This window comes from Dasypus novemcinctus, chromosome X, assembly GCF_030445035.2.
Source record: "Dasypus novemcinctus isolate mDasNov1 chromosome X, mDasNov1.1.hap2, whole genome shotgun sequence".
NCBI classification, from domain to species: Eukaryota; Metazoa; Chordata; class Mammalia; order Cingulata; family Dasypodidae; genus Dasypus; species Dasypus novemcinctus.
In genome coordinates this window covers 65,017,588-65,161,766 of record NC_080704.1, presented here as the reverse complement: position 1 = coordinate 65,161,766, position 144,179 = coordinate 65,017,588, and the positions used below count along the sequence as shown (strand labels likewise).

Genomic DNA, 144,179 nt, shown 5'->3' with positions numbered 1-144,179 from the left:
AATTGTAAGTCTTAATTAACAAAATTAACTGTACGTCTTCATAAAAAGTTGTTCTTGCCTAGATTAAAATGAATAACTTATTTTTCTTCACAGGATAATATAAAGAATGTAAAACTTATATGAATATTAAAAAGGTTAAAAGTTTGTAAAAATGCTAACGGAAATGTAATAAGTTTTGCAAAAAGACGTATTTTGTCCTAAAGTAGGATGGCTAATTTTTCATAAACTCTTGAAACTTAATTTGCATGCGGCAAGTGTAAAAGGTATTGTGATAACTTTACGTAAGGGAATGTGTTCTGTAAAGATAAAATTTATCTTCAATAGATTACATTAAGGTATTAAATGGCTAATTCCAAAAGGTCATTCTTAAATATATATATATAAAACTGAATTGATGATAATAATAATAAAAGGTAATTTTATAACAGGAAAGATTAACAGCAACCAAGCTCCCCTGCCAACTTGCTTTTAGGAAACGGTTTCTAATATTGCATGCTACTAAGTATTTAAAGAAAAGTTATTCTTAAGGAAACAGAAGATGATTTTGTCTTTGCAGCCATTGTCTATTTAGCAACACCCCTCGCTATCGGCCTAGCCACTGTTGCGCCGGACGATTGGAACCTTAAACAAAGACTCCTCCTCACTGTCATCTTCCTATCTATCGTTACTATATTTACTGCCCTCATTCTCCTTCATTTATAAAGCAGTCTCCTACAAACCACAAAGCTTCTGTCTTAAACATACCATTCTCAACCCTATCCTCTAAATGATCTTCTCACTTCCCCCACAGCCTTTAATACTTTATTTCTTCCTCATAACCTTTGCTTTCTTGATAATATTTTCCGCCATCTGTCTAGCCGCTACCGCCCCAGAAGATTGGAACCTCGGCCAACAAATTCTACTCTCCATCACCTTTCTGTTTATTATCCTCTTTTATGCTTTACTCCTTATCTTCCTCCCATAATGACTTCACCAAGCCTCCTCTTGTCCAAAACCATCACCCTTCTTTTCCTCACACTCCCCATTGCACTCACCAACCCCAGCCATCAGCCTTTTAATTGGACAGTAAGCCTCTGGCAGGAAAAAGTAATCCTCTCCTACAATGTCTTCGCTGCCAAGGAGAGATCAACTACCTGCAACGCACTGTCATCCTGGACTTTTAACAACAGATGGATCTTATAGCCACCGAGATCAACAAGAATTGGACATTGGCCACCCTTGCTTGCAACGGCAAGATACTACCCCCTAAATTGTACATTTATATCCCCGTCATACTCACCTCCCTCTTCAGCCCCGCTTCCATCATTGTTTACTGCCTCTTGGGCCTTGGCTACTTGTTGCTGCTGCCATCCTGGCCCTTATTTCAAAAGAAGGAGGAAATGCGGTCACCCCTCGGGCTGAAGTGTGGTTTGCTGGCCTGGCGGGGCAGCGGCCGCGGCAGGCCAAGCCACTGCCCCCATAATAGGGTGGCTGTTCGGACTCACCGCCACCCCTGAAGGGAGCTCGGCATGGGCGCAGAGTGCCCTCGGGTCTCCCCTTCTCGGCCGCCATGCTTCCGCAACCGCCCCTCCTCCCGGATGGCGCCACAGGATGCCTGTGGGGCGGCACCCTTCTTCTTCTTTCTCCCTGCGCAGGCGCAGGGCGGAAAATTCCAGTCTGCCCTTTTCCCCTCCTCTGACAGCAGCAACAGCCAGGCGTGGGCGGAAAAATCCAGTCTGCCCTTTTCCCTCCCCCCGACAGCAGCAACAGCCAGGCGTGGGCGGGAAACTCAAGTCTGCCCTTCACCCCAGCAACAGCAGCCACCAATCCCTAAATCCTGTCCCTTCCCCCAGCAACAGTGACAGCCAATCCTTAACCACCACCCCTCCCCCATCCAGTACCGCCCACTGACCTTTCGCCAGCAACTAATCAGAACAGGGCGTGGCTTCGACCAATCAGCCTTCCCCAGCCCCTATAAAACTGTTGCCTCTCCCTCAATAAAGTTGGACTTGCGTGTTTACCTTGTCTCCGTGGTAGTTCTTCTGCCATGCGCACTCCAGTCCTGAGAGCCCCCGACAAGGGCCTGGCCTCCCTTGTCCCCAGTTCATCGCCTGCTTCTCTGGGCGACCCCTTCGTCGCCTGCTTCTCCGGGCGACCCCTTCGTCGCTGGCTTCGCCGGGCGACCCCGTCAGCCGAACCGCGCAACCCCTTGTGAGACCGATCCCTCGTCTGCTGCCGGACCGACCCCTCGTCCCAAGTGGGACCGACCCCTCGTCCCAAGCTGGACCGACCCCTCATCTGCAGCCAGACCCCACCTCTACCGACCGAGCAAGCCGCCGCATTAGAGTTTATGTTTGATATGTTTTCTCATTTTCATCTGTCTCAAGGTATTTGCTGAATTCACTTGCAATTTCTTCTTTGACCCACAAATTATTTAAGAACATATTGATTATTCTCCATATAATTATGATTGTTCCCTTTTCTTTCCACTATTGTTGTCCAACTTCATTCTCTTATGATCAGAGAAAGTGTTTTGTATAGTTTCAACCTTTTAAAATTTATTGAGATTTCACTTGTGACCCAACATTTTTCCTATTTTGGATAAGAATCCTTGATCACTTGAAAACAATGCATATCCTGCTGTTTTTGTGTTGAAATGGTCTGTAGATGTCTGTTAGGCTTTGTTCATTTATCATATTATTCATGCTGCTTATTTATCCTATGTCCAGGTGTCCTATCCAATACCGAGAGTCGTGTACTGAAATCTTCAACTGCTATTGCCCTACTCAATGGGAGAAAATACTTGGTAATAAACTGTCTGGTGGTGGCTTCATATCCAGCACATATAAAGAAACCCAACATCTGAAAAATTAAAAGACAAACAATCCATTTTAAAAATGGGTAAGAGATTTGAATAGACAGTTCCCCAAAAAAGAAATAGAAATGGCTGAAAAGCATAGGAAAAGATGTTAAACATCATTAGATATTATGGAAATGCAAACCAAAACTACAACTAGATATCATCTTACATGGTGGCTATTAAAAAACAGAGGTCTACAAGTGTTGGAGAGGATGTGGAGGAAACAGAAAATTTATCCACTGCTGGTAGGAATGTAGAATGGTGTAGCCATTGTGGAGGACAGTTTGGCAGTTCCTCAGGAAGCTAACTATAGAAATGCCATATGGTAAAGTAATTCCACTACTGGGTATATATGCAGAAGAATTGGAAGCATGGACATGAACAGATAAATGCACACCAATGTTCATAGTGGTATTATTCACTATTGCCAAAAGTTGGAAACAACCCAAACGTCCATCAACAGATTAATGGATAAACAAATTGTGGCACATAGATACAATGGAATATTACTCAGATGTAAGAAGGAATGCAGTATTAACACACAGGATAACATGGATGAATCCTAAAGACCTTATGTTGAGTGAAGTAAGCAAGGCACTAAAGGACAAATATTACATGACCTCATTGATATGAATTAAGCAAATTGAGCAGACTCAGAGACTAGAAGACAGGTTTATAGGAGCCAGAAAGGGAGTAGAGAGTGGTAAACTGAAGCATATAAGGGGCAAAGTCTATGATAAGGTGGGAGTGGTTGGACTGTGAGTGTGTGTGACAGTGTTGCAGTGACATTATTTTATTCGACGGTGCTGGTCTGTGGGGCAGTAGGGTTTGGGGATTGGGTTGCACTATCCATGGGATGTAGGGGAGGGTTGAGAAAGGAACAGATGAACTCTGGGGATTTTCAGGTCTGTGGTTAAACCTATAATGTTGGAAATGATTTCTTAGCAATCAGGCAGATGAGGCTTACTGGTGTAGAGTGTCAGGAGTGGCAGGTATAGAAGATAGGGTGCACCTGTGGCAGGATTTTATGGAATATCTAAGTGGTCATATTGTCATAGTGTGTTATACCAGTGGGTGGAAACACACACAAGAAACAGGAAAATTTAAACTCCTATCCTAGGGAATCTTGCTATGTTCTCAATTAGAGGGCCAAGAATTCCTTAAGATAATAGGCAGTGCCTAATGGCATTTTCAGGGGTTGGAATTGTCCTGGGTTGTGCTGAAGGGACAGTTACCAGACATTGTATGTCTTCCCATGGCCCACTGGGTGGACTATGGGAGAGTGTGGGCTATGGTGTGGACCATTGACCATGAGGTGCAGCGGTGCTCAGAGATGTATTCACCAAATGCAATGAATGTCTCATGATAATGGAGGAGGTTGTTGTTATGGAGGGAGGAGTAGGGTGAGGTGGGTGTGGGGTATATAGGGACCTCATATTTTTTTAATGTAACATTGAAAAAAACAAATAAAGACAAAAAAAAACCCAAAACTGACCAATATGTCAAGCCCTCAATATTATTGCAAGTAACTATTAATCTTATTCTTCAAAAATTGTAACTTAGTGATTACCATAGGTTCCAAGGGGAGGTGAGGGGAAGAATAGAATAGATGGAATGTAGGGCGTTATTAGGACATTGGAATTGTTCAGCATGATCATGCAATAATGGATATTGTCCATTTCAAATTTTGTCAAAACATAAAAAATTACATGACCCAAAATGTAAACCATAAGGTAAACCATTGAACATGGTTAATGGCAGTGCTTCAATATTTGTACATCAATTGTAACAAAAGTACATTCCACATGTAAAATGTCATTCATGTGAGAGAGGAGAAAGGAAGGAGAGCTTTGGGTATATGGCAATCACCTGTATACTCAATGTGACTTTTCTGTATCCTAAAGCTCCTTTGAAATTAAAATGAAAATAATAAGACCTGGGGAATATATGGAAGAAAATGTCACTGTACATAAAAGACAACAGATCTTAAAGTGATGAAAGATACAATATCTACTTTTTTTTCAAATTGTTTTAATTTTTTGTATTTTATTCATTATTTTAAAAATTATTTCACTTTCTTATTAATTTTATTTGGTTATTTTAGTGACTTCATTTTTGGAGAGGATTGGGATCACAGAAGTGTCACAGCAGTGGCAGGGGAGGATTATTGGTGTGGGTTATCAATTATGTGGGGTACATGGGAATGGGTTCATCTGGGGCATGCCTCTAAGACATATGAATATGTTCAAGTGTTCATGGGACATTATCTCAGTGGGTGGATATCCACACAATAACTCAAATAATATTGAATTTCCATCCTGGGGAGTTCTGCTATATTCTTTAATAGGACATCAACAATCACCCGAGTGCAGGGGAAATGTCTAATGAAGGAAGACAGACTATTATGCCAGTCCCTTGACATTGATGATTGTAATAACAAACCTTTTCTTGTGAAATTGAAAATTAGCCTAGTATTAATACTGCCTAAGAGTTACTTCCTGATATTCTCCTTGTTGCTCAAATGTGGCTTCTTTCTAAGCTAAACTCAGCGTATAAACACAATACCTTCCCCCTGACATGGGACATGACTCCCAGGGATAAAACCCCTGGAACTGAGGGATTATTAGCAAGTACCAACTAGCAATGCATCTGGAAAAAGATCTTGACCAAATGGGGGAAATGGTAAATACAAATGAGCTTTTATGCCTAAGAGATTTCAGAGTGTTGGGACCTCATTCCAGAGGTTAAACTTATGCAAGTCTCAGCAGGAGCTCATTGGCTGCCACAGTAAACAGTGCCTCAAATAGTGGGGTTCTTCAGGGATCTGGAGATATGCAGAAACTATAAGCAGGGCCGACAGCTCAGGAATTTGGCACTCTCTCAGTGGGACTTACTTTGGGATTTATGCTTCCCAGTGTCACAGAGTTATACACATTTATAGGTTCTCTACATATGGCTCTTCTGTCCCTTTATTTGAACCCATAATTAGCACTATACTTGATGAATATATGTCCCAGATACTTAATCTTTGTTCTTTCCTTATACAAGTTGAGCCCTGGATTTCAGCAGAGTTGTCAAACCTACTCTGCAGGACACTGAACTCACTCATGACAACTAAAAAGGAGATGATGATGGACAATGCCCACCCCAAAGATCAGAGAGAGAGCCTGTAATGGCAAGTAAGATAGCTCCATCAATCTTCATGATGGAATCTAAGCTCCCTCTCAGTTAGAAGTAAAATGGGCATAAAAATCCCAAAATTCTTTTTTGCAAAATAAACAATAGCCTAATGTAGACTTATTATTATTCTACTCTAGGCTTATTATTCTAACAATGGAAGACCCCTTATCATTGTTGTAAAGGCACCAGAGGTCTGAGTGATGGGAGAGGGAAATAAGTGTAATAATGATGGATGTAGGATGACCAAATACCTGAACGTATTTTTTTCTCTCCCTATTGCTAGTATACAAAGGAATGAATTATATGTAAATTAGAAGGTAATGAAATGCAAAGCTTTCTTGGCAACAAATTTCACTTTTAGTGGTCAAGAAGATCCTGTTGAAGCAATAAAGTATAAAAACCATTTTCCTGACTCAAAGAGCTAGAGATTGGACGATAGGCTTAAATGAAATGGAGGGGAGAGGAAGGTTGTAAGCTGATGCCTACACAGGTGAAATCTATGATAAAGTGGAGGTAAGTAGTGCAGTGAAGGGATAACACGGGGCATAGGGATACTATTGGGTGGGGTTTTGCAGGCTTGAGTGGGTCTAGGGTTGGGAGGATAGGTCACATGATCGATGAAATTGGGGAGAAGGTTTGGGGGGAGCAGGTGAACATGAGAGATTGTCAAGTATGTGGTTGAAATAATGATGTTGAGAAAACACTTTAGAGAATATAATAAAGAAGGGTTACTTGTTTAAGGTGTTTTACAGAGGGCATTTGGCACAGGGTTCACCTGAGGCCAACTTCTAGGGAGTATGGGAGTGCTCATCTTTTCATAGTGTGTTATATTAGTGGGTGGAGACCCATGCAAAGAGCAGGAAGGTGTTGTACCCCCAACCTGGGAAGGCCTGATGTTCTCAATTTGAGGAGAGGGTGTCTCACAAAAGAATGGTTCGCTCCCAATGGGTGAGGACAGGCCTGTGTGTCAAGCCCTCAGCATTGTTGCAAGTATCTATGAATCTGGTCCGTCAAGCAGTGAAGCTTGGTTGTCACTGTGGGCCCTGAGGGGAGGGGGAGAGAGGAATAGAATAGATGGAAGAGGGGGTCACTGGAGGGCAATGGGAGTGTTCCATAAGATCATGCAATGAAGGATAGAGGCCATGTTAAATTTCATAAAATATTTCTAAAACTGTACAGTCTAAAATGTAAACCATAATGTAACCAAGAATTTAGAAAAATGAACAGTCTAAACTGTAAACCATAATGTAAAACATAATGGAACCATGGTTAGTAGCTATGTTTCTATATCTGTACATCATCTTTAGACATCCACATGTAAAAAACTCATTGTTGGGGAAGGGGAAAAGGGTTTGATGTTGAGTATATGGGAGTTCCCTTTATTGTATATGTAACTTCACTGTCATTTAAAATTTTTTTGAAGACTAAATTAAAAATTAATTTAAAAAAGATGTAGACACTGAGGAAGGATTGAAATAGATTGCCTTGTCACTACTTTTGGGAAGACAAAATTAAAAATTAGAAAAAAATGAAAGGATGTAGACACTGATGAAGAATTGAAAGAAATTGCTTTGCCACTGTACATACAAGGCAACACATATTGCCGTGAAGAAAGGTAAAATGACAAAAACAAAGCTTTATAATATATTTTATATTTTTTTATTTTTTTAATGTTATATTTAAAAAAATGAGGTTGCCATATAGCCCCCACCCCCCTCACTCCACTCCTCCCACATCAACAACCTCTTTCATCATCGTGGCACATTCATTGCATTTGGTGGATACATTTTGGAGCACTGCTGCACCACATGGATAGTGGTATACATTGTAGTTTACACTCTCCCCCAATCCATGCAGTGGGCCATGGCAGGACCTACAATGTCCAGCAACTGTTCCTGAAGTACCACTCAGGACAAATCCAAGTCCTGAAAAAGCCCCCACATCATATCTCTTCTTCCTTCTCCCTAGCTTCAGCAGCTACCATGGCCACTTCCTCCACATTAATACTACATTCTCCTCCATTACTAATCACAATAGTTCCAGAATAGAATATCAGTAAGTCCACTTTAACCCATATTCTATTCCTCCATCCTGTGGACCCTGGGATGGTTATGTCCACTCCACCTCTACATCGAGAGGGGTCTTAGATTCCACATGGATTATGGATGCTGTGGGCTTGCTATTTTGAGCTTGCTACTTTGAGTTAGCAACCCATGAGGACCGGGCGGGCTTCCACGGCTCGGCGGTGAGCCCCTAGGCCAGCGCGTAGGCCTAGGTTCTCCAGGTGTGGGGGACGCGCGGTAAAAACCACGGAGACAGCCTGTGAGAGTGAGCTAGTCCACTTTATTGCAGAAATACACTTGATTATATAAGGTTGGGTCAAGGGAGGGGTAGGAACGGGGGCGGATGAACTACGGGGCGGTAGTGGATAGGCGGAGCTGTGCAGGCAGCTATGAGGTAGGTGGTGAAGGATAGCAATGGCTGGAAAAGGGAGATAACAAAGGCTAGGAGGAGGGGTGAAGGGAGGCAGCAACAATTGCTCCTTTTGTTTTATAAAAAAAAAGGGGCGTGAGAGAGTAGGGGGATGGGCTGTGGAGGGTGAGAGAAAAAGGGGGTAGAATTGACTGGCGATGGGCAAATGACATATCATTTGGCCAGAATGTATGCATAGCCCTTAGGGTCGGTGCGTGCCGGTGCTAGACAAAATATCTAACATGATGTTGTGCACGCTTTTTTGGGGTGGATAGCGCTGTGGCTGGCTTAACCGTGAAGGACTCTCAGATGTATAGCAATAAAGGGGGGCGGAGGGTGCACCCAAGCCCTTTACGCCGAGGGAAACAAACCCGTGCCGGCGGCTAAGGTCAGGGAGTTTCACAGCAAGCAGCTTCACAGGCGGGAAGTACGGTGGGAAGGGGGGCAAGGACAAGGGCGAGATTGAGGAGCGAGATCAGAGGTAGCAAGACGGTGGTAATGGATTTGAACAAACGAGGAAAATACACTATCAGCGTGATCTTTGGCAAGGCGGATGATTCGTCGAATGGCCCAAAGACCAACGGTGAGACCTAGGATGATGAGCAGAACTGGGGTTATTAGCGGGAGGAGATAGGGGAGGAGAGGCTGCAGGAAGCCCCAGGAACCAGCAGTTTGGGCTCGTTCAAGTCGGCGTTGGTTGAGACCTTTTTCAAGTTCTTTTAAGCTGGAGTCTACTAAACCGGTATAGTTGGCATAGACACAGCATTCTTCTCCCAGAGCTGCACATAGGCCACCTTCTTTGAGGAGGAGGAGGTCAAGGCCTCGGCGGTTTTGCAGGACAACTTCTGAAAGGGAATTGAGGGAGTCTCTAAGATATTTGATTGCATCTCGGAGGTAGATGATATCAGAGTCTACTGCTTGTCTGAGGTTTTGGAGGGCGGAGGCTTGTGTGGCTAGGGCTGCAACACCAGTGGCAGCTCCAGCTGTAGCTAGGAGGGAAGTGACAGTGAGTACAGCAGTAATAGGTTCGCGTTTGTGGAGGTAAATAGCTTCTTGAGTGTGGTCAAAGGCTTCAAAGAAATGTAGAGGAGTGTGATAGATGACTCGAGGCGTGAGGAGGATGAGAACACACGTTTCTTTGGTCTTGTTAAGTGTGGCAACAGATAAGCATGGGGTAAGTCCGGTGGAAGAGCAGAGCCATTGGGTGGTGTTTAGGGGAACTAAGTATTTGGCAGAGATGTTTGGGGAGGTATAGTTGGTACAGGCAGTAAGGCTAGGAGTGTGGGAGGAACGGGGGTGAATGCATAAACCTTTGGAAGAGATGTGCGTAAAAGTGAGTGGGACATGAGTAGATTGATTCCAATTGCAGGAAGAGGGGGAATCGTCGGTGGAGGAAGTAAAGAGTGGTGAAGGGATAGCAAGTGGATCATAGAGGGGGAGGCTGGGGGAAAGACACAACCAGCAAGAGCGAGTGAGGTTGGGGTGGGAGGCGTTGAGAGAGGAATAGGAGGCGTTTAGGAGTTTGAAGTAGGGACTAGAGGGGATGAGAGGATGTGGTTGTATACCTGAAGCGGGGGGGGGGAGTGGGGCTTGTAGAAGGGACGACGGCGGCCGAGGTGGAAGAGATTTTGAGGGGGGTAGATGAGGATGGAAGAAGGTGAACAGTGGGTGAGGGAGGAGGGTTAAGGATGTGGTTGGGACCAATAGCAGAGGGTGGGGCAGAGACAACACGCTTTTGGATTTCAAACAAAGCGCCACGATCATAGTTGCTCATATACAACCGGAGTCCATAGGGGTGAGCGGCCAGCCATGTATCGTCGTTTGGGTTTTTTACTGTCAGCCAAATGAAGTCCCAACGGGAATTGTTGGCTACTTGGAGAGAGAGATACGGGTCTCTGTTGGGGGCGCCGGACCATCCATGGGCCATGGTCACACATCCCCAAGAGGGGCAGTAGAAGTGTGATAGGTCATGACAACCTCGAGCACTAGCAGGACAGATGTAAAAACCAGACACAGGGTTGAATTGAGGGCCAAGGAGACGGCTGTTTCGAGAAAGCAGGCATGCTGTATTCCCACTTCGACAGGATGAGGAGGAGTGGTGGCCTACTTTCGCTTTTCTGATGTTGCTTACTTGGCATTCGGGACAGAAGGAAATTCCAGCAAGAGGGCAGACGTGTGTGAGAAAGGAGGGAGCGACACTAGCAACATTATAAGCGAGAATGCGTTTTTCCGGGAATGTCTGCAAGGTCCAGTTGAATGGCTGATGGGATGAGGAGCTTTGGGCAGAGGAGGCTAGAGACAACATGAGAATGAGGAGATGGATGAGGTAGGGAAGGGTAGGGGAACAGGAGGCGGGGGTGTGAACAGAGCGGGCCTGTCGGAGGAGCTGGAGAACTTGGCGCTCGATGGGGTCATCATCTTCAAGGGAAAGACGGCTTAAGCGGCGGGCAAGGAAGCTTTGTCGACGTCGTTCGCGGCGAGAAGGAGCTGGTGTGGTTCTCACGGACGGTGGTGTTGGAGAGGTAGGCTCGAGTGAATTTACTTGGGGGCGCATGGTGGTCATGGGAGGAGGGCGACGAGGGAGTTGAAAACGCCAATTAGAAGTAGAAAGGCGACAGCAAGGAGAAAGCGTTGGCGGAGGTTCCAATCTGCTGGGGCTGTAGCCGCGAGACAGACAGCTGAAAAGATTGTTAAAAAAATGAAGACTATAAAAAAGAAGTATAAAAGTGGGTGAGGGTGCGAGGGGAGTGGGAAGAGCATCTGCACTGAGAGTTCTTCTCTGATAAGTTGTAAGGCACGTTTCGGTGGAGGTTAGGCACTTGTCAGCAGCAGGTTGTAGAGGCGGCAATAAGGCTCTTCTTGTAGACTGTGCAGAGGTGAGTCCTTTTGGGGAATCTGTAAAGACAAAGAAAGGAGAAGAGAGCCCTCATAGGGGAGGGACAATCAGCAGAAGGAAACTCGGAGAGAGCACTTATCTAATATAAACATTTCAGGGAGGGGCTGGTTGGTGCTGGATTTGAGCGAATGGGGCGATATCTGGGCCTCTGCAGTCAATGTTGTCTCTTACGGAGGGCATAGTGTGTTCATCATTCGGTGGAACTTTGGGGTCGGTGGCAGGCCGGATGTAGCGCCCAGGAACCCAGAGCGGTTGTGGCTCGGAGTCTGGGAAGACACAAGCAAAACCTCTCCCCTGTGCTAGCAAGGGAGCTGGATCTTGCCAAAGGTTTGTGGCGGGGTCTTTCCAATGAACAAGGGGAACTTGCGAAGGTTGCCACATGGGTCCCCAATGTTTATGGGTTGGGGAGAGTCCTTTGTCATCGAAGGTCAGGAGATTGTGATGGATAAGGCAGGCAGTAATGACGTCGGCAGGGGCCTTGTGGGGAGAGGAAGCTTTTTCCTTTTGAATGAGTAGCTTGAGCTGCTGGTGAGTACGCTCAATAATTCCTTGCCCTTGCGGGTTGTAGGGGATGCTGAAATGATGTGTGATGTGGTACATCTGCACAAAGCTGGCAAAGGTGGCACTGCGATAGGCTGGTCTATTGTCGGTTTTGAGATCCCAGGGAATTCCCATGAATAGAATGGCTTGCCGAAGCGCTTTGATGCAATGTTTGGCACTCTCTCCTGTGAGGGGCACGGCATAGCATAGGTGCGAGAAGGTATCAACTGCAACATGAAGATATTTAAGGCGCCCAAAAGCACTAACATGGGTGACGTCTAGCTGCCAGCGGGAGTTAGGCCGCAGGCCGCGGGGATTAGCTCCGTGGGGCTGCAAGGGTCCAAGGGGTAGCAGAGGTGCGCATGTTCGGCAGGAACGCACAAGATGTTTGCATGTTTCGATGGGGAGGTCTGGAAAGAGCCTCTGGATAGATCGCGCAGAGAAGTGGAATTGAGAGTGTAAAAGTTTGGCTTGGTTGACGAAGTCTCCTAGTCTTGTTTTGTCAATGGAATCTTCTCGAATGGCAGCTGGGTATACATGGCGGCCGGACGCTAAGGCGTCAGCAAGGGCATTTCCTTGAGTCAGTGGTCCTGGCAGGCCAGAGTGACTTCTGATATGAGCGATGAACCAGGGTTGTTGCCTTTCTTCAAGCAGTCGCTGTACAAAGGCGAGTGCTTGGTCTATAGATGAGTCGCTGGGTAGAAAGGTAGCAAGTGGGAGGCTGCGACATACCTGTAAGGTGTACAAGCTGTCTGTAAAGATGTTGAGAGGCTGGTCTGGGTAAAGATTGAGGACCGCAGCAACAGCTAAGAGTTCACCCACTTGAACAGAAAGGTGATTGGCAAACATCAACTGTCGTGGCTCAAGCTTTCCTGGCACATATATGACAGCAGCGAAGCCCTTTTTTGAGGCATCAGTGAAAGCAGTGATGGCAAAGGGGATTGGCTTTCTTGCGGGCAGCGGACGGAACAGGTTGAAAAATGCTAATTGAGATACACCTTGCAGCAGTGGATGATGAGGATAGTGGTTGTCGAAGGAGCCACGAAAGAACTCTATCAGGCTCTGCATTTGAGCATTATTCATGATAAGGGAAGTAACTTCTTTTGCATCAAAGGGCCAAACAATGGTGTGTGGCGGGACGCCGTACGTTTGTATGGAGAGAAGTACTAAGTCGGTGGCTAATGTGATCCAAGCCCTTGTAAATGGGCAGATTTTTGGGAGTTAACTTTTTGACGTGTGTAGAAAGAGAAGAGGACCATCTTGCTATAGGAGACCCGTTGGGGTGACTGGTGTTGGCAAAACTAAGGCAAGGATTGGGAGATCGGGAGAGAATCGCTCTAGGCGGCATTGCTGGAGTGCAGCATTTACTTGTTGGATGGCTTCTTTGGCAGCTGGGGTGATGGTGATGGGGCGAACGACTGCAGCGGATGGACTGCACTTAGTCTGCAGGAGCTCGAAAAGGGGTTGCATTTGCGCTGTTGTGATGGGGAGTGCTGATCGAAGCCAATTGATTTGTCCGCAAAGCCGTTGGAGCTCAGTCAGCGTCATGTGATCAGAAACATGGATTTGCGGGCTGGTGGGCCAAATATATTGATGAAAATGAAAGCCTAAGAACTGGAAAGGTGGCTGGGGGTTGACCTTGTCAGGTTGCACTATTAATCTAAGACTTGAGAGGTTCGTCATAACTGCAGAGAGTAAATCATTGAGAAGTGTGTTAGAACTTGCTGCTAAAAGAAGGTCATCCATATAGTGGATGATGTATGTGTGCTCTGGATGGAACTTAGAGCGTAGCAGCTCAATGGCATGATTGACATAGAGCTGACATATAGTTGGACTGTTCCGCATGCCTTGTGGTAGTACTCGCCATTGGAATCGGAGTGCTGCTCTTTGATTGTTGGTACGCGGGACTGTAAATGCAAACCGTGGACAGTCTCGCGGGTGAAGAGGAATGGAGAAAAAGCAATCTTTGATGTCAATAGTGGCTGCATAAAAATGCTGGGGGACTGCAGTGGGATGCGGCCAACCAGGCTGAGGTGACCCCATTGGCTTAATATGCTTGTTAATTTCTCGAAGGTCGTGGAGGAGGCGAAACTTACTTGTGTTCTTTTTGTTGATGACAAAAACTGGCGAGTTATAGGGACTGGTAGACGGCTCAATATGCCCTGCCTGTAGTTGCTCTTCAACGAGGGCAGAGAGAGCTTGTAGTTTGTGAGTTGGCAAGGGCCACTGCTTGACCCAGATGGGCTCTTCTGTGTCCCATTCCAGAGGGATAGGGTCAGGTTTTGAAACAGGAGCAGTGGCCCCTATAAGGGGGGGGGGGCGGCACAGCTAAGAAGGCTTCTGTGGTGATTCGAGCTTTTAGCTGGCTGAGTACATCTCTTCTCCACAGGATGGTTTGGACTGAAGAGAGGACGAGAGGACGAATTTGACCTTCGTTACCCTCTCGGTCGCTCTAATGCAGAGGCTGAGATGTTTTCCAAGAAGTAGCAGCTCTTGTGGCGCCGATGAATTGAGGGCCAGTTTCGAGGGGCCAGTGATTAAAAGCGGCGATTTCGAAGGGAATACAAGAGATTTCGGCACCCGAGTCTAAGAGTCCGTCAAGCCATTGTCCCTCTATTTTAAGTTCTAGTGAAGGTTTTTGGTGACGTTTGATAGGCATGGTCCACATTAGGGTTTTGGAGCTTTGTGGAGGGCCTCTTGGGGGAGGGGCTGAGGCCTGCCCCACTGGAAGTTTAAAGGCTGAGAAAAACGTTGTGCTGAGCGACAGTCGCGGGCCCAGTGATACCCTTTACCACAGCGCGGGCATGGCGTGGGGGGGCCTCTTGGTCTGTGCAGTGCTACGGCAGGGCGGGAAGCTGCCGGTTGAGGGCACTCGCGAACAAAATGACCGGGCTGACCGCATCGAAAGCAGGCAGAAGTGGAGGCAGATGAGACAGCCATGGCGGAAGCAAAGGCAGCAGTAAGTGCTTTAGTCTGTGGGTCAATGTCTCGACAAGCTAGGACCCATTCGTGCATCGGCTTGTCGCGGATAGGAAGGATGACAGCTCGGAAGGGTGCGAGGCACCTATCGAGAATGAGTTCTTTTGCTAACGCAAACTGAGCATCTTTGTTAGTAATTTTACGTTGGCATGCTTCGATAACGCGGGCGACAAATGCCGGAAAGGTTTCTTGCGAGTCTTGAAGCATTTGCACGAACTTGGTGGATTGTTTGGTGGAAATTAAAGAGAATGACCGCTGAACGAGAACTTTCACTCGGAGCCAAAACCCTGGGTCTATGTTCACATAGGAACGAGGGTCAGCATAGTTGTTAACCCCTGTGTAGGCATCAGCTGGATCTTGGACACCCGCTCGAACATTTTCCACTACTTGTTGATCAACAGCTACTTGATAGTGAGCGCGCCATTCAAGGAACTGGCCTGGCTGAAGGATGGAACGAGCTAGAGAAATCCAATCATAGGGAAGAACAAGCTGAACCCCCAACTCTTCTATTAGTTGTTGAACATATGGGCTATCAATGCCGTCTTCTTTAACGGCTTTACGAAAAGTTTTAACTTTTTCTGCTGTGAAGGGAAGCCAAGTTTGAGGGCGTTGCTGCGTGGGCAGCGGGTTGAGCGGGTATAGCTGGGGGGTGGGAGAATGTGCTTCGCTAGAAGCAGGTGGGGGGCTGCTGCCATACGGTGGTGGCGAGGGACGAACGGTAGCGGGAAACAGATGAGAGAATGATGGCTTAGCAGCGTCAAGGCGGCAACAAACTGGCGGCAGGATATTTTTGGGTGCTGGACAAGATGGCGGAGCGGCTACATCACTTCCGGGCGCCTGCCAAGATGGCGGTGTAGTTACGTCATTTCCGGGCGCTGGCCAAGATGGCGGCGAAGTCGCGTCATTTCCGGGCGCCGGCCAAGATGGCGGCGAAGTCGTGTCATTTCCGGACGCCTGCCAAGATGGCGGTGAAGTCGCGTCATTTCCGGGCGCCGGCCAAGATGGCGGCTGCATTATTTCCGGGGCAGGGCCGGAAGATGATGGGACAGGGAGGGGCGGGTAAAGGGGAGAGGAAGCGCCTTTGTTCCCGCCGGCGGGCTCGGATATAGGTGAAGAAGAAGCCGGAAGTGCGCCATTTTGGGCAGAGGTGGAAGAAGAGGGAGAAAGTCTGCTATTTTGAGGAGCTACTGAAGCGGCTTCTGTGGGTCGTGGGGAGCGCGGGCGGGGAGGTTCACGCTCGAGAGCGGCGGCGAGCTGGTCAGACAGAGAATTTGTGTCGCCAGGATCATCGGGCTCATAGTCATTGGGTTGCTTAACCGATTTGTCTCGGATGGCTTCTGACGGCGCACCAAGGAGACAGGCGCGTATGGCTACTAGAGCAGGCAGCAGGCCGGGCGGAAAAGACCACTTTTCATGCTCTATGGTGGAGGTGACTCGATCTATGAGTCGAGAGTATGTGTCTGGGCTCCAGAGCTGGCAGGTGGCGAGCCACGGATTAAAAGGGAGTAGCAGGTCCCAGTATTTTTGGAGCTGTTTCAGGGAAACGTGGACTCCATTGGTATCAAGAAGGGCGGCTAAAAGCTGAACCTGAGGGGTATGGTGTGAGGAGAGAGAGGCGCCCATAGTGGGAGAAGAAAAGACGGCGATGGGGTCCCTACCTGGAGAGCTGAAATGGTCGCCTGTAGACAGCAGCAGCAGCAGCAGAGAGGGGCCGGAGGGCGGTGGAAGGAAAGGATCCCGGGCGAGCCCCCAACTGTGGGCTTGCTATTTTGAGCTTGCTACTTTGAGTTAGCAACCCATGAGGACCGGGCGGGCTTCCACGGCTCGGCGGTGAGCCCCTAGGCCAGCGCGTAGGCCTAGGTTCTCCAGGTGTGGGGGACGCGCGGTAAAAACCACGGAGACAGCCTGTGAGAGTGAGCTAGTCCACTTTATTGCAGAAATACACTTGATTATATAAGGTCGGGTCAAGGGAGGGGTAGGAACAAGGGCGGATGAACTACGGGGCGGTAGTGGATAGGCGGAGCTGTGCAGGCAGCTATGAGGTAGGCGGTGAAGGATAGCAACGGCTGGAAAAGGGAGATAACAAAGGCTAGGAGGAGGGGTGAAGGGAGGCAGCAACAGATGCAATTCTCCTGCTCTCAGTTGTAGGCATTCTTGGTTCCCAGGTATAGTGGTTGACCTTCACCTCCCTGTTAGCTGGCTGGAGTAAGTTCATTAAACCAGAGGGTAGGAGTTGCTCATCTATTGAGGCTCAGGGCCTGGCTATCACATAGACAGATGAGAGATTCAGGTCCCCTGAGCAGACACCAAACCCCAGCGCCAACCAAAGGCCCAGTAAAAGTAACAGGAGAAGCTTGTGAAAAAAGATCACATCTGAGTTCAACTCCATCCCACTCAGGAACACAAACTCCAAAGTAGGGCCAACTGACATGGCACTGAACTCCATCTGCCATGAAAATAGAACCTGTGGGAATCTGTAGCCCTCAGAAGAATCAATACCTGGGCTTCTATCTACTTTGGCTGTCTCTGGGACCCTGCCAAGGTGTTCATAAGAGCAATTCCTCTGATGACGTCCTGACTCTTTTTTAGAGACTCATGGCCATATAAACTCATTTTCCTTTCCATTTCCCCCTTTTATTCAAGGTCAAAAACATTTTTGACACCTGATATTGCATGTAGGCTGAGATATTCTGCTGGTCTGAGTTGACCCTTTTATTCAAGGTCTTTTTCTGGTTACATCATCAGCTGGTACTTGGTAGTAATCCCTCGGCACCAGGGATGCTCATCCCTGGGAGTCCTGTCCCATGCTGGGGAAACATAATGAATGCTTTTACATGCTGAGTTTGACTTCAAGACTGGCCACTTTTGAGCAACATGGAGGCTCTCAGGAGGTAATTCTTAGGCATCCTGTAGCTCTAGGCCTAGTTCTTATTTCAGGTGCACAGACTCACAAGCATAGTCATTAGTATCAAGGGCTCATTGCTGTACCATCGTTCTTCATTGGTCTTAGCCATTGCACTTGGGGGATTGTTGCTGTTCCATTGGGGAATGTGATAGAACGCCTGCCCCTGTGGCTAGGAACTCAGCACTCACTCAGTTGTTGTTTTTAACTGTAACCACTATGAAAATATCCAAATATTTTTATGTACCCTGGATATATGCTCTGGAGAACTCCCTTCCAATCATATGCCCCCTATCAATAACACCCCACCCCAGTGTTCCTCCCCTGCCATAGTTGCACCTCTCTGTGATCCCAAACTTCTTTGAAAATGAAACCTAATATATTGCCAGGTTCCATTAATAGTAAAATGGAATATAGTGATGGGTTTAAAGGTTAGATATAGAACACATACTATTTTAGAAAAAATTAAAGTAAAAATAAATTGGGGTAGCAAAAAATTAAAAAAATGAAAACGGTTTGTTTTTGCTTGTTTTGCCTTTTATCACTGCTATGTTGACCTATATGTACTGTGGCAAGGCAATTTCTTCCATTTCTTCCTCAGTGTCTACATCCTTTCTCTTTTTTCCTTAATAATTAAGTTTGTCTTCACAAAAGTTTTATTTCACAGTAATTGATATATACAATATATGGTACTCCCACATATCCAGCATGGAACACTTTCTCCCTTCCCCAGCAAAGATCTTTTTACATGTTCATACTATATTTAATGCAACTGATGAACATATATTGAGACAATAGATTTCAAACAGGATAACACTTGGGTTTACATTGTGGTTTATATTTTAGACTATAAAATTTTCTAAATTTTTGGTTATCTTGCATTTTACATTATGATTTACATTTTGCCCTATAAGCCCCTATACATTTTTGGTGTAATTTAACATGTCCTATATCCATCCTTGCATAATCTTCTGGAACATTTTCATTACCCCACAGTTACATTGATTTCATCCATTCAATACTTCTTTCCCCCTCCCCTCAGGGCCCACAGTGACAATCAATATTCATTGTTTGAAGGGCCATCCATGTTCAGAGATACTTACAACAATGTAGAGGGCTTGAAATGCTCAACTGCCCTAACGCATTGGGAGTCACCATTTCTCTTGAGAGGTACAATTCCCTCTATTTAAGAACATCAGTCCTCCCCAGGATATGCGTATACCTCCACTTTCATTGTATGAGTCTCCATCCAATGATATAACCCACTACAACAAAATGAGCACTCACACACTCCCTAGAAGCCTGTCCTGTGTCAGATTCTCTCCTTTAAGCATCCTAAATAGGTAACCTTCCTTACTATATTTTTGAAAACGTTTTCTCAACATCATACTCTCAAACAAATACCTGACAGTCTCCTATGTTCATTTATTCCCCCACCCTCCTTTCAATTTCTTGGGCAATACTACCCATCCTCCCATCCCTAGCACCCCTCAAATGTGCAAAGTCCCATCCAAAGTTATCCCTATGCCCCAATTTTATCCCTTCATTGTACAAATACTTACCGCCAGCTTATCATAGATTTCACCTGCATAGATGCCAGCTCACAACCTTCCTCTACCCCCAAAATTCCTTTAAATCTATCATCCAGTCTCAACCTCTCTGAGGCAGCTTGGGTTACTTATTTCATATCATTGATCATGTAGTATTTCTCCTTCAATGCCTGAGTTGCTTCACTCAACATAAGGTTCTCAAGATCCATCCATGTTAACACATGTGTTTTTACTTTATTCGTTCTTAAAGCTGAGTAGTATTCCATTGTATACATATACCACATTTTATTTATCCATTTATCTGTTGATGGGCATTTGGGTTGATTCCAACTTTTGGTAATAGTGAACAATGCTGCTATGAACATTGGGGTGCATATATTGGTTTGTGTCCTTGTTTTCAGGTCTACTATGTATATCCCCAGTAGTGGAATTGCTTAGTCATATGACAAATCTATAGGTAGTTTTATGAGAAACCTCCAAACTGTCCTCCAGAATGGCTCTATCCTTCTTCATTCACACCAGCAGTGGATGAATATTCCCATTGCTTCACATCCTTTCCAGGATTTGTAGTCTTTTGTTTTTCTCATAGCTGCCAATCTTATGGAAGTAAGATGGTATCTCCTTGTAGTTTTGATTTGCATTTCCCTAAGAGCTAGAGATTTGGAGCATTTTTTCATGTGTTTTTAGCCATTTGTATTTCTTCTTTAGAGAAGTGTCTGTTCAAATCTTTTTCCCAATTTTTAAATGGGTTGTTTGTCTTTTTATTTTCAAGATTTAGGAGTTGTTTATATATGCAAGTTATAAGTCTCTTATTGGATATATGGTTGCCAAATATTTTCTCCCATTGTGTAGGCTCTCTTTTCACATTCTTGACAAACTCCTTTGAGGTGCATAAGACTTTAATTTTGAGGAAGTCCCACTTATCTATTTGTTCTTTTGCTGCTCGTGCTTTTTGTGTGAAGTTCATGAAGCCATTTCCTATTATAAGGTCCTATAGATGGTTCTCTACATTGCTTTCCAAAGTCTTTATGATCTTGGCTCTTATATTTAGGTCTTTGATCCATCTTGAGTTGATTTTTTGTATAAGGTGTGAGTTGGTAATCCTCTTTCATTCTTTTACATATGGATATCCAGTTCTCCAGGCACCATTTGTTGAAGAGGCCATTCTCTCCTATTTGAGAGGATTTGGTGGCTTTATCAAATATTATATGACTGTATATATGAGAATTTATATCAGAACTCTCATTTCGGTTCCTTGTTCTGTGTGTCTCTCCTTGCACCCATACCATGCTTTTTTCACTATTATGGCTTTGTAGTATATTTGCATGTCAGGTGGTGTGATTCCTCCAATTTCATTTTTCTTTTTCAGTATGTCTTTGGCTATTCAGGGCCTCTTTTCTTTCCAAATAAATTTCATAGCCAATTTTTCTAGTTTATTAAGGAACGTTGTATTGATTTTTATTGGGATTGCATTTAATGTGTAGATCAGTTTTGGTAGGATAGACATCTTAATAATATTTAGTCTTCCTATCCATGAACAGGGAACATTCTTTCATTTTATTTACGTCTTCTTTGATTTACTTGAGCAGTGTTTTGCAGGTCTCTGTGTATAAATTTTTATATCTTAGTTACATTTATTCCTAAGTATTTGATTTTTTTATTTACTATTGTAAATTGTATTTGTTTCTTGATTTTCTCCCCAGATTGCTCATTATTGGTGTACAGACATGCTACTGATTTTGTGCATTGATCTTATAACCTGTGACTTTACTGAACTCATTTATGAGTTCTAGAAGCTTTCCTGTAGACTTCTCAGAATTTTCTATTTATTGGAATATGTCATCTGTAAATAATGAAATTTTGACTTCTTCCTTTCCAAATTGAATGGATTTTATATCTGGTTCTTGTCTCAGTTCTCAAGCAAATACTTCTAAGACAATGTTAAATAGAAGAGGTAATATTGGGCATCCTTGTCTTGTTCCTGATCTTAGAGGGAAAGATTTTAGGATTTCACCATAATAAACAATGTTGGCTGTGGATTTTTCATATATACCCCTTATCATGTTCAGAAAATTTCCTTGTATTCTGATCTTTTCCAGATACGATCATGTGCTTTTTTTTTCCCCAATCTGTTTGTATGGTGTATTACATTGATTGCTTTTCTTATGTTGAACCATCTTTGCATATTCAGAATGGATCCTACTTCATCATGGTGCATAATTCTTTTAATGTGTTGTTGAATATGATTAGCAAGTATTTTGTGGGGGATTTTTGCATCTAGGTTCATTAGAGAAATTGTCCTGTTATTTTCCTTTTTTGAGGTGTCTTTGTTTGGCTTTGGTAGTAGCGTAATACTGACATCATAGAATGAGTTAGGCAATGCTCCTTCAATTTCGAATTTTTGAAAGAGTTTCAGCAAGATTGGCATTAGTTCTTTCTGGAATGTTTTGTAGAATTCATCTGCGATGCTGTCTGGCCCAGGGGTTGGGAGGTTTTTAATGACTGATTTTATCTCTTTATTTGTGATTGGTTTGTTGAGATCATCAATTTCTTCTTTCATCAATATAGGCTGTTTATGTGTTTCTAGGAATTTGTCCATTTCCTCTGAATTGTCATTTCTGTTGGAATATAGTTTTTCAAAGTATCCTCTTATGATAGTCTTTATTTCTGTGGGTTCAGTGGTGATACCTCCTTTCTCATTTTTATTTTGTGTATTTGCATCTTCTCTCTTTTTTTCTTTGTTAGTCTAGTTAAGGGTTTGTCAATTTTATTGATCTTCTCAAAGAACCAGCTCTTGGTTTTGTTTCTCTTTTCAAGTGCTTTCTTATTTTCTATTTCATTTAGTTCTGCTCTTATCTTTGTTATTTCTTTCTTTCTTCTTCCTGTGGTGTTACTTTATTGTTTTTTTACTAATGACTTCAAGTGTGCAGTGAGTTTTTCAATTTTGGTTCTATATTCATTTTATATGTATGAATTTATGGCTATAAATTTCCCTCTCAGAACTGCTTTTGCTGCATCCCATAATTTTTGGTATGTTGTGTTATCATTTGCATTAATTACAAGGTAGCTATTGATTTCTTTTGAGATTTCCTACTTGACCCACTGTTTTTCTAAGAGTGTGCTGTTTAATTTCCATATCTTGGTGTGAAATATGGGCCTCTAGCCCTTTCAGATGTCCATCTTCACTCCATTGTGGTCAGAGAAATTATTTAGTATGATTTCGATCTTTCTGAATTTATCGAAGCCCTCTTTCTGGCCTAGCGTATGATCTGTCTTTAAGAATGATCCATGTGCACTTGAGAAAAATATATATCCTGCTGTATTTGTGTGTAATGTTCTGTATATGTCTGTTAGGTCCAGCTCCTCTAATATACTGTTCAATGTTTTTTTTTCTTTATTGATTTTCTTTTGAGATGTTCTGTCCAAAGTTGATAGTGGTGTATTAAAGTCCTATAATTGAAGAGGAGTCTATACTTTCACTTAGTTTTTCCTATGTTTGCCTCACATATTTGGAGGCCCCCTTGTCAGAGGCATAAATATTTATGATTGTTCATTCTTCTGGAAAGATTATCCCTTTCACTAATATGTATTGTCATTTTTGTCTCTCACAATTGTTTTGCATTTAAAGTCTATTTTGTCTGATATTAATATAGCTGCTCCTGCCTTTTTTTGGATATTGTTTGTTTGTCAGATTATTTTCCAGCCATTCACTTTCAATCTTCTTGAATCCCTGGGTCTAAGATGTTTTTCTTTTAGGCAGCATATAGATGGGTCATATTTCTTTATCCAGTCTTCCCTTCTGAATCTTTTGACAGGTAAGTTTAATCCATTGATATTCAGTGTTATTACTTTCAATGAATTATTTTTGTTAGCTATATTTTCTTTGGGCTTGTATTTGTCATATATTGTTTGTTTTTTTCCCTTCTCTTTGTCTTTTTATTTGCTCTTACACTCTCCTCCAACTCTGCCTCTCCTTTTTTTTTCTTTCTTCCTGAAGAACTCTCTTTAGTATTTCTTGAAGGGCAGGATTCTTGTTGGCATACTCTCTTAGTTTCTGTTTATCTGTGAATATTTTGAACTCTATCATTTTTGAATGCTAGCTTAGCTGGATAGAGAATTCTTGGTTGGAATTTTTTTTCTATTAGTACCTTGACTATATCATACCACTGCCTTTTTGCCTCCATGGTTTCAGTTGAGAAATCAATACTTAATTTTATGGAGCCTCCTTTGTATGTGATCATTCTCTTTTCTCTTGCTGCTTTTAGAATTTTCTCTTTGTATTGAGCATTGCATAATTTGACAAGTATATGTCTTGGGGTAGGCCTGTTGGGATTTATGCTCTTTGGGGTGTGTTGTGCTTCTTGGATATGTACATCCATCTCCCTCAATAGATTTGTGAACTTTTCAGTCTTTATTACCTCTGAAACCCCTTCTGTCCCCTTTCCTTTCTCTTCTCCTTCTGGGATGCCTGTAATGCATATGTTTGTGCATTTTTGCATTGTCATTCAGGTCCTTAAGTCTCAGGGGGATTTTTTCTATCTTTTTATCAATCAGTTCTATTATCTGTTTTATTTTAGATGTAATGTCTTCCACATCACTAATTCTCACCTCTGCCTCTTCTAATCTTCTGTTATTTGCTGGTAGTGTATTTTTGATTTCTTGAGTTGTGCTGTTCCTCACCATTATCCATTATCTTTTTGTGTATGCCTGCTATTTCTTTTGTATTCTCTCCAAGTGTTTCTTCATATTCTTAATCTCCTCTTTTACTTCATTTAATTGGTTGCTAATATATGATTTGAGACCTTTAATTACTTGTCTGATGTTCTGTTTCTCTTTCTGGTTTTTAATTTTTTTTATTGAATTCAGTCATGCATTCCTGATTATTGGTTTGGTTTGTAGTTTTTTGTTGCTGTCTGGTCATTTTATCTTGATGCCTTTAGTCAGTTCCTTAGCTCCTTTGTCTAGTCTTGGGATTTAATTAGCTGTTGTTTTTCCATAATTGTTATGTCTTCTCTTTGTCACTTTGTTCTTCTTATTCTATTTTCTTGTTGCTGGCTAAGTTCACTTTGAAGGAAAATATTAGGCCAACAAAAGCAAAATGAGTAAGAAAAAAAATGTATAAAGTAGTACTGATAATAAATGTTAACAGAGCACCAATGTGAGATCTAGGAGAATGGATATTAGACTCATGTAAGTTGTGTAGAATTATAGCAGTAAGCAGAGTAAATATAATGAGACCATCCACTGAATATGGGGAAGAATATAGTATGAATTAAAAGTGCAGTGTTTTCATGATAGAGGGAAAGAGAAAAGAAAGACAATAATATAAATAGTGAATAAAAGACAGAAAACAGAACAAACATATTAGAAATAAAATATCAGACAATTTGGGGGCCAAAAATCAGAGGTGGATTGTAGAGATACAGTAGATGATGGAGGATAGAAAGATGTAGAGGAAAGGGGATAGTGTAGGTGGCCAAAATCAATACACACAGAAAAGAGGAATGAAGGCTAAGGAAACACAGCAAATGTGAAGCGCTCCCTGCAGCACCTATTATAAAAAAATAAAAAAATAAAAAAGAAGAGAAAGGAAGAAAAGGAGAAAAAAGAGAAAAAAGGGGGGACAAAAAAGGGGGAGAAGCAAACAAGAGAAAGAAAAAGAGAAAAAACTAAAGAAAGGAAAAGGGCCTTGGGTGATAAAACGGAAGAAAAAATCAAGAGAAAATGCAACAGTAGCAACCATGATATAAAAAAAAAAGAACCAAAGTTTCAAGCTAGGAACCCTCTTTGATGTTAAATAAAATGCTTAGGGTTCTGACATTCCCCCTTTCTCCCTTCCTCACTTCTCTCTCTCCCAGGGCAGCAGGAAAGTTGCATGAAGGGTCCAGTAAGAGATTCAAGTGGGTCCTTGGTGAACCAACTCAACACAGAAGACAATGACTCTTTATTTCCAGCATGAGAGCACCTACACCTTACCAGAAGCCCCAAATATGCTACTGGAAGCTTGGATAGCATGTTCTACAGTCCCTCCACCTTAGGTGTGCTAGGGGAATTCTAATTGATTTTCTGACTCCACCTTCTCCCAGACCAAGTTTCCTATCCCAGGACGTTTAGGTAAATTGGGCTTTCTTAGCAGATTTGCCTCTCCTTTCTTCCCAGACTCTCCCCAAGTCTGCAGGTAAGTTCCTCCAAGCGCAAAGAGAAAAAAAAAATGCGGAGGGCTAGGGTAATCACGGACCTCAGACAGACGTTAGGGCAAGCTGGATTTGGGAATCAGAAGTCAGGGATATTGCAGACTCAAGGTATGTGAGTCTGTGGTGAGTGGGCTACCCGGGTTTAGGGGATATGGACCTGGAAACCATGCATCCAGTAAACACAGGGTTTGGGAATGCCACAGCACAACAAAGTTTTTAGGGATTGCTGTAGCTGCCAGCCCTAGAGGGAATTTTCCTGGCCACAACTTCTGACCTCCGTGTCAGAAACCCAAATTTCTACCTCTTGCAAGAACCTATCTGTCACTGTCTCATGAAATTGATGTCCAGACACCTCCTGCCCTGCAATCCCCCCAAACAGCCCACTCCAGCAGGACTCTGACCCTACTCAGATGCTTCTTTGCAGGAGAGATTATGAGGTGTACTCACTCAGATGGGATCTTGCCTTGCCTCCTCTTGCCCCTTCTTTAAATGGGTTGTTTGTTTTTTTTAATTTTCGAGATACAGGATTTCTTTATATATGCTGCATATTAGGCTCCTTTCAGATATGTAGCTACGAAATAGTTTCTCCCATTGGTTAAGCTGTCTTTTTATTTCCTTGATAAACTCTTTTAATGTGCAAAAGCATTTAATTTTGAGGAAGTTCCATTTATCTATTTTTTCTTTTGTTACTCATGCTTTGGGTGTGGATTTCATGAAGACGTTTCCTATTACAGCGTCCTGTTTCTGCTTCCCTATCTTGTCTTCCAAGGTCTTTATGGTCTTGCCTCTTACATTTAGCTTTTTTTTTTGTCTTTATTTATTTTTTCAATATTATATTCAAAAAATATGAGGTCCCCATATAACCCCCACCCCCCTTACCCCACTCCTCCCCCCATAACAACAATCTCCTCCATCATCATGAGGCATTCATTGCATTTGGTGAATACATCTCTGAGCACCACTGCACCTCATGGTCAATGGTCCACATCATAGCCCACACTCTCCCACAGTCCACTCAGTGGGCCATGGGAGGATCTACAATGTCCAGTAATTGTCCCTGCAGCACCACCCAGGATGACTCCAACCCCCAAAAATGCCCCCACATCACATCTCTTCCTCCCACTCCCTACCCCCAGCAGCCACCATGGCCACTTTCCCAACACCAATGCCATATTTTCTTCGATTACTAATCACAATAGTTCATAAATAGATTAACAGTAAGTCCACTCTAATCCATACTCTATTCCTCCATCTTGTGGACTTTGGAATGTTTGTGCCCACTCCACATCTGTAATAAGAGGGGGCTTAGATTCCACATGGATACTGGATGCAATCCTCCTGCTTTCAGTTGTAGACACTCTTGGCTCCATGGTGTGGTGGTTGACCTTCTTCAACTCCATGTTAGCTGAGTGGGGTAAGTCCAATAAACCAGAGTGTAGGAGCTGAAGTCTGTTGAGGCTCAGGGCCTAGTTATCATATGATCAGTCCAGAGATTCAGGTCTCCTGGTTATACATTAAACCCCAGCACCAACTACAGTTCTGGTAAAAGTAACAGGAGAGGCTTGTGAACAAAGATCACATCTGAGTCCAGCTCCATCACACAGAAACACAACCTCCAAAGTAAGGCCAACTGACATGGCACTGAACTCCATCTGCCATGACCATAGAACCTGTGCATCTCTATAGCCCTCAGAAGAACCAATACCTGGGGTTGTATCTACCTTATCTGTCTCTGGGACTCTGTTGTGTTGTGCATAAGGGTAACCCCTCTGATAACCTCCCAGTTCTTTCTGGAGACTCATATATTTAGCTTTTTGATCCATCTTGAATTGATTTTTGTATAAGGTGTGAGATGGTATTCCTCTCTCATTCTCTTGCATATGGATATCCAGTTCTCCAAGCATCATGTGTTGAAGAGGCCATTGTCTCCCAGTTGAGTGGGCTTGGTGCCCTTGTCCAATATTATGTGACAGCATATATGAGGCTCTATATCAGAACTCTTGCTTTGGTTCCTTTGGTCCTAATGTCTATCCTTGTGCCAATACCATGCCATTTTAATCACTTTAGCCTTGTAGTATGTTTTAAAATCAGGTAGTGTGATTCCTCCAATTACATTTTTCTTTTTCACTGTTTCTTTGGCTATTGAGAGCCTCTTTTCCTTCCAAATGAATTTCATATTTAGATTTCCAGTTAATTAAGAATTGCTGTGTTGATTTTTAATGTGATTGCATTAAATCTGTAGGTCAGTTAGGGTAGGATAGACATCTTAATGACAATTAGTCTTCCTTTCCATGAATATAGACTATTATTCCATTTATTTAAGTCTTCTTTGATTTTCTTTAACAGTGTTGTGTAAGTATTTTATGTATGTCTTTTACATCTTTAAATTTATTCCTGTGTATTTGACACTTTTATTTACTATTTTAAATTCTTTTTTTTAAATTGGTTTCCTCTTCAGGTTGCTCGTTATTGGTGTTAAGAAATGCTACTTTTTTTGTGTGCATTGACCTTTTAACCTGTGACATTACTGAACTCATTTATAAGATCCAGAAGCTTTGTTCCAGATTTCTTAGGGCTTTCTATGTGTTGGATCATGTCATTTGCAAATAGTGAAATTTTGATTTCTTCCTTTCCAATTTGGGTGCCTTTTATATCTATTTCTTGCCCCAGTGCTTGAGCAAGTACATATAACACAATGTTAAATAGAAGGTATGATAGTGGGCATCCTTGTCTTGTTCCTGGTCTTAGATGGTAAGATTTTAGGATTTCACCAGTGTAAATATGGGTTTTTCATACATAGCCCTTTCCATGTTCAGAGAGTTTCCTTGTATTCCTATCATTTGCAGTGTTTTTTTTAATCAGAAAAGGGTGCTGTATTTTGTTGAATGCTTTTCCTGCTTCTATAGTTATGATCATGTGATTTTTTTCTTTCATTCTGTTTATCTGGTCATGGTGTAAAATTAGTTTGAATATGATTAGCAAGTATTTTGTTGAGAATTTTAATGCCTAGGTTCATTAGAGAGATTGCTCTTTAATTTTCCTTTCTTCTGGTGTCTTTTCTTGGCTTTGGTACTAGGGTAATGCTGGCATCATAGAAGGAGTTAGCAATGTTCCTTCTATATCGATTTTTTGGAAGAATTCAAGTATTATTTCTTTCTAGAATGCTTGATAGAATTCACCTGTGATACCATCTGGCCCAAGGCTCTTAATTTGGGAGATTTTTATTGACTGATTCTATCTCTTCACTTGTGATTGGCTTGTTGAGATCATTAATTTCTTCTTTCGTCAATGTAGGCTCCTTACATGTTTCTAGTAATTCATTCATTTCCCCTAAATTGTCCTGCTCATTGGCATATAGTTTTTGAAAGTATCCTCTTATGATAGTCTTTATTTCTGTGGGGTAACTGGTGATATCCCCTCTCTCATTTCTTATTTTGTGTACCTCCATCTTCTCTCTTTTTTTTCTTTGTTAGTCTAGCTAAGGGTTTGTAAATTTTATTGATCTTCTAGAAAGAACCATCACTGTGATTTTTTTTTGTAATTTTTTGAGAGCTTTCTTATATTCTATTTCATTTTATTTTGCTCTAATCTTTCTTTTTTCTTCTTTTGTTGTTAGTCTCCTGTTGTTTTACTAATTCCTCTAAAAACGCAGTTAGGTCCTCAATTTTAACCCTTTCTTCTTTTCTGATAGATGAATTTATGTCTGTGAATTTTCCTCTCAGTACAGCTTTTGCTGCATCCCATAAGTTTTGATATGTTTTGTTGTCATTGTCATTAGATTCAGGTAGTTACTGATTTCTTTCGTGATTTCTTCCTTGACCCACTGTTTGTCAAAGTTTGTTTTGCTTAACTTCCACGTCTTTGTGCCTAATCTCATTGTCTGGCTCTTGCAGATTCCCAGCTTCATTCCAACGTGATCAGATAAATTTTTCTGAATGAATTCCATCTTTCTGATTTCATTTAGTTTTTCTCTGTGGCACAGTATGCAGTCTATCTTGGAGAATGATCCATGTGCCCTTGAGAAAAATGTATATCCTGCAGTATTTGGGCGTATGTAGTGTTCTGTATACATCTATTAGGTCCATATCATCTAATATATTAATCAAAGTCTTTCTCTCTTTATTGATTCTCTTTTGAAATGTTCTGTCTAATGGTGATAATGGTGTATTTAAGTCCCCCACTATAATTGTAGAGGCATCTATTCCTCCACTTAGTTTTTCCAGTATATGCCTCACGTATTTTGAGGTGCCCTGGTAAGATGTATAGATGTTTATGATTGTTCTTTCTTTTTGCAAGATTATCCCTTTTACTAATACATAGTGTCTTTCTTTGTCTCTCACAAGAGTTTTGCATTTAAAGTCTATTTCTTGTAGACAGTATATAAATGCATCATATTTCCTTTCTGCCAGAGTGAGTCTCCTTACTGGTGAGTTTAATCCATTAACATTCAGTGTTATTACTCTCAAGGAATTACTTACATTACCCACATTTTCTTTGGATTTGTGCATGTCATATGTTGTTTTTATTTCTCTTTTGTCATGTTAGTTGTTCTTATACTCTCCTCCAACTCTGTCTCTCCTTTTTTTATTATTTCAAGCTGCAAAACTCCTTTTAGTATTTCCTGAAGGGCAGGTTTCTTATTGGCATACTCTCTTAGTTCCTGTTTATCTGTGAATATTCCCATTTTTTTGTGTGTGCCAGCTTTGCTGGATAGAGTATTCTTGGCTGCAATTTTTTTCTTTTAATACCTTGACTATGTCATACCCCTGCCTTCTTGCCACCATGGTTTCACATGAGAAATCAGCACTTAATTTTATTGAGCTTCCCTTGTATGTGATGGTTCTCTTTTCTCTTGCTGCCTTCAGTATTTTCTTTTTGTCTTGATCATTTGATAAACTGACAAGTTTATATCTTGGAGTAGGCCTGTTGGGATTTATATTGTTTGGGGTGTGTTTTGCTTCCTGGACATGTACATCCATCTCTCTTAATAGATTTAGGAAATTTTGAGCCTCCTTTTGACCTTTAAATGGCAGTAGTCCAACTTTAAACCTCCAGTCCAGTTTATGTGAACTGTGTTGCTGCAAGGGTTTGAGGAGAGCCCTCATATTTTGGGGAATGTCTAAGGTCAGAATATAGCTAATCTCCTTTGCCTCGGAGCCCATACCCACAATATGTGGATAATCTGTTGCTTTGCAGTCCAACAAAGGACATTTCCAATGCCAACACCATTTTAGTATGTATGAATGCCAGCTATTAGATGGCTTGAAATAACTCTTCAAGAGATAAAGCTAATTAGTATCTGTGTCAAAGTCAGCTGTTTCCTCTAACTCTTTCTTACATGCCTATTTCTAGGGGTAGGGCAATCCAGACACCCCTGAAGAAATCTTGTCTGTTTTTATTCCCTATATTTTTTCCTATGCAAAAGCTAAAAGGGCATTGCCTATGTTCATCCCCATCTTAGGTGTCTTAGATATAACCATCACCATAGAAAACTGGGATGGCAATTTATACTAAACCACACTGTCTACTACAATCTCTCCCTAGAGATAACTAACACCAGAAGAAACTTGCCATGCCTTAGAAGCCCTAAGGCGGCAAACAGACTTTCTTACCACTGTGGTGCTGCAAAATTGCAAGGCACTTAACGTGCTAACAGCAGCACAGGAAGGAACATGTCTATTCTTCAAAGAGAAATGCTGTCTCTATGTAAATCACTCTGAAATAGCCCTAAACAGCATTCAAAACCTGCAAGATGAAATCCACCAAATTTAGGAGGATGCAGTCTTTGGAGGCACCTGGCCTTTCCTATTCCTGCTGTCCAGTATCCTTTTAGTGGGAACATATATCTTCAAAATTCTAAATAAATTTATTTCTTCTAGAATCAAGGCCTTGTTAGCTCTATGGGGATTTTATTCAGCTCCACCCATGGTGCCAGACTTGTCTTTCCCATCTGCAATAGATTAGCAAGAGGGTTTTACACCTTGTCAGGTAGGGCCTACTGCCCCTAACAAGCAGGAAGTAATTACAGAAGAATGACCATTATCCTTCAGCGCCCCCATAAGAATAAGTGTATAGAATAGCTCTAGCTGCAGGGATAGAAACAGGCATCAAGACTGTCTCCCTTTCTTTCCTTCCTCTCCCTGCTGCACCTCTGAGCAGAAACCAAAAGAATCCCAGTGTCAATCTGGGGTCTCCTATTTCCCTCCTCTTCCCCAGCCTTTTTTTGTCCTAGGGATTGGTATAGTACCGACTAGGCCTCGGCTCCTCCTCTGCTGGGTTCAGGACTCTGTCCTGCACCCACCCTTTTGTCTTGCACCTCTTCCTCTCCCATTGGGTCTCTCCCTCTCTAGAGTCTGAGAAGTCAACTTGTAGTCACCCCTCTGCCATCCCTGTCACACTCGCTCCCACTTCAGACTGAAGCATGGCATAGCAACTTTTGGTGACTTTGCCACCCCACTCACCCAGATCACCACCGTTTTAAGGGACCTGGATTCAGGGGCCTGTGCGAGTGCTGATTTGCTTTGTTTTTGCAAGAGGCAACTGTGTCTGGCAGAACCGAACCAGTGTGAGACAAAGATAGAATCCTTCCTGCCATACTGAAAATCAAGAGTTTTGGCCTGACCTTTTAGTGCATGTTGCAGAGTCAGACAAAAGGCACATACTATGGCACCGAAAAGGATTAATAAGGAGCTTAGTGATTTGTCCCATAACCCCCAAGCACAATGTTCTGCATGTCCACCTGGGGATATGTTTCTTTGGCAAGCCTCAGTTCTGGGACCTAAAGATGGCCCACATCAAGGCAGTGTATTTTTTAGACAATTCATTTTCTTTCAGACTACCCCTTCAAACCACCTAAGGTTGCGTAATACAACAAGAATTTATCATCCAAGTATTAACAGTAATGGCAGCATTTGTCTCAATATTCTAATATCACAGTGGTCTCCTGCTTTAACTATTTCTAAAGTTCTTTCATCCATTTTTTCACTGCTATGTGATCTGAACCCAGGTGACCCCTTATTGCCAGTGATTGCACAGATTTATAAAGCAGACAGAGATAAGTGCAACAAAATATCTCGGGAATTGACTCAGAAGTATGTCACGTGATGCTACCTATAAGTCAGAATAGCCAGCATTATAGCTTAAATAAAATTACTGTTCCTTTTTTGACTTCTTATCTGGCTGTTCCCCTATCAGACCTCATATTTCTCAGTTTTATTTCTTTTGTTTACTTCCCTCCATTCATCCACATGATCATTTGAGAAGACTTAAATTCACCCAGGTTTGAACAATAACTGCTTTTAGAAACTGTAAAGTAGTTACAAGAGAACAGTTTCCCAGATTCAGAATTATTTTTAAAAATGGAGCATGTGCATTTTGTGGCCAATGTCCACTTTAATTTGGTAATAAGACTAAAACCATTCCTCCCTGCTTTAACATGCCGAAGAAGTCATCTGAGGCAGAGGGAGAGGAATGTCCAGTTGTCACATCAAAGGAAGCAACATTACTCTATAGCAGCATCCATTCTTTTATCCTTCCACTGTTAGAGATTTGAGGTTACATGATATACTTTATGCTCATAACTGATGTGGCTAGAGAATTGCTATTGAATTTACAGCAGCAACAGAAAAGAAAATGTGATGTATTTTACGCATTTCAGTAAAGGAATGGCCTGCTTTTGTTCTACAGAGAATGGAAATTGGCGTCAAACATCCTTTGTATTCCAAAATAGGGTCTCAAACATTTTGTAATTTTCATTTAAAGTGTTAGGAGGGTTGGAGCTATTAGTTACTCAATCTTCCAATACACTGCTTAATATAGCACTGAATAAATGAAGCAAGTTGTCAATGGATGACCGATCAACTAATAGCTCTGCTATAATTGATTCATTTTTGTTCAATAAAGTTGCATAAACCAGTCAGTTAGCTGCCTGGATTAACCAATATGGGAAACAATCTTTTGTAAATGCAAATCTGGTTTTTTTTTTTGTATATATTGTTGGGATTTGCTTCATTGTTTGACATCAAATGATGATATAAAGTTCAAAATGAATATTTTGCCATGTTCAGTTACAGTGCACAGTCTGTTACAGGATGATGCATTGATTGACCTGATTTACACAGAATTAATAAGCTAATCAGATGGTGTGGCTTTATTATGCTGCACATGATACTGCTAGCCCAAGATTTTGATGGACTTGGGATCCTGTAGTTTTGAAATATGTAAATGGAGTTTAAAATTTATTTTCCAGGTGCAACCCCCATTTAAATTTTTTCTCACCTTGTACACTTGACAGATGATACATCCATAACATGGGAGTGATAATGGGTCAAAATTTACAAAGTAAAGTACTGTTTTAGTGTGGGAGTTGTCATGAGGCTGTGTTGAAGTGATTTCCTACGTGGGATATTGAGTGTCCATTGAAATGGATTTGCTCATCCATCTACATTGAAGAGCATTTAAATGCACCAGATATCATTTCAGGTGACTTAACATAAATGAATAAAATTCAATACTATTGGATTTTGTGTGTGTGTGACAAGTGCTATCTGTGCCACTAATTTAACTTCTGTAGTAATAAGGGCATTATCATTCTTCCCCCTTTCTAATTCAGACCTTATAGTCTTATTTTTTTTTCTTATTTTGGTTTGTCCATTGCTTTATTTCTTACAGTCCTTATTCAATTTTCTAACATATTTATGACTTTTCTCCAGCTCCACATTTTTTGCACTGCTTATATTTATGTGCAATCTTATTCCTTGTCTACACACAGATATGGAAAACTAGATATAAAATAAATGTTAATTTTATAAACATGTTGATTTTTATAAACATTGTAGAAAAATAAGAATAAGGGTGTAAACCCTCTGAGGGGGGCGTTGAGGCAGGCTAGTTTAGGCAATGGGAAGACAAATCTCAAACCTGGCAGAAAAACATGGCCATGGAACCCTGTCTGGAAATCCTCTGAGGGAAAAACCCCATCAGAAAGCTGGTGGAGGAACCCTACAGAATCCCCCATTTGGAAAACGATTTCATCCAGGATAAAAGAAAAGCCCTAAATATTCTCAAGGGGCCTTATCATTGGGCCCTCGTGGGAATCGATGGGTGGGGTAATAAATCAAAACAGCAAACAGCTGAGACCCCTACTCTGAACATTAGAAAGGGGAGGAATAATGAATGGTTTGAAAAGTAATTGTGCGAGTTAAATCCTCTCTGTCTGCATGGACCAGTCGGTAAGTATACTTGGAGACCCGTAATCTGTTATTTTCTCCAATTTCTCTTCTCCTTTCGCATTTCCTTAATAAACTACTGGCCTAACTAAACTGGCATATTCTTAAACTCTTTTCTGTAACATAGCCAGCACCTAGAAAGATCTAGTTACACTATGATAGCCTGAACAGAAACAGAAGGAACAAAGGAAGGAGGAGTGCACAGGTTGTAGGAAATGGATATATCAGGACTTCATCTCACTGACCTGTTAGGGAGCACAATGAGTCAAAAGTGGCTTCCAGGTTTGGAACTCTAGGTCTTTCACCAGATAGGGAAAGAAAGAATGGGAGTTGGTTGGGGGAAGCTGGTGGGAACAGGGTAGGAGTTTAATGAGTGTTACAGCCATGGAGGCAGTGATCAGAGTAAAGTTTTTCTTGTCTCAGTTGTGGGGAGAAATGATTATATAGATGCACAAATCTGAGAGTAGACAGGCCCTGTTTCTGTCCACTTTTTCTCCCTTCCTTTCTTTTCTTTATAATCAAATTACTATATGCACATGGTTTAAAAATACATATAGTATAGAGGGCTAAAATGAAAAGCAACAGTCACCTGAACCCTCTCTTCCAATTCCCTGTCCCTCTCTCTAGAAAAAGTCCTTTGACCTCTTCAGATCATTTCTTCTGGTGGTCTCTATTTCTCACTACAGTATGCAAATACCTAACAATAGTCCTTTAGTCATCAATTCTAGATTTTATTGACTTTTTATTATGACTTTTAAGAATTTGTTTCCCTTACTCCATGTCCCCTCCTTCCAGTATCAGTCAATCACTGAGATCGATGTGTGTGCCAAAATCCCTGTGAATCCCTGGTCTTGGCAATAATGATACCTTTTATTGAGCGCTATGTGGAAGACACAGTTCCAATGGCTTTGGATGTATTAACACATTTAATTAAAATCTCGGTTACAGGGACTAAGGAAAAGGTAGATAGACAAAAACAGTGCTCGGCCTTCCCCACCCAAAACCATTAAGACTTAGTGGCGGTAAAAACGTAACCAACACACCATGGAGCCTAGAGTGTCTACAACTGAAAGCAGGAGGAGTGCATCCAGTATCCATGTGGAATCTAAGCCCCCACTTGACATAGATGTGCAATGGACACAACCAATCCAATGTCCACAGAGAAAATGTGGCATTGGTGTGGGAAGGGTGGCCATGGTGGCTGCTTGGTGCGGGGAATGGGAGGAAGAGATGAGATGGGGAGGCGTTTTCGGGACGTGGAGTTGTCCTGGGTGGTGCTTCACGGACAATTATGGGACATTGTGGATCCCCCCAGGGCCCACTGGATGGAGCGTGGGAGAGTGTGGGCTATGATGTGGACCGTTGACTATGGGGTGCAGTGATGCTCAGAGATGTGCTTGCCAGGTACAGTGGATGTGTCATGATGGTGGGAGAGAGTGTTGCTGTGGGGGGTGGGGGCGGTGGGGTTGAATGGGACCTCATATTTTTTTAATGTAATATTTAAAAAATAAAATAAAATAAAATAAAAAATATATATAGATAGTTAAAATTTCATTTTAAAAAAAACATGATGCCTTACCTTCAATGCCTGAAACATGATAAAACTTATAAATTTTATAACTAAAATTTGAATAAATGAAAATAGGGGAATGTGATATTATAAGATCTATATTCGAGTACAGGCCATGGAAGATGGAGATTGTTCTTTAGTTTGGAAGAACTACTTGAGAGACCCTCAGGAGCCTCCAATGGCCTCAAGCAAACTGAACCATGCTTTGTCTTGTTTTCTAATCTCCACGACATACTGGGCCTATAGTAGAATCAGGAGTCTGGACATCCTGGAATGTAACCTGTCACTCTAGATAGTCTCTTCCTCTCTAACATGGACGAGATGCTGAAGTGGTGAATTTAAAGCTCGGCCCTTCTATAAAATACCTTGATCAGTGCTCATCAAGATTGTCAAAGTCATGAAACAAGGAAAGACTGAGACATTGTCAGAGATCAGATGAGACTAAGAAGACATGATACCTAAATAAAATGTGGTATCCTGGATTGGGCCCTGGACTAGAAAAAAGACACCGGTGGGAAAACTGGTGAAATCTAAATAATGTCTGGATTTTAGTTAATAGTAATACATCAGTATTAATCTTAGTTTTGACAAAAGCATCATGGTTATGTAAGATGTTATGTTAGTTAAAAGCTATTCAGAAACTCTCTGTGCTATCTTTGAAGTATTTTTGTAAAAACCAAAATTATTCCAAATAAAAATATATCTGAAAAAAACCAAAAAAAACAAAACAAAAAAACGTCTAGCTTGGAGGCACTGAAATTGCAATCTTTTCCTTTAATTCTCAGCGATGGATGGGAGGGGCGTATCTGGCTCACTATTTAAGGGCCTTCCCGCTGGAGCCACCCAACCAGGCTAGCTACACTGGGTGGAAGCTGATGTCACGTGGTGGATGCAGGTGGCATTCTGGCTTTCCGGGAGCAGTCTCTCTGGTTTTCCTTCTAGCACACCCGCCCCTTGAGTAACGGTAGTCACGTGACAGACTTGAGGGTTTTTTTGTTTGTTTGTTTTTTGTTTTTTAAAGGCAGGTGCCTACGTGATCCTGTCCTGCAGTCCGTACCTGGGCTCCTGACTGTCTAGAGGTTAGGTTGTAACTGCGCCGCTAGCGGACCCTGACCGGCTGCCGGGTTCTGAAACAACGAGCCGCCGGAAACGCTTACTGTTCGAAGCCAACTGCACGGGTCTGCTTTTCCTGCCATCTCCGCTTTCTCCGTTCCCACCCCTTTGCGGGTGAAGTCACCATTGGGTTTCGAGACCTTGGGGCCTAAGGCCCAAACTCGGGCCGATTCCCTATTTTCTTCTTACCCTCATTTTCCTCTTACCCTCCATCTATCTTCCTTTGCACCACCGAACCGTTTAGCCTTAGAGTCGGCCAGCTCGGCGGTAGTTTGAAGCCAATTTCGGGCGGTAAAGGTAACCGTGGGAAAAGCGGCCCCCCAGTGGCCATAGGCGGAGGCAAGAATAGAGCCGCGGCTGATGGGAATAGGCGGCTGAGGAGTGAACAAGGAGGGGAAAAAAAAGTAAGGCGGATTTAGAAGGAACTGAAAAGGACTTGTACTACGGAAGAATTGTACTCTGAGAAAAAAATGGAGAAAGACAATCTTGAGCTGAGAATGGATCCTCCAATAGGGGAACCAGAGGGCTCTCCTGGGTGGGTGAAGGATATTATGTTGACTGCGGCGGGGGGGGGGGGGGGGGGGGGGGGGGCGGGGTATGTTCTAATTGAAGAGGGTGTTTTGAATTGGGGCCCAATGATAAATTACTTCTATTTACCAGTAAGGTTGATTTATATCATGATTTTGATGAATAAACTGGAAAGAGGACTGGTGCTAACTGGATAGTAACAACCCTTGGAAAGGTGTGATATGAATCCAAGTTGGGAAGTGTTCTAATTGAGGCCGCAGTTCTGAGTTTCTTTGAATTATTAAGAGATTTGACATAACTGTTTTGGGGATAGGAATACTAGGAAGAGGATTGGCGTTAACTGCGCAGTGACCAGTGGCTTGAGAGTGCTCGCTCTGCCAATTTGTACCTGAAATTGAGACTTGTATTTTATGTACTTTCTGTCTGTGATGAGTGAAATATGGCTTGGAAGGACAGCTGAAGGACTAAAGATATTGCCAGATTTTAAAAACAAGAGGCTGACTAAAATATAGGACATTCGAATATGAAAATATTTTTTGATTTTTAAAAAATCACTTGTATATGTTAATTTAATTGTTAAAGATGATGAAAAATTGAACTTTGAATTTTAATGGCTGATTTATATTCCTAAATAAACCTTCCTAGGCGATATCTCCTGAGCAAGTAATTAGATACTAGGAAGCATAAACCCAGTTTTATCATTTAGGAAAATGAAGGTCTCTGCTCAACTGAGGTCCCACAAACAGCTATACTCAGCTGTTGTCCTAAATATGCTTTTTTGCACTTCTGTATTTATTTGTATTTCTTTAATTCCAATTTCTAAGGCAATTGGATCATGGAAACTGTCTTTTGGTTTATATCTGCAGATGGGTGCTATCAAAATCAGCCATGAAGAAAAACGTAAGACTTGTGTTGGGTACATCAAAAACATGAAGGTAAGGGTAAGAAGTTGCTAGTCAGGAAATATGTTTGTGATGTATATAAACTGTGTCTTTCCTTGGCTGTTTGCAGGAAACTTCTTTGTGGTCTTCTTGACTCTTCTTCCATTCTTTGCTGCCAGATTTTTTTTCTAATACATAAATTTACCCAGGCCATTCATATATTTACGAACTTTTTTAACTTCCCCAAATTCCTTGGAATAAAATCCAGATGACTTTGTATGGCATAGGATGCCCTTTGAAAATATGTTCCTGACTAAACATCTACACACCTATATACCCTACTGCAGTCATATAGAATTTGCTTTTCCCCACATTTACAAATTAATTTGTACTTTTTTTTTTAAACAACAGGAATTTTTTTTTATTGACTTTGTAATAATATTACATTAAAAATATATATGTGAGGTCCCATTCAACCCCACCCCCCCACCCCCCCTCTCCCCCCCCCCAACAACATTCGTTCCCATCATCATGACACATCCATTGGATTTGGTAAGTACATCTTTGGGCACCTCTGCACCTCATAGACAATGGTCCACATCATGGCCCATACTAATTTGTACTTTGTGTAACACACATAGTCATGCACCGTACAGACCTCTGCCTGCACTTTATTTTGAACCCACCTCAAATGTTACCACTATTAGGCCTTATAGGAGTTCTATAGATAGAACACTCCTTCCTTTGTGCTTTTTTTTTGTTAATGAAAATAAGCTTTATTGCATCAAGTAATAAATACATACAAAGATGCAAACAGTTTCAGTCATTTTTTCCCAGACATTTTGATCAACTTACAGGAAACACAAAACTGAAATCTACACACAGTCTCAGTATTAAAATTTTCGGGGGTCCTTGTTCGGTATGATAGATTGCTCTTCTGCATTTATAACTTGTGCACTTTTTATTTGACTTCAAAGCACTAATAGTCATGCAAATGCTTAAGCAAAAAGTTATATTAAGCAGAATCTACACTGTATTGCCAAACTGGGACTGGCTACTAAGAAAACGTGCTGTCAGTATTTGCTAAAAACAGAATCCTTAGAGTTGTATTAACTTATGAAAAGAACAATTTAGGTAACATAAAATGTATTCAAGAGAAGATTAAAGTGAGATACTGGGATCTTGGAGGCAAACTATAGTTTGATGTAAGATAGGTAACTTTTCCATGTATTATTTTTTTAATCAATGCTTTAAAAAAAATACCCGGGTACTTCCTAACTATCTGAAACACAAATCCTAATAAACTGCAAAATCTTTTCTCAATCTTAGTCGGTAGGTTCAGAGCCTAATGAACCATGAAAACCAACTGTTAACGTTTGGAAAACAAAAGAGTTACATCTGAACAGGTAGAGGAACTGTAACTTCGCATCTTGTAAATAAAAGATGGAAAGTCTTCAAAGCTAACAAGGCGGCTAGGATCTGGCATTCCGTTCTGTTTCGGCCAAGCACTCCCGAACCAGTCCTCTAGTGTGAATGATGCCTCGTTTAAATCTCTAAATGGCGCTCTTGCTCCCTGCGTAGGTGGGTCTGATCTCTTTCCCCAGCTCTTCGATGGTGGCCAGCAGCTAAGCATATTTGCTTTGGGGTACCTGGCTGTTTCCAGTTCCCTGGGTGTAGCCAAGGGATGGCGGCCCGTAGTCACTCAGCAGCTGGTGGTACTGTGAGGATGTCGCCATGCTGGTAGAAGGAGAGTGGACACTTCCAGCTGCACTGAGGGAGGCGGCGGGCATGTGCCCATTCAAGTTCGGTTTGTAAGACATCCCCGCGGGTGGCGGGGCTCGGTGGCAGGGCTCCGGGCGCGCGCGGCCGGGCCCGCAGGGGCCGAAAGGGGGGGTGGGGCGGCGGCGGCGGCATCCGCGGCCCTGCGCCTGTTCGTGAGTCCGCTGGGCAATCCCCGCACTTTTTGTTGTTGGTGGCTCGGGCCGCGGCGGCAAATATGGCCGTCCCTCCAGCGGCGCCCACCGCAGTATATCACTCTTACATTGGGCGCTAGGGCGCAGGGGCGGCCACAAAGTTTGCGCGGAGCCGGCGGGGCCGGCCGGGCCGGGAGGGGGCCCTTTCTGCTTTTATGATACTATGTCCCAACTTGAGGTTTAGGTAAGAGTGAAGCTCTGGAACAAATTTCTTAACCTCTTGGGGTTTCATTTTCTTCGTTGTAAATGATGAGAATATTATCTATCTCATAGGGTTATTGTGAAGTTTAAATGAGTATATTTTTTTGCATGTAAAACACATAGATCAGTGCCTGACACAGTTAACCTTGGTAAGTCTTTCATAAAAAATTAAGGTAAGATTTTTAAAATTAAAAAATGCTCTGTATTTATCCTTAATTAATCTAGTAATTTAGTATATAACTCCATTTCAATAAAGAAATGTTCCTGACAAGGCTGTATAAAGTTACTGTCAACAGGGATATCTAAAAATACCAGAAATTTCTACAAGATTAAGTATAAAAGCAAAACTATTTTGTACCAACATTAGATCGTTTAGACCAACTCATCAGTAACATTTCCTTAGACATAAAGTTATATAGCTGAAGTACTCGGTTAAACTGCACCTGTATGCAGTAAATTTTCATTAATACTACCTATGTTGGTAATCAGAAATTTTTAAAAATCTTGGGATTGACAGTAGCACACACAGCCCCTTGATTTAAAAAGCGAGATAATTGGAGCTATATTTAATAAATTTTAAATTAGAAAGGACCATTAAAGTCACCCTATTCAATTCCCTCCTAGCACTAGAATCTATAGCGTTTTGACAAGTATTTTCTTTTTTTAAAAATTTTATTTATTTATTTATTTTTCCAAATTCTACTCAATTTATTCATTTTTTAAAAAGATATTACATTAAAAAATATGAGGTCCCCATTCGCCCCCACCGCCCCTACCCCACCACTCCCCCCCCCCCCCAACAACACTCACCCTCATCATCATGTCACATCCATTGCGTCTGGTGAGTACATCTCCGGGCATCGCTGCACCCCATTGACAAGTATTTTCTATCTCTGTTATATGACGGCAACTAAAGAAGGCTGTTTACCTTCATAAAGCCTCTTTTTTCCACTGGGCAGTTATTGTTAAAAACTTTCTTGTTTTATATCTTTGTTTTGACAGCTTGCTTATTCTTTTGATGAGCATATTTTGAGCATCTATTATATATTAGGCACTGGAGATACAAAGGGGACTCTCCCAGCCCTCCAGGAGCTCACAGTCTTGTTCTCGTGAGAAACAGACCCAGTAAAATGGGTAACTGCTGTCATTGCATTATAATCTTTGCAATGATACAAGTATGTACAGACTGCCATGGGAGGACAGAGGTGGAATTCTAAGACAGTCTCTAGGGCAGTGAGGCTGGAGAAGCTTCTTGAATCAGTGTTTACTGAACCAAATCTTGAAGGATGAGTAGTACTTAGTTGAAGGAAGAAGAGGGAATGGAAAATTATTGGCAGAATGTGCAGCATGAAACAGAGACATAGGGAAATGAAATGACTTGTGCCTAGGGAGCTGGGAGCATCAAAGGAACTACAAGACGTTCATTAGTTCAATGTCAGCTGGACTGTAAAAGTTTCAGACCAGGAGTCGTAGGAGACGAGAGCCGAGAAGTAGATATATTAGATCAAGAAGGGTCTTAAATGTAGTTTAAGGACTTGATCCTGTAGGCCATGGAGAACTTTTTAAAACAAAAGTAACAGAATAATTAATGGAAACAATAGTAAACAGAATAATAGATGGAGCAAGATCATACAGGTAAGTGGAACAGATGAGATCAGGGCAGAGGTGGAAAAGTTGACCTTGAGCAAGAATATCAACATTAAGTTATATTGAAATACCCTGCTAGGTATTTCAGCACATTGCGTTATGGAGGTTAGTGTTCAGAGTCCTCTTGAGCTGGTATTTCTCTAGCCTAGCTCTGAATATATAAATAACATAACAAATTCAGTGCAGTCCTAGCCCCAAGAGGATGTGTGACCCATAACAAGTAGCACACCGGGAATTCTAGGTATCTCTGCATTCACTGTTGGTTGAGGAACTGTTGGGTAGTGTAAGTATCTGCATCTGGTTGCCAGTACTGTCATTTCAATAAAAACTCAAATGCAGGAGAGAAATAAGTCCCTTTATACTTGATTTGCTCTGGGTTGCTAACTCTTTTCCTTTCTATTTTTCCACTTTGTCCTTAGGTGCTGTTGATGGGCAAAAGTGGGTCTGGTAAGACCAGCATGAGGTCTATTATCTTTGCAAATTATATTGCCAGAGACACACGTCCCTTGGTGCAAAAAGTAAGATGTTTTATCTTATTGTAAAATCAGGTGATCTTAACTATTAGTAATCTGCATAACACACTTGGTGGCAGTAGCTTGGGGATAATAGGGCCTGAGGGATTTGTTCTGGAGTATGTTTTCCCCCTTTTTTCCCTCCTTAGAGGGATGTGGATGTTCTGGTTACTCCTACCTGTTCTCTTGGGGAGGTTCTTTCTTTTACAGGCTGTTTATAAACTGGGATTCCATTTCTTGACTTCTTTATTATCCTGCTCTTTCTTAAACAAGCACAGGAATCCTTTTGTTTGTTGGGGGAGGAAGTATTGTTTTTATCTGTTATTATATAAAAGAAAATTGATAGGAATTAACAAGCATAACAGTAAAATCTCCTAAATCTTTTTTTAAAAAATCATGTAATTGTTCTTATGAACAATAGTTAGTCTTGTCCTAGTCTTCATTAAAAGGTAAACTGGGTGAAGAGGTTAACCTGCTTTGTAATCTGCTGTTTCTCTTATGGGATAAACATAGACATTCTCAATGGAGTTCCAGGTCTGTCTTGAAAAATATATTATTGCTCTTCAGGGTTTGAATGTTTAATCTGGCTTCTTAGCCTAGAGTAGCTGGGCTGCCATGGCTGCTGGAACTGTGGATCTATGTTCCTGGGAGACCCCTTCTGTCTGTGGGCCATAATGCCATTTCATTTTGCAGGATCCAAGCATTTCTGGATTCTGTCTTGGTCCCTGGCCTTTAAGTGAAGAAGGCATTGCCCTACCTGGCCTTCATATATTCCTGCCATGGGTTTCTAGCATCCTGAACACTTTTAGGGACTAGTCACCCACTACCTCATGAGGAATCACACTCTGGTTTCAAGAACAGCAAACATTTTAAAAATATATTATTTTTCAGATCCTAGGATACAAAAGAGAAATAAACCTCATCCCTGTTCTCAAAGCGCTCAGTGTCTAGTGTAGACTCATAATTGGGACAGCCTTAATGATTAGAATGTTGTTTCTTAGGTAGAGCTCCAAATCCATTTCCCTTTATTTCTGTCATCTGATTCTCTTTCTGTTCTCTTGAACCTCTATAAATATTTGAGGATGGTTAATGTCTCAAGCTATCTTAGCCATCCATTGCTTTGCAAATATTGTATGACTTAAGTTAAACATCCCTAGCCCCCTCCATTTATTCTTCATTTGACATGATTTTAAAGTGATTTTAAGGGCTTGCTTAAGCTATCTACATTAAAAAAAAACTATAATGCTGAGACATGAATGCCGATGTGGTCTGATTTGGGCAGAGGGGGACTGTTATATCTCTTGTTCTGGGCATAAAATTTCTGTTAGTGCAGTCTGGCCATCCCCTCTCCAATTTTTGGAATAACCTTCATTATACTAATTTGTACTAGAAAATCCCGTTTCTTTTCACATATATTGTTATTAAAATACATACTGTCCTTCTAGTTCTTGCACAGATAATATTTTAGACCTAAGAATATATACTTATCCCTGCTAAAACATTCATTTCGTTTGTTTTAGCCCATGATATGTTCCTATACCCTGTGTTTAACTGCAAAATCAAGGAAAAGTCACTTTATCTCTCTGAGCCTCAGTTTACTTGTCTGTAGAAAAGGGGTTGACTCTCTCTCAAGTGCTGATGTTTTATCATATTATGTTCATCTTAGCTGCTAATTCTCTCATCTGACATAATAGCTATATACTTTGTATATTTGATAAATATCTCAGCTAATTTTCAGCTAGGTCACTGATCAGAAATTTTTATCAGCACAAGATCATATGGCTCGTCATGCCTCTAGAGACTTCCTTTTATATTGACTCGTGTGACTCTGGCCTCTAGAAAGTATATCTGTCTAAATTTCACCCCCTCTTAATTCGTTAGATTTCAAATTTTTTTCTATTCTTTCAAGTTAAATATCTGGGCTTAGTAACCATATGGTGTCAGTAGATAGAGGAAGTTAATGTTTATTGAAAAATTGCTATTTCCTAGGCTTTTGTATGCTGTTTCATTTACTTTAGTCCTCATATTAACTTCATTTTAATAGATGAAGAAATTACGGCCTTGAAGTTAAGCTCACTCAACTAGTAAGTGGAAATCTACAATCATTCTCTATTCATTATGCCACAGCATATCTGCATTACCATATTTTAACAATTCCTGACAGACTTCTTTCTCTTTGTGTTTTAAATATTGCACATTTTGTTGAAGCACCTGCTTCTGGTCCAGTTTATATTTTCAGCTGATGAGAACAATTGATTTATTACTCTGAGTCCAGTGAATAGTCTTGCAACCAAAATTTCAGAACTATTAAATCTGCTTAAAATAGCTTTGAAATAATCTAGCAGTATCATTAAAGCAGGAACATAATGTTGCAAATTATATGAACCCTATACATTAAAGCAGGCCATTTATTCAACATGTTTCTTCTGCAGCTTTCTATGTGCCAGGCACTATGAATTGAACAGGGCTCCTGCCTTGGGGATATCTCAAGCAGGACCTTTATCAATAATACTTTGTTAACAATTCCTGTATCTCCTTAAAGATAGTAAAATATACTTAAAATATTATGTTGGCCTTAATGCTTTAGTGGATCATTATTTAATTTGTCATTACTGAAGAGAGGTTTGGGTTCAATTGTTAAACTTATAGACTAGATTTTTAATTGATATTCTTTTATATACAATTGCAAATTTTATTTAACACTAGTAAAATAGTATTTCTTTTAAAATATTATATTGACTTAAATGTGTTGGTGATTTTCTGATTTCCCATTGCTTAAAAATGTTTAGTTTTATTTTGTAAAACCTAAAGCCTACTGTGTTTTGAACTTTGAAATCAGGATACAGAATAATGATATTAATTTCTTAGGGCACTGTTAAAATGTATTTATTGGAATAGCAAAATTCATAAAAATATGGTTATGAACTATTTTAGTTTCAAACTCTGTCAATGGCTCCACAATTTTCTACTTTCTCAAAATTCTCTAATCCCTTGGCTTTATTACCCTGGATTACTTCCTTCATCTTTAATCATCTCTCCTCCTTTTTTCTCAAAAAAAAAACTTTACCAAAGTTTTTTCTTCTTTCTGCCTCATAACTGTATGTAATCCCCCAAAGTTCTGCTCTCTCCGTTGCTCTTGTAATAACAGGGCAGGAAGAGTAGGAGAGCCAGAGGGGCATATAGGAGACTGAGACCAAAGAAAGAAGCAGGAATTAGGGAGGAGATCATAAACTAACTTAAAAGCCAAGTCAAATAGTCTGAATTGAGGGTAGAGGAAGATCCTAGAGAGTTTTAAACAGAGGAACAACATGCTCAAATTTATATTTTATTATTTTTACTTTTCTAATTTTAATTATAAAAGTAATACTTGTGAAAAGTTCAAACATTACAGAAATGTAGAAAGTCCATTCCCACCTTCATTCTTAGGCCTACTACCTAGGGACAACCACCATTAGTAGTTTCAAGACTATCCTTCTGATCATTTTCTTCCTTGGGCATTTACAACTATACATATGCGTTCTTTCTCTTTTTAAGTGAGAATGGAATAAAAATCTTCATGTTCGAGAGCTCACCATATCTTTAATATGTAGAATAGTTTAGAGGGAGGCAAGGGTAGAAACAGTTTGACCAATTAGGAAATAATTTAAATAGATGACAGGGACTTAGCTTGGATTAGGTTGGCGGTAATGGTTATGGTGAGAAGTGAATGGATTTGGGGTATATTTTGGAAGTAGAGTCAACAGTACTTGCTGTAAGATTTGGGGGGAATGGTGAAGAAAAGAGTAGACTCAAGGATGAAGCAATTTTGGCTTAAGCAACTAGTTATATTCACTGAGATTGAAAAGATTGAAAGAGTAATAGGTCTTGTGTTAAGAATGGGAGATGATAAATTGTATTTGGATACATTGAGTTTTGATATAGCTGCAATTCATGCAAGTGGAGATGTCTGATATATGAGACAGAAGAGTAGGGAAAAATCTGTACTAGATAGATTTGTGAGTTATAGTATCCAAATGGTAAATACAGTAATATTACTAGGTTAGCTTGCCCAGGGGAAGAATACATAGAAGAGAAGGCTGCCAAGGATAGAATCTTAATTAACTATAATGTATAAGGGACAGAAAGAAGAATAGGAGCCTGTAAAGGAGTATCTGCCAGATAGGTCACAGGTATATCAGAGGCCAAGAGAAGAGAATTTTTTTGAGAAGAGAATAGTCAACAATGTCATGCTTCAGAAATTATAAGGACTAAAAAGTCTATTGGATTTGGTAATGGGGCCATTGTTCACTAGATGTGACAGTTCATATGATATGGGAGTAGAAACTAGATTTCTATCCCATGTGCCCCATATCTAAACATTCACTGAATCCTGTCACTTCTTTTGTTATTGTCTTTCACTTTCTAAGTAGCACTTCTTTCCTTTTTTTTAGTACTAGACTATTTATATAGTCTTCAAAGTAATAGCACTTTGAGCACCTACTCTCTCGTAGACTCTTTTGGAAATACAAAGACACGTAAGATATGATTCCTTTTCCAAGGAGGGGGAAAAATGGGGAGAAGGTTAGTAGTTTGAGCACCTACTATATGCCGGGCACTGTGTATGTGGTAACTCATTTAATTCTCATAGTAATCTTATGTGGTCAATAGTATGCCCCATCCCTTTTTTAATAGAAAAGGAAGCTAATACTCAGCGGTTAAGTGACTTGTCCAAGGTCACACAGAGGTAGAGCTGGGATTTGAATTAAGCTCTGTTTGGTTCCAAAGCCCATGCTTTTTTTTTTTTTAATTATTTATTTATTTTTTTTAATTACATTATGAAAAATATGAGGTCCCATTCAACCCCACCGCCCCCGCCCCCCACTCCCCCCACAGCAACACTCTCTCCGATCATCATGACACATCCATTGCACCTGGTAAGTTCATCTCTGAGCATCACTGCACCCCATAGTAAATGGTCCACATCATAGCCCAGACTCTCTCACGTTCCATCCAGTGGGCCCTGGGGGGATCTATAATGTCCCGTAATTGTCCGTGAAGCACTATCCAGGACAACTCCACGTCCCGAAAACGCCTCCACATCTCATCTCTTCCTCCCGTTCCCCATACCCAGCAGCCACCATGGCTACCATTCCCACACCCATTCCACATTTTCTGTGTGGACATTGGATTGGTTGTGTCCATTGCACATCTATGTCAAGTGAGGGCTTAGATTCCATATGGGTACTGGATGCACTCCTCCCGCTTCCAGTTGTAGACACTCTAGGCTCCATGTTGTGGTGGTTGACCTTCTTCAACTCCATGTTAGCTGAGTGGAGTAAGTCCAATAAATCAAAGTGTAGGAGCTGAAGTCTATTGAGGTTCTGGGCCTGGGTGTCATATTATCAGTCCAGAGATTCAAATCCCCTATATATATCTTAAACCCAGCACCGACTACAATTCCAATAAAGTAGCATGCAAGTCTTGTGAAAAGAGATCCCCTCTGAGTCCAATTCCATCACGCAGAAACACCAGCTCCAAAGAAGAAAGCCCGTGCTTTTAAAACTATGCTTTGTTGCTTATGATCTATTTGTAAGAAAGTTATATATATATATATAATTTTTATTTTTTGATAACAAAAGAAATGTGATTATTTTATTTTGTATTGTTTTTTTTTTAATTTTTTATTCATTTTTTAAAAATATTACATTCAAAAAATATGAGGTCCCATTCAACCCCACCGCCCCCACACCACCACTCCCCCCACAGCAACACTCTCTCCCATCATCATGACACATCCATTGCATTTGGTAAGTATATCTCTGGGCATCGCTGCACCTCATGGTCAATGGTCCACATTATAGCCCATACTCTCCCACGTTCCAACAAGTGGGCCCTGGGATGATCTACAATGTCCGGTAATTGTCCCTGAAGAACCACCCAGGACAACTCCAAGTCCCGAAAACGCCTCCGCATCTCATCTCTTTCTCCCATTTCCCACACCCAGCAGCCACCATGGCCACTTTTCCCACACCAATGCCACATTTTCTCTGTGGACCTTGGATTGGTTATATCCATTGCACATCTCTGTCAAGTGGGGGCTTAGATTCCACATGGATACTGGATGCAATCCTCCTGCTTTCAGTTGTAGGCACTCTAAGCTCCATAGTGTGGTGGTTGACCTTCTTCAACTCCATGTTAGCTGAGTGGGGTAAGTCCAATAAATCAGAGTGTAGGAGTTGAAGTCTGTTGAGGCTCAGGGCCTGGCTATCATATTGTCCGTCCAGAGATTCAGATCCCCTAGATATATCTTAAACCCCAGTACCAACTACAATTCTAGTAAAGTAGCATGAAAGTCTTCTGAAGAGGAATCCCATCTGTGTCCAGCTCCATCACACAGAAACACCACCTCCAAAGAAGGGCCAACTGACATGGCAGTGAACTCCATCTGCCATGACCATAGAACCTGGGGGCTCTTCAGCCCTCAAAAGAACCAATTCCTGGAGTTGTATGTACTTTATCTGTCTCTGAGACTCTGCTCAGGTGTACATAAGGGCAATCCTTCTGAAAAGCTCCAGACTCTTTTTTAGAGACTCATAGCCATATAAACTAATTTCTCCTTTCCATTTCCCCCTTACATTAGGTCAAACAGCATTTTAAACTCCTCTTATTATATGTAGACAGGGATAGTCTGCTGGTCCACGTTGAACCTTTAATTCAAGGTCATTTTCTAGTTGCATCATCAGCTGGTACTTGGTAGTCATCCCTCGGTGCCAGGGAGGCTCATCCCTGGGTGTCATGTCCCACACTAGGGGGAATGCATTGCATTTACATGCTGAGTTTGGCTTCGAGACTGGCCACATTTGAGTAACATGAAGGCTGTCAGGAGGAAACTCCTAGGCACAGTGCTGCTCTAGGTCTTGTTCTTATTTCAGGCGTATAGGGTCACAAGCATAGTCATTAGTATCATGCTCTCACTGTTGGACCCTCATTCCTTCCTGGTTCTTACCGTTGCACCTGGGGGACTGCCACTCCTCCCCTAGGGACCATGACAGAGCACTCCCGGCCAGGAACCCAGTACCCCCCCAGCTGTTGTTTTTAATTGTTGCCACTATGAGTATATCCAAACATTACCATGCACCCTGGACATATGCCCAGTATAACTCCCAGTCAACCATATATCACCTGTCAGTAACATCCTATACCAGTATTCCTCCACTGCCATTGTTGAACCACTCTGTGATCTAAAACTTCCTGAAAAGTGAAGCCCAATATAATGTCGGGATCCCTTACTAGTAAAATGGAATATAGCGATGGGTTTAAAGGTTAGATCTAGAATACGTATTGATTTGGAAAAATTCTACATCCTATCTTTTCTTTTCTTTTTTCCTAATTATTGAGCTTCTCTTCACAAGAGCCTTAGATCACAGTAATTCATATATACAATATACAGTACTCTCACATATCCTCCATAAATCCTTTTCCCTTCCACAGCAATATTCTTATAACTTATTCATATCATATTTACTGAAACTGATGTACAGACTCTGAGACAATAGCTTTCAAACAAGGTGACATCTGTGCTTACATTGTGGTCCATACTTTAAGATATACAGTTTTCTAAATTTTTAGTTATCCTATGTTTTACATTATGATTTACATTATTAGTCTGTCATCCCCTATATGTTTTTGGTGTAATATTACATGTTTTATATCCATCCTTGTGTACTCTCACGAAACTCCTCTCTTACCCCCACATTTACCTTGGTTCTATCCATTTAACACCCATTTTCCCCTCCCCTTGGGGCCCACAGTGACAGCCAATCTCCATTTCCTGAGGAGCCACGTGCAGAGATACTTGCAACAGTTTTCGGGGCCTGACTTGCTCAACTGCCCTAATGCCTTGGGAGCCATCCTTTCTCTCGAGAGATACAGCTCCCTCTTTATTGATGGCATTAGTCCTCCCCGGGATGTGGGTCCACCCCCAGTCTCACTACTTGGGTCTCTATCCAATGGTACAACCCACCCTGGCAAATTGAACATTCAGACATTCCCCAGGAGTCTGTCCCATGTCAGACCATCCCCTCTGAGCATCAGAAACAGGTAACCCTCTTAATTATATTTTGATACGATTTTCCAAACATTTTACTCTCAACCAACACCTGACACTCTCCTATGTTCTTATGTTGCCCCTCCCTCCCCCCAATTTTTTGGGCACTATTACCAATCTGCCCATCCCCAGGCCCCACAAACCCGCAAAGCCCCACCCAAAGGCAACCCCTTGCCCCCATTTTATCTCTTCTTTGTGCTCATACTTACTGACAGCCCATCATAGATTCCACGTCTGCAGACGTCGACTCACATCCTTCCTTCACCCCCCGATAACCTGTAAGCCTATCTTCAAGTCTCTAGCTCTCTGAGGAAGCTTGCTTATTTCATATCATTGAGGTCATGTAGTATAGTATTTGTCCTTCAATGCCTGGGTTGCTTCACTCAACATAAGGTTCTCAAGATTCATCCATGTTATCACGTGTGTTTGTAGTGTATTTGTTCTTAAAGCCGAGTAGTATTCCATTGTATGTATATACCACATTTTTTTGATCCACTCATCTGTTGATGGGCATTTGGGTTGATTCCAACTTTTGGTGATAGTGAACAATGCTGCTCTGAACATTGGTGTGCATATATCGGTTTGTGTCCTTGTTTTCAGTTCTGCTGGGTATATACCTAGCAGTGGTGTTGCTGGGTCATATGGCAAATCTATGGTTAGTTTTTTGAGAAACCGCCAAACTGTCCTCCAGAATGGTTGGATCCTTCTGCAGTCCCACCAGCAGTGGATGAGTGTTCCCATTTCTTCACATCCTCTCCAGCATTTGTATTCTTCTGTTTTTTTCATAGCTGCCAATCTTATAGGAGTAAGATGGTATCTCATTGTACTTTTGATTTGCTTTTCCCTGATAGGTAGAGATTTGGAGAATTTTTTCATGTGCTTTTTAGCCATTTATATTTCTTCTTTGGAGAAGTGTCTGTTTAAATCTTTTTCCCATTTTTTAAATGGGTTGCTTATCTTTTTATTTTCAAGATATAGGAGTTCTTTATATGTGCAAGTTATAAGTCTCTTATCAGTTATATGGTTGCCAAATACTTTCTTGCAATGTGTGGGTTCCCTTTTTACTTCCTTGACAAACTCCTTTGAGGTGCAGAAGACTTTAATTTTAGGGAAGTCCCATTTATCTATTATATAATCATATGATTTTTTTTCCTTCAGTCTGTTTATATGGTGTATTACATTGATTGATTTTCTTATGTTGAACCATCCTTGCATACCTGGAATGCGTCCCACTTGGTAGTGGTGTATAATTCGTTTAATGTGTTGTTGAATACGATTAGCAAGTATTTTGTTAAGTATTTTTGCATCTAGGTTCATTAGAGAAATTGGTCTGCAATTTCCTTTCTTGTGGTGTCTTTGTTTGGCTTTGGTACTAGGGTAATCTTGGCATCATAGGAGGAGTTAGGCAATGTTCCTTCTGTTTTGATTTTTTTGGAAGAGTTTCAGCAGGATTGGTGTTAGTTCTTTCCTGAACATTTTGTAGAATTCGCCTGTGAAGCTGTCTGGCCCTGGGCTCTTCTTAGTTGGGAAGTTTTTAATGATGGATTCTATCTCTTTAGTTGTGATTGGTTTGTTGAGACCATCAATTTCTTCTTTCATCAATATGGGTTGCTTATATGTTTCTAGGAATTTGTCCATTTCTTCTGAATTGTCCTTTTTGTTGGAATATAGTTTTTCAAAGTATCCTCTTATGATAGTCTTTATTTCTGTGGTGTCAGTGGTGATATCTCCTTTCTCATTTCTTATTTTGTGTATTTGCATCTTCTTTCTTTTTTTCTTTGTTAGTCTCGCTAAAGGATTGTCAATTTTGTTGATCTTCTCAAAAAACCAGCTCTTGGTCTTGTTTATGTTTTCAAGTACTTTCTTATTTTCTATTTCATTTAGTTCTGCTCTTATCTTTCTCATTTCCTTCCTTCTTCTTCCTGCTGGATTACTTTGTTGTTTTTTTTCTAATCCTCCGAATGTGCAGTTAGTTCTTCAATTTTTGCTCTTTCTTCTTTTTTGATATATGAATTTATGACTATAAATTTCCCTCTCAGTATTGCTTTTGCTGCATCCCATAAATTTTGGTATGTTGTGTTATCATTATCATTTGTTTCAAGGTAGTCATTGATTTCTTTTGAGATTTCCTCTTTGACCCACTGTTTTTCTAAGAGTGAGCTGTTTAATTTCCAAATCATGGTGTGAAATCTGGGCCTCTGGCCCTTGCCAATTTCCAGCTTCACCCCAGTGTGTTCAGACATATTTTTCTGTATGATTTTGATCTTTCTGAATTCAATAAGCCTTTCTTTGTGGCATAGCATATGGTCTATCTTGGAGAATGATCCAGGAATGCTTGAGAAAAAAGTATATCCTGCTGTTTTTGGGTGTAATGATCTATATATGTCTGTTAGATCCAGCTCCTCTAATATACTGTTCAAATGTTCTGTTTCTTTAGTGATTCTCTTTTGAGATGTTCTGTCCAGAGTTGATAGTGTTATATTAAAATCCCCCACTATAATTGTGGATTCATCTATTCTTTCACTTAGTTTTTCCAGCGTTTGCCTCACGTATTTAGAGGCGCCCTTGTTAGGAGCATAAATATTTATGATTTTTCGATCTTCTTGACAGATTGTCCCATTCACTAAAATGTAGTATCCTTCTTTGTCTCTCACAATTGTTTCGCATTTAAAATCTATTTTGTCTGATATTAATATAGCTACTCTTGCCTTTTTTTGGTTATTGTTTGCTTGTATGATTGTTTTTCCAACCATTCACTTTCAACCTCCTTGAGTCTCTGGGTTTAAGATGTGTCTCTTGTAGACAGCATATAGATGGGTCATATTTCCTTATCCGAGGTCCCAGTCTGAATCTTTTGATAGGTGAGTTTAATCTGTTGACATTCAGTGTTATTACTTTCAAGGAATTAGTTGTGTTAGCCATATTTTGATTGGACTTGTGTTTGTCATATTTTGGTTGCTTTTTTTTTCCCTTCTCTTTTTGTCTTTTTTTGTTGGTCTTACACTCTCCTCTATCTCTCCCTGTCCTCTTTTTTCTTTACTTCCTGCAGAACTCCCTTTAGAATTTCTTGAAGGGGAGGTTTCTTATTGGTGTACTCTTTCAGTTTCTGTTTATCTGTGAATATTTTGAACTCTCCATCATATTTGAATGCTAGTTTAGCTGGGCAGAGTATTCTTGGATGGAAATTTTTTTCTTTTAGTACCTTGACTATATCATACCATTATTTCCTTCTTGCCTCCACGGTTTCAGAGGAGAAATCAGCAATTAATCTTATGGAGCTTCCCTTGTATGTGATGGTTTTCTTTTCTCTTGCTGGTTTTAGAATTTTCTCTTTGTCTCGAGCGTTGGATAATTTGACCAGTATATGTCTTGGGGTGGGCCTGTAGGGGTTTATGATGATTGGGTTGTGCTGTGCTTCTTTGATATGTACTTCTGTCTCTTTCAGTAGATTTGGGAAGTTTTCAGCCATTATTTCCTGCAACACTCCTTCTGACCCCTTTCCCTTCTCTTCTCCTTCTGGAATGCCTGTAATATGTATGTTTGAGCGTTTTGCATTATCATTCAGGTCCCTAAATCCTAGCTGGGGTTTTTCTATCTTTTTATCGACCAATTCTACTATCTGTTTGATTTCCGATGTATTGTCTTCCACATCACTAATTCTCTGCTCTGCCTCTTCTAGTCTGCTGATATTTGCTGCAAGTGTATTTTTAATTTCTTGAACTGTGGTGTTCATTCCCATCATATCTGTTATCTCTTTGCACATGTCTGCAGTTTCCCCTCCAAGTGTTGTCTTCATATTGTTAGCCTCTTCCTTTACTTCATTAAATTTGTCAATGATAAATGTTCTGAGATCTTTCATTACTTGTGGGAAGTTCTGCTCCCCTTCCTGATTTTTAGTTTGTTCATTGGATTCAGCCATGTTTTCCTGATTACTGGTTTGGTTTGTAGATTTTTGTTGCTGTCTGGTCATCATTTTATCTTGACGGGTTTAATCATTTCCTTAGCTTCTTTGTCTAGTCTTGGGGATTAATTAACTGTTTTTTTTTTTGCATAAGTCTTGTATCTTCTCTTTGTCACTTTGTTCTTCTTATTCTGATTTCTTATTGCTGGTTGAGTTCACTTTAAAGGAAAGTATTAGGGCCAGGGAAAGGCAATTGTGTAAGCAAGGAAAAAGTGTAAAGTAGTATTGGTGGTAAATGTTAACAGAGCAACAGTATGAGATCTGGGAGGATGGATATTAGATTCATGTAGGTTGTGTAGAGTTATAGCAGTAGGTATAGTACCTATAATGAGGTAGTCGACTGAATATGGGAGGAATATGGCATGCATTAAAAAGCTAGTATTTTCTTGAGAGAGGGAAAGAGAAAAGAAAGGTAATAGTTTCAAGAGTGGATAACAGGTAGAAAACAAAACAAAGGTATTAGAAATTAAGAGTTAGATTCTTTGTGGATCAAAGAAAGGGAGGTGGAATATAGGAGAGACAGTAGATGATGGAGGATATTAAGATGTAGGGGAAAGGGGATAGTGTAGGTAGCCAAAATCAATTCACACAGAAATGAGTCAACGGAGGATGAGGAAACCCAGCAAATGTGAGGTGTTCCCTTTAGCACCTATTGTATAATTAAGATAAAATAAAATAAGAAGAAAATGAGGGACAAGAGAGTGAGAAAAAAACAAAACAAAAAAAACAAAAAAAGAGAAGAAAAGAAGAAAGAAAAAGGGGGTGGGTAAAGGGCGGGGAAATAGTAGGGAAAAGAAAAAAAAGATATACACCAACCACAGCAGCAACAACAACAACAACAAAAACCTAAATAACTGAAAAAAAAAGGAGTTTGGGGGATAATCTGGGAGAAAAGACTAGGGGATAATGCAATGTTAGCAATCAAGACATTAAAAATAAAAGAAAAATAAGATAAAATGATAATAAAAGCAAATCAAAACGAAACAAAAAAGAAAAAATGCAAACGTTGATGGCTAGGACATTCAGGGACCTCAGATGGATCTCAGGGTATGATGGATTCAGGGATGGAAAGTCTGAGATATTGAAAACTCAAGAGGTGTGAGTCTCTGGGGTGTGGGCCACCAGGGTTTAGGGGACTCAGACCTGGCAACCTCAAATCTGATCAACAGGGTGCCTGGGAACACTGCAGTGTAACACAGCCTTCAGGAATCCCCACAGCTGGGTGCCAGCCCTATGGGGGAAGTCAGATCTTCAAACTCTATCTTATTTGTCTGAACCCCGCAATTCACTCACTCACTGGGGTCTATTCTGTGGATGTATCATCAATTCGGCTTCAGGACCCCTCCCACCCTGTAAGCCCCCAGAACGGCCACCTGAGGGCACCTCTACACTGCAGCCAATTTAATGATCCAGATCAGAATCCAGGCCCCGGTTTGGGGCTCCAGCCGGAAATGCGGACAACAGAGTCCAAATCCGAAATTCCCAAGCTTCACAAAATATTCCCCCAATCGGCTTCCAGACCTGTCTTCCTCCCGCCCCACCCCCACCCCCCACCACCACTCCCTGTAACAGCCTCCCGGTTACGTCCCTTTATTGCCAGCAATCTAAGTCCACTGCAGATCGGCAGCCAGGCTTGGGTGGGCGGGGCTCCAGGCGGAAGCGCTATTACTTGTGTCCACAATCAAAAATCCCCCCCTTTGCAGCAAAACCCCCGTGTGTCTCCCCAAATCAGTCTGCAAAGGTGTCCCGTCCTGTCAACCCCCTAATAGCCCACCCAGGGCTCGCAAATTCCCCAGTACCGCAGAGCCTCCAAAAAGCATGGCCACAGCACTGGTTCCACGGCTCCACCCACCCCAGGAGGGAGCATCCCCAGCGCAGCTCTCACCTCTGTGTAATAGAGTTTCAATTATCAGAAAGTTACATATTTATAAAACAAGTTATATGGAAGTCATTTTAAGCAAGAGCTCCAAGATATTCATAGAAGAAATACTACTTTGTGATTGATTGAATATCACATAAATTGTATAGATGATAATTGCTGGACTTTGGAAAGTTTCCAAGATAAGAATTTTCATTATTCCTCTTTGTGATTTAGTGCCTGGCAGAGAGTAGAGGCTTAATAAATGTTTAAATGCATTTAGAGGGTGAGATCACAGTAACTAAGGGTGGCCAGGCAGCACTTTTAGAGAAAGTGGGATTTAAGCTGGGTGTGGGGAGTCGGGTATATGGGAACCTCATTTTTTAATGTAAAACATATTTAATCTAAAACATATTTAAAAAGAGAATAAAAAGTAAAAATTACTTTAAAAAATGAATATAACTTTGAAAGAAAGGTGGGGAGATGGGCAGAGTAGGCAAAGTATAACGGAGAAGGAAAAATAAGACAGAGGTTGCAAACAGGCAGTGCGCATGCTTAAGAGAAGACCTGTATATGTGTTTTGGTTGGCTCATGCAATGTTTTAGAAAAATTGAAATTGATCCTCAAGATGTAAAAGTTTCCAAAAACAGTCTGGATTTCCCACTACTTTTGAAAGTTTTAAAGATCTGGAAATTCTGAGCCCACATTCCTACATGGTAACTGAGCTAGAGTTAAGGACCTTCTACCCTCTCCACTGTTCCCATGGATGGTTGTTTACTCTCTGTACTTGCCCAGATTTGCTTATGTATGTTTACTGGCCTGGCCCCTAATAGCAAGTTTGCAACCCCTGATATAAGGTATATTGGGAATTGGGAAGGTAGTGCAGTTTGGGAGTACTGTGAATAAACCAAATTGGGCTGGAATGAAAAGCTTTATTTATGTGAATCATTGAAGAATATAAGAGTGGATTAGAAGTCAAATTATGAAGAACCCTGAATGACCCCTCTAGGCAAGAAGGAGCCATTAAAAGTTTTTTGAATGGGGAGTGACATGTTCAAAGTAGTGTTAAGAAGATGAACCTGACAGGGAGAGGCCTATAGGATGAAATAAAGTGGGTAAGGCTTTCTGGTGGGGAGGTTTGTTATGAAGCTATTGTAGTAGTATAGGCACGAGATAATAAGGACTTTAATGTTAGTGGTGAGTTGTAAAATAGGGGATGGAATTGAGGAAGATTACAAAGAAATAATCAGCTAGGTTTAGCAATGAAGTAAATGGGGACAGAGAAGTCTAAATGACCAAAGAAAGCAGGTGGAGGGGAATGGTAGGGGCATTAACTGAAATAAGAAAATCAATAGATGGAGCCAGTTTGGCTGTACTGTATGATTTTTGTGTGTGTTTTGTTTTGGTGTTTGATTTTTGTTCTTGTTGAAGGAGGTTGGTGGGGACAAGTAGGACAGGGATAATCTGTTAAATGTCTCTGTCTTACACATTGAAATTTTACCATTAGTATTATAATTGGATATTGTTCTTCCTCTAAGTACTAAACTACTAAAAAGTAAAATGACTTGCTTAAGAGCCAGTTCTGTAGCTCAGGGTAGGTTAGGTGTCCACCATACCACTAAACATACTACTAAGCTGAAATTCACCCCCTTGTACCTTTGTGTATTTCACTCCACTTTTATCCTTTTAAGTTCCATGGGTTGATGCTTTGTTTATTTTTAATTTTACCTTGCATATTACAATTACTAGATTTGTTGTATTTGTCTTCCAGTTGATGTAGAACATTCTCATGTTCGGTTTCTGGGAAACCTAGTATTGAACCTGTGGGACTGTGGTGGGTAAGTACTATCTGTTTACTTGTTTATGAAGCCAGTAGCATAAGCGTGACATCTACTATATTCCTCATGGAGAATGTATATTGAATAACTATGATCTACAGTGGGCAACACATTAGATACCAATTAGTTCAAATTTAGCACTGAATTAAATAAAGATCTCTGGCTTTTATGTAATTGTGAAAATGCCCTTTGTATGTGACATGTTTAAGTAGCACTAACATGAGCCCAATCTAGAACTTGTAGTATGAGACAGATTATCCCCTCCTTCACAGAGAATGAAATTAGCCCACTATCTCAGCCAGCCAGAGACCAATGCTGAGTTCTTAGCTAGCACGCCATATTGTCTCATTCTTAGTTATTTCAATAATTTATCTCCAGGTAACCTAAGCCCTGTATATTAGATCCTGAGCACATATTCTCCAGGTGAGTTACCCACTGTTGGGTATGTTTTCCATTCTTGACTAAGATACTTGCTTAATATCATATCACATTTGCTTATTTACTATGCCTTGTACCCAAATTTTGCTCTATATACTATGGCCATTTACATTTCTGTGCTGAGGCAGCAGTGTGTAGTGTACAGTGTTTAGGAGCCAAGGCTATAGCGTTAGACTTGGGTTTGCATCCCAGCTCTCTTATCTCTCTTATCTTTGGTATGTCCCTTAACTCTCTGAGCCACTGTTTCTTTGTCTGTACAATAACTATAATAATAGTACCAACTCATGTTGTTTTGATGATTTTAAGTAAGGTAATATATACAAAATTTCATAGTAAAGTGCCTTACAAAATAAATAATGATCTTCAGCTTTGTTTCCCAGCTCCTAGCATAGAGCCAGCCATTGAGTCTATGTTCAATGAATATTTGTTGAAAGAACAAATATAACCAAATATATATAACCAGGATAATCAAATATTCTATATGAAAATGACTCTATTACTGCCAGCAGATGGATCACTTTATAATCACCCTCTTTGCTCTCTCTCCATATAAACTCTTACTCATTATCACTGTTTCCAATTCTATGATCCATGTCAAGAGACCCTGTAGTCCCAGTCTCTTGCTTTTAGTCATTAAGATATTTATCTTCATTTTTACTGATAAGGCCAGCTAAGGTCCAGTGAGATTGTGACTCTCCCAAGGTCACACAGCTAATTGATAGTAAAGTGCAGGACTGGAACCTAGGTTCAAGATTTTTTCATTACAAAATGCTACTGTGTTCTGCTAGCCAGCTGGCAACTGATAACTTATTGGTAAACAGTATATACCTTAAGGAGCAAAGTATAACAATCTGCTAAAAAGTTATCATTGGAGTTATTTTCTTATAGTTTAGAGCATTTGACTATTTAGTTATTCATTCAACAAATATTCATTGAGCACCTACTCCATGACAGGCTCTCTGCTAGAAGCTGGGAAACAATTGGGACCAGTAATAGACAATTCTGCCCTCTTGGAACTTGCTGTCTAGGGAAGTGAATGCCTTTAATGAAAACTCAAAAATATATATTACTTGTGATAAAGTGTTAAAAAGAAGAGGAATATATTGTATATAAAGGCATATAGTGAGTGGACTGGATTAAGTCAGGAACATCAGGAATGGTTTCTGTGAGGAAATGTGAAATGACCTGAAATCTGAAAGAGTGCATAGGATTAAATTTGATGAAGATGTAGGATACTAGCATTTGAGACAGAGTAAATAGCATATGTAAAGGTCCCATGTTGTGCAGACCATGGGCCATTTGAGAAACTGATCAAAGGCCATTGTGTTTGGAACATAGGAGAGTAGAGAGTGGTGCAAGGTGCAGTTCAAGAGGTAAGAAGACCCAGACTTATATGCTATTATTTGCCCTTTAAATTGAAGCCATGAGATTATCTTCACATCAGTTAAGCCAACAAAAATAATAGCATAAATAGTAGTGACGGAGAAGTAGACTTGCTTACCATCCAGATTGTGTTTTCCAACCAGACAAGACACCTTCATGGAAAATTATTTCACTAACCAATGGGACAACATCTTTTGAAATGTGGAAATTCTGATTTATGTCTTTGATGTGGAGAGCTGTGAGCTGGAAAAGGACATGCATTATTACCAATCATGCCTGGAGGCCATTCTGCAGAATTCTCCACATGCCAAAATCTTTTGTTTGGTGCACAAAATGGATTTGGTACAGGAAGATCAACGGGACCTGGTAAGAAACAGAATGGGGGCTGAACCAAATGATTGACATGCTTTGCAAACCTCTTTTGTAAAAGTATAGGTAAATTTGTACCATTTTTTTTTTTATTCTTCCCCACCCTGAGATAGCTCCCTCATCTGTCTGCTCATCTTCCTTAGGAGGCACTGGGAACCAAACCCAGGACCTCCCATGTGGGAGGCAAATGCCCAACCACTTGAGCCACTTTGGCTTATTGCGGCTTGTTGTGGCTTGTTGCAGCTCACTGTGGCTTATTGCAGATCATCTTCTTTAGGAGGCACCAGAACTGAACCTGGAATCTCCTGTGTGGGAGGTGGAAGCCTAATTGCTTGAGCCACTTCTGCTCCTCCTGTACCATTATTTTTGAGGGAAAAAATTATCATAAGCTTTCAAAATAAAATTGTCATTTCTCTTTTTATTTTTTTAGAGAAATGGTCAGTTTTATTGAGGTATAATTTTTATGAAATAAAATTCACACTTTTAAATTTACAATTTTAAATTAGATAAATGCATATACAAATATAATCACTGCAATCAAGATTTAAAAATGCTTCATCAGCTCCAAATTTCCCTCTTGACGATTTGTGATTAATTTTTTAAATTAGAAAAGCTGTAGGTTTACACAAAAATCATGCAAATAATACACTGTCCCATATACCCTTCCATTGTTAACATTTTGAATTAGTGTGGTACCTTTGTTACCATTGATGGAATAATATTAAAATGTACAAAGTTTACATTAAGGTGTATTTTTCCCATAGACCACTCTATTATTAATGCTTTCCATTAGTGTGGTTCATTTGTTATAATTAATGAAAGAACATTTTTATAATTATACTATTAACTGCCGTTTACAAAGGGTTCACTGTTATACAGACCTGTTTCATATTTTAATTTTTATTCAAGTAACATATATGTGAACTAAAATTTCCACTTTAGTCATGTTTACATACAAAACTCATTGCAGTTAATTACACTCACAATATTTGGCTACCATACTACCATCCATTTCCAAAACTTTACAATAAATCTAAGCAGAAACTATGTGTAAATCAAGCATTAACTCCCCATTCCTTGCACCCCAGTCCAGCCCCTTTTAACCCATATTCTAGCTTCTAACTATGAGTTTGCTTATTCTAATTATTTCATAACAGCGAGATCAGACACTCTTTGTCATATTTTATCTGGCTTATTTCACTCAGCATATTGTCTTCAGGGTTCACGTTGTTGCACGTATCAGAACTCTATTTTTTTTAATTAGAGAAGTTGTGAGTTTACAGAGCAATCATGCATACCGTAAGAATTCCCCTACATTGCCACAACAATGCAATGTGTTGACCTTTCATTATTCTTTCCTCTTTTTTATTGTAAGCAATGAAGGCTATAAATTTCCTTCTCTGCTTTGCCTTTGTTGTATCCCATATGTTTTGATATGTTGTGTTCTCATTTTAATTCATCTGTGGTATTTGCTGATTTTTCTTGCAAATATCTTCTTAGACCCAGAGTGTGTTGTTTAATCTCCAATTATGTGTGAATTTTACCTTTTTCCATCTGTTATTGATTTTCACCTTAGTTTCATTCTCATCAAAGAAAGAGCTTTGCATAATTATAATCGTTTTAAATTTACTGAGACCTGTTTTTTGACTCAACATATGGTCTACCCTGGAGAAAGACAAATAAGTGCAAGAAAAGGATGTATATCTTGCTCTTTTGAAGGGTAATGGTCTAAATATGTCTGTTAGGTCTAGTCAATTACAGTATTGTTTAAGCTTTCTGTTTCTTTACGGATCCTCTGTCCAGATGTTCTATCCAATGATGAGTGAAGTGTATTGAAGACTCCAACTATTATTGTAGCGATAGCTACTTCTCCTTTCAGTTTTGCCATTGTTTAACTCATGTATTTTGGGGCATCCAGGATAGGTGCATAAATATTTATTATTTTTACTTCTTCTTGGAGACTTGCCCATTTATTAATATATAACAACTTCTTATTCTTATAAGAATTTTGCATTTAAAATCTATTATTTCACTTATATTAGTATTGCTAGATCCTTTTTGGTTACTATTTTCATGGAATATCTTTTTCCAGCAATATACTCTCAGCTTATTTGTGCCTTTGCATCTAATGTGAGTGTTTTTTAGACAGCATATAGATGGCTCATATTTTTTATCTATTCTTATAATCTATGTCTTTTGATTGGTGGGTTCAATCTGCTAACATTCAATAGTATTACAGTAAAGGCATTTCTCAGTTGAACCATTTAATCACTTGACTTTCTGTTGTCATATTACTATTGTCTTTTTACCCTTTTAGTTACACTTACTAATAATTTTCATTTTTATACTCCTCTCCAAACCCTTCTCTCCTGTCTTTTCCTTTCTGCCTTTAACACTCCTTTTAGTATCTCTTGTAAATCCAGTCTTGTGGTATCATAGTCAGAGATTTAGTTTATCTGTGAAGGCTTTAAACTCATCTTCACTTTTGAAGGACAGTTATGCCAGATAAAGAATTCTTTGCCAGCAGTTTTTCTTTTTGAGATCCTTAAATAATCATACCATTGCCTTCTTGCCTCTATGGTTTCTGATGAGAGAATAGCACTTAGTATTATTCAGCTTCCCTTGTATGTGATGCACTGCTGTTCTCTTGCTGCTTTCAGAATCCTCTCTTTTTTTATTTATTTTTATTTTATTTTATTTATTCATTTTTAAAAAATATTACATTAAAAAAATATGAGGTCCCCATTCACCCTCACTGCCCCCACCCCCCCACCCCCGCACAGTAACCGTCTCCCCCATCATCATGACACATCCATTGCATCTGGTGAGTACATCTCTGGGCATCGCAGAATCCTTTCTTTATCTCTGGCATTTGACATTCTGTATAGTAGGTGTAACAAAATAGGTCTATATGGATTTATTCCATTTGGGGTATGTTGCCTTCTTGGATAGTGATGTTAATGCTTTTCATAAGCTTTGGGAAATTTTCGGTCATTATTTCCTCACATATTCTTTCTACCCCTTTTCCTTTTGACCTCTCCTTCTGCAATACCTATAATGTATATGTTTGTGTGTTTCATCTTCCAGGAAGATGGCATTAGAGTAGGTCAGCAGGGTTCAACTGTCTTACAAAAACAATAGACAAAAGACAAAATTCTATATGAGGGGATTGCTTTGGGGATCTACAGACCAGGAGAGTGCTGTGCAACATCCAGGAAAGAGTGGTATAGAAAGACTAAGAAGCCAAAACCAAAACCATGACTTAATTCACCCTATGGCTGGGAATGGCACCTATCCCCACTGTCAAGGAGACAGGCCTTAGTAAAATCTGTGGCTAACTGCAGACAACTGAGAAGGGAATGGAGGTCTTCTTCCCTGGAAAGAGGGAGGTGCAACAGAGGGTGGAAAGTTATTTCTCTTCAGTGAGTTTGGCCAGCAAAGACATCCAAGGATCCTGAGACATGGAGTCTGTCATATCTCAGGTTACTTGGATCTGGTCTGCTCCCCATTAGTGGATTCTTGGCCCTGTTTTTTTATCTTAAGCTGGGAAATTTTAAAGATTTAGAATAAGTTGAACCAAAAATGAAAGATGAGCTGTGAAACAAAACCAGCAGGCAAGAGAGAGAAATTGACCATCAGAGTAAATTTACCAACATAATCAGATACCTATATGTCAGAAAAAAATCCCAGGGATGAGCTTCCCTGGCACCAAGGGATTATTACTAAGCACCAACTAGCAAAGCATCTGCAAAAAGACCTTGACCAAAAGGGGGAAATATTAAATACAAATGAGTTTTTACAACTAAGAGATTTCAATGTGAGTCAGGAGGTCTTTCCAGAGGTTACGCTTATGCATGTCTCAGCAGGATCTCACTGACTGCCACAGTAAACAGTGCCTCAAACAGTGGGGCTCCTGATGGCTCTAGAGATATCTAGACACTATAAGCAGGGCAGACAAGCTCAGGAATTTGGCACTCTGTCAGTGGGCCTTACTTTGGAATATGTACTCCCCAATATAACAGAGTTAGATTTATTTATAATTTTCCTACACATAGCTCTTCTGCCCCTTTTATTTGAACCAATAATTAGTACTATACTTATTAAATATGTGTCTCAGAAACTTAAATATCTGTCCGTTCATGTGCCTTTTGAACCCTGAATCTCAGTTGCAACACCTACTTTGCAGTTCATTGGACTTACCCAGGACAACTAACAAGGAGATGATGATGGACAAATGCCCATCCCAAGGAACAGAGAGTATCTGTATCTGCCAGCAAGATAGTTCCATCCATCTGCCCCATGAGACCTAAGCCCCCTCTCAATTAGAAACATAGTGGGCATCACGATCCCAAAATACTCAAGATTGGGGAATGAACAATGGACTAAAGTAAACTTATTATTATTATTATTCTATTATAGGCTTATTATACTCTGGCAATGGAAGAAATTTTATCATTGATATACAGGCAGTGGCCACCAGAGGTTCTGAAGGGAGGGAGAGGGAATGATAGGTGTGGTATGGGGGCATTTTTGGGAGATTTGGATTGTCCTGCATGACATTTCAGTGATAGATACAGGCCATTATACCTCTTGTCCTAACCTATAAACTTGTGTGGGGGAAAGTGTAAACTATAATGTAAGCTGTGTAGTCTATGGTTAGTAGCAATGCTTCAATATGTGTTCATTAATTTTAACAAATGTATCATGCTAATGAAAGATGTTGTTAATGTAGGAAAGTGTGTGGGGGAGAGGGAGTGGGGCATATGGGAATCAGCTATATTTTTAATGTAACAACTATATAATCTAAAGATTCTTTAAAAATAAAAAAGTTAATTAAAAAAAATTATAAGCCATGCAAAGAAACAGTAAGTTATGGCCCCACCAAAAAACAAATAAAAAATCATGATGAGATACATGATTCGACTACTAATCAATGATATTCACAAAAGTCTACTAAACCAATTCAAGGAGTTGAAGGAAAATATGGCTAAAGTAATAAAGGTTTTTAAAAAAGACACTGGATGAGCATAAATAACAATTTGAAAGCCTTCAAAGGAAAGTACTAGTGCTTATGGGAATAAAAGACACAATGGATGAAATTAAAAATACATTCGAGGGGAGCAGGTGTAGCTCAGTGGTTGAGCATCTGCTTCCCATGTACAAAGTCCTGGGTTCAATTTCTGGTACCTCTGAGGGAAAAATGTTAAAAAACTACATTTAGAGGCATATAACAACAGATTTGAATTAGCTGAGGACAGAATTAGTGAAATAAAAGACAGAGCATCTGAACTTTAAAAGACAGGAAAACAGGGAAAAAGAATGGAAAAAAATGAACTGGGTCTCAGGAAATTGAATGACAATGTGCAATGCACAAACATATGCATTATGGGTCTTTCTTTTTTTTGATGTTAGCATTTAGGTGTATAGATATCTCATTCAGCACTGCCTTTGTTGCATCCCATAAGTTTTAATATGCTGGTTTCTCATTTTCATTCATCTCAACATATTTACTGGTTTCCTGTGTAGTTTCCTTTGACCCACTAATTGTATAACTTCATATGTTTGTTTTTTCGTGTTCTCTGCCTGTTGATCACATATGGTCAGAGGTGTTCATAAAATTTCAATATTTTAAAATTTACTGAGACTTGTTTTATCACCCAGTGTGTGTCTATCCTAGAGAATGATCCATGTGCACTTGAGAAGAATGTAGAATGTATATCCTACTATTTGGGGATGCAGTGTTCTTTATATGTCTGTTACGTTAAGTTCATATTATATTATTATTCAACTTCTCTGTTTCCTTATTGATCTTCTTTCTAGATGTTCTGTCTATTGATGAGAGTAGTATATTGAAGTCTCCAACTCTAATTGTAGAGGTATCTATTTTCTTTTCACTTTTGCTAGTGTTTGCCTTATACATTTTGCGGCACCATGAAGCTGCATAAATATTTGTGATTGTTACTTCTTTTTGGTGGATTGACCCTTTTATTAATACATAGTGTCCTTTGTCTCTTGAATCAGTTTTTGACTTAAAGTCTCTTAGGCCAGGTATTAGTATAGGTACTCCAGCTTTTTTGTGGTATTTGCATGGAATATCCCATCCTGTAATTTCACTTTCAATCCATTTGTATCACTGGGTCTAAGATGAGTTTGTTGTAAACAAAATATAGTTGGATCAGCCTATTCTATAAAATCTCCCAGTCTGTGTCTATTAACATTCAGTGTTATTACAGTAAAGGAAATACTTCAGGCATTTTGTCCTTTGGTTTTTATGTATTGTATTTTTTTTGGTATTTCTTTTCTTTTATTGCAGCCTCCTTTTCTGTATAATCTTTTGTGATATATCTGATTGATACCTTTCTCGTTTCTGTTTCTGTATTTTTTTCCTTAAAAATTTAGACATTTTTATTTTAAAATTGATTTTCATCGGAGAATAATAGTAAGATATTGTACATATTTAAGTTCAGTCTACAAATTTCAAAGCCTTCAGATATCTGGTGGAATTCTGGGATTACAGTTTTTGCTCACAGGCTGTGGTTTGTTGAGTGCTGAGCTCTCTTTGCACAGTGTACACAGCCACATGCATTGTTTCTGTCACCACAATGTCCCTTTATTTTTAAAAGATACATAGATCACAAAAAAAGTTACATTAAAAAATATAAGAGGTTCCCATATACCCCCCTCCTACTCCTCCCACATCAACATCCTCTTTCATCATTGTGGAACATTCATTGCATTTGGTGAATACATTTTGCAGATCTCCTGTACTGCATGGATTATAGTTTACATTGTAGTTTACACTCTCCCCCAGTCCATTCAGGGGGTTATGGTAGTATATATAATGTCCAGCATCTGTCCTTGCAATATCATTTAGGACAATTCCAAGTCCCAAAGATGCCCCACATCACATCTCTTCTTCCCTCTCCCTGACCTCAGCAACTCTCATGGCCACTGTCTCCACATCAATGATACAATTTCTTCCATTCTATGGTCACAATAGTTCTATAGTAGAATACCAGTAAGTCCACTCTAACCTTATTTTATTCCTCCATTGTATGGACACTGGGATGGTGATGTCCACTCCACCTCTAAATTGAGAGGGGGCTTAGATCCCACATGGCTGAAGGATGCAATTCTCCTGCTTGCAGTTGTAGGCATATTCGGTTATCTGGAGTGGTGGTTTACCATCTTTACCTCCATGTTAGCTGACCTGGATAAGTCCAACGAACCAGCGAGTAGGTATTGCAACTCTGCTGAGGCTCAGGGTCTAGCTGGCCCATGGGAAGTCCAGAGATTCAAGTCTCCTGAGTATACACCAACCCCAGCACCAATCACAGGTTCAGTGAAAGTGACAGAAGAGGCATGTGCAGAAAGGTTATATCTGAGTTCAACCCCATCAAACTCAGTAGCACAAATTCCAAAATAGGGGCCACTGACAAGGTACTGAACTCCAGAGCCATCTTCCATGACTGTAGAAGCTGTGTGTCTCTGTAGCTCTCAGGAGCACCAGTACCTGGGGTTGTATCTATGTTGTCTGTCTCTGGGATCCAGCTGAGATGTGCATAAGTGCGACCTCTCTAATGACTTCCTGGCTCATTTTTAAGTCTCTTAGCCATATAAACTCATTTGTCTTTACCATTTCCCCTTTTATTCAAGATCTCTTTATAGTTCCATCAACAGCTGTTGATTGGTAGTAATCCCTTGGCGCCAGGGAGGCTCACCCCCGGGATGCATGTCCTACACTTGGGGGATGGTAATATATTTACAAGCTGAGTTTGTCTTAGAGAGTGGCCACATTTGAGCAACATGGAGGCTCTCAGGAGGTAACTCTTAGGCACCCTGCAGCTCTAGGTCTAGTTGAAATTTCAGGCACACAAGATCATAGTCATAGTCATCATTATCAAGGGCCCATCATTGGGCCATTCTTCTTCACTGGTCTTTGCCCTTGCATTTGGGGGATTGTTGCTGTTTCATTGGGGAATGTGATAGAGCTCTCCTGGCTAGGAACTCAGCACTCCCTCAGTTGTCATGTGTAACTACCTACTATGACAACACCCAAAGAATATCCAAACATTTTTATATACCCTATATACATGCTCTGGAGAACTCCCTCCCCACCATGTGTCCCCCATCAATGACACCCCACACCAGTGCTCCTCCCCTGCCATAGTTGAACCCCTCTGTGATCCAAAACTTCTTCAAAATAGAAGCCTAATAGATTGCCAAATCCTATTAGTAGGAAAATGAAATAGTAATGAAAGGATTAAAGATTAGAAATAGAATACATGCTAATTTAGAAAAGTTAAAATAAAAAAAAATAAATTGGGGTATTAGAAAATGAAAAATATCATAAAACTTTGTTTTTGACATGTTGCCTTTCATCAATGTAATAGGTGTTGTCCTGTATGCACAGTGGCAAGGCAATCTCTTTCATCCCTTCCTCAGTGTCTACATCCTTTTTTACATAATATTTAATTTTGTCCTCAATAAAGTGTTAGATCACGGTAAAGTCACTTATACAGTATAGGGGACTCCCATATATGCAACATCTAACTCTTTTCCCCCTTCCCCAGCAATGATCTTTTTACATGTTCATGTTATATTTACTACAGCCATTTCGTATCAGACAACTTACATTTCTAACCTACTAATTAGAAAAAATAACAACTTAGCTTCAAAGGCATATACGTTCTGTGCTCCCATGTCTCTCTATTTCCCCTCTTTGTTGTATTTTCCCTCAATTGCCTCTTTATATTTGATTGTTAATTATCAGTAAATATGCCTCTTCCTTGTTCAATTATATTCTGACTTCTTCGAGTTAAAGAATAGAGTAGTATATTGAGGATACATTACTATTGGGTTTTATATTTACCCTTTTAATTAATCTTAGTGTAGATTTTCATTTCTTCACACTACTCTAACACACTCTCTCCTGTCTTTTCCTTTAAACCTGCAGACCTCCTTTTTTTTTAATAATATATTGATTATTTTTTAAAAGATACTTTGATTACATGAATATTTCATAAAAAATGGGGGATTCCTATATACCCTGTTCCTTACCCCTTGCACATTTTCCCACATTAACAACAACCTTCATTAGTGTGGTACATTTGTTAGAATTGAAGAACATATTTTGGAGCATTGCCACTAAGCATGGATTGTAGTTTACATTGTAGTTTACAATCTCATGGGACAGAGATAGGATTATCTTGCTTGCAGTTGCAGACTCCTATAATTCATATGTTTGTGTATTTCCAAAGTAAAAGGCCCACTGTCAAGGTTCCTCACTCCTGTTGCCTGCCCTGACTATAGTGTGTGAGTGTCTCCAGAGCCCTCAGGATCCCTGCTATTTGAGGCAATATTTACTTTGGCAGTTCATGAGATCCTTTTGAGACGTGCATAAGCGTAACTTCTGGAATGACCTCCCGACTCAGATTGAAGTCTCTTAGCTATATAAATGCATTTGTCTTCAGACTTCCACCCTTTTAGTCAATGTCTTTTTCCAGTTGAATTGCTAGTTGGTGTTTGGTAGTAATCCCTCAGTGCCAGGGAGGCTCATTCCCAGGAGTCACATCCCACACTGGAGGAAGTTAATGCTTTAAAAATTTTTTTTTTAATTTTATTTTTTAAGATACTTTGATTATAGAAATGTCACATAAAAAATATAGGAGATTCCCATATGTTCCACTCCCCACACCTCTCACATTGAAAACATCCTTCATTAGTGAGGTGCATTCATTGCAATTGTTGAACACATTCTGGAGCATTGCCACTAAGCCTGGATTAAAGTTTACATTGTAATTTACACTCCCACACAATTCTGTAGTTTATGGCAAGATTTATAATGGCCTGTATCTGTCACTGCAATGTCATTCAGCACAATTCCCAAGTCCCCCCAATGCCCCTGTATTACACCTGTTTTTCCCTCTCCCTGCCCTTAAAACCTCCAGTGCCCCCTGCCTCCACATCAATGATGTAATTTCTTCCATTGCTAGAATCACAATAAGTCTACAGTAGAATACCAGTAAGTCTACTTTTGTCCATAGTTCCTTTCCCAAACCTGAGGATTCTGGGATAGTGATGTCCCCTCTACCTCTAATAGGGCCATTGGATGGGACTCTCTTGCTTGCAGTTGTAGATTCTCTTGGTTCCTTGGCTTGGTAGTTGTCCATCATCACCTCCAAGTTAGTTGTCCTGGGTGAAACCAGTGAACTGGAGAGTAGGTATGACAACTCCATTGAGATTCAGGGCCCAGCTGGCACATGGACAGCCCAAAGATTAAGTTTCTTGGATGTATACCTACCAATTCTAGTTGGTAGCCACAACTGAGTCTAGCTCTGTCACTCTGGGGTGCATATATTCCAAAGTAGGGTCCACTGGTAAGGCACCAAACTCCTGAGCTACTTGCCCTGACTGTAGTGTCTGGATGTCTCCATAGCTATTTGCTATTTGGGGCAGTATCTACTTCAGCAGCCAAAGAGATCCTGCTGAGACATGCATAAGAATAACCTCTGGAATGACCTCCAACTCACTCTGAGATCTCTTAGCAATATAATCTCATTGTCTTTACCTTTTCCCCCTTTTGGCCAAGATCTTTTTCCAGTTGCATTGCTAGTTGGTGCTTGGTAGTAATCCCTCGGTGCCAAGGAGACTTATCCCCAGAGTCATGTCCCACACTGGATGGAAGATAATGTATTTTTATGCTGAGTTCGACTTAGAGGCTACATGTGAGCAACAAGGAAGCTCCCAGGAGGCAACTATTAGGCACACTTTATTACTAGGCTAAGTTTCAATTTCAAGAGTCTATAGGCACAGTCACAAAATCAAGGGCCCATCAATGGACCATCTTCCTTCACTAGCCATTGCCCCTGTATTTGGGGGATTCTAACTGATCCATTAGAGAATGTGGCACAGCTTCCCAGGATGGGAATTTGATATTCCTTCAGTTATTGTGTGAATTTTATATGCTGAGTTTGGCTTAAACAGAGGCCACATTTGAACAAGTATGCTCTCAGGAGGAACTCTTAGGTACCCTATAGTTCAAGGCTCAGTTTCAATTTCAAATGTAAAAGTTCATAAGTACAGCCATCACCATCAAGGACCTGTCAATGGTTCATCCTCCTTCACTAGTCACTGCCAATTTACTCAGGAGGTTCTTGCTGTCCCCTTGGAGAATGTGGCAGAGCTCCCCAGGATAGGAATTCAATATTCTTTTGGTTATTGTGTGAATCTCCACCCACTGTGACAATGCCCTATGAATACCTGAACATATTCATATGCCCCATAGATACACCCCAGGTGAACCTCTTCTAAAGCATCCCCCATCTCTTGACACCCCACACCAGTTACCCTCCCCTGCCACAGTTGTAACCCCCTGTGAAACAAAAAATCTTTAAAATTGAAGTAAACAAAATAACTGAATGCAATTAGTAAGAAAATAAAATAATGATAGTTTAAAAAACAATGAATTAAATGCAAAAATTTTTTAAACATTTTAAATAAAAAATTAAATATATAAAATTTTTAAAAAATTGACATCTTTCATCACTGTAAGATCTGTTGTCTTGTATGTACATTGACATTTTTCTTCTGTTTATTCCCCCAGTGTCTTATTTTTCTTCATTTTGTCTTCAGAGAAGCTTTAGGTTACAGGTGAGTCATGTACAGAATATGTGATCCCCATACCCTACATCTTCCTGCTTTCCCCCTTTCCCCTATTAGTAACATTTTACATGTGATGGCACATTTGTTACAATTGATGTACAAATATTGAAACATTGCTACTAATCATGGTCAATGATTTACATTATGGTTTACATTTTGGTCCATACACTTTTATAAATTTTAATGAAATTTAACATGGTCTCTATCCATCACTGTAAGATCATGTAGAACATTTCCATCACTCCCGATATGCCCCATTTTCCTTCTATTCTATTCTTCCTCCCCCTCTCCTTGGGACCCATGGTAACCATGAGGATTAACTCCTTGAAGGACAAGGTTCATTTTACTTGCAACAACCTTGTAGGCTTGACATACTGGCCTATTCTCCCTTATTAGGCACTGCCTATGTTCTGAAGAGACTCCTGCCCCTCTGTTTGATATCATAGCATGACTCCCCAGGATGGGAGTCCCACAACTTCCTGGTCATTATGTGGATCTCCACCCACTGGTACAGCACACTATGACAAGATGAACACTACATATTCCCTAGAAGCCTGACCCTGGTTTGCCCTGCCCCACACGCCCCCCACATCCAACACCTTAAACTAGTAACCCTTCCTTGCCATATTTGCCAAAACAACATTCTTATCATTGTAGTTTCAGCCACATTTCACAAATACCCATAGATATACTTTTCCTTCTCCCAGCCCTCTCCCAGTTCCATGGACAATCCAATCCACTCTCCCTACCTTTCCACCCTCGCAGACTAGCACCCTCCAAATGAGTAGCTTTACTGCACCACTGTTATTCCCCTACACTACACAGCTACAGCCTTCAACCTTATCATAGATTTCATCCATATAGGCATTGGCCCACAACCTTCTCCCTTTTTATTTCCTATGAACCTATCTTCCAGACTCCAGCTCTGTGAGTCTACTTAATTTGCTCAAGTCATATCAGTGAGGTCATGTTATAGTTTTCCTTCAGTGCCTGACTTGCTTCACTCAATGTAAGGTCTTCAGGTTCTTCCATGTTACTTCATGTGTTAATACTGCATTCCTTCTTATAGCTGAGTAATATTCCATTTTATGTGTTTTCCATAATTTGTTTATCTATTCATATGTTCATGGATATTTGTGTTGGTTCCAACTTGACAATAGCAAATAATGCTGCTATGAACATTGGTGTGCATATATCTGTTTGTGTCCCTGCTTTCAATTCTTCTGGGTATATACTGAGGAATGGAACTGCCAGATAATATGGCAGTTCTATAGGACTAAGGAACAACCCACTGTCCTCTGCAATGGATACACTATTCTTCATTCCTACCAGCAGTGGATAAGGTTTCCCATTCCTCCCCATTCTCTCCTGACACTTGTAGTATTTTAATTTTTTAGTAGCATCCAGTCTAAAGGATATAAGATGATACCTCATTGTAGTTTTGATTTACATTTCCCTAATAGCTAGTGATGTTGAGCATCTTTTCCTATACTTTTTAGCCATTTGTATTTCTTCTTTGGAGAAGTATCTATTCAAATCTCTTGCTCATTTTTTAAATGGGTTGTTTAATGTCTTTTTATTTTTGAGGTGTAGAATTTCTTTATAAATGCTGGATATTAGGCCCCTGTCAGATATATGATTACCAAATATTTGCTCCCATTGAGTAGGCTGGCTTTTCACTTTCTTGACAAACCACTTTGAAGTGCAAATTTTTTAAATTTGAGGAGGTGCCATTTATTTTGTTGACTTTCATTGCTCGTGCTTTGCGTATAAAGTTCATGAAACCATTTCCTGATATAAGATCCTGTAGATGCTTCCCTACATTATCTTCCAAAATCTTTTTGGTCTTGGCTCTTATTTTTAGAGCTTTGATCCATATTGAGTTAATTTTTGTATAATGTCTCTCATTCTTTTGGTTATGGATATCCAGTTCTCCAAGCACCATTTTTTGAAGAGGTGATTTTCTTCCAGTTGAGTGGGCTTTGTTGCATTGTTGAATATCAGTTGACTGTATATGTGAGGATCTATATTAAAACTCTCAATTTGCTTCCATCAGTCAGTATATCTTTCCTTGTGCCAACAATGCAGTTTTGACCACTGTAGCTTTGTAGTATATTTTAAAGTCAGGTAGTGTCATTCCTCTGATTTCATTTTTCTTTTTCAATATGTCTTTGGCGATTTGGGGCCCCTTGCTCTTCCAAATAAATTTCATAGTTAGTTTTTCCAATTCAGTAAAATATGCTCTTGTAATTTTTATTGGGATTGTGTTAAATCTGTAAGTCAGTTTGGGTAGGATAGACATCTTGATGATATTTAGTCTTCCTATCCATAAACAGGGAATATTATTCTATTTATTTAGGTCTTCTTTTATTTCCTTTAACAGTGTTGTGTAGAATTCTATGTAAAATTGTTTACCTCTAGTTAAATTTATTCCTAGGTATTTGATTCTTTCAGTTGCTATTGTAAATATTTTTTCCCTTGATTTCTTCCTCAGTTTGCTCATTTTTAGTCTACAGAAATGCCACTCATTTTTGCACATTGATCTTATAACCTGTCACTTATCTGAATTCATTTATAAGCTCTAGAAGCTTTGTTGGAGATTTCTCATGTTATCTGCAAATAGTGAAGTTTTAATTCTTCCTATCCAATTAGCATGCTTTTTATATCTTTTTCTTGCCTAAGTGCTCATGCAAGTACTTCTAAGACAATGTTAAATAAGAGTGCTGACAGCGAGTATCCTTGTCTTGTTCTAGATCATAGAGGGAAAGCTTTTAGGATTGCACCATTATGTATGCTGTTAGCTGTGGTTTTTCTTTTGTGTGTGTGTATGTGTGTGTATTTATTTTTTTAAAGGTAGATTAAAAAATGTGAGGTCCCCATATACCCCCCACCCACCTCACCCCACTCCTCCTATATCAACAATCATGGGACATTCATTGAATTTGGTGAATACATTTTTGAGTAATGCTGCACCACATGGATAATGGTTTACATTATAGTTTACACTTTCCCCCAGAACATCCAGTGGGCCATGGCAGGACATTCAATGTCCAGCAACTGTCCCTGCAGTACCACCCAGGACAATTTCAAGTCCTGAAAATGCCCCCACATCATATCTCTTCTTCCCTCTCCCTACCATCAGCAGCTACTGTGGCCACTTTCTCCACATCAGTGCTACATTTTCCTCCAATTACTAATCACAATAGTTCCAGAATAGAATATCAGTAAGTCCACTCTAATCCATATTTTATTCCTCCATACTGTGGACCCTGGGATGGTTATGTCCATTCCACCTCTATATTGAGAGGGGGCTGAGATTCCACATGGATGATGGATGCAATTCTGCTTGCAGCAGCAGGCACTCTTGGCTCCCTGGTGTGGTGGTTGACCCTCTTCCCCTCCCTGTCAGCTGGCCAGGGTAAGTCCATCAAACCAGAGGGTAGGAGCTGCAAGTCTGCTGAGGCCCAGAGCTTGGCTGTCACATAGACAGTTCAGAGATTCAGGTATCCTGTGTAACACCAACCCAAGCGCCAACCACAGGACTGGTATAAGTAAGAGAAGAGGAATGTATAGAAGGGTCATATCTGAGTCCAACTCCATCACACTCAGGAACACAAACTCCAAAGTAGGGTGAACTGACAGGGCCCTGAAGTCCAGAGCCATCTGCCATGACCATAGAACCTGTAGGTCTCTGCATTCCTCAGGAGAACCATCACCTGGGTGTCCATCTAGCTTGGCTGTCTCTGGTACCCAGCTGAGGCGTGCATAAGCATCACCCCTTTGATGACCTCCCAACATTTTTGGAGAATCATAGCCATATATACTCACTTGTCCTTTCCATTTTCCCCTTTTATCCAAAGTCAAAAAGCAGGTTTTAACACCTGATAGAACATGTAAACTGAGATATTCTGCCGGTCTGAGTTCACCTCTTTATTCAAGGTATTTTTTTAGTTGCATCATCAGCTGGTGCTTGGTAGTAATCCCTCAGCACCAGGGAGGCTCATCCCTGGGAGTCAAGTCCCATGCTGCAGGGAAGGCAATGCATCTACATGCTGAGTTTGGCTTACAGAGTGGTCACATTTGAGCAACATGGAGGCTGTAAGGAGGTAAATTTAGGCAGCCCCGAGCTATAGTCCTAGTTCATATTTCAGGCACACAGGCTCATAATTGGAGCCATCAATATCAAGGGCTCATCTTTGGACCATCCTTCTTTATTGGTCTTGCTATTGTACTTGGTGGATTGTTGCTGTTCCATTGGGGAATGTGATAAAGCTCCCCTGGACAGGAACTCAGCACTCTCTCATCTGTCGTTTCCAACTGAAACTGCTATGAAAATATCCAAGCCTTTCTATGTACTGTGTATGCATACCCTGGAGAACGCCCTCCCAACCGTGTGCCCCCCACCAATAACACCCCACACAAGTGCTCCTCCCCCACCATAGTTGAACCTCTCTATAGTCCAAACTTCTTCAAAAAGGATGCCCAATATATTGCCAGGTTCCATTAATAGAAAAAATGGAATATAGTGATGGGTTTAAAGGTTAGATATATAATACATAGTGATTTAGAAAAATTAAAGGAAAAATAAATTGGGGTATAAAAAATGAAAAAAAAAACGCTTTGTTTTTCACATTTTGCCGTTCATCACTGCTATAGGTCTTTCCCTTTGTGTACAGTGGCAAGGCAATTTCTTCCATTTCTTCCTCAGTGTCTACATCCTTTCATTTTTTTTGTTCCTGATTATTAAGTTTCTCTTGACATAAGTTTTCAGTCACAGTAATTCACATATACAATATATGGTACTCCCACATATCCAACATCAAAACCTTTGTCCCTTCCCCAACAGTGATCTTTTCACATGTTCGTATTATATTTGCTGCAGCTGATGTACATATAGTGAAACAATAGCTTTCAAACATGATTCCATTTGGGTTTACCTTATGTTTTATATTTTAGACTGTACAATTTTCTAAATTTTTAGTTATCTTATGTTTTACATTATGGCTTACATTTTAGCTTATAAGCTTTTATACATTTTTGGTGTATTTAACATGTCCTATATCACGGATTGCATGATCTTATGAAATGCTTCCATTGCCCCACAGTTACACTGATTCCATGTATTCAACACCTCTTTTCCCCTCCCCTCATGGCCCATCATGACAGACAATCTTCCTTACTTGGAGGACCATATTCAGAGATAATTGCAAAAATGTTGAGGGCTTTACATACTTGACTGCTCTAACCCATTGGGAGCCACCAATTCTCTCGAGAGATACAATTTCCTCTGTTTGAGAACATCAGTACTCCGCAAGATGTGAATATACCTTCACTCTCATTGTATGGTTCTCCACCCAGCAATATAACCCACTATGAAAAAATGAGCACTCACACAATCCTAGAAGCCTGCCCTCTGTCAGATGTCCCCCCTTAAGCATCTTAAACAGGTAACCTTCCATATTATATGATGAATTTTCTGCGCAATATGATTTCAACCACATACCTGACAATCTCCTATGTTCAGATGTTCCCCCCCCACTCCCCCCAATTTCTTGGGCAATCTGACCATCCTCCCATCCCTAACCCCCTCAAGCTCACACAGCCCCACCCAAGTTATCCCTATTCCCCCATTTTATCCCTTCCCTGTATAAATAATTACCTCCAGCTTATCATAGATTTCACCCAAGTGGGTATAAGCTTGCAACTTCCCTCTACCCCCCAACTTCCTTTTAGTTTATCATCCAGTCTCTAGCTCTCTGAGACAGCTTGGTTTACTTATTTCATATCAGAGAGGCCATGTACTATTTGTCCTTCAATGCCTGGGTTGCTGCACTCAACATAAGGTTCTCAAGATTCATCCATGTTATCACATGTCTTTGTACTGTATTTGTTCTTATAGCTGAGTAGTATTCCATTGTATGTATATACCACATTTTATTTATCCATTCATCCACTGATGGGCATTTGGGTTGACTCCAACTTTTGGCAATAGTGAACAATGCTGCTGTGAACATTGATGTGCATATATCGGTTTGTGTCCTTGTTTTCAGTTCTACGAGGTATATACCCAGCAGTGGAATTGCTGGGTCATATGGCAAATCTATAGCTCGTTTTTTGAGAAACTGCCAGGCTGTCATCCAGAATGGCTGGATCCTTCTGCATTCCCACCAGCAGTGGATGAGTGTTCTCATTCCTCCACATCCTTTCCAAGAATTGTAGTCTTCTGATTTTTTGATAGCTGCGAGTCTTATGGGAGTAAGATGATATCTCATTTTAGTTTTGATATTCATTTTCCTAATAGCTAGTAATTTCGAGCATTTTTCATGTGTTTTTTATCCATTTGTATATCTTCTTTGGAGAAGTATCTGTTCAAATCTTTTCCCCATTTCTTAAATGGGCTGTTTGTCTTTTTATTTTCAGGATATAGGAGTTCTTTATATATGCAAGATATAAGTCTCTATCAGGTATATGGTTACCAAATATTTTCTCCCATTGTGTAAGCTCTCTTTTCACTTTCCTGACAAACTCCTTTTAGGTACAGAAGGCTTTAATTCTGAGGAAGCCCATCTATCTATATGTTCTTTTGCTGCTCATCCTTTTGGTGTGAAGTTCATGAAGCCCTTTCCTATTACAAGGTCCTGTAGATGCTTCCCTATATTGTTTTCCAAGTTCTTTACAGTCTTGGCCTTATATTTACATCTTTGATCCATCATGTGTTGATTTTCGTATAAGGTGTTATTTTGTAATCCTCTTCCATTCTTTTACATATGAATATCCAGTTCTCAAAGCACCATTTGTTGAAGAGGCCATTCTCTCCCAGTTGAGAGGGTTTGGTGGCCTTGTCAAATACCATATGGCTGTATATATGAGGATATATATCAGAACTCTCAATTTGGTTCCATTGGTTAGCATGTCTATCCTTGTACCAATACCATGCCATTTTCACTACTGTAGCTTTGTGGTATGTTTTGAAGTCAGGTAGTGTGATTCGTCCAATTTCATTTTTCTTTTTCAATATGTCTTTGCCTATTTGGGGCATCTTTCCTTTCCAAATAAATTTCACAGTTTCTCTAGTTCATTAAAGAATGCTGTGTTGATTTTTATTGGGATTGCATTGAATGTATAGATCAGTTTTGGTAGGATAGATATCTTAATATTTAGTCTTCCTATCCATGAACAGGGAATATTCTTCCATTTATTTAGGTCATCTTTGATTTCCTTGAACATTGTTGTGTAGTTTTTTCTGTATAAGACTTTTAAATATTTAGTTAAATTTATTACTAGGTATTTGATTTTTTATTTACTATTGTGAATGGTATTTGATTGCTGATTTCCTCGTCAGGTTGCTCATTATTGGTGTGCAGAAATGCTACTGATTTTTGCACATTTATCTTGTAACCTGCATCTTTACTGAACTCATTTTTTTTTTAATTTTTTTATTTTTTATTGACTTTGTAATAATATTACATTAAAAATATATATGTGAGGTCCCATTCAACCCCACCCCCCCCACCCCCCCTCTCCCCCCCCCAACAACACTCGTTCCCATCATCCTGACACATCCATTGGATTTGGTAAGTACATCTTTGGGCACCTCTGCACCTCATATACATTGGTTCACATCATGGCCCATACTCTCCTCTATTCCATCATGTAGGCCCTGTGAGGATTTACAATGTCCGGTGATTACCTCTGAAGCACCATCCAGGGCAGCTCCATGTCCCGAAGACGCCTCCACCTCTCATCTCTTCCTGCCTTTCCCCATACCCTTTGTCCATTATGTCCACTTTTCTCAATCCAATGCCACCTCTTCTATGTGGACACTGGATTGGTTGTGTCCATTGCACCTTTATGCCAAGAGGAGGGTCAGATTCCACCTGGATGCTGGATGCAATCCTCCCATTTTCATGAACTCATTTTTAAGTTCCAGATGCTTTATTGTAGACTTCTCAGCATTTTTTATGTATAGGATCATATCATCTGTAAATAGTGAAATTTTGACTTCTTCCTTGCCAACTTAGATGCCTTTTATGTCTTGGTCTTGCCTCAGTGTTCGAGCAAGTACTTTTAAGACTATGTTAAATAGGAGTGGTGACAGTGGGCTTCCTAGTATTGTTCCTGATCTTAGAGGGAAAGATTTTAGGACTTCACCATTGTAAATGATGTTAGCTGTGGGTTTTCATATATACTCTTAATCATGTTCAGAAAGTTTCCTTCTAACAGGGTGCTGTATTTTGTCATATTTTTTCTGCATATATAGATACAATCATATGATTTTTTTTCTTCAGTCTTTTTATGTGGTATATTGCATTAATTGATTTTCTTTTGTTGAACCATCCTTGCATACCAGGAATTAATCCCACTTGGTCATGGTTTATAATTTGTTTAATGTGTTGTTGAATATGATGAGCAAGTATTTTGTTAAGGGTATTCATGTCTAGGTTCATTAGAGAGACCGGTCTGTAATTTTCCATTCTCATGGTTTCTTTAGTTGGCTTTCGTACTAGAATAATATTGGCATCATAGAATGGCTTAGGCTATTTTCCTTCTGTTTTGATTTTTTGGAAGAGTTTAAGCAAGATTGGTGTTAGTTATTTCCAGAGTGTTTGGTAGAGCTCACCTGTGAAGCTGTCTCACCCAGGGCTCTTCTTATTTGGGAGGTTGTTAATGGCTGATTCTATCTCTTGTGATTGGTTTGTTGAAATCATCAACTTCTTCTTTTTTCAATGTAGGCTACTTATGTGTTTCTAGGAATTTGTCCATTTCCTCTAAATTGTCGTTTTTGTTGGAATATAGCTCTTCAAAGTATCCTCTTATGATAGTCTTTATTTGGGTGGGATAAGTGGTGATGTCTCCTTTCTTATTTCTTATTGTGCATGTTTGCGTCTTCTCTCTTGTTTTCTTTGTTAATCTAGCTAAAAGTTTGTCAATTTTATTGATCTCCCCAATTTACCAGCTCTTGTTTGTTTTTTTTTAATTTTTTCAAGTGCTTTCTTATTTTCTATTTCATTTAGTTTTGCTCTGATCTTTATTCTTTCTTTCTTTCTTCTGCCATTGTGATTAGCTTGTGGCTTTTTTACAAATTCCTCCAAGTGTGCAGTTAGTTCTTCTATTTTAGCTCTTTCTTCTTTTTTGCTGTATGAATTTATGGCTATGAATTTCCCTCTCTGTACAGCTTTTGCTGCATCCCATAAGTTTGTATATGCTGTGTTACCATTGTCATTAGTTTCAAGGTAGTTATTTCTTTTTAGATTTCCTCCTTGACCCACTGTTTTTCTTAGAGTGTGTTGTTTAATTTCTAAATCTTGTTGCCAAATCTGTGTCTCTGGCCCTTGCAGTTTTCATACTTCATTTCACTGTGGTGAGAGAAATTATTTTTTATGATTTTAATATTTCTGAATTCATTGAGACTTTTTCTTTGGCCTATCATGTGGACTATCTTGGAGAATGATCCATGTGCACTTGAGAAGAATGCATATCCTGCTGTATTTGGGTGTAATGTTCTGTATATATCTATTAGGTCCAGCTCCTCTAATATATTGTTCAAAGTCTTTGTTTTGTTATTTATTCTCTTTTGAGATGTTCTGTCTAAAGTTGATAGTGGCATATTAAAGTTCCCCACTGTAATTGTAGAGGCATCTATTCCTTCACTTAGTTTTTCCAGTTTTGCCTCACAAACTTGGAGGCACCTTTGTTAGGAGCACAAATGTTTATGATTGTTCTTTCTTCTTGAAAGATTATCCCTTTCACTAATAAGTAGTATCCATCTTCTTCTCTCACAATTGTTTTGCATTCAAAGTTTATTTTGTCTGATATTAATATAGCTACTCCTGCCCTTTTTGGGTTATTGTTTGCTTGTAAGATTGTTTCCAGCCATTCACTTTCAACCTCCTTGAATCCCTGGGTCTAAGGTGTGTTTCTTTTAGACAGTATATAGATGGCTTATATTTCCTTATCCACTCTTCTTGTCTGAGTCTCTTGACAGGTGAATTTAATCCATTGACATTCAGTGTTATTACTTTTAAGGAATTACTTATATTAGCCATATTTTCTTTGGATTTGTGTTTGTCATGTTTTGTTTGATTTTCTTTTTCTGTTTTTGTCATTTTAGTTCCTCTTACACTTTCCTCCAACTCTGTCTCTCTTTTTTTTATTTCTTCCTGCAGAACTCCCTTTAATATTTCTTGAAGGTAAGATTATTGTTGACATATTCTCTTAGTTTTTTTATCTGTGAATATTTTGAACTCTTCATCATTTTTGAATGCTCACTTTGCTCGATAGAGTATTCTTGCTTGGAAATTTTTTTCTTTTAGTACCTTTACTATGTCATACCACTCTCTTCTTGCCTCCATAGTTTGAGATGAGAAATCAGCACTTAATCTTATGGAGCCTCCTTTGTATGTGATGGTTCTCTTTTGTCTTGCTGCTTTTAGTATTTTCTCTTTGTCTTGAGCATTGGTTGCTTTGATAAGTATATGTCTTGAGGTAGGCCTGTTGGGATTTATGCTGTTTGGGGTGCGTTGTGCTTCCTGGACATGTACATCCATATCCCTCCATAGGTTTGGGAAGCTTTCAGCCATTATTTCCTCCAACACCCCTTCTGTCCCCTTTCCCTTCTCTTCTCCTTCTGGGATGCCTATAATGCCTATGTTTTCGCATTTTGCATTGTTGTTCAGGTCCCTATGTCCATGCTGTATTTTTTCTATCTTTTTATCGATTAGTTCTACTATCTCTTTGATTTCAGATGTACTGTCTTCCATATCAGTAAATCTCTCCTCTGCCTCTTCGAGTCTGCTGTTATTTGCTGAGAGTGTATTTTTTATTTTTTGAATTGTGCAGTTCATCACCATCATGTCTGTTATCTTTCTGAGTATGATTTCAATGTCTTCTGTATTCTCTCCATGTGTTTTATTCATATCCTTCATCTCTTCCTTCACTTCCTCAAATTGGTCCCTAATATATATTTTGAGAGCTTTAATTACTTGTCTGATGTTCTGCTCCTCTTCCTCGTTTTGTTTGTTCTTTGGATTGGGGCATGTTTTCCTGATTATTGGTTTGGTTTGTAGTTTTTTGTTGCCGTCTGGTCATCATTTTATCCTGTTGGATTTAATCAGTTGCTTAGCTTCTTTGTCTAGTTTGGGTTTTGATTAGTTGTTTTGTTTTGTGTGCATGTTAAGCCTTCTCTTTGTAACTTTGTTATTCTTACTGTATTGCCATGTTGTTGGCTAAGTTCACTTGAAGAAAATTTTAGGGCCAGAGAAAGCAAATGGAGTAAGAAAAGAAAATGAATAATAGTACTATTGATAGTAAATACTAACAGAAGAACCATGTGAGATCTAGGAGAATGGATATTAGACTCATGTAAGGTATGTAGAGTTATAACAATAAGAACAGTGGAGTACATATAATGAGAAAGTAATCTGAATATGGGGAGGAATATAATATGAATTAAAAGGCCAGTGTGTTCAGGAGAGAAGGAAAGAGAAAAAAAAGGACTGTAACATAAAGAGTGGATATAAGACAGAAAACAGAACAAAGGTATTAGAAATAAAAAGTCAGAAAAATAGAGGAGCAAACAAAGAGAGGTGTAATATAAGAGAAACAATCTATGATGGAGGATAGAAAGATGTTGAGGAAAGGGGATAGTGTTGGTGGTCACAATCAATACACACAAGAAAGTGTAAATGGAGCATGAGGGAATACAGCAAATATGAAGCACTCCCTATAGCACATAATGTAAAAAGTATAAAAAAGAAGAGAAAGAAAGAAAGAGAAAAAAAGGAACAAAAGGGAGTGGGGAAGTAAGCAAGATAAAGAGAAAAAGAAAAAAGAAAAAAAGGCTTTCGGGGGATAAAGAGGAAGGAAAAACAAGATAAGCCAACCAAATACTTGGGAAAGTTTCAAGCAAGGAGTCCTCTTTGTAGTTAAATAAAACGCTTAGGAATCTGGCATTCCCCCTTACTCCCTTCCTCACTTCCCTCTCTCCCAGTGCAGTGAGAAAGCTGCCTGAGAGGTCCGGTAGAAGATTTGAGTGGGTCCTTGTTGGACCAGCCCTGCCCAGAAAACAAGGACTGAATTTCCAGTGAGAGAGCACTCCCACCTCACCAGGAACCCCAAGTATGCTACTGGAAGCTTGGAAGGCACCTCCTACAATCCCTCTCCTTTAGGTGTGCTACGAGAGGGCTAGTTGATTTTTCGACTCCACCTTCTCCTGGGCCAAGTTTCTATCCCAGGGTATTTAGGTGAATTGGGCTTCCTCAGCAGAATTGCCACTCCTCTTCCCAGACTCTCCGCAAGTCAGCCGGTATGCTTCTCCAAGTGCAAAAAAGAAAAGAAAAGAAAAGAAATGGGGGGCAGGTTAAATACCAGAAAATGGAACCCACATTTGCCAGACCCCCCTGCTACACCCCCCACCAAATCCCTCCCACCCATGGAATTAGTCCAAAACCAGAGGGCTAGGGCAATTCCAGACTTTGCAAGCACTGGACTCAGGAAAGGGAAGTCTGGGACACTGCAGACCCAGGGTACATAGGTCCATGGAACATGGGCTACGGGGGCTCAGGGGACACGGACCTGGGGACCATGCATCCGGGGACCACTGCACCCAGGAATGCTGCAGCACAACCGACAGTTTTCAGGGAACGCTGCAGCCTCCAGCCCAGGTGTAAGGGTCCCTCCAGCCCACAGCTTCTGACCTCTGTACTTGCAAGCTGCAGTTCTACCTTTAGCAAGCACCACCTCTATCACTGTCTCTCCAAATCGACGTCCATACACCCTCCGCCCTGCAAGCCCCAAAGACAGCCCACTTTGGCAAGACTCCATCCCTACTCTGCTGTGTCTTTGTAGGAGAGACCATAAGGTACAGTCACTCAGACGCCATCTTGCCCCACCTCCTGGTTTTTCATTTATACCCCTTATCATGTTGAAGTAGTTTCCTCTTATTCCTATCTTTTGAAGTGTTTTTATAAGGAAAGGGTGCTGTATTTTATTGAATGCTTTTTCTGCATATATAGAGATGATCATGTGACTTTTTTTCTTTCAGTCTGTTAATGTGGTGTACTACATTTGTTGATTTTCTTATGTTGAACCAAGTGGGATGAAACCCATTTGATCTAGCTGTATATAGTTTGTTTAATGTGTTGTTGAATGCAATTAGCAAGTCTTACGTTGAGGACTTTAGCATCTAAGTTCATTAGAGAGATTGGCCTATCATTTTCCTTTCTTGTGATGTCTTTCTTTAGCTTTGTATTTGTATTTTCCTCCCCAGTGGGGGAGGAAAGACTAGTATATAAGACATCAGCATTGATTTAGGCAATGTTCTGTCCACTTCTATTTTTTTGAAGAGTTTAAGCAGGAATGGTATTAGTTCTTTCTGAAATGTTTGGTAGAATTAATCTGTGAAGCCATCCTCCAACTCTCCTTCTGTCCCGTTTCCCTTTTCTTCTCCTTCTGGGCCTCCTATAATGTATATGTTTTTGTGTTTTGTGTTATCATTCAAATCCCTAAGTCCTTGCTGAATTTCTTCTATCTTTTTATCTGTCTGTTCTGCTGTCTGATTTCAGTATTACTGTCATTTATATTGGTGATTCTTTCCTCTGCATGTTCAAATCTGCTGTTATATGCTTCCAGTGTATTTTTGATTTCTTGCATTGTGCCATTCATTGCCATCAGAACAGTTATCTTTTTGTGTATACTTACAATTTCTTCAGTATGTCCCCCCAGTGTCTTCTTTATATCCTTCAGCTCTTCCTTCATTTCCATAATTTGATTCATGATATCTGTGTGGACATCTGATTAGTTGTTCCACATTCTGCATCTCTTGTTCATTCAAATTATTTGTTAGCATGGGCCATATATTCCTGTTTCTTAGTGTGGCTTGTAATTTTTTTTTTTTGGTTTCTAGGCATCTCTTTATCTCATTGGGTTCACTTGTTTGAGTAGTTTCTCTTTCTACTCTATAGTTTTATTTTTGTGTGTATTTTTACTTTTTTATTTTTAAAAAAAGCTTAGATTATATAAATTTTGCACAAAAAATATAGGGGATTCCCATATACCTTGTTTCCTAACCTCTCCCCCCCAATTTCCCACATCAACAGCATCCTTCATTAGTATGGTACATTTGCTGCAATTGATGAACACAGCTTGGAGCACTGCCACTAAGCAATGATTATAGTTTTCATTGTAGCTTACACTCACTTCCACACATTTTTTGTGCAAGTTATTATAAGATATACAATGGTCTGTATCTGTCATTACAGTGTCATTCAGGATAATTCCCACGTGCCAAAAATGCCCCCAAATTACACCTCTTATTCCCTCTCCCTCCGCTCAGAACCTCCAGTGACCACTGCCTCTGCATCCATGATAAAAGTTCTTCCACTGCTAGGATCACAACAAGCATATTGTATAACAACTCTAGTCTGTGGTCCATCTCCCAGTCCTGAGGATTCTGTGATGGAGATATCCATTCCACCTCTAATTGAGAGGAAGCGTAGATCTCATTGGGCAGATGGATGGGACTTCCTTATTTGCAATTGCAGACACTCTCTGTTCCTTGAGATGGCCATTGTCAGTCATCATTTCCTTGTTAGTTTTCATAAAAGTGGGTGGAGACACATAAAATGAGTTGGACGGTGTTATATCCCCATCCTGGGGAGGCCTTATGTTGTCAAATAGAGGGGAGGATGTCTCTTGAGAGCATGGGTGGCTTCCAGTGGGGGAGGAAAGACTCGTGTATCAAGACATCAGCATTGTAGCAAGTATCTATGAATCTTGTCCTTCAAGCAGTGAAGCTTGATTGTCACTGTGGGCCCTGAGGGGAGAGGAGAGAGGAATAGAATAGATGGAAGAGGGGTAACTGGGGGGCAATGGAAGTGTTCCACAAGATCATGCAAAGATAGATATAAGCCATGTTAAATTTCACCAAAAATTGATAAAAATGTATGGTCTAAAATGCAAACCATAATGCAACCCATAGTGTAACTACAAATTTAGAAAATTGTGCAGTCTAAAATATAAACCATAATGTAAACCAAAATGGAACCATTGTTAGTAGTTGTGTTTCAATATTTGTACATCAGTTGTAACAAATAAAACATCCACAAGTAAAAATATTGTTTCTGGGGAAAGGAGAAAAGGGTTTGAGTTTGGGTATATGGGAGTCCCATATATTGTATATGTGGCTTTAATGTGATCTAAAAACTTTTTTGAAGACAAAATTAAAAATTAGAAAAAATATGTAGACACTGAGGAAGGAATGAAAGAGATTGCCTTGCCACAGTACATATAGGGCAACACCTATTAAATCACTGATGAAAGGCAAAACGTCAAAGAGAAAGTTTTGTGATATTTTTCATTTTTTAATGCCCCTGTTTATTTTTTATTTTAGTTTTTCTAAATTAGTATGTATTCTATTTCAAATCTTTAATTCTGTCATTACTATTTCATTTTCCTACCAATAGAATTTTGGTAATCTATTAGACTTCATTTTTGAAGAAGTTTTTTTAATCACAGAGGGGTTCAACTATGGCAGGGGAGGAGCACTGGTGTGGGGTGTCATTGATGGGGAACACATGGTGGGGAGAGAGTTCTCTAGGGCATGTATTTCAAGTATATGAAAATGTTTGGATATTCTTTGGGTGTTGTCATATTAAGTAAAGTTACACATGATAACTGAGGGAGTGCTGAGTTCCTAGCCGGGGGAGCTCTGTCACATTCCCCAGTGAAACAGCAGCAATCCCCCAAGTGCAAGGGCAAAGACCAGTGAAGAAGGATGGTCCAGTGATGGGCCCTTGATAATGATGACTATGCTTATGAGCTTGTGTGCCTGAAATTTGAACTAGGCTTAGAAATGCAGGATGCCTAAGAGTTACCTCCTGAGAGGCAACATGTTGCTCAAATGTGGCCACTCTCTAAACCAAACTCAGCGTGTAAATACATTACCATTACCATCCCCCCAGCATGGGACATGCATCCCGGGGATGATCCTCCCTGGCGCAAAGGGATTACTACTAATCACCAGCTGTTGATGCAGCCATAAAGAGATCTTCAATAAAAGGGGGAAATGGTAAAGGCAAATGTGTTTATATGGCTAAGAGACTTCAAAATGAGTCAGGAGGTCATCAGAGGGGTCACACTTATGCATGTCTCAGCAGGATCCTAGAGACAGCCAAAGTAGATACAATCCCAGGTACTGCTTCCCTGAGGGCTATGGAGATATATAGGTTCTGTGGTCATGGCAGATGGCTCTGGAGTTCAGTGTCTTGCCAGTGGACCCTACTTTGGAATTTTGTGTTCTTGAGGGTGACAGAGTTTGACTCAGATATGACTTTTGTACACATGCCTCTTCTGTCACTTTTACTGAACCTGTGGTTGGTGCAGGGGTTAGTGTATATTCAGGACACTTGAGTCTCTGAACTCTCCATGTGCTATCTGGGCCCTGAGCCTCAGCAGAGTTGTATCACCTACTTGCCAGTTCGTTGAACATACCCAGGTCAGCTAACAGGGTGGTGAAGATGGTCAAAAACTGTACCAGGGAATTGAGAGTGCCTATAACTGCAAGCAGGAGAATCGCATCCATCAGGCATGTGGAATCTAAGTCCCCTCTCTATTTAGAGATGGAGTGGACATTAACATCTCAGGGTCCACAGAATGGAGGAATAAAATATGGATTCGAGTAGACTTACTGGTATTCTACTATAGAAGTATTGTGACTCTAGCAATGGAAGAAATTGTATCAATGTGGAGACAGCAGCCACTGGAGTTGCTGAGTGCAGGAGAGGGAAGAACACTTGTGATGTGGAGGCAGTTTTGGGACTTGGAGTTGTCCTGAATGATATTGCAGGGCTGGATCCTGGTCATTACATATCCTACCATACCGCACTGAATGGACTGGGAGAGAGTGTAAACTACAGTGTAAACTATAATCCAGTGCTCCAGAATGTATTCACCAAATACAACGAATATACCACAGTGATTAAAGAGGTTATTGATGTGGATAGAGTGGGGTGTGGGGTATGGGGTGTATGGGAACTACTTATATTAATATATATTTTAAAGATTTATGTATTTCTCTCCCCTTCCCCCCCCCCAGTTGTCTGTTCTCTGTGTCCATTTGCTGCGTGTTCTTCTTTGTCCACTTCTATTGTTGTCAGTGGCATGGGAATCTGTGTTTCTTTTTGTTGCATCATCTTGTTGTGTCACTCTCCATGTGTGTGGCACCATTCCTGGGCAGGCCGCACTTTCTTTTGCGCTGGGCGGCTCTCCTTACAGGGCACCTCCTTGCGCTTGGGGCTCCCCTATGTGGGGGGGCTCCCCTGATTGGCACGGAACTCCTTGCACACATCAGTACTGCGCATGGGCCAGCTCCACACAAGTCAAGGAGGCCTGGGGTTTGAACTGCGGTCCTCCCATGTGGACGCCCTATCCATTGGGCCAAGTCTGCTTTCCTCTTATATTTTTTAATGTAACATTTTTTGTGACCTATGTATCTTTAAAAAAGAAAAGAAAATTTTTAAAAAAGTTTAAAAAATTCAGCAAATAAATTCCCATTTTTTAGAAAAAAGAATAACAACAATAATAATAAAAGGTAGGACAGTAACCATGGAAGACCTGGGAAGATAAATTGTTAGCATGAGTAAGACCTAGGAGAAGTAAGAATTTTAAAAAGTGGAGTAGAGACTTTAGATGAGAAAGTAATTTGAGAAAAATATGTAGAATGAATTAAAAGCCTTAAATGATATGAAAAGAGGAAAAGAAAAAAGAGAACAAAAATAGTTAAAAAGGAAGAAATTAGAAATAAAAGAGAAATTAAAAGAAGAGAAATGAAAGAATAAAAAATGGTGGAATGAAAGAATGAAACAATATAGAAAAAGGAAAAAAGAAAAGGAATAGTATAGGTAGAAAAAATTGATAAGAAGAAAAGAATGGAAACAGAGAAATGGAAACAAACAAACAAGAAAGAAGACAGCAGCAACTAATAAAATATAAGAGGTTGCTGGTGTTCATCAATCACCCTGCGGGCCTGACCTCTGTAGGTTTTGAATTGGGTTTTAGTGAGTAAAAGAAGGAAAAATTTAAAAATGGACCTTTTTTTTTAAAAAAAAAAAAAAGGCCCAAGAAAAGCTAATACAAAACGAATGTCTGTATGTTCCCTGTCATAAAGCTGGATGCCTGAGAACCCGGTGGATCACTTCTCTAAGAAGAGCTGGTTTTCAAACCAGGGACCTCATTTATGCAAAGCAGGAATTCCTTCACTAAGCTATCTTAGATTCTTAGATTAGTTAGTCTTTCAGAAAGCTATCCACCCCCTTTCCCTTGAGCAGGCTAGATTCCTAGCAGTTTGCCAGATCCCTGCTGATTAGACACCTGTCTTTCTCTGCCCCCTTGCTAATTGAATTCCTCTCTTTACCTGGGTGGCTGAGTGTGACAGTCTGCCTGAGGAGATACCCCTTCCCTTCTCCCTATTGGGTCTCAATCCCTTCTGAGATTCAAAGGGGACTCACCTGGCCAAATTCACTACAAAGAAACCACTCTCCACCCTCCCAGAGCCCTCTTCCTCCCATAGAATGCCCTCTCATACTCTGTTTGGATTAGAGAGCTAAGGGCTCCCCCTAGGATATTTGCCCTGAGGGTGAGATATATTTGCCCTTTCCAGCTACAGTGTCCAGCTACTCATGGTTTTCCTTTGTGTTCTTTATATTTCCAGTACTCTGCTAGATGACTCAGAGCACCTTTCCGTTCTCTGTATATCCAATGTAGCTCCTTTAGATAGGTCTCTGCCTTCTCTCCATTTGTGTGTGTGTGTGTGTGTGTGTGTGTGTGAGAGAGAGAGAGAGAGAGAGAGAGAGAGGTACAGGCTCTGCCCAACTGCTTTGGTGTCATTTTTCCAGAACCTCCAGGATTTCCTTTTGTAATTCTTGTAGGGGAGATCTTTGTTGACAGACTTTCTCAGTTTTTGTGTATCTGTGAATATTTTAAACTCCCTCGTTTTTGAAGGACAGATTTGCCAGGTAAAGGTTTTTTGGTTAGCAGATTTTCTTTCAGTATCTTAAATATATCATACCACAACCTTGGTTTATGGTGAGAAATCAGCTCTTAGTCTTATTGAGGATCCCTTGAATGTGAGAAGTCACTTTTTTCTTGCTGCTTTGAGAATTCTCTCTTTATCTTTGGCATTTGATGTTCTGATTAATATGTTCTCAGAGTAGGTCTCTTAGGATTTATTCTGTTTGGAGTATGTTGCACTTCTTGGACATGTACATTTATGTCTTTCATAAGAGTTGGGAAATTTTCAGCCAATATTTCCTCAAATATTCTTTCTTCCACTTTCTCTTCTCCTTCTGGGATACTTGTGGCTAATATGTTGCTTGTTTCATGCTGTCACTCAAATTTCTGAGACACTGGTCAACTTTTCTGTTGTTTTCTCTATCTGTTCATCTGACTATATGATTTTAATTTCCCATCTTCTATTTCTCTGATTATTTCTTCTGCCTGCTAAAGTCTTCTCTTTTAAGCCTCTACTGTAATTTTACTCTCCATTATTGTGATTTTCATCCCTAAAATTTCTGTTATGCTTCTTTTAAAACTTTTAAATTCTTCTTTATGCTCACTCATTCTTCTTAATATCCTTTAGCTCTGTATCCATATTTTCTTCATCTCCTTGAATCATTTCAGAAGTTTGATTGAACTTCTTAGATTAGTTGTTCCAAATTGTCTCTTCAGTTTTATTTGTTTCCTTGACTGACCCATACCTTCCTGTTTATTAGTTTGATTTATAATTTTTTTTGCTGATGACCAGCCATTTGATTATCTTGATGAGTTCACTCTGAGGGTCTGTTCCTCTCTCTTTTCTATGGTTTTATATTTCAGTGATTTATGTTAAGGCTCTCTTTGATGCTTGGTCTAAATTATTCTGTACCTTTAGGGTCACCTATTTGTTCAGATTTTCTCAGCTATTCATCTGATTCTTACTCTGAATATGCAGGGCAATCTTTAACATTGCACTTCTTATGCATTTTTTTTTTACCTCCAGGAGAATGCTTCCTTTTGTCTGTTCCTTCACTGGGAATCATGATCTGTTCTGCATCTTTTTGTGCAGAATTTTCTTCCAAGGTCCTATGTTTTGTTTAAATTCTCTCCCACACTCAGTACCCCTATATTCTTACGCTTTTCATATCTAAGGCCTGTCCTCTCTTACAGCAGTTCATCTCCCTGGCCATTAATTTTTCCTCCATGGCTTTTTGTCTCTAGTGTCTTCCCCTTTTATGAATCTTACTCTGAGGACCCAGATGGGGGTCAATCTAGGAAGGGGAGTCAATTCAGAAAAGTCTCTCTTGTGTTTCAGTGGTCCATTCAAGAGAAACTGGAGGAAATGTGCATACTTCTTGCTGACAGTTCTGCCAAAGTCTCTCTCTCTTTTTTCACCTGGGATCCCTTTTGTATGTGACACTCCTCCTTATATTCTGCCTTGGGTCACTGCAGATTTGTGTCCTTGTGCCTGGATATGCATGGGCTTCTAACTGACTGCTGTAAAGGGCTCTGTATTCTGTGTCCATGGCAAGAGTTGTCTCCCACACTGCACTGGATATAATGAGGGGGATGGGTCCAGACTGGCATGTGCAGGAAGAATATCTTTTTCCTCATCTTGAAGATTACTTTTTCTTTGATTCAGCATTTGTGGAGGCCCTCTCCATTCACTCTTACTCTACAGAGATCCAAGCAAGTGGATTTTGTCTTTTTATTAGCCTATTCTTTTCTTAAAAGTTTTTTTGAAGTTTATCATTTACATATGACAATTTTGCAATGAAAGTTGTGAAATATGTATCTCACCATACAGAACTTCCATACATTACCCCACCACCAGCCCCTTGCATTGATTCTGAGGGGATTACTTTTCCAGGCGATGTCTTATATTGCCATGTTGGTGACATCACTCCCTCTGTCATTTGTTTTTGAACACACTCTTAAACAAAGTATTTGGACATACAATAAAAGAAAGACAAGATTCACTTAGCAAATAATTTACAGATTAGTTAAAGGTCCTAGCCATGTGATATTAATAAGTAGCCTTTATTTACTTATTCATTTAAAAATTTAAAAATATATATTTCCTGCCTCTATTTTACTGTCCTTCAAAGAAGGGATATACTGTCAAAGTTAGAAGACTTCCAGGGATTAAAAAGGAAAATGGTTGCTTTTGTCATTAAGTTGACTTAGGAAACTGTTATGCACCAGTTTGGGTGCACGCCATACTGTGGGTTAAGCACTATGCCAAATCCCTCATTGCACTCTATATGGTGTATTTCCCTACACCTCTGGCTTTGGGGGTATCCCACTTAAGTTTAAACCACAGATGATACAGTAGAATGGGCAAATTCCTAGCTACCTATGAGACCCCAGCATTGGCAAATCACAAAAGTAGTTTAGACTACATTTGCTCAAAATAAAATAAGAGAATTAGATTCTAAGATCTAAGCTGAGAGATAAGATCCTCTGTTTCCAAGCATAAAGCTGAGGAAAGCACTTTTAGAGTATGTTGCAAATGTAGGAAAACACAGTTCCTATTTGGGTTGGAGACTAGGAAACTAAGAGTAACCTTTATTTAATTAAGGATTCTGTGGTAGTAGCCATATTTAATAATACTTTTTCCCCATATCTATGTACAGGATTGCTTCCAGTGTTTCACTCTTTGGGAATGCTATTTTGGCATTTCTAGGTTAGCTTTCAGGCTTTCATCAGGTTGGTTCTGTATTTGACTCATAAAACTACTTTTGAATAGAGTGTGTGTCTCTCCCTCTCTCTCCGCCTCTCCGTTTCTCTCAAGTATTAATTCTTTTTTAATTTAGCAGAAAATTGTGTTTCTTGTGTCTTTGTGAGGGCTTTGTTTTTTTTTTTTTTTTTTTTTTTGTTCTGTACTGTTTCCTTCAAATTCACTTTATCCCCTAAATAGACAGACTGTCAGGGTGATGCATTGGTAGATGAATAGATATAGATAGCAAATGTGGTAAAATGCTAAAAGTGGATGGATCTGTGTATCTAGGTGTGAGTATGTTGGAGTTTTCTGTGTGGTTTTTTTTTTATTATTTTTGCAACTGCCCTGTCAGTTTGAAATTGTTTCAAAATAAAAAGTTTTGGAAAAATAAAATCACTTCATTCTTTGGCCAAAATTGTAGTAGAAGATTCTAAAGCATTCGAGGAAATAAGCTCCTTAGGGTTTTTAAAAAAAATCACTTCTAATTATCAGTGATCATCTTATTGTTTTCCAAATGCAAATATAAGTGTCTCCAAAGATATATTAATATTCTTTGTGAAATTTTAAGCTTAAATAAGTAAGTTATACTCTATTTTTTTCAAGAAATTAAGGTTTGAAATTTTAAAGTAAGTTTTAAAGTTTAGGCTAAGGTGCTTTCCTAAATATCAATTTTAAGCTAGATAGATATTTTCATCTATGTTTATATTTCCCTCTTTGTACATTAATGGAAAAATATCTGTGCTTATATTTATATAAATAGATATTTCTCTATGTGTATGTAGGCATATACAGATATGTAGCCAAGGTGGATAGGTAATTGTTTAGGGAGGAGTCATATGTCTATATCTCGATAAATATAGTACATACATTAATGATATATATGAGTGTATGTATATATGTATGTGAGAGAAAGATACATACAAAGGTTAAAATATTTTGATTTATAAAATCTTAATATGAGTGTAGCTGTCTTAAAATGACAAATTTGGTGGTTTGGGGTCTTAGATATATTTTATCAAGACTCCTTTTAATGGTAAATTTTATTTTCTAACACAGTACTCTCAGAGAGTAAACAGTATATGCAGTTTAGGCATGAACAATTCTAGTAGCTGGAATGTTAAACTTTTAGACCTGACCTGAAATAATTTCTGCTATCCTACTCTGTGAAATAAATTACAGCTTAAAATTCCTCTTAAGAAGGAACAAAAGCTTCTGATTAAAATATACTGTAATAATTACGTCTTTGATTTTGCAAGGAATGAGGAGAGGTGTTATATGATGATAACTGTGTTGAACTTTTTTCATATAATTCAGATTTTTAAAGAGAGAGAAGATCTGAGGCGTTTGTCTCGTCCATTGGAATGTTCTTGTTTCCGAACTTCTATCTGGGATGAAACTCTATATAAGGTGTGTATGATTCTCTGATTTTCCTCACTTTAAGAGCATGAATAAAAGCTAGAAGTGTATTAAACAAAACTAAAGGATCTTAAACTATTTCATAGCCATCAACATTTGCTAAAGGAAAAAAAAACTCCACTGTAAATTGTTTGAGAAAGATAAAACTTAACATTTAAAGTTTCTGTTTTTGATATTAGATTGGGTTGACATAGCTACCAAATCACATTAAATTAACCAGTTTGTTCATAAGATATTGATCTTTGTGATAGCAAAGGTTTCACTTGCTGGCCGTCATCCCTTTTGACTCGTCATAGTCTCATTGCTGATTGGAGCTGTGTCTAATATTCAGATACCTCTACAGAATATCTATTTGTCTAATTTTAGAGCAATGATGTCATTAGAAGAAAAAAATTGAGAGGAAAGGTCATCTAAATTTTTAGAGGGGTTTTTAAAATGAGACATGTTATATCTAGAGTATGGTAGATTCAACTTTAATGCCAAATTAGAAACCAGCCTTCTTTCAACCAGAATTGTTCCCATTGCTGGAACAGATACTGTATTGCTTGCAATCATTGTAGTGGTAACAACAACAGATTTGTTATGCCTGCAGATGAAATTTCACTATTGGCACATAGCCTCCTTATCCTGTTTCCTTTTATTCCCCTACACTGATATAGTGATTTGAAGTACAGGCTCCTTTTGGGTCCTCCTGTGGCCAGACATTTTCTTTAGACTCCTTCTGGTATCCATTGAAAAGTCCGACCTTAGGTGGGAAAACATCAGTATCACCTGTATGAAACAAGTATCTGTAATCAGAAGCACAGAATCCTGGCTTACTAAAGAGAAATACATTGGACATTGAAATAGCCGTCGATATATTTTTAACTAATTCATTTTTCCCAAATGTTTTTTTCCCAATATTATTTTGTCACACCCTCACTCTAATAAAAGATCATTTCAGATCATATCTAGGAAGTACTGTTCTAGATTAACATGGGCCGAATTTCTCTCAAAGCCTTATTCCCATAGAACAGGTAACTGTGACTAAGGATGGACATGAACGCACTAATCAACTGCGTTGTGAAGGATGGCAATACATAACATGACCAAAGACAATTGGCTCATCACAACACTGCTGTGAGTGACAATGTCTCTGCTGTGGTTATCTTTGGAGCCTTCTCCAAGGTAAATTCAGCAGTGACATTAACACCTACTTGGGAACTTGAGACCTGAACCCCCATGCCTATGGAATAAAAGTAATTGAAACAGACATCAAACTACTCTTTTACATCAGTGTTGCATAGAGCTGACTTAGTTATATTTTACTCAACAAGCACTCATTTCATATCTGCTTAATGATGTTGGATGCACAAATGACTAAGACCAGATTCCTGCCCTCTATTAAGGGAGAAGAACAATGCACAACTAACCAGACAAATTGGAGTGAGAATGAAGGAAGTGTTTTAATGGAAATACAAATAAAATAGCCTTAAGAAAATAGAGAGATGGTGTGGTTAATTTCAACTCTTTACATTAATCACACTATTCATCCTTTGTATGGGTCATTTTTATGCAAACACACATTGGACCATTTTAAATTCAATTGGATCAATAATTTATAAAGCCGATAATAAACTTTTTGGAATGATAATGGCACTAATTTATCTCCTAATACTATATGTTCTCATTGAGAGGATAGACCATATGTCCATATAGCTCTTATATTTTCACAAAATTGATTCTTGGTATGTTAAATAAAGCATTATTAGGTTCTGATTTTCTAGAGTGTTCTATACTATTACAATTACATATTTGTTGGGCAACATGACAGAATTAAATTTTTTGTTTACTTTTAATTATTACTGAAAAATTTCTTAAACATTTTATAAAAGTGTTTAAAAATCTAACTGAAAGATAAAAATCAAACTTTAGCTTCATTTTATTTTTGTTATATGTTCTGTCAGTGTTTGTTTGGAACTTGATTATCACCATTTCTGCTATCCGTATGTTGTCATGTAGTTACTCATTTGCAAAGATCTGGGACTGGCTACCTGTTAGTAATATAACAATGTATTTCTGTTCTGTTAGGCTTGGTCCAGCATTGTTTATCAGCTCATTCCCAATGTTCAGCAGCTGGAAATGAACCTAAGGAATTTTGCTGAAATTATTGAGGCTGATGAAATACTTCTATTTGAAAGAGCTACTTTTCTGGTGAGAACTATCTCATCTGCAGATGTATTTCACACCGTACCTTCTATATTGCAACAGAGAACATCATGATGCCACACTCAGGAAGAATTGTATTCCCTCTTTTCATTACTTCGGCAGGCACAGCCTTATTTATAAAGTAGTACTGTCAAAAGTGACCTGAAAGAAGTCCTCTGGTATATAGCTCTCTAATAGTTAGAAAAATTAGACATTTATAGGTATGTCTTATAGACTTTAGATTATGTCTTCTAATAACTTCACTTTGTCAAATGATTCCTATTTCCTCTTGACTTTCATTATGAAATAAGAAACATTTTCCATTTGAGAAACTCATCCCACCCCTTTTTCCAAAAGACTAAGTTGCAAACTTTAAAATATATATATATTGTTGTTAGAGAAGTTATGAATTTGCAAAACAATCATGAACATGTGTGAAATTCCCATACAACACCCCTCCATCACCACATTATATTGCTGTGGAACAGCTGTTACAGATTATGAGATAATATCAGACTATTACCACTAACTATGGTCTATCACATACATTTGATATATTTTTTCCATTACCTTGTTATTAATACAGTATATCTTTGGCATTGATGCAAGAATATTATAGTGTTGCTGTTAATTATAGCTCATAGGTTACGTATATTTTTCTCATGCTTCTCCACATTCTTCCCACCTTACAATAGTGATGTACATTTGTTCTAGTTCATAGAAAGGCATTCTTATATTTGTAATATTAACCACAATTCTCATCCACCTCTGGATTCACTATGTTATTCAGTCCCTAGATTATTCTCTAGCTTTCTTTCAATTGACATTACATTCCTAGACTGCCCTTTTCAGCCACCATCCCATTTATAGACCAGTTGTGTTAGTTCTAGTTACCATAATGTTTTACAATCACCTCTATCCATTTCTACACTTTTACAGTAAAGTTAACTAAAACGTCTACATAAATTAAGCATCCATACTCCTTTTCAACCCTCCTCTTATCTCCTAATAACCTGTACTCTACATTTTAACTCCATGTGTTTATTTTTCATATTTAGTTCATATTAGTGAGACCATGCAATACTTGACCTTTTGTGTCTGGCTTATTTCACTTAGCATAATGTCTTCAAGGTGCATCCATGTTATCATATGTGTCCCAATTTCATTTCTTCTTACAACAGCAAAGTATTCCATTGTATGTATATACCACATTTTGTTTAATCTTCAGTTGATGGATACCTGGGGTGTTTCCATCTTTTGGGAATTTTAACTCACGCCACTCTGAGCCTCTCTGTGCAAATGTCTGTACACATCAGAGTTGGCAGTTCTGCTAAATATATTCCTAGAATAAGAATTGCTGGATCATATGGCAATTCTGTATTTAACTTTCTGGGGAACGGCCAAACTGACTTCCACAGTAGTTGCATACTTTGCATACCCACCAATAGTGAATGAGTGTTCCTATTTCTCCACATCCTCTCCAGCACTTACTGTATTTGGTTTGTTTGGTTTTTTAATAATGGCCATTCTGTGCAGTGTGAGATGATATCTCATTGTTATTTTGATTTATGTTTCCCTAATACTTAGTGATATTGAACATGTTTTTCATATGTTATTTGACTATTTATATTTCTACTTTGGAGAAATGTCTATTTATGTCTTTTGCCCATTTTGAAATTGGATTGTTCATTCTTTTATTGTTGAGTTGTATGAGCTCTTTTTATAGAATGGAAATCAAACCTTTATTGGATATGTGGTTTCCAAATATTTTCTCCCATTTTATGGGCTGCCTTTTCACCTTATTAACAAAGTCCTTTGAATCATGAAAGTGTTTAAGTTTGTGGAGTTCCAGTTTATCCATGTTTTCTTTTATTGCTTGTGTTTTTGGGGTAAGTTTTAAGAATCCACCAACTATCACCAGTTCTTGAAGATGTTTCCTTACATTTTCTTCTAAGAGCTTTATGGTTTTAACTTGTATATTTAAGTCTTTGATCTATTTTTGAGTAAATTTTTGTGTAAGGTGTGAGATATGGGTCCCCGTTTTCTTTCTTTTGGATATGGATATCCAGTTATCCCAGCACCATATGTTGAATAGACTGTTTTGGTCCAGCTGGGTGTGTTTGATATCCTTGTCAAAACTCACTTGACCATAGATGTGAGGGTCTGTTTCTGAACCATCAATTCAGTTCCATTGTCTATCTTTATGCTAGAACCATGCTGTTTTTACCACTGTAACTAGGTAATATGATTTAAAGTCCAGAAGTGTGCGTCCTCCAACTTCACTCTTACATTTTAAGATTTTTCTGGTTAATCAAGGACCCTTAACCTGCCAAATAAATTTGATAATTGTGTTTTACTCTTCATTAAAAATGCTGGGGATCATGGGAATTAGGCATCAGAAAAACATGCAGAGCTCAATGCTCTCATGGAAACAATGTGGAAAGTGCCAAAAGCTATCCAATGGACATACTTTGGGTGTCAACAGGCAAGAACAGTGCTGCACAACTCCCAGGAGGGTGAGGGACAGAGAGACAAGCCAAAACAACAAATGTGAGTAACCAAACCTTATGTTGGCCAGGAAGGCTCCCCTCCCCTTCTCCTAAGATATAAAACCCTTGGCTCACTGCAGCTGACTTAGAGGGATACAGACATCTTCCTTGCTGTCAGTTATTTCAGGGGAAAAGGGAGAACGAGACAGGGGCTTTTCTTTAGTGAATTCAGTCAGCAGAGCCCACTTTGCATCTCCGCAGTGGAGATTCAACACAGTAACACAGAAAAGCCAAGACTAAAACTCCTGCACAGAAAGGTGTGTTGATGAGCGCCATCTGCTAGCTGGTCTGGAAATTGCATGGGCAAAAACTTTTCCCTGGTTTTCTCTGTATCCTAACCTTTAGGAGTCTATCTGTGCCCCATGCATGAGTTCCTGGTTCAATTTTGATAACTTAAGCTGAGCAATTTTAATGACTTAGAATAAGTTGAACCAAATGTCAAAGAAGAGTTGTGAAAAACAAAATAGGCAAGAGAGAAAAATTGGTGATCACAGTAAATTCAGCAACATATTTAGATGATTAGACATGAGCTAAAAATTATAAGCCATACTAGGAGAGAGGAAGAAATGGCCCAGCCAGAAGAAATAAACAAATATCCTGAATACATACAGGATTCAAGAAAATCATTGAAAAACACACAACTTTCCTAAATCACTTCAAATAATTTATAGATGGAATCAGTGTAACTGTGGGGCAATAGAAGTGTTCCACAAGATTATGCAGTGATGGATATAAGACATGTTAAATTACATCAAAAATGTAATAAAGTCTATAGGCTAAAATGTAAACCATAATGTAAAACATAAAATAACTAAAAAATCAGAAAATTGTTTAGTCTAAAATATAAACCATAATATAAACCCAAATGGAACCAGATTTGAAAGCTATTGTTTCAATATCTGTACATCAGGTGCAGCAAATTTAATATGAACGTGTAAAAATATCATTGCTGGGGAAGGGACAAAGTGTTTGACATTGAAAATGTAGGAGTACTATATACTGTGTGTGTGAATTACTGTGATCTAAAACTTTTGTGAAGACAAACTTAATTAGAAAAAAAAAGAAAGGATGTAGACACTGAGGAAGAAATGGAAGAAATTGCCTTGCCACTGTACATACAGGGCAACATTTATTGCAGTGATGAAAGGCAAAACATCAAAAACAAAGCTTTTTCAGTTTTTCATTTTCTGATACCCTAATTTATTTTTACTTTATTTAATTTTTCTAAATTAGTATGTATTCTCTATCCTTTAAACTCATCACTATATTCCATTCATTTTACTATTAATGGATCCTGGCAATATATTAGGCTTCATTTTTGAAGAAGTTTTGGACCTCAGAGAGGTTCAACTCTGGCAGATGAGGAACACTGGTGTGGTGTGTTATTGATGGGGGCCACATGGTTGGGAGGGAGCTCTCCAGGACATGTATACAGGGTACCTAAAAATGTTTGGATATTTTCATAGTGGTTACATTAAAAAACGACAATGAAGGGAGTGCCGAGTTACTAGCCAGGGACACTCTATCACATTCCAATGGAACAGCAACAATCTCCTAAGTGCAATGGCAAAGACCAATAAAGAAGGTTGGTCCAACAATGAGCCCTTTATACTGATGACTGTGCTTATGAGCCTCTGCACCTGAAATATGAACTAGGCCTAGAGCTGCAGGGTGCCTAAGAGTTACCTCCTGAGAGCCGCCATGTTGCTCAAATGTGGCCATTCTAAGCCAAACTCAGCATGTAAATGCATTACCTTCCCCCCCAGCATGGGACATGACTCCTGGGGATGTGTCTCACTGGTGTCAAGAAATTACTACCAAGCACCAGCTGATGATGTAACTAGAAAAAGACCTGGAATAAAAGAGTCAGCTCAGAGCAGCAGAATAGCTCAGCCTACATGTAATATAAGGTGTTAAAAACTTCTTTTTGAACTGAATAAAAGGGGGAAATTGAAAGGACAAATGACTTTATATGGCTGTGAATCTCCAAAAAAGAGTCAGGAGGTCATCAGAGGGGTCACGCTTATGCACGCTTCAGCAGGGTCCCAGAGACAGCCAAAATAGATACAAGCCTAGGTACTGGTCTTCTGAGGGTTACAGAGACCCACAGGTTCTATGGTCACGGCAGATGGCTCTGGAGTTCAGTGCCATGTCAGTTGGCCCTACTTTGGAGTTTGTGTTCCTGAGTGTGATGGAGTTAGACTCAGATGTGACCTTTCTACACATGCTTCTTCTGTTACTTTTACTGGACCTGTGTTTGGTTCTGGGGTTGGTGTATACTCAGGAGACCTGAATCTCTGGACTGTCCATGTGACAGATAGGCCCTGAGCCTCAGCAGACTTGCAACTCCTATCCTCTGGTTTATTGGACTTACCTTGACCAGCTAACAGGGAAGTGAAGAAGGTCAACAACCATACCAGAGAGCCAAGGGTGCCTGCAACTGCAAGAGAAATGCACCCATCATCCATGTGGAATCTAAATCCCCTCTCAATATAGCGGTGGAGTGGACATAACAGTCCCAGGGTCCACAGGATGGAGGAATAGCATATAGACTAGAGTGGACTTTACTGATATTCAACTATGGAAATGTTGTGAATAATGATGGAAGAAATTGTAGCACTGATATGGAGAAAGTGGCCACAGTATCTGCTGAACATAGGGAGAGGGAAGAGGGTATATGATGTGGGGGCATTTTCAGGACTTGGAGTTGTCCTGGTTGTACTGTAGGGACAGTTGCTGAACATTGTATGTCCTACCATGGCCCACTGGGTGGACTAAGGGAGAGTGTAAACTACAATGTAAACCATTATCCTTGTGGTGCAGCAGTGCTCCAAAATGTATTCACCAAATGCAATGAATGTCCCATGATGATGAAAGAGGTTGTTGATGTGGGAGGAGTAGGATGGGGGGGATATGGGGAACTCATATTTTTTAACTTAAAAAATAGAGGAAAAAGAGAATTGAAGAATATTAAGAAGACAGAGGGTGGGTATTAAGACCAATTTAAAATCCTGCAAAGAAAAGTAACACGCCTTATGGGAATGAAAGATATGATGGATGGCGATTTTTAAAAAAAACACATTACAGGCATATAAGAGCATATTTTAATTGCTTGAAGAGAGAATTGCTGATTTTGAAGACAGGACTTTTGAACTGGAAATGACAGGAGAACAGAGAGGAGAGAATGGGGAAAAAAGTGGAACAGAGTCTCAGGGAAATGAATGACATGCAAAACAAACACACATTTGCATTACTGGTATCCCAGAAGGAGAAGAGAATAGAAAAGGGACAGAATATTCGAGGAAATAATAACTGAAAACTTCCCAACCCTTATGAAAGACATGAATATCAATATTGAAGAAGGACAATGCATCCCAAACAGAGTAAATCCAAATACACCTACCCCAGGACACTCTTCATAGTGTCAAATCTCAGAGATAAAGAGAATATTCTGAAAGCAGCAAGAGAAAAGCAAAGCATCACATACAAGGGGAACTCGATAAGATTAAGCTCTGACCTCTCATCAGAAACCATGGAGGTGAAAAGAAAGTGTATGATGTATTTAAGGTATTGGAAGAGAAAACCTGCCAGTGAAAAATTCTGTATCTGTCTGGCAAAGCTGTCCCTCAAAATCTTCACAGATAAAAAGTTATAGAATATGTTACCAAAAAACCAGAATTACAAGCGATACTAAGGGGACTGCTTCAACCTAAAAGGAAAAAACAAGGGTGTCAGATTTGGAGAAGAGTTTGAAATGAAGATTATTAGGAAAGTTAAATTAAAGGGTAAAAAGGCATACAATAAAATGATATAACAATGAGCTGAAGGGCAAAATGAATTAAGTAAAGCCTTTCCAGTAATAATATTGAGTGTTAATGGCTTGAGCAGCCCAATCAAAAGACATAGACTGAAAGAATGGATAAAAAAAAGTGCCATCTGTATGTTGTGTACAAGAGACCCACAGACATAAGGACACAAGCAGGATAAAAGTGCAATGTTGGAAAAAGGTATTCCATGCAAACAGAAACCGAAAAAAGAGCTGGAGCAGCAATACTATTAGTAATGAACAAAATAAATTTCAAGTAGCAAACTGTAATAAAGGATGAAGAAGGTCATTGTATATTTATAAAAGGTGCAATTAACCAAGAAGAATTACTATACTAATATGTATGAACCTAGCATGAGTGCACCATGATACGTGAGGCTCACACTCGCGAAACTGAAGGGAGAAATAGATCTCACTACAATAATAATTGGAGACTTCAATATACCACTTGCAGTATGGGATAGAACATCTGGACAGAGGATAAAAAAGAAAACAGAGAACTTGAATAATTTGATAAATCAGCTAAAATTAACAGACATATACAGAACACTGCACTCCAAAACATCAGTATATACTTTCTTCTCAAGTGCTCATGGATCCTTCTCCCAGGTAGACCAAATGTTGGGCCACAAGGCAAGTCTTAACAAATTTTAAAAGTTTGAAATTTTATAGAACACTTTCTCTTCATCTCAGAATGAAGGTGGAAATTAATGGACAAGAAAAGAGAAAATTCATAAATATATGGAGATTAAACAACACACTCAAATAATCAGTGGGTCAAAGAAGAAATTGCAAGAGAATTCAAATATTTTGAAATGAATGAAGAATAGAACACAACAAATCAAAACGTATGGGAGGGAAGCAGATGTGGCTCAAGAGTTTGAGCTCCCACCTATGACATGGGAGGTCCTGGATTCAGTTCCCAGTGCCTCCTGGAGAAGACAAGCAAGACAGCGAGCCGGCACAACAGGCAGCCATAGTGAGCTGATGCAACAAGATGATGAAAAAACAAAGAGGAAAGACAATGAGAGACACAACAAGCCAGGGAGCTAAGGTGGCACAAGTGCTTGAGTCCCTCTCTCCCACATGGAAGGTCTGAGGTTCAATTCCCAGTGATTCGTAAAGAGAAGTAGAGCAGACACAGAAAGCACAAAAAAATGCACACAGGGAGCAGAGAGCAAATGCAAATAACTAGGGATGGATAAATAAATGAGATAAATCTTTTAAAAAACCTATTGGATACTGCAATGGCAGTGCTGAGAGGTAAATTTGTAGCCCTCAATGCTTACATTAAAAAAGAAAAAAAGAGCAAAAATTGAAGATCTAACTGCATACCTGGAGGAACTGGAAAAGTATCAGCAAACTAATTTGAAACCAAGCCAAAGGAAAAAAATAGTAAAGATCAAATCAGAAATAAATGAAATTGAGAACAAAAACCTCTTCCAAACCTTAAAGCATATTACTTAGCTACAATGGTAAAAAAAAAAAAAAAAGCAAAAAACAGCATGGTGCTGACATAAAGACGGACACATTGATCAAAGGAACTGAATCAAAATTTGGAAATAGATGCTCACATTTACAATCGAGTGGTTTTTGACAAGGCAGTCAAGCCCTCCCAACTAGGCCAAAACAGTCTATTCAGAAAATGGTGCTGGGAAGACTGGATTGCCATACCCAAAAGAAAGAAAGAAGATCCATATCTAACCCTATACAAAAATTAACTCAAAATAAATCGTCTCTAAACATAAAAGCGGCAATCATAAAACTAGATGAAAATGTAGGAAAACATCTTCAAGTTCTTGTGGTAGGCTGTAGTTTCTTCAACCTTACACCCAAAGCATGAGCAACAAAAGAAAAAATAGATAAATGCAACCCCTTCAAAATTCAAAAATTTTGCACCTCAAAAGACTTTGTCAAAAGGGTGAAAATGCAGCCATCAAATGGGAGAAAATATTTGACTTGCATATCTGATAAGGGTTTAATATCCATGATATATAAAGAGAGCATACAACTTAACAATAAAAAACAAACTACCTGGTTGAAAAATGGGCCAAAGACTTGAAAAGGCAATTGTCCAAAGAACTATTATACAAGTGGTGAAGAAACATGAAAAAAGTTCAGCGTTACTAGTGTTTTAGGAAATGCAAATCAAAACTGTGAGATACCACTTCACACCTATTAGACTGGCCACTATTAAAACATCAAAATCTGTAAATGGTTGGAGAGGTTATGAAGAGATGCTAATGCTTATACACTATTCAATATTGGTGGGAATGTAGAGTGGTACAGCCACTGTGGAGGACTGTTTGGAACTTCCAAAGGAAGTTAAATATATACTTGCCATGTGACCTGGGGATACCATTACAAGATATATACCCTGAAGGACTCAGAGCAGAGACACAAACAGACATCTGCACACTGATGTTCTTAGTGGCATTATTCATGATTGTTAAAAATTGTAAACAATGTAGGTATCCATCAATTGACTGGATAAAGAAATTGTGGTGTATACTCACAGTGGAATATTATGCAGCAGTAAGAAGAAACGAAATCATGAAGCATATGAAAACATGGATGAATCTGGAGGACATTAGGTTGAGTGAAGCAAACCAGACTCAAAAGTGTGAATACTGTGTGATTGTGTTATTGTGATCAAAATACATTGTGTAAACTCATAGATTTAATAATTAGAATATAGGTCACCAGAAGAAAGAAGAAGAGTAGAGAATGGAAAGATGAGGGTTAATCTTTTCAGAATTGGTAAAAAGATTGCTTGTAAATCTTTAGATATGTATAGAAATGTTGAAAGGTGATCATGCTGTTTGTAAGTAGCAGTGCTATTTTTTGGGTGGGACAGTGTTTCAATGGGAAAGTCAGGTATATTATTAGAAGGAAAGCCAAAAACCTTAACATGGGGCTGTATAAGGCAGTAAAACTCATGTAAAACAAGAATATGAGTGATACTGCACATATAAGACTATTTTTGAAAGATATAAATGCAAATTTCCTTGAGAAAGAAAAAGAATAGCACCTACATGCACTGAGGGAAGCATAGAGAGATTGCGAGTTGATGAGATTTGTTTTTTCTTTATTATTATTATTATTATTATTGGAATAATGACATTGCTCTAAAATGATTAAAGTAATGAATGCATGAATATGTGCTTATATTAAATACTGTTGATTTTACACTTTCAATGGATTTATGCTTCATTAGTATTTATCAATAAAATTGATTTCTTAAAAAATTCTGGAACTTTTATTGGGATTGCATTGAATCTGTATATCAATTTGCATAGAATTGACATCTTAATGGTATTTAGTCTTCCAATCCGTGAGCACCAAATATTCTTTCTTTTATTTAGGTCTTTTAAAAATTTCTTTTAGCAATGCATTGTAGTTTTCTGAATAAAAGTGCTTTACATCCTTGGTTAAGTTTATTCTTAAATATTTAATTATTTTGGTAGCTATTGTAAATGGAATTTTTTCCTGACTTCCTCCACAGATTGCACATTACTAGTGGTAGAAAGACTACTGATTTTTGCATAACTATTTTATTAGCTCTGTAAATTTTGTTGTAGATTTCTTGGAACTTTCTAAGTATAGGATCATATCATCTGTGAATAGGGAAAATTTCATTTCTTCCTTTCTAATTTGGATGCCTTTTACTTCTTTTTCTTTCCTGATTGCTTTAACCAGAACCCCTAATACAATATTGAGCAACAGTGGTGATAGTGATATCCTTTTCTTGTTTCCAGCCTCAACAGGAATCCTTTCATTAATTCATCATTGAGTACAATGTTAGGTGTGGATTTTTCATTTATGTCCTTTATCACTACGAGAAAGTTCCCATAAATTCCAATCTTTTGTTGCATTTTTATCAACAAAGGATTCTATATTTTTTCAAACACCTTTTTGCATTAATCAATAGGATCATGTAACTTTTCTTCTTTGATATAACTTGGTATATTATGCAGATTGATTTCTTGTATTGAACCACCTTTGCATGACTGTTACAAAAGCCAGTGAATCATGATGATGAATAATTCTTTTAATGTGTTGGATTCAATTAGCAAGTATTTTATTGAGGATTTTTGCATCCATATTCATTGGGGAGATTGGCCTGTAATTTTCTTTTTCATGATATCTTTATCTAGCTTTAATGTTAGGGTGATATTGGCTTCATTGAATGAGTTTGGTGACATTTCCCCTTATTCATTTTTTGGTAAGAATTTGAATAAAATTGGTAGTAAATCTTTAAATGCTTGGGAGAATTCACCTGTGAAGCCATCTGGTCCAGGGATTTTCATTTTGGGGAGCTGTTTGGTGAATGTTTCAATCTCTTTACTTGTGATTGGTTTGTAGAAGTCTTCTGTTACTTCTAGGGTCAGTGTAGGTTGTTAGTGTGTTCCTAGGATTTTTTCCATTTCATCTATATGGTCTACTTTGTTGGCATACAGTTGTTCATAGTATCCTCTTATATCTTTTATATCTGTGGAGTCAGTAGTACTGTTTCCATTTTCTATTCTGATTTTATTTGCCTTTTCTCTCTGTTTTTCTTTCTCAGTCTAGCTAAGGGTTTGTTCATATTGTTATTCTTATCAAAGAATGAAATTTTGCATTTTTAATTCTCTCTCTTTTGTTTTTTGTTCTCAATTTTATTTCTGCTCTGGTCTTTGTTATTTCATTCCTTCTTCCTACTTTGGGAATATTTTGCTTTTTCCAGGTTTTTCCAGCTGTGTAGTTAGGTCATTGACTTTAGTTTTCTCTTCTTTTTTAATATAATCATTGAGGACTATAAATTTTCCTCTCAGCATTTCCTTCACTGCATCCCATAGTTTCTGATTATGTTCTTCTTTTTATTCATCTCAACATGTTTATTGATTTCCCTAGCAATTTCTTTTTTGACCCACTGATTATTTGAGTGTTTTGTAATCTCAGTATATTTGTGAAGTTTCCTTTTTTCTTTCTTTTTTAAAATATTTTTAGAATGCCTTGATAGTGCATAGTTCACATACTTTATTTTTTTGTCTTTATTTATTTTTAATGCTACATTAAAAACATATGAGGTCCCCATATATCCCCCATCACCCTCACCCCCCTCCTTCCTCCATAACAACAACCTCCTCCATCATCATGAGACATTCACTGCATTTGGTGAATACATCTCTGAGCACTGCTACACCTCATGGTCAGTGGTCCACACCATAGCCCACACTCTCCCCCAGTCCACCCAGTGGGACATGGGGGGACATACAATGTCCTGTAACTGTCCCTGCAGCACCACCCAGAACAACTCCCAAGTCCCAAAAATGCCCCCACATCACATCTCTATATCCCACATCCTGCCCCCAGCAGCCACCATGGCCACTTTCTCCACACCAATGCCACATTTTCTTCGATTACTACTAATCACAATAGTTCATGAATAGAAGATCAGTAAGTCCACTCTAATCCATACTCTATTCCTCCATCCTGTAGACCTTTGAATTGTTGTGTCCACTCCACATCTATATCAAGAGGAGGCTTAGATTCCACATGGATGCTGGATGCAATTCTCCTGCTTTCAGTTGTAGGCACTCTTGGCTCCCTGGTGTGGTGGTTGACCTTCTTCATCTCCATGTTAGCTGAGTGGGGTAAGTCCAATAAGCCAGAGTGTAGGAGTTGAAATTTCCCTTTTTCTACCTCTTGTTTATTTGCACCTTTATTTCTCAATGATCATAAAAGGGGTTCTGTATAGTTTCAAACTTGTTGAATTTAATGAGATCTGCTTATTTAAAATTTTTTTATTTTTAAGAGATACTTAGATTACATAAATATACAAAAATATAGGGATTTCCATATGCCCCACTCCCTATACCTCCCACACCTTCCCACATAAACAACATCCTTCATTAGTGAGGCACATTTATTGAAACTGATTAATGCATCCTAGTGCATTATCACTGAGCATGGATCATAATTCACACTGTTGTTTACACTCTTTCCCACACAATTCTGCATGTTATAGGAAGATATAAATGGTCTATATCTGTCATTGTAATGTCATTCAGTATGATTCCTAAGTCCTGAAAGGGCCACTTTATAGAATCTTTTTTTTCTCTCCCTGCCCCCAGAGCCTCCAATGGCCAGTGCCTCTACACCAATGTTATAATGTCTTCCATTCCTAGAATCACAGTAAATCTATAGTAAAATACCAGTAAGTCCACTCTACTCCATAGTTCATTCCCTAATCCTGAGGATTCTGGGATGGTGATGTCCACTCCACCTCTAATTAAGTGGAGTCTTCAAGCCTGTACAGTCAATGAATGGAACTCTCTTGCTTGCAGTTGTAGGTTTTTGACCCAATTTATGATCTATTCTGGAGAAAGTTCCATGAGGTCTTGAGAGGAATGAGGAATGTATATCCTAATTTTGGGGGATGCGGTGTTCTGTATATGTCTACTAAGTTTAGTTGATTTTATCATACTATTCAAGGTCTCTGTTTCTTTATTGATCCTCTGCCCAGATATTCTATCCTATAATGAGAGTGGTGTATTGAAATCTCCAATTATTATTGTAGAGACAGCTATTTCTCCCATCAGTTCTGCCACTGTTTGTGTCAGGTATTTTGGGGCCTCCTAGTTAGGTGCATATGTATTTATGATTGTTCTTTCTTTCTGGTGATTTGTCCTTTTATTAATATACACTGTACTTTCTTGTCTCTAGTAACAGCTTTGTTTTTAAATTCTATTTCATCCAATGCAAGTAAAGCTACTGTGGATTTTTTTTTTTTGTTCTTGTTGTTTTGTTTTGTTTTGTTACTGCATGTTTTGAATATCTTTTCCCAGGCTTTCCTTTCTATTTGTATTCTTGGGTCTAAGCTGAGTCTCTTGTAGCCATCTGTCTCTTTTGATTGGGGAGTTTAATCAATTAACATTCAATGTTATTACTATTAAGGCAGTTCGTCCTTCACCTAATTTGTCCTTTGGGTTTTTTCTGTCATATCTCGTTTTCACAATTTTTTTTACACTTTTATTTACTTTTAATGATACAATCTTCATTTCTAGACTCTTTTCCAAGCCTCTGTCTCCTGTCTACTTTTCAGGCTGCAGCACTCCTTTTAGTATATCCTGCAAATCTGGTCTCTTCATTACAAACTCTCAGTTTCTCTTTATCTGTGAATATTCTAAATTTGCCCTCAGTTTTTGAAAGACAATCCTGCTGGGCAAAAGATTCTTGGTTGGCAGTTTTTCTCTTACATATCTTAAACATACCATACAATTGCCTTCTTGCCTCCATGGTTTCTGATGAGGAATTTGTACTTAATCTTATTGGGCATCCTTTGTGTGTAAGGCATCACTTTTCTCTTGCTTCTCTCACGATTTTCTGTTTATCTTTTGCATTTGGACATTCTGGTCAGTATGTGACTTAGAGTAGGTCTTTTTGGATTTATTTAGATGGGAGTGCATTGTTGGGAAATTTTTTACCATTATTTCTTCAAATGCTCCTTCTGCCCTTTTTTCCTTCTCTTCTTCTGGGACACCCATAAAACACTTTTTTTTTTTTTTGCGTATGTCTTGCTGTTATTTAGTTCACTCAGGGAATGTTCAACTTTTTCCCTTCTTTATCTGTTCTTTTGAATGTTCACTTTTAAAAGCCATGTCTTTAAGCTCACTGTTCCTTTCTTCTGACTCCTCAAATCTGCTGTTATATTCTTCCAGTATATTTTAAATTTCATTTGTTTTGCCTTTATTTCTATGAGATCTCCTATTTTTATATGTGTGCTTTCATATTTTTCTTTGTGCTCACCTAGTGTCTTCTGAATGTCCTTAATTTCTTTAGTCATCTCATTGGATTTATTAAGATTAGTTTGAACATTTGTGATTAGCTGTCTCTATTCTTTATGTCATCTGGAGGCCTATCTTGTTCCTTTGACTGGTCCATATCCTCCTATTTTTTGGTATGGAATGTTCATTTTTGTTGGTGTCTGGCACCTGGTTTACTAGATGTATTTTTTCTGGGCAGTTCCTCTCTTTAGTGTAGGCCTTTCTATTATATTGGCTTTGTGATACAGCCTCTCTTTGATACTTGATTCAACTTAATTCAGAAATTATAATGGTTTTGTTTAGCCAGTCAGAGTTTTTTCAGCTCTTTTTCATCTTTTTCTTGCCATTTCTTTATTACTGGATGCATAGTAGTGGCCATTGATACAGTTGGTACTGTTAGCCATGGAGGCTGAAGCTGCCTGTATTGTCCCAGGCACTGGTGAATCTTGGTTCATTTGTCTCCCTTTTCAGGGGTAAGGATGGAACTACACCTGGGTGCAGTAATCCAAGACATGAAGGCTAAGATAATCTGTAGTTGTCTGGAGAGACTGATGTGGCTTATCACATGTTTTTTTTTTTCTTTTTTATCCATTCTGTCAGCCTATATCATTTTTTTAGGAGGTACTGGGGATTGAACCCAGGGCCTTGTACATGTAAAGCAGGTGCTCAACCACTAACCACTGCCCATCAGTTGATTTTTTGAGAAGAATGCCAAATCCACCAAAATGGAACAGAGAAATGGTGCAGGTAGAACTGGATATCCATATCCAAAAGAATAAAAGAGGTCCCCTCTCTCACACTATATACAAAATGTAACTCAAAATGAATCAAACACCTAAAGATAAGAGCTAAAATCATAAAGCCCCTAGAAGTATATGAATGGAAGCAACGTCAAGGTCTTGTGCTAAGAGGTGGTTTCTTAGCACTCCCAAATCACAAGAAATGAAAGAAAAAAATAAATAAATGGGACCTCCTCAAAATTGAATACTTTTTGCTTCAAAAATTTGTCAAGGGTGCAAAAAGGCAGCCTAATAAATGGGAGAAATTATTTGGTAACCACATATCCAATAGGAGTTTAATATCCAGATTATGTAAAGATATCCTACAACTCAATGATAAAAAGCCAAACAACTCATTAACAACTGACAAAGGTACTGAGTAGACATTTTTACAAGGAGTAGATGTAAATAAATGGCTAGAAAGCACATGAAATGATATTCAGCATCATGAGAATAAAAGAAAGGCCTCATTCTCTGGTCACAGGCACCTGGCTAGGCTGCTCCCCTTTGGATGCCCATACCCACCAATTAACCCCTTCATGGCTCACTTCTCTGCTGGCACCTGTATGAAGAAGGAGAGAAGACAAAAATAAGGAAAAAAATTAAAGTAACGACCGGGCCTCCTTCTTAGGATACCAATGACCAGTAAAAGTGACAGAAGAAGCATGTGTGGAAAGGTCACATCTGAGTCCAACTCTGTCACACTCAGGAACACAAACTCCAAAGTGGGACCCACTGACAAGGCACTGAACTCCAGAGCCATCTGCCATGACTGTAGAACCTGTGTGTCTCCATAGCCCACAGGAGCACCAGTACCTGGAGTTGTATCTACTTTGACTATCTCTGGGATCCTGCTGGGGTGTGCATAAGCATGACCCATCCGATGACCTCCCGACCCTTTTTTGAAGACTCTTAAGCCATATAAACTCATTTATCTTTACCATTTTCCCCTTTTATTCAAGGTCTTTTTCTAGTTGCATCACCAGGTAGTGATTGGTAGTAATCTCTCAGCACCAGGGAGGCTCATCCCTGGGAGTCCTGTCCCATGCTGGGAAGAATGTAATGCATTTACATGCTGAGTTTGTCTTAAGAGAGTGGCCAAATTTGAGCAATATGGAGGCTCTCAGGAGGTAATGTTTTGGCACCCTGCAGCTCTAGGCCTAGTTGAAATTTCAGGCACACAGGCTCATAAGCATAGTCATCAGTATCAAGGCCTCATCATTGGACCATCCTTCTTCACTGGTCTTTGCCCTTACACTTAGGGGATTGTTGCTGCTCTGTTGGGGAGTGTGACAGAGCTCCCCAGGCTAGGAAGTCAGTACTCCCTAAGTTGTCATTTGTAACTGCAACTACTATGAAAATACCAAACGAATATCCAAGCATTTTTATATACCCTATATACATGCCTTGGAGAAGTCCCTCCCAACCTTGTGTCCCCCATCAATAACACCCCACACCAGCACTCATCCCCTGCCATAGTTGAACCCCTCTGTGGTCCAAAACTTCTTTAAAAATGAAGCCTATTATATCGCCAAATTCAATTAATAGGAAAATGATATAATGATAGGTTTAAAGATTAGAAATAGAATATATACTAATTTAGAAAACGAAAATGAAGTCAAAATAAATTGGAGTATTAAACTGAAAAAGGGAAGTGGACATGGCCCAGTGGATAGGGCGTCCATCTACCACATGGGAGGTCTGCAGTTCAAACCCCGCCTGGACCTCTTGACCTGTGTGGAGCTGGCCCACACTTAGTGTTGATGTGCACAAGGAGTGCCATGACATGCAGTGGTGCCCCAGCATAGGGGAGCCCCACGTGCAAAGAGTGTGCCCTGTAAGGAGAGCCACCCAGTGCAAAATAAAGTTCAGCCTGCCCAAGAATGGTGCTGCACACACAGAGAGCTGATGCAGCAAGATGACGCAACAAAAAGAGACACAGATTCCCATGCCACTGACAACAACAGAAGTGGACAAAAGAAGAACATGCAGCAAATGGACACAGAGAACAGACAACTGGGAGGGGGGAAGGGGAGAGAAACAAATAAAAATAAATAAATAAATGAAAAACAAAAGTGGCAAGAGCCAAACCTGTTTTTAAAAATGCCTAAAAAAAAGTGAATAATATCATAAAACTTTTTTTTGATGTTTTGCCTTTCATCACTTTAATGGGCATTGCCCTGTCTGTACATAGTTTAACTATGCACCTCTTTCCCTCCACCTTTTTGCATACTTTTTACCTCTTATATCTTTGTATATTTTATGTCCAAAACATCCAGTTTCTCATTGCTCTTTTAATAAAGCAATTTTATTGAATTATATTCCCATTCCATACAATCCATTGAAAGTGGCTTTTAGTATAAATGGAGTTTTGCATTCATCACCACAATTAATTTTAGATGATTTTCATTACTTAAAGAAAACAAAACTCCTGACCACTTAGCAGTCACCTCTTAATCCATCTATCATTCCCCTGCCATACTGAACTGCTAGTATTATTTCATCTATATAAAAGTATCCCTATTTACATTTAATATAGATAGAGTAAAACAATATGTAGCACTTTGTGTTTGGTTTCTTTTACTTTACATAATGTTTTCTCTTTTTTCTATTTCTTTTTTACAATTGGTGGAAGAATATTAATATATTACTGAGGGAGTTTGAGACTTTTATGGGCCCCATGAAAAATTATGTCTTTAGAGCTAATCTGTTCCTATCATTGTGAACCTATTGTAGATGGGAACACTTTCATTAGATTACTTCAGTAGGGTGAGACCCAAGGTGGGACCCTATCCTCTTACTGAATTCCCTTATAAACAGAATGAACATAGAGAAATAAAGTCACATGAGCATGGAGAAGAACCAAGAGTAGCTGAGATAGAAAAACACAGGCAGTGCATCCAGAAGCTGAAAGCAGTGGAGCCCAGATGAAAAGGCAGAGACCTAGACACTGCCATGTGCCTTCCCTTGTGAATAAGGAGTCCAAAATCACCTGAAGGTTGTCGTTGGGGAGAGATTGTTTCCTGATAATGCCTTGATTTGCTCACTTTTCTCAGCCCCAGAACTGTAAGCTTGCAACTTACTAAATCCCCATTATATAAGCCAACCCATCTGGTATATCGCTTCCAACAGTTTGCAAACTAAAACAATTACTTTTCACTACAGTCCATAGTTTGCTTTAGGTGTATTTTTGCCCATATACCACCTCTATTATTAACATCTTTTAATAGTAATGTACATTTGTTCTAATTCATAGATGAGTATTATTATATGTACTTTTCCTCACACTCATCATCCACAACAGGATTCAGTATATTGAGTTCCCATGTTTGACCTTCTAGCTTTCCTTCTAATGACATACATGGCCCTAAGCTTTCCCTATGAACCATAATCATACCCACATATCAGCACTGTTAATTAAACTCTATAATGTGCTATCATCACCTCTATTCATTTCCTCACATTTATAATCAACCTTATTACAAAGTCTGAACAAATTAAGTAGCAGCTCCCCATGCTCTATTCCCATTATATCTTCTGATGACCTTTATGCTAGGTACTAACTCCATAAATTTGTTCATTTTATTTAGTTCATGTGAGTAAAACCATGAAATATTAGCCCTATTTTCTGATTATGTTGATCAACAGAATATCCTCAAGGTTCATCTATGTTGTGGCATGCATCAAGACTTAATTTCTTCTTACAGCTTAATAATATTCCATTATACGTATATACCACATTTTGTTTATTCTTTCATCAACTGATGGACACTTGGGTTTCCATTTTTGTCAGTTGTGAATTACGCAGTTGTGGGCATCAGTGTGCAAATGTCAGTTTGTGTCACTGCTTTCAGTTCTTCAGAGAATATAAATAGCAGTGGGATAGCCAGATTGTATGGCATTTCTTTCTCTAGCTTTCTAGGAACCACCTTATTGTCTTCCACAGAAGCTGTACCATTCTACATTCCCACCAACAGTGAATAAGTGTCATTCTTTCTCCATGTCCTAACACTTGTATATTCCTGTGTTTTAGTAGTTTTTTTTTTACTATCTCTTCCTTTATTTTCTTTCATCAAGATTTGCAGTTTCCTTAGGCTATTTTTTCATTTTTGAATTTTTACTTCAAAGTTTTAAAGAATAATCATGCATGTCATACAAAATTCCCATACATTATGTCACTTCATTTTTCTTTTTTCTTCTTTTTTTATTTTTATGTTATTAATTTTTCATTTATTTTATTTTCTGTTTTTATTTTTTCATTTTTTCCTTTTTCCTATTTTTTCCAGTTAAAGCAATTCTAAAGATTGAGAATAAGAGAAAATAAATGTCAAAAAAGATCTTTAGCACAAAGCCAAAAAAATTAAAACCCTGGGCAAGAGAGAGAAATTGACCATCAGAATAAAACCATCAAAATAAAAAGATGCCTATACATCAGCAAAAAATTACAAGTGATACTAAGAAACAGAAAAATGTGATCCAGTCAAATGAATACACTAAAAAGCAGGAGGAGACTCAGATGTGGAACAACTAATCCAAAATTTACAAATATCCTAAATAAATTCAATGAAATGAGGAAAGAGATGAAAGATATTTAGAAAACTGGGTGAACATACAGAAGAAATTGCAAATATATGTAAAAATAACAGATCTTATGGTGATGAAAGGCACAATGGGCAATGTGAAAACTACACTAGAATCACACAACAGATTTGAACAAACAAGGGAATGAATCATCAAAGTGTAAGATAGGACATCAGAAGTCACATAGATAGTAGAACAGATGCCCCCCCAAAAAAGGAAAAAAATCAGTAGGGAATTTTCATTCGTTCAGGGAACACAAAAACATATGCATTATGGGTATTCCAGAGGGAGAAGAGAATGGAAAAGGGGGAGAAGGAGTGTTTAAGGAATAAATGGCCAGAAATTTCCCAACTCCTATGAGGGTTGTGGTAGCAAATGTCCACACATTTGGTGCAGTGTACTCCAAACCAAATAAACCATAGCAGACCCACTCCAAAACAAATCCTAGTCAGATTGTAGAATACCAAAGATAAAGATAAAATCCTGAAAGCAGCAAGGGAAAAAGAGATTCATCACATATAAGGGATGTTTGATAACATTAAGTGCTGATTTCTTAACTGAAACCATGGAGGTGAGAAGGAAGTCATATGACGTTGTTAAAGTGCTAGAAGAAAATTTTTAAAACCCTGCCAAATATGAGTTCCATATCCAGAAAAATTGTCCTTCAAAAATGTGTAACTAAGTAATATGCTATAAAGCCAGGCAGTGAGAGTCCTCCAACTTTGTTCTCTTTTTAAAGACATTTTTGACTCTTTGGGGCCCCTTACCTTTCCAAATAAATTTGATAACTGGCTTTTCCACTTCTGCAAAAAAGATTTTTGGGATTTTTATTTGGATTACATTGAATCTCTAAATCATACACCTATACAAAAATTAACTCAACTGGATCAAGAACCTAAATATAAAAGCAACAACCACAAAACTCCTAAGATAAGATGAAGGAAAATATTTTCAAGATCTTGTGGTAGGTAGTTTCTTTTTTTCACAACCAAATTGGGTTTGTTCTGGGAATATAATACTGCCATAACATTAAAAATCAATTGTAATTCACCACATTAATAGAATAAAGGAGAAAAATCCCATCATCCTTTCAACAAATCCAGAAAAAGCAGTTGACAAAATTCAACACCTGTTCATGAGAAAATATTTAGCAAAGTAGAAATAGAAAAGGATTTTCTTTACCCAACATAAGGTTGACTATCCATACCTTTAAGGGTTAATCTTTTGGAATCAGCTTGGCTTGGCTATACGTTCAGTTACTTTGTCACACCCTAGTTTAGATATACCATAAGGGTAATTTGTAGATGTCATTAATATCTACAATCAGTTGACTTTAGGTAAAGGAGATTACCCTCAATAATATTGGTGGGTCTTATCTAATCAGTTTAAGTTCTTAAAAATCTGAAGTTTCCTAGAGAAAAAGATTCCATCTCAAGGTAACAAGATCAACTTTTTTTAAACAAATCAATTTCATTGATACATAATAAAGCATAAGTCCATCCCAATGTGCAATCAATGGCATTTGGTACAATGAAATAGTTGGACATTCATCATTCCAGTCATTTCTAGGGTCTCTTCATTATTCCAGCAACCATAACAGCAATACTAAAAAGCAAAAACCATCCAAACAAAAGTCATCAACTCTCAATCTCTCTATGCTTCCCTTGCCATTCATAGCTGCTATTCCCCTTCCTTCTCTCTAGTTTATTTGTATTTATATTTTGTAAAAACCATCTTATATATGCAGTGTCACTAATATTCTTGTTTTTCATGAGGTTTCACTATGTCACACTTTCCCAAGTTACATTTTTTACCATTCATTCTTTTCATATAAATATCCTTAGGCTTTCCCTTTCAATCACTACCATTCCATATATTAGCTCTGTTATTCACAAACAGCATAATGTGCTTTCAATATTTCCATTCTTTCCAAAGATTTGAAAACAACCTTTTAACCAATTCTGTACAATTTAAATATCAGCTTTCCATTCTCTACCCTCATTCTGTTTTCTGGTGAACTATATTCTAATTATTAATTCCATGAGTTTATGTAATATATTTAGTTCATACTAGTGCAATCATACAATATTTGTCCTTTTGTATATGGCTTGCTTCACTCAATGATGTCCTCCAGGTTCATCCATGTTGTCATAGCCTTCACGACTTCATTTCTTCTTACTGCTGCATAATATTCCATCACGTGTATATACCAATACACCTCAATTTATCCATTCATCAGTTGATGGCACCTGGGTTCTTTCCAACTTTTGGCAGTCATTCATAATGCCACTATGAACATCAGTGTGCAGATGTCTATTTGTGTCATTGCTCTCAGTTCTGCTGGGTATATAGCTAGTAGTGGTATTTCTGGGTCACATAGCAAGTCTATATTCAACTTCCTTTTGAACTGCCAAACAGTCCTCCACAGTGGTTGTACCATTCTAGATTCCCACCAACACTGAATAAGCATTCTTATCTCTCCACATCCTCTCCAACATTTACAGTTTTCTGACTTTTTAATATTGGCCAGGCTAATAGGTGTGAAATGACTTTGTATTTTGATTTGCATTTCCCTAACCACTACTGACGTTGAACACTTCTTCATGTGTTTCTTTGCCATTTGTATCTATATTTCTTTTGTTACTCGTGTTTGGGTGTAAGGTTTAAGAAACTACTAACTATCAAAGATCTTGAAGATGTTTCCCTACATTTTCTTCTAGGAGATTTATGGTTATTTTTATATTTATGTCCCTGATCCATTTTGAATTAATTTCTCTATAAAGTGTGAGGAGGGGGTTCTCTTTGGTTCTTTTTGATATGGCTTTCCAGTTCTCCCAGCACCATTTGTTGAATAGACTGTTCTAGCCCAGCTGGAAGGGCTTAACAGCCTTGACAGAAATGACTTGACTCTAGAAGTGAGGGTCTATTTCTGAGTTCTTGATTCAGTTCCATCAGTTAATCTGCCTGTCTTTATGCCAGTACCATGCTGTTTTTACCACTTTAGCTAAGTAATATATTTTAAAGTCAGGATGTGAGAGTCCTTCAAGTTTATTCTTCTTTTTAAGGACATTTTTTTACTATTTGGGGCCACTTACCCTTCGAAATAAATTTGATTATTAGCTTTTCAATTTCTGCAGAAAAGTCTGTTAGTAATTTTATTGGGATTGCATTGAATAGATAAATCTGTTTGGTTAGAATTGGCCTCTTAACAATATTTAATCTTCCAATCCATAAACACAGAATATCCTTCCATTTATTTAAATCTTCTTTGGATTCTTTTAGGAATGCTTTGTACTTTTCTGAATACAGGTCCTTTATGTCCTTGGTTAAGTTTAGTCCTAAATATTTTATTGTTTTAGTTGCTATTATAAATGGATTTTTTTTTCTAATTTCTTCTTCAGTTTGTACATCAGTAGGGTATAGAAATGCTATTGATTTTTACATACTGATCTTATATCCCACCACTTTGCTGAACTCATCTATTAGTTCTAGTAGCATTGCTATGGATTTTTCAGGATTTTCTACATATAGGATCAAATCATCAAGGAAAAGTGAAAGTTTTACTTCTTCCTCTCCTATTTGGGTGCCTTTTATTTCTTTATATAGCCTAATGGCTCAAGCTACAACCTCTAGCACAGTGATTCTTAAACAGGTGTCCATGGATTTCAGGGGTTCTGTGAGCTTGAATTGAAAAAATAGACTTATTATCTTTACTTTGACCTCTAACTGAAATTTAACATTTCCTTCACACACGAATGTAAGCAATAAATTACAGTAGCATTCATTTCATATCACATTACAATTGCATATGTCAAAAAATCATTTATACTCATCCATACTTCAAAATTACAGTAATTGTTAGACCCAATGCTAGTTCAGTGTCATAAAATTATCTGCCATTACATTCTGAAAAGGGTTCCATGGTTTTCATCTGATTGACAAAAGGGTCCATAGAACAAAAAAGGTTAAGTATCTCTGCTCTAGCACAATAGTGAATAATAATGGTGAAAGTGGGCATCCTTGTTTCTGAACTCAGTGCGAAAGATTTCCATCTTTCACCATTGACTACAATGCTAACTGTATGCTTTTCATATATGCACTTTACCATATTGAGAAAGCATCCTTCTATTCCTATCTTTTGGAGTGTTTTTTATCAAGATAGGGTGCTGTATTTTGTCAAATGACTTTCTTGTATCAATCAAGAGGATCGTGTAATTTTTCCTTTTGAACTCATCAATGTGGTTTATTACACTAATTGATTTTCTTTGTTGAAGTACCTCTACATACCTGAGATAAAATGCACTTGATTGTGGTGTATTATTCTTCTAATTTGCTTTTATTCCTTTTCCCCTCCCCTCCCTGCTGTTTTTCCTGTGTCCATTCACTGAGTAATCTTCTGTATATATTTCTCTTTTTGTCTTCTCTTTTCAACTTTCTCCTCTAGGATTCACTGGGATTCAATTCTGGAGACCTTTGATGTGAAGAGAGGTTCCCTGTCAATTGTGCCACCTCAGTTCCTCATCTGTGCTGTGCTTCACCTTGACTCTTCTCTTCGTCTCTTTTGTTGCATCATCATCTTGCTGTATGACTCACTTGCATCAATACTGCATGATCACTGGCTTGCTGTGTGAGCACTGACTCATGCAGGCATTTGTGTGGGCACTGGCTCACCACATGGGCACTGGCTCACCACAGGCACTCACATGGGCACTCAACTTACTGCATGGGCTCTTTGGCTCACCACATGGGTACTTGGCTCACCATGTGGGCACTCACATGGGTACTGTGCTTACCACATGGGCACTCGGCTCACCATGCAGGAACCCACAAGGGCACTTGGCTCACCGTGCAGGCACTTAGCTCACCACATGGGTACTTGGCTCACCACGTGGGCACTGGCTCACTGTACAGGCATGCTTTCTCTTCTTCTTTTTCACCTAGAGGTCCCAGGGATCAAACCTGGGTCCTCCCATATGGTAGGCAGAGGCCTTATCACTTGAGCCACATCCACTTCCCTTAATTTGCTTTTTGATTCAGTTTGCAACCATTTTGTTGAAGATTTTTGCATCTATATTCATTAGTGATATTGTTCTGTAATATTTTTCCATAGTATTTTTTCTGGTTTTGGTATTAGGTTAATGTTGGTTTGATAGAATGTATTTGGTAGTGTTCTTTCCTGTTCAGTTATTTGGAAGAGCTTGAGCATTATTGGTATTAGATCACCTTTGAATGATTGGTAGAATTCACCAGTGAAGCCATCTGGTCCTGTGCTTTTCATCTTTGGGAAGTTTTTCATGACTGGTTCAATATTTTCACTTGTGCTTGGTCTTTTGAGGTATTCTGATTTTTCTAGTGTAAATGTAGGTGGTTCATGTGTTTTTAGGACTTTGCACATCTCATCTATATTGTCTATGTTTTTGGCATACAGTTGTTCATATTACTCTCTTATTATGTCTATTTTTTCTGCAGATTCAGTGGAAATATATCACTCTCATTTCAGCTTAATAGCTTCTCCCATTTTTTCTGTCAGTCTAGCAAAGGGTTTGTCAATTTTCTTGATTGTCTCAAAGAACCAATTTTTAGTTTTGTTGATTCTATTTTTTTTTGTTCTTATCAATTTCACTTATTTCTGCTCTGATCTTTTTTATCTATTTATTTTTTAAAGAAAATTTAGAGTACGTAACTATTACATCAAAAATATGGGGGATTCCAATATGCCCCACTCCCTCCCACTCCCATACTTTCCCACATTAACAACATCCTTCCTTAGTGTGGTACATTTATTAGAATTGATGAACATATAGAAGCATTGCCAGTAACAGTAGATTATAGTTTACATTATAGTTTACAACTGTCTCATACAATTTTGTAAGTTATGACAAAATATATAATGGCCTGTATCTGTCATTGCAATGTTATGTGGTACAATTCCAATGTCCCCAAAATGCCCCCATATCATACCTATTTTTTCCTCTCCCTCCCCTCAGAACCTCCACTGGCCACTGCCTCCACATCAATGATAAAAGTTCTTCCATTGATAGAATAATAACAAGTCTACAGTAGAAAAACTAAGTCTACTTTTATCCATTGTTCATTCCCAAATCCTGAGGATTTTGGAATGGTTTGGCCCACTCTACCTCAAATTGAGAGAGGGCTTAGATCCCATGGGACAGGTGGATGGAACTTGCAGTTGTCAGATCTCTCTGTTCCTTGGGATAGGGTTTGTCCATTATCATCACCTTGTTAGGTGCCCTGGCTGAATGCAATGACCTGGAGGGTAGATATTGCAACTCTTCTAATATTCATGGCCCAACTGGCAAATTGATGGGCCAAAGATATAAGTCTCTTGGACATACTCCTATCAAGTATAGTACTAACTCTAGGTTCAAATAGAAGTGACAGAAGAGCCATGTTTAGGAAAAACACAAATGAGACCAACTCTGTCACTCTGGGGAGCATAAATTCCAAGGTCAGACCCACTACAGGGTGCCAAACTCCTGAGCTGTCTGCCATGCCTATAGTGTCTGGATGCCCTGGAGCCCTCATTAGTCCCACTATTTGAGGAACTATTTACTGTGGCACTCAATGAGATCTTGCTGAGACTTGCATAAGCATAACCTCTGGAATGATCTCCTGACTCATTTTGAAATCTCTTAGTCATAAAAACTCATTTGTATTTACCCTTTCAAGGTTCTTTTCCAGGTGCATTGCTAGTTTGCGCACAGTAATAATCCAACAGTACCAGAGAGACTCATCCCTAGGAGTCATGTCACATGTCAGGGGGCAGATAGTATGTTTATATGCCAAGTTGGCTTAGAGACAGGCCACATTTGAGCAAAAAGGGGGTCCTCAGGAGGTAATTCTTAGGCCACATTTAAATACTAGGCTAAGGTACAATTTCAAAAGGAAAGGTTCATAAGTACAATCATCAATATCAAGGGAGCAGTACAAGGGAATTCCTGCTCTCCCAACAGAGAATGTGGCAGATCTCCCCAGAATGGGAATTGGATATTCTTCCAGTTATTGTGTGATTCTTCACCCTCCATGACAGTACCCCATGAGCACTTAAGCACATCCATATGCCTTAGAGACATGCCCCAGGTGAGTCCCTTCCCATGCATCTGTAAATCACTTTGGGTAGGATAGACATCATGATGTTTAATTTTCCTATGACCAGGGAATTTTCTTCCATTTATTTAGATTTCTTTGATTTCTTTAACAGTGTTGTATAGTTTTCTGTGTATAAGTCCTTTGCATATTTAGGTAAGTTTATTCCTAAGTAATTGATTCTTTTAATTGCTATTATAAATGGATTTTTCTCTTTATTTCCTCCTCAGATTTCTCATTATTGGTGTATAGAAATGCTACTGATTTTTCCACGTTGATCTTATATTGAGCCACATTACTGAACTCATTTATAAGCTCTAGAAGCTTTGTTTTTTTAAAAAAGCATTTATGACTAAATTTCCCTCTCAGCACTGCATTTGCTGCATCCCATGGGTTTTGATACGTTGTGTTGTCATTTTCATTCTTTTCAAGGTAGTTACTGATTTCTCTTGCAATTTCCTTCTTGACTCTCTATTTGTCAAAGAGTGTGTTCTTTTCCTTCCATGACTTTGTGCCTCATTTTATTCTCTGTCCCTTACTGATTTCCAGCTTCATTCCATTGTGGTCAGAGAAGTTACTTAGTATAATTTTAGTCTTTCTGAATCCATTGAGAGTTTTTCTGTGACCTAGGATGTAGTCTCTCCTGGAGAATGATCCATGGGCACTTGAGAAGAATGTATATTCTGCTGTATTCAGGTGTAATATTCTGCATATGTCTGTTAGGTCTAGATCTTCTAATATATTGTTCAAGGTCTTTGTTTCTTTATTGATCCTCTGTCAAGATGTTCTGACTAACAGTGATAATATTGTATTAAAGTCCCCTACTATAACTGTAAAGACATCTAGTTCTCCTCTTAGCTTTTCCAAATTTGCCTCAAGTATTTTGAGGCACCCTTGTTATGTGAATAAATGTTTATGACTGTTCTTTTTTCTTGATAGATTACGCCTTTTATTAATATATAGTGTCCTTCTTTGTCTCTTACAATAGTTGTACATTTAAAGTCTATTTTGTCCCATAGACAAAAAGCTGCTCCCACCCTTTTTGGTTATTTTTTGCATGTAAAATTGTTTCTCAACCACACTTTCAATCTCCTTTCATCACTGGGTCTAAGTTGAGTTTCTGGTAGACAGCATATGGATGAGTCGTATTTCCTTATCCATTCAGCCAACCTGCATCTCTTGATTGGAGTGTTTAAACCATTAACATCCAATGTTATTACTGTCAAGGAATTACTTACATTAGCCCCATATATTCTATAAGTTTATGTATGTTTTTATTTCTCTTTTCCTCTTTTTATTCTTACCAAGAAACTTCTTTCTTACACTCTCCATCAATCCCCTCTCTCCTGTTTTTTTTTCCTTTCAACCTGCAGAACTCCTTTTAGTGTTTCTCGAAGGGCAGATTTCTTTACCTGTGAATATTTCAAACTCACCCTCATCTTTAAATGCCAGCTTTGCTGGATAGACAATTCTTGCCTGTAATTATTTTCTTTTAGCCCCTTTACTATGTCATACCACTGCCTTTGTGCCTCCATGTTGTCAGATGAGTAATCAGCACTTAATATTATCGAGCTTCCCTTGCATATAATGGATCTCTTTTCTCTTGCTTTCAGTATTCATTGTCTTGAACATTGGACAATTTGAGAAGTATGTGTCTTTGTGTAAATCTGTTAGGATTTATATCGTTCAGGGTGTGCTTTGCTTTCTGGACATGTACATCCATGTCCCTCAAAAGAGTTGGGAAATTTTCAGTCATTATTTCCTCCAACACTTCTACTGCTGTCTTTCCCTTCTGTTCTCCCTCTGGGTTGCCTATAATGCGTGTGTGTGTGTGTGTGTGTGTGTGTGTGTCTTTTGTCATCAAATCCCCATGTCTCTGCTGGATTTTTTCTATCTTTTTATCTATCTGTTCTACTATTTATCTGATTTCTGTTGTACTATCTTTGACATCACTAATTCTTTCCTTTGCCTGCTTAAATCTGTGGTTATGTGCTTCCATTGTATTTTTGATTTCTTGCATTATGCCATTCATCACCCTCATATCTGTTATCTTTTTATGTACCTTTTCAAATTCTTCAGTTGTTCCACCAGTGTCATCGTAATATCCTTTATCTCTTCCTCCACTTTCGTAAGTTGAGTCATGATGTTTGAACATTCCTGATTAGTTGTTCCACATTCTGTATCTCCTCCTGTGTTTTGTTTGTTCATTAGACTGGGCCATGTCTTCCTGTTTCTTAGTATAGATTGTAATTTTTGTTGTTGTCCAGGTATCTGTTTATCTTGATGGGCTTATTTAGTTGGATAGCATCTCTTTCTACTCTAAGGTTTTATTTTGTTGCATGCCTGTGTGTGTGTGATAGTTCCTTTCTGACATTTAGTTCCTCTTATTCTATATCCTTGCACTTGTCTGAGTGCCCTTGAAAAAAGACTAGGAAAACAGAAAAGGAAATAGTTAAGAAGAGAAAAAATAGTAGTAATAATAATAAAAAATTGTAGAAGAGGAAGCAAAGAAGAGCTAGGAAATTAAATACGTAATACTAGTAAAAATCATAAAATGTATGAAGGAATAACAATAAAAAAGGTGGAATAGAAACAGTGAACCAAGGAGCAAAAAGAAGAAAAAAAGTAGAACTAAGAAAAAGGATGGAATGATGAGAGGAGGAAAAGAAAAAAAGAAAAAAAACAGCAAAAACAGAAGGCCAAACAAAAGGAGCTGGATGATTCCCAGAGATGTACTCACCAGATGCAATAGATGTGTCATGATGATGGCAGAGAGTGTTACTGTGGGGGCAGTAGTGGGGTGGGGGTGGTGGGAGTGAATGGGGACCTCATATTTTTTTAATGTAATATTTTTTAAAAATGAATAAATAAAATTTTTAAAAAATGATGATAAACAAAAAGAAAGTAAAAAAAATTAAAGAAAGGAGCTGGAATGAAAGAAAAACAGCAGTTTACTCTGATGACCAATTTCTCTCTCTTGCCTATTTTTTTCACAGCTCTTCTTTGATATTTGGTTTGACTTATTCTAAGTTTTTAAAGTTCTTCAGGTTAAATTATCAAAATCATACCAGGTGCTCATTAATGGGTCACAGATTTTCTTCCAGAGGTTAAAGTACAGAGAGTACCAACAGCAGATTTTGCCCATGCAATTTCCAGGTGTGCCAGTAGATGGCACTTGTTGGTGCACATTTCCATGGAGAGGTATCTCTTTCTGTTTTCCAGCGTTTTGGTCTGGCCAGAACTGAGTTTGAAAGCAGGCTCTGCTTGCTGACTTCCTTGAAGAAAAGCACCCCCCCCAACTCTTTCCCCACCTCCCTTGTAATATCTGACAGCAAGATAGATGTTTTTTCCACTCTCAGTCAGATGCAGTGAGCCAGAGGTTTTAACCCAATTTAAAATATTGGGTATGGGGAAGCAGAGCCCTTCCTAGTTTCCACAGAGGTTTGGTGATTCATGTTTGTTTTAGGTCTTTTGTCTCTCTTTCCCTCACCCTCTGGGATTTGTGAAGCATTATTCTGGTCTGCTGACCCCTAAAGCAGTTCTTTTGGCCAGCTTTTGGCTCTTGCTGCATTGTTTTTGTGAGAGTTGTTTAAACTTATGGAGTTAATCATTAGAATATAAGTCACCAGAAAATAGAAGGAGGGTATAGAATGGAAAGCTGATGATTAGTCTTTGCAGAACTGGTAAAAAGGTTCTAAATATTTGGAAATGAATAGAAATGGTTAAAGCATATCATAGTGTTTGTAACTAGCAGTGCTATTGTATAGGTATGACGTTGTTTGAAATGGAATGTCTAAGGCCATGTGTATTACTAGAAAAAAAGCTTAAAGCTGTAACATGGGGCTCTATAAGATTGTTAAATCCATGTAAAACATGAGTAATGGCTGATATTGCATATATAAGACTGTTTTTACAAAATATAAACACAAATATATTAGAAGGAAAAAAATAGCAGCTATGTTTGGCAGGCAAGGCATAGAGAGATTGAGAGGTGATGAGTTTTGTTTGTTTGATTTTTGTTTATTATTAATATTAGAATAATGAAAGTGCTCTGGGAATGATCGGAGTGGTGAATGCACAAATAAGTGATTACACCAATTAACATCGATTGTACTCTTTGTATGTATTTATGCTTTATTTATATGTAACTGGAGGGGAGTGTAAACAACAATGTAAACTATAATGCATGCAGTGCAGCAGTGCTTCGAAATGTATTCACCAAATGAAATGAATGTGCTACAATGATGAAAAAAGTTGTTGATGTGGGACGAGTGTGGGCGTGTGGGGTATGTAGGAACCTTTTCTATTTTTTAATGTAACATTTTTTGTGATCTCTGTATTTTCAAAAAATACAATAAAAAATGAAATAAAATAAATGATCTGAGCAGTCAAAAAATATGTAACAATAAAATTGATTTGTTAAAAAAATGTATTGAGGAGCCAACTCTCACACCTTGCTAATACTGACCATTGACAGTAACTTTTTAAAAATGCTGCTGGAATTTTTATTGTGCCTGCATTGAATCTATATACAATTTAGGTAAAACTGACATGTTAACAATATTCAGTCTTCCAATCCATGAGCATGGAATGTTCTTCCATTTGTTAAGGTGTTTTAAACACTTCTTTTAGCAATGCATTGTTGTTTTCTGAATACAAGTGCTTTATATCCTTGATTGTTTATTCTTAAATATTTGATTCTTTTAGTAGCTAATGTAAATGGAATTATTTTCCTGACTTCCTCTTCAGATTGCACATTACTGATGTACAGGAACAATATTGATTTTTGCATATAATCTTGTATCTTGCCATTGTGCTGAAATATTTTGTTAACTCTATCAGCTTTCATGTTGATTTCTCAAAACTTTCTAGGTATACTATCTTATCATCTGTGAATAGTAAAAATTTTACGTCTTCCTTTCTGATTTAGGTGCCTTTTATTTCTTTTTCTTGCTTGATTGCTCTAGTGAGAACCTCTAGCACAATATTGAGTAACAGTGGTGACAGGTGACATCCTTGTCTTGTTCCTGATCTCAACAGGAATGCTTTAAGTAGTTTACTGTTGAGTACAATGCTAGCTGTGGATTTTTCATGTATGTCCTTAATCATGTTGAAAAAGTTTCCTTCAATTTCTATCTTTTGAAGTATTTTTATCAAGAAAGGATGCTGTATTTTGTCAAATGCCTTTTCTGTGTTAATTGATAGGATCATGTGAATTTTCTTCTTTGATATAATGTAGTGCATTATGCTGGTATTCTTGTGTTGAATCATCCTTACATGCCTAGTATAAAACCCACTTGATCATGATGAATAATTCTTTTAATGTGTTGTTGGGATCAATGAGTATTTTGTGGAAGATTTTTGTGTCCATATTCATTAGGGAAATGGGTTTGTAATTTTCTTTTTTCATAATATCTTTATCTGGCTTTTTCATTAGGGTGATATTGGCCTCATTGAATGAGTTTGGTAGCATTCCTTGTGCAATTTTTTGGAAGAGTTTGAGTAAGATTGGTATTACATCTTCTTTGGATGCTTGGTAGGACCTGTGAAACCATTTGGTCCTGGGATTTTCATTTATGGAACTTTTTTTAACATAAATAATAAATGTATTGTAATAGTTGTGAACTTACAAAACACACATACATAACCTCATACAGGGCTCTCATATCTCACCTTACCACCAGTAACTTGCATTGTTGTGAGACATTTTTAACTAATGATAAGAGCATCCTCAAAATATTACTACTAAACAAAGTATCTTATATTTGGTGTATATTTCCCCCTTCCATCCCTATTATTATTGTTATTATATCATTTATACATGAACATACATAAACAATAAGTGTATTTTAAAAGTTGTGAAATTGCAAAGCAAACATGCATAACATCAATAAGGGGTCCCATACATCATCCCACCACCATCACCTTGAATTGTCATGACATTTGTTGCAAATTATGAAAGAATATCGTAAAAATTTTACTACTGACTATAGTCCTTATTTTACATTTGTTGTATTTTCCCCAACCGACCCTATTATTGTTAAATATATTTTTATGACAGAAGTTGTAAACTTACATAACAATCATCCACATGTGCAGAATTCCCATGCAACACTCCTCTATCAACACACCATACCATGTGATGAAACATTTGTTACAGATTATGATATAATATTATCAGACTATTACCATGTCCATATCATACATTTGGCACTTTTTCCATACTCCCCTATTATCAACACAGTACATCTTTGGCATAGGTGCATGAATATTACATTACTGTTAACCACAGTCCATAGGTCACTCCAGTTGTATTTTTCCCATGCTTCTCCACATTCCCACCACCCTGCAATAATGACAGGTGTTCTAGCTCACAAAGAACAGTCTTGCATCTGTACCATCAACCACAATTCTTATCTACCTCTGGGTGTACTGTGTTAGTCCCTAGATTATTTTCTAAATTTCTTGCAATTGTCATTTACATCCCTAGACTACCCTTTTCAGCCACATTCCTATTTATAAACCAGCTGTTACTCACTATAATACGTTACCATAAACTGTATACATTTCTACACTTTTACAATAAAGTTAATTAAACCTTCTATGTACATTTAACATCAGTAGTTCATCTTAGTCCTCCTCTTATCTTCTTTAGGAATCCATCACCTACCACAAGGTCTTGAAGATGTTTTCCCACATTTTCTTCTAGAAGCTTTATGGTTCTTGCTTTTATATTTAGGTTTTTTATCCATTTTGAGTTAATTTGTATATAAGGTATGAGATAGGGGTCCTCTTTACTTCTTTTGGCTCTGGATATTCAGTTCTCCTAGCACCATTTGTTGAATGCACTCTTCTGCCTGAGCTGGATGGGTTTGACAGGCTTGCCAAAAATCACTTGAGCATAGATGTGAGGGTCTGTTTCTGAACCATCAATTCAGTTCCATTGTTCTATGTGTCTGTCTTTATGCCAGTATGATTCTGTTTTACCACGGTAGCTAGGTAATATGATTTAAAGACTGCAAATGAAAGTCCTTCAACTTTGCTTTTCCTTTATAAGATGTTTCTGGCTCTTCATATCCCCTTACCCTGCAAAATAAATTTGATAATTGTGTTTTCCATTTATTTTTTTTAATGCTGGTGGAAGTTTTGGGGAGATTGCCCAGAATCTTTATATCAATTTGGGTACAATTGTCATCTTGATGATATTTAGTCTTCTAATCCTTGAGCATGGAATATTCTCCCAAGTATTTAGGTCTTTTAAAAAAATATTTCTTTTAACATTGAGCTGTAGTTTTCTGAACACAGGTGCTTTACATCGTTGGTTAAGTTTATTCCTAAATTTTGATTCTTTTAGTTGCTATTGTAAATGGATCTTTTTTCCTGACTTCCTCTTCAGATTATGCATTACTAGGTCTTTTCTTTTTTAACTAGGGTCTTTTCAAGCCTACTTCATCTGATGTAAGTTAGCTACTCAGCCCTTTTTGTTGTTGTTGTTGTTACTGCATGCAGGGGGTATCATTTTCCAGCCTCTCACTTTCACTCTATTGGTATCCTTGGGTCTAAGGTGAGTCTCTTGCAGACTTTATATAGGCAGCTTATATTTTCTTATTCATTCTGCCAGTCTGTGTCTCTTGGTTGGCTAGTTTAATCCTTTAACATTCAAGGTTATAACTGTAAAGGCATTTCTTATTTCATCCATTTTGACATTTGGGTTTTATCTGTCATATATTATTTTCATCACACTTTTGAGACATTTAGTTACTTTTACTGGTAAAATCTTCATTTCTAAGTTTTCTTCCAAGCCTCTCTCCTATCTTTTCTTTTCAAACTTCCACATTCTTTAGTATTTCCTGCAAAGCTGGTCTCTTGGTTACAAACTCTTTCAATTTCTGTTTATGTGTGAATATTCTAAGCTCATTCTCATTTTTGAAAGACAGTCTTGTCAGATATAAGATTCTTGGCTGGTATTTTTTATTTTATAGTATCCTAATTATATCATTTCACTGCCTTCTTGTCTGCACAATTTCTGATGAGAAATCACTTATTCTTATCAGATGTCCCTTGTATGTGATACATTATACTTCTCTTACTGCTCTCAGGATTCTGTCTTTATCTTTGGCATTTGTCTTTCTGATTATTATCCTCAGAGTAGGTTACTTGGATTTGTTTGATTAGGAGTACATTGTGATTCTTGGAAAAAATCAATGTCCTTCAATACTGTTGGGAATTATTCTACCATTATTTCTTCAAATATTCCTTCTGCTCCCTTTATTCTACCATTATTTCTTCAAATATTCCTTCTGCTCCCTTTCCCTTCTCTTACTTCTGGGAGACCCAGGACACTTACATTTTCACATTTATTTTTGCTGTCATTTAGTTCCATGAGACCCTGTTCAATTTTTTCCATGATTTTCTTTGTATGTCCTTTTCTGTGTTCACTTTCAGAGGCCATTTTTCAAACTCACTAATCCTTTCTTCTGCCTCTTCAATTCTGCTGTTATATGCTCCAGTGCATTTTTTATTTCATTTATTGTAACTTTTGTTCCCATAAGATCTGCTGTTTTTCTTTGCCTTCAAATTCTCCTTTGTGCTCACCCAGTGTCTTCTAAATACCCTTAATCTCTTTAGTTATCTAATTGAATTCATTAAGGAAATTTGTTTGAACATCTGTGATTAGTTGTCTCAAATCCTTTATGTTATCTGGAGGCTTATCTTGTTCCTTTGACAGAGCCATATCTTCTTGTTTCTTTGTATGGATTATAATTTTTCATTGGTGTCTTGGTATCTGACTTACAAGATGTATTTACCCTAGGCATAGTTTCTCTCTTTAGTTTGTGGCTTTCTTCCTTTTTCTCCCTTCCTGGTTATGTAGTAGGAGGGGGGGGGATGTAGTTGGTACTGTAAGGTGTGGAGGCTGAAGCTTCCCACATTGCCCCAGCAACTGGTGAAGCTTCTCCAACCTTTCTCCTCTGAGAGGGGTAGGGATTGATCCACAGCCATGTTTTGTAATCCAAGTTGTGCACACCAAGCCCATTTGTAGTTGTGCAGAGATACTGAAGAATCTCCACACCCTTCCTCCCCTACCTGAGGCTGGGATAGAGCTGCAGTTGTGGACAGCAAACTAATAAGCCTTGCTGGTCAAAACTGACTGCAGTTGACCAGGTAGACTAACATAGCACCAGCCCCCTTCCTTCTCTGCCAGAGATGGCGATGGACCCTCTGGAGTTCCCAACATTCTTATCTATACTGGCCAAAAGATTCTGCAGTTGCCCTATAGCCTTAGGGAGTACTGTCTCTTCTGCCCTTTAAGGGGTGGGATTGGAACTTTGGGTTCCCATCAAACATGTCTGTACCATTGCCCAGAGAATCCTAGGAAATACACCTCCCCTCTTATTCTATTGCTGGGTATGGGTGAAGCCACAGTCACCCAATATTTCGGTCTGTGCAGGCTGAAAGTGACTGCAGTTTTTCAGAGAAGCTGATAAAAAAACACCCAAATCCAATTGGGAGAGTGGAGGTAGAGCCACAGGTGCTTAACAGTCCAGTCTGTACAGACCCAAAGTGTCTACTGTTGCCCACAGAGACTGAAGAAACACCAGCTCCCTCCTATCCTATTGATGGTTGGGGGTGGATCCACAGGAACCCAGCAGTCCAGTCTGTGCAGGCTGATAGTGCCTGTAGTTGCCTGGAGAGGCTGAGGAAACAATTCCCCTTCTACCCTATTGGGGTGGGTAGGGATGGAGCCACAGGTGTCTCATTGGTCTTTGTGAACCAAAAACACCTGAAGTTTCCCAGAGAGACTGGGGAAATACCACCCCATTGTCTTTTTGGGGGTGTGGGTAGAGTTGCAGGCTCCCAACAGTGCAGTTTGTGCTGGCAAAAAGCTCCTGCAGTTGCCCAGAGAGGCTTAGGAAACATCAAGCCCCTCTTATCCTATAGGGGGCAGGGGTGGAGCCCCAGGTGCCCAACAAATCAGTCTGTGCAGGCTGAAAGCACCTGTAGTGGTTTATGCTATCAGTACATGATGGGTAAAAGCTTCCATGGCACGGAGTGCTCTACTCATGAATCTTCACAGAAGATGGGCAGTCTTCTTTGATTCTTCAAAGATGTTACACAATGCTCTTCTGGTCTTCTGGGTCCCACATACAGGTGCTTAATATAGCTCTGGGTGGTTACTAACTGCCCTGTAGGTTGAACCTACTCTTGGAGCTCCTTACTCTGCCACCATCTTGCCACTTTTGAGTTACAAACTTTCAACAAGAAAGAGATGTAATAGTCAACCTAGTAACATAGTTAAGTGTTCAAAATGAAAAGTGGAGGGGGAAAGAGACACTTTAGAATTTTTAATTATAAATTGATCTTAGCAACTATATTAGAGTCTATTGTGTGCATGGCCCTGAGGCAGAATGCAAAGACCAGTATTATATTTATAAATAAAAGTTTTAAATGACAGTAACAAAAACTAATGTGAGTCGTAAAGAAATACTGCATTAGGAATTGCCAAATTAGCTTAGTAGATGTAATGCTAAGGACAGCTTACAGTAAGTAATTTGTATATATCTGAGCTCTACCAAGACTTGGTAATTTCATAAGCATTTCTTAAAACCTCGGATCTTATTTCCCCCTGTAAAATACAGATAATATCTATATCATAGGTTTGTTATGTGGATAAAAGTGGGACAGAATAATATTGGCACCTAACAAAAGATTTGACATATAGTTGACAAAATTGGTTCCTTTTGCCATTATACACAAAAGTGCAGGCAATCCAGAGTGTTCTTTCCCCCTTCTCTTTGTGGAAACATTTGTAACCGCAGCAGTGTTTGTGAGACATCCTTCCTGCCAGGTAGAGCAGTTGAGAAAAGAAGTCCTAATTAGAGTGTCTTTCTGCCTTAGTCCACTGCTAGGGGTCAGTTGCTTGGACTTACACTACCCTGAGCCCTGATTTTTTCCTGCTGGAATGAGTGGCAACCAGCAAGTATTAAGCTATTCGTCTTAATAGAATGACAGAATCCTGCTTCAGCAGTATTCCCCTAGACCTCATTAACAGTAATAGGTGGATTTAGTTTCTTTTCTTTTAAAAAAAAAAGGATTTATTTTTATTTATTTCTCTCTCCTCTCCACCCCCCCGTTTCTGCTCTCTGTGTCCATTTGTTGTGTGTTCTTCTGTGACTGCTTCTATACTTATCAGCGGCACTAGGAGTCTGTGTTTCTTTTTGTTGCATCATCTTGTTGTGTCAGCTCTCCGTGTGTGCAGTGCCATTCTTGGGCAGGCTGCACTTCCTTTCACGCTGGGCGGCTCTCCCTATGGGGTGCACTCCTTGTGCGTGGGGCTCCCCTACGCGGGGGGCACCCCTGAGTGGCACGGCACTCCTTGCGCGCATCAGCACTGTGCGTGGGCCAGCTCCACACGGGTCAAGGAGGCCCAGGGTTTGAACTGCAGACCTCCCTTGTGGTAGGCGGATGACCTATCCATTGGGCCAAGTCCACTTTCCTTGTTTCTTTTCAAGACCAAAGTTAGGTGTGATTGACCATTCTCACTGAGGGATGGAGTCAAACAAGAGGTTCCTATTCTGTCATTGATATGGGGGTTGTTTTGAAAGTTTCACACTGTTTCAGGAAATTTCACTGCGAATTTTCTTCTAGCAAGTGACTCAGTTTTGCTTCCTAGAAGAAACTTTACATCTGAATATTCAGTCTCTAGGTAATACTTGTGTGGTTCTATTAAAATCAGAAAAAGTGTTAAGGGACATATTTTCAGCTGGCATTGTTATACATCATGAATTGGTTCATTTATAAATAATAAATCCTCATGGGCTGAGATCATCTTGTAAGATTTTTAAAGATCATACTGATAGTTATTTGGTATATCCTTTAAGTATACCTCAAGAAGTACATGAAGTATACCCCAAAGGTAAGAATTCACAATTGCCAAAACATAGAAGCAACCCAAGTGTCCATCAACAAATTAATAAATAAAATGTGACCTATATATTCAGTAAAACATTGTCTATCAAAAGAATGAAGTTCTGATACTTGCTACACACATAGATAAACCAGACACAAAATGTCCTGCAATATATGTTCTCATTGATATGAAATAATTAGAATAAGCAAATTGATAGAGTCACAAACTAGAATGCAGGTTACCAGGGGCCACTGTGGGGTTAGGGAATGGGAAGTTAATGCTTAAATGATATAGAGTTTCTCTTTGGCATGATGGAAAACTTGGTAATGGATAGTGATGATGGCAGCACACCGTATTGAATATAATGAACTCCACTGAGTTATTTGTTAGAATGTGGTTAAAAGGTGAAATTTTAGGTTATATGTATGGTACTACAATATTTTTAAAAAATAGTCATAGGACTGTACCACACAAAGTGAACTCTAATGTAAACTATGGACTATAGTTAATAGTATATTATAACAATATTGTTTCATTAATTGTAACACATGTAACCACATTAATGCAAAATGTTAATAACAAAGAAAACTCTGTGTGTAGAGGGGTTATATGGGAACTGTGTATTTTCTGCATGTTTTTTCTGTAATCCTACAACTTCTCCAATAAAAAAGTAAAAAGTAAATATATTAAGTGTAACTCAAGAAAAGCTAACATTTAGAATGAGTATGTACTTTTCCTTTTTGATTTGTACTTTTTATCAAAAGCAATATTGTATATTAATATCAAAATAAAATGAACATTTAATGATTAAAGTAAGTGAGGAAAAACAGCAGTGTACCAATATAAATAATTTTTAAATGACCTAATGAAATTATATCCAATCAGTACTGAATATTGATATATTGAAATCACATAAAAATGTTGGCAGGAAATAGGGCAGAGAAGAAGAGATAATAAGCCAGATGCTACTTCTACGCTGAAAATCAGGGTGACTAAGGGACTGACAGATGCTTGCTTTGAGGAAGAGTAAAGGGTGATATTACTATACTGCATGGGATCCCAGAGCATTGTCCTTTTCCATAGGTGATTTCTCACTATCACTGTAAAGAACAGTATGATGCCCACAGATTTGAGAAAATCAGCAATATTATTAAGCAGTTCAAGCTGAGTTGCAGGTAAGAAATTTTCTGTGATCTACTTGTCATGGTAAAAATGTTTGTTGTTTAAGAGGTTCAAACAACTATAGTTGACTACAGTTCTATATTCAGAATATTACCTCCAATCAAAAAGAGAACTAAACTCTAAGGGATCCTGCAGTTGACTGAGGTGCAGATTGCTGTCCTTTAATGCAAACTCAACTGATACAAAAATGTTTGAAAAATGTCCATGTAGATTACCTTTTTGAGATATTTGATACTATTTGAGGGGTGGGAAATAGAAAATATCCAAGAAAGTTTTGAGAAGAAGGGAAGATAACTTGCCTTATCAAGTATCAAATTTACTATAAAACTACAGTAATTAATGTAGTGAGGTTCTAACTCAAGAATAAACAGCAGGATCTATGGTACAGAATGGAGAGACTAGAAATAAGTTCTATCATGTTGTCTTAGCTTTGATTAAATAAAATTTGAGTCTTAACATTTTGAATATAGGAAGAAGGAAAACCAAACATCATAATTTAGCAAAAATTTAATAGTAAAAATTCTTATCCAGTAGAACTTTGATTCCCAGACAATAGATTTAAGCTTACTACTTTTATGAGTTAGTGTAGTTTAAGACCTCCTGGCATGCTAACATTTTTAAGAAGAAATAGCAACAGGCAAGCGAATATACTTTTTTTGTTTGTTTTCAAAGAAATGGGATCTCTGTGAATTTAACTACAGCATTCAAAAAGAATTGTTTTTAATCTCAATAATAGGAAAAATTCAACTTAGGAAGCTTCTTAAATATTGAATAAATCATTTGTAATGTGATTTTTAACAGGAAACTAAGTCTAAGCCCACTTTGATTTCACAGTAAATACCAAGTCATTATCAAAGCCTCTTGTCCCAGTCACTTTCCAAAATTTTTTCACCTCATATTAAGAATTTTCTTGGAAAAGAAAAAGGGATCAATGAGTAACTGTCTTAACGAAGTGAATTGAGGTATAATGTGATAAAAATGTTTAACATAATAGGAAATTTTTATATTGCTATTATTTTATGTTCTTTAACCACTTTTCTCCTTTCTCCTATAGCAAACTGGCTGCCTTATTCCAGAGCATGGAAGTCCGGAACTCTAATTTTGCTGCTTTCATTGACATTTTTACATCTAACACTTATGTGATGGTTGTGATGTCCGATCCATCCATTCGTAAGTTTAAAGTTAGCTAACACAGGTTCAGATCTACATATTATTTAAACTAATTGCTCTATAGGTAGTATTTATTAGATACTTATAACCTATTTTAATATTAATAGCAAATATTTTCCTTTTTATTTAACAGATATATTTTGAGACTTAAAAATTATTATCTTTAGTCTCTAGGGAATTAAGGTTTTTTTTTTCCTTTGGGAACTTATAAAAGCAACCAATCTGGGAATTTTAAAGAAAAGAGAACCCAAACCCATGATTTATGCCCCATAAGATACAGGTTTTTAAAAGACTAGTAGACTAAGCTTGGAACTATTAAATTCTGAACTGTTTTATATGCCACTGTCTACTCCTAAGTACCATATTCCCATATTTGTGTTGTGGGTGTGAAGAAAGGTGTTTGGTACCTCCATACTATAGTAGCCATGTCCATCACAACTACTAAAATAAAAGTTCTAGCAGTATTTCCAGGATGTTTCCAGAAATTTAAATTATCTTTGGTCCACTGACTTTTCCTACCTTAGGTTAATATTAAAATACAATACAAGATAATGGGCTATGAACTATTATCCCAAAACTTAAGCATGTGCCCTACTTTATTTTGGAAATTTTAGTCAGAACTTTGAATATAAACAAATCTACTTACTCAGAAAAATTAAATCTTGTTGTTTGGTCTCCTATTCCTGTGTGTCCTCTGTGACATAATATTGAGGGATTTGCCTCTCTTATTTGTATTTACTAGTTTGGAAATTCCTTGTGCTGTGGGTACTTATTCTGTTGGGTGTCTTCCCCACCTCCACCCTCAGCTTCTGCAGCTACTCTGATCAATATTCACAATGCCAGGAAACACTTTGAAAAACTCGAAAGATTGGATGGACCAAATCAGTGTCTTCTCATGCACTGAAATTGCAAAATGTTGTTTCAGAAAAAAACAAATACTGTTTCTTCTTTAATTATTCTACTGTTGTATTTGTATGTGTAGGTTCTGAAATGTTATGATGCTTAATCACATCTGTATTACTTCCCTACTCTCCAGTCTTAATGTTTAACTTTCTGTTCTATTTACTCAAATAGCCGGTAAGGAGTTAGAAGATGAGCTGTCTGTGAAGTTGGTGTAACATAAAGGTAGATGATTTGTAACTTTCTAACAAGGTTCTAATAGCTTAAATGTACTGATAACCTGGTCTCAAGAGTTGTGTATGCCAACCTTTCCCAATATTGTCTTGTCTTCCTTATCAGATTGTAACCTGTAAGTATGGAATGTTACTGTTTTCTCAGCATGCATTAAAAATGTTCCTTAACTTCACTTGAAAATAAACTTTTGCTGTTAGGGAATTCAGTGTCTGTTTTTCTTTTCCTTATATCTTCAACTTTGCTGCAAAAAAGAGAAAATGAATGCCACTGTAATCTTAAGCTGGTTGGGAAATAGTACAAAATCAAGTTGAATAAGGAGGATGGAACCAGATTATAGACTTAAAAGCTAGGCAGAGGGGTTTATATGTAATATGATAACAAATAGGAAATTATCATAAGATTTGGAACAGGGGAATTAGTGAAAGGAATTTTGAAAAATATTAAATTATATGGACTGAGTGATGGCAGTTGGGGTTCTCTGCTAGTAATTCAGACCTGAGTTGTGTTAAATAGACCAGTATAAAAACTGAAAATTAATGAAAAAAAGATGAGGGACAGTAGAATTTATGAATTGAAATTCATCTTTCTTTGAGGTCTGGGAATGATTGGTTAATTTTATATGTACATTCCGTAGCACCTAGTGGGATATACCTTGATTATTAAAGCATTTTTCAAGCCTGGAATTGTGTTTGATTTTCACCACATGAGAAAAAGATGAAGTATTGTGAACTGGAAGAAATGAAGCTTGACAACACTAATTGGGATTACTCAAATCCCTAACCTATCCAGTTTCCACAGGTAGGATAACAACACAAAGCATTTTGGGACTCTACAGAGCAGTAGCTTCATCTCATTTCCCTTTTCTCCATGACATAAAATTTTACACCACCAGTCTCTCCTTTCCCCCATCTTATTTTATTATCCCCAGTTGAAAGATAAGTAGTTTTCACTGAGAAGTGAAGAGCGTGTCATGCTTTAGGTAGCCTAAACAATGTAAATTAAAAATATCAAGTCTTAACAGACATTAATGGAACTAATTGTATCAACAACTGTATTGAAATTCTGCAAAAGGAGTTTTAAGTAGATGTTCCAGTTTTTATCCTATTAACTTCTAGGGAAAAAAAAGAGTAAATGAACAGGGGTGTGATCTGTGAATATGTTTGTAAACTATATCTATGGGTACAGTACCCTTCGATTGTATTAAATTCAGTTGATGGGAATTTGATTAGATTGCCTGTTAAGATTTATTTAGGGCTTTTTATTCAACTGCATCAGTGGACATAACTCAGTTTGAGCCCCAACCTCCTTGGTGTGTCTGATATAAATGGACACACAGACACACAGAAGAGAGAGCTCTGTGATTTTGTATCCTGCCATATGACAGAAAGAAGACTCAAATGGCTGAGGCCCAGAGGAGAGATATGCCATTTGCCTTATAGCTTACAGCTGAACTTGGGAAAAGAGCAGAATAGCTGAGACTGATATAGGATGCCCTAAGACACAAGCCCTATGCCAGCCTGCAGCTGTAATCAGAAAGAAAGTGGGGCAGCTGCACATGAGAAAGGAAGCCTGGAGGGGAAGGAGAAACCATGGCAGAAATCAGCAGCCATCTTGTTTCACCATGTGGCAAGACTCCAGGATCAATAGCTGACTTTGGTGAGAAAGCATCTCTGATGGTGCCTCAATTTGGACTTTCATGGACTGGGAACTATAAACTTTTACCCCAAATAAATCCTCTTTTAAAAAAGCCAACAGTTTTATGATACTTTGCATTGGTGGCCCTTTGGCAGACTAATACAGAAATTGGTACCAGGAGAGTGAAATTGTGCTGCTTGCAATTATCAAAAATGCTGAAATGGTTTTACAAAAGGATAAGAGCTTTCTTTTTACTGGAGGAATTTTGAGATGCTTGATGGAAAAGACCTAGATTACTTAGAAGAAACTGTTGTTAGAAATATTTACCCCTAAGTTATTTCTGGTGAAGACTTAGACAAAAATGATGGATAGAAAGAAAGTGATCCTTCCTTTAAAGTGGAAAATAACTTGGCAAGTTTGACTCCTTGTGTTAGATGGAAGGCAGAATCTGAAAATAATGAGTTTGGACACTTAGCTGAAGAGATTTCCAAACTAAGTGTGGAAAATGGGAAGGATTTTAGGATTTCTCCATTGTAAACGGAAAAATCCTAAAATCCTTCCCATTTTCCACACTTAGTTTGGACAAACCTCAGCATGTAGATGCAGTGCATTCCCCCCAGCGTGGGACATGACACCCGGGGATGAGCCTCCCTGGCACCGAGGGATCACTACCAAGTACCAGCTGAAGATGCAACTAGAAAATGACCTTGAATTAAAGGTTCAATGCGGATCAGCAGAATATCCCTGTCTACATATAATAACATGACTTTAAAATGCTGTTTGACCTAATGTAAGGGGGAAATGGAAAGGATAAATAAGTTTATATGGCTATGAGTCTCTAAAAAAGAGTCTGGAGGTTGTCAGAAGGATTGCCCTTATGCACACCTGAGCAGTCTCAGAGACAGATAAAGCAGATACAACCCCAGGTATTGGTTCTTTTGAGGGCTAAAGAGACCCACAGGTTCTATGGTCATGGCAGATGGCGTTCACTGCCATGTCAGTTGGCCCTTCTTTGGAGCCAGTGTTTCTGCGTGATGAAACTGGACACAGATGGGATCTCTTTTCACAAGACTTTCATGCTACTTTACTGGAATTGTAGTTGGTGTTGGGGTTTAAGATATATTTAGGGGATTTTAATCTCTGGACTGACATATGATAGCCACGCCCTGAACCTCAACAGACTTCAACTCCTACACTCTGATTTATTGGACTTACCCCACTCAGCTAACTTGGAGTTGAAGAATGTCAACCACCACACCATGGAGCTTAGAGTGCCTACAGGTGAAAGCAGGAGGATTGCATCCAGTATCCATGTGGAATGTAAGCCCCCTCTTGACATAGATGTGCAATGGACACAACCAATCCAATGTCCACAGAGAAGATGTGGCATTGATGTGGGAAGGGTGGCCATGGTGGCTGCTGGGTGTGGGGAATGGGAGGAAGAGATGAGATGTGGAGGCGTTTTCGGGACTTGGAGTTGTCCTGGGTGGTGCTTCACGGACAATTACGGGACATTGTAGATCCTCCCAGGGCCCACTGGATGGAACATGGGAGAGTGTGGGCTATGATGTGGACCATTAACTATGAGGTGCAGCGATGCCCAGAGATGTACTTACCAAATGCAATGGATGTGTCATGATGATGGGAGAGAGTGTTGCTGTGGGGGGAGTGGTGGGGTGGGGGTGGTGGGGTTGAATGGGACTTCATATTTTTTGAATGTAATATTTTTTTAAAAATGAATAAAAAATAAAAAAAAGAAAATGGTGCCAGACTTCTCCTTGCAGCTTACAGAGAAATGTGAAAGGAAAGAGAAAAGCTAAGAACTGAGTTGTTGGGCACAAAGAAACCAGAGACTGCTTTAAGGAAATTCCAAGCTTCCAGAACACAAGCTCTGTAGCAATTTGATATGGTTCATGAATTCCAAAAATAGATACTGGATTATGTTTTTAAACTGGTGTGTACCTGGGCATGATTAAATTATGATTAGAGCTTTGATTGGTCCATGTCAATAGGGTGTTGAGTCCCTGTCCCTTGGTGTGTGGGGACTCACAGATAAAAGACATGGCAAAGGACAGAGTTGGAGTTTTGATATTTGAGATTTGATGCTGGAGTTTTGAGCTGGAGTCTGAGAAGTGAACATGCAGGAAAAGACCACAGAGGAATAGAGATGGCTCCTTAGACATGGCAAAAGACCCAGGGAGAGAGACAGAGCCATTCACTTGATAGTCTACAGCTGGCCTTGGGTAGAAAGGCAAATCCTAGAGAACTTCATAATTTACAGCTGACCATGTGAAGGAAACAGGAGGTACGCCCAGAAAGAAATGAACCTCAGGAAAAGAGAAACC

The 144,179-nt window shown here is 38.8% G+C and overlaps 1 protein-coding gene across 1 annotated transcript; it reads left to right on the top strand.

Annotated features, from left to right (window-relative positions):
- The first annotated feature begins 35,639 nt into the window (after positions 1-35,639).
- On the top strand, positions 35,640-140,349 carry RRAGB (Ras related GTP binding B). Its single transcript, XM_058291090.1, is given in 11 exon segments — positions 35,640-35,741; positions 37,885-37,997; positions 38,857-38,890; positions 43,112-43,210; positions 58,859-58,947; positions 60,912-61,134; positions 95,867-95,959; positions 98,039-98,161; positions 137,797-137,888; positions 138,950-139,065; positions 139,872-140,349. Coding segments are annotated over 11 exon segments (1,182 nt in total). The 3' UTR covers positions 139,970-140,349.
- Positions 140,350-144,179: the final 3,830 nt, after the last annotated feature.